The 118584-nt window shown below is 48.3% G+C and overlaps 14 protein-coding genes and 1 pseudogene across 17 annotated transcripts; 6 read left to right on the top strand and 9 right to left on the bottom strand.

Annotated features, from left to right (window-relative positions):
- The first annotated feature begins 27273 nt into the window (after positions 1–27273).
- LOC131290414 (breast cancer metastasis-suppressor 1-like protein) lies at positions 27274–28794 on the top strand. The gene is made up of 4 exons (XM_058319569.1): positions 27274–27379; positions 27439–28403; positions 28495–28588; positions 28682–28794. The coding sequence occupies exons 1-4, from the start codon at positions 27274–27276 to the stop codon at positions 28792–28794; spliced, it is 1278 nt and encodes a 425-aa protein (XP_058175552.1).
- A 262-nt stretch (positions 28795–29056) lies between these two features.
- LOC131290416 (small ribosomal subunit protein eS10B-like) lies at positions 29057–29701 on the bottom strand. Its single transcript, XM_058319571.1, has 2 exons — positions 29261–29701; positions 29057–29068 (listed from the first exon to the last, which is right to left on the bottom strand). The coding sequence occupies exons 1-2, from the start codon at positions 29699–29701 to the stop codon at positions 29057–29059; spliced, it is 453 nt and encodes a 150-aa protein (XP_058175554.1).
- A 1190-nt stretch (positions 29702–30891) lies between these two features.
- LOC131290417 (ionotropic receptor 25a-like) lies at positions 30892–31952 on the top strand (annotated as a pseudogene).
- A 6932-nt stretch (positions 31953–38884) lies between these two features.
- LOC131290420 (SET domain-containing protein SmydA-8) lies at positions 38885–43863 on the top strand. Its single transcript, XM_058319573.1, has 3 exons — positions 38885–39934; positions 43151–43618; positions 43732–43863. The coding sequence occupies exons 1-3, from the start codon at positions 38885–38887 to the stop codon at positions 43861–43863; spliced, it is 1650 nt and encodes a 549-aa protein (XP_058175556.1).
- Positions 43864–46113: 2250 nt separating this feature from the next.
- LOC131290421 (monocarboxylate transporter 12) lies at positions 46114–49835 on the bottom strand. Its single transcript, XM_058319574.1, has 5 exons — positions 49676–49835; positions 47912–48031; positions 47236–47831; positions 46349–47198; positions 46114–46277 (listed from the first exon to the last, which is right to left on the bottom strand). The coding sequence occupies exons 1-5, from the start codon at positions 49833–49835 to the stop codon at positions 46114–46116; spliced, it is 1890 nt and encodes a 629-aa protein (XP_058175557.1).
- Positions 49836–57653: 7818 nt separating this feature from the next.
- Positions 57654–59157, bottom strand: LOC131290955 (serine protease Hayan-like). The gene is made up of 3 exons (XM_058320146.1): positions 58844–59157; positions 58588–58759; positions 57654–58467 (listed from the first exon to the last, which is right to left on the bottom strand). Exons 1-3 carry the CDS (start codon positions 58959–58961, stop codon positions 57654–57656), a joined length of 1104 nt encoding a protein of 367 aa, XP_058176129.1. The 5' UTR covers positions 58962–59157.
- Positions 59158–60529: 1372 nt separating this feature from the next.
- Positions 60530–62788, bottom strand: LOC131290750 (serine protease persephone-like). Its single transcript, XM_058319921.1, has 4 exons — positions 62507–62788; positions 61578–62047; positions 61318–61501; positions 60530–61255 (listed from the first exon to the last, which is right to left on the bottom strand). The coding sequence occupies exons 1-4, from the start codon at positions 62583–62585 to the stop codon at positions 60909–60911; spliced, it is 1080 nt and encodes a 359-aa protein (XP_058175904.1). The 5' UTR covers positions 62586–62788; the 3' UTR covers positions 60530–60908.
- A 9777-nt stretch (positions 62789–72565) lies between these two features.
- On the bottom strand, positions 72566–73129 carry LOC131290422 (uncharacterized). The gene is made up of 2 exons (XM_058319576.1): positions 73033–73129; positions 72566–72957 (listed from the first exon to the last, which is right to left on the bottom strand). Exons 1-2 carry the CDS (start codon positions 73127–73129, stop codon positions 72566–72568), a joined length of 489 nt encoding a protein of 162 aa, XP_058175559.1.
- A 448-nt stretch (positions 73130–73577) lies between these two features.
- Positions 73578–74081, bottom strand: LOC131290424 (uncharacterized). Its single transcript, XM_058319578.1, has one exon. It carries the CDS (start codon positions 74079–74081, stop codon positions 73578–73580), a length of 504 nt encoding a protein of 167 aa, XP_058175561.1.
- A 1201-nt stretch (positions 74082–75282) lies between these two features.
- On the bottom strand, positions 75283–77962 carry LOC131290425 (forkhead box protein C1-like). Its single transcript, XM_058319579.1, has 7 exons — positions 77625–77962; positions 77265–77372; positions 77098–77124; positions 76930–77006; positions 76749–76850; positions 76129–76554; positions 75283–75741 (listed from the first exon to the last, which is right to left on the bottom strand). Exons 1-7 carry the CDS (start codon positions 77941–77943, stop codon positions 75283–75285), a joined length of 1518 nt encoding a protein of 505 aa, XP_058175562.1. The 5' UTR covers positions 77944–77962.
- A 5095-nt stretch (positions 77963–83057) lies between these two features.
- LOC131291472 (palmitoyltransferase ZDHHC8) lies at positions 83058–94640 on the bottom strand. Of its 3 annotated transcripts, XM_058320691.1 has the most exons (10): positions 94135–94640; positions 93579–93700; positions 93340–93497; positions 93083–93258; positions 92808–93002; positions 92386–92722; positions 91091–91120; positions 90209–90232; positions 87668–88128; positions 83058–84517 (listed from the first exon to the last, which is right to left on the bottom strand). In XM_058320691.1, the coding sequence occupies exons 1-10, from the start codon at positions 94224–94226 to the stop codon at positions 83347–83349; spliced, it is 2766 nt and encodes a 921-aa protein (XP_058176674.1). In that variant the 5' UTR covers positions 94227–94640; the 3' UTR covers positions 83058–83346. The 3 variants fall into 3 exon arrangements, with proteins under 3 accessions (XP_058176674.1, XP_058176676.1, XP_058176675.1); XM_058320693.1 differs by lacking the exons at positions 90209–90232; positions 91091–91120 and having other exon boundaries at positions 83058–84381; positions 84436–84517; positions 92407–92722; XM_058320692.1 differs by lacking the exons at positions 90209–90232; positions 91091–91120 and having other exon boundaries at positions 83058–83444; positions 83481–84517; positions 92407–92722.
- A 2957-nt stretch (positions 94641–97597) lies between these two features.
- Positions 97598–99593, top strand: LOC131290405 (B-cell CLL/lymphoma 7 protein family member A). Its single transcript, XM_058319560.1, has 2 exons — positions 97598–98991; positions 99214–99593. The coding sequence occupies exons 1-2, from the start codon at positions 98442–98444 to the stop codon at positions 99330–99332; spliced, it is 669 nt and encodes a 222-aa protein (XP_058175543.1). The 5' UTR covers positions 97598–98441; the 3' UTR covers positions 99333–99593.
- A 2497-nt stretch (positions 99594–102090) lies between these two features.
- Positions 102091–107127, bottom strand: LOC131291244 (thioredoxin reductase 1, mitochondrial-like). 2 transcript variants are annotated; one of them, XM_058320430.1, is made up of 2 exons: positions 106979–107127; positions 102091–103901 (listed from the first exon to the last, which is right to left on the bottom strand). In XM_058320430.1, exons 1-2 carry the CDS (start codon positions 106992–106994, stop codon positions 102409–102411), a joined length of 1509 nt encoding a protein of 502 aa, XP_058176413.1. In that variant the 5' UTR covers positions 106995–107127; the 3' UTR covers positions 102091–102408. The 2 variants fall into 2 exon arrangements, with proteins under 2 accessions (XP_058176413.1, XP_058176412.1); XM_058320429.1 differs by lacking the exon at positions 106979–107127 and adding an exon at positions 104411–104502.
- On the top strand, positions 106356–108169 carry LOC131291245 (C-signal). The gene is made up of 3 exons (XM_058320431.1): positions 106356–106787; positions 107470–107521; positions 107589–108169. Exons 1-3 carry the CDS (start codon positions 106659–106661, stop codon positions 108152–108154), a joined length of 747 nt encoding a protein of 248 aa, XP_058176414.1. The 5' UTR covers positions 106356–106658; the 3' UTR covers positions 108155–108169.
- Positions 108170–110021: 1852 nt separating this feature from the next.
- LOC131290426 (arf-GAP with coiled-coil, ANK repeat and PH domain-containing protein 2) lies at positions 110022–113817 on the top strand. The gene is made up of 4 exons (XM_058319580.1): positions 110022–110262; positions 110447–111508; positions 111759–112079; positions 112293–113817. Exons 1-4 carry the CDS (start codon positions 110207–110209, stop codon positions 113815–113817), a joined length of 2964 nt encoding a protein of 987 aa, XP_058175563.1. The 5' UTR covers positions 110022–110206.
- The last annotated feature ends 4767 nt before the right edge of the window (positions 113818–118584 follow it).

A 118584-nucleotide genomic window follows, 5' to 3' on the forward strand; every position in this document is an offset into this window, starting at 1 on the left:
TTGCATTTGTTCTTATACCAAAATGAACCTCCTATAATTTTCAAATCGAACCGCTCGACTCTGAACGTGCTAGACACTCCGTTCCCGGTTTTTGCTCCTACCATGAAGCCGAATCATTGCCTGAAAAGGAACGGACTATAAATGGGACCGGAGGCAACCAAGATCGTGTTTGGCTCTTCTCGCTGACCAATACTCACCCGTATGTTTGTGTGTCGTTACGTGGCGGCCCGGCGATTGGAATAGCACCCGATCGATCCGGGGACAATCGACACTGACGGTGAAGGGCTGATTGCGAGCAGCTAACGTAAACGGAACAAGGCTCTTAAGCTCGCCGTTCCGTGCTGGAGCTTCCCCGGGTCGAATTGGGTAATGTTTCGGCTGTTAGTGATGTGATGCTTCTCGCCTTCCTTCTCCAATCGTACCCAACCCCGGCAACCCACAACCGAACCGATATCTTCACTTCGATTAGCTGCTTCGACCAGCTTCTAATTTTCCTACCTTCGCCCTTCGAAAGTATTCCCTTCGCAACCCTCTAGAGGGTTGCCGCGCTAGACACTTTTTCGCTGTCGTGAACTTTCACCAAAACACAAAAAACGACACACCTACACACTCCCGGGGGTCTGCGACAGCCGAGCGGAACCGGAAAATCGGCCCATGAGCGCTGAGGCTCTGCACAGAGACCGGACCCTCCGCTGTACGACAGGACTGACTGACTATCCACTTACTTATACAGGGCACAAGTCTAGTAAGCCCTTAATGGGCCGGGAAGGCATGACTAAGACGGTTATTACGCCAAGAAGAAGACACCGACACACTTACACTTCTTATTCTTGACTCGCTCAGGCAAGTCGTGCACACACGAAGAACACGCACACAGGACGACAAATGCATGTACCATTCGCCACACCACTTCCGCACTACTAATCGCCGACGCTCGCCAGTCCTGTATCGATTACCGCAATCGGTAGTGAACTTATCATACTTTCAACAACTTTTTCCACCGCATCCTGGTATAGGGGAGATTAAACATAGGTAAATCTAACATCCGGGAACCGGGCTGGTCCAAACGAAACGAATCCCGAAGGTTGTAACCAGCGAACCATAGCCATGGTTCGGTTCAAAACCGCGGAACATTGGGCCCACAGGGAGGATACCACCTTCCCCCCGGTTTAAAGGCCACCAATTTTTCTCTGTCGCGAAAAATGCTAACCCTCTCTCTCTCTATCTTGATAGAAAGAAGCATTACAACACAGCAGCAACAACAAAAACACAAAGTAGCTTCCACTGCCGGCGGCGCGGACGGAAGGGAGGTAAGAAAACTTCCCTCTAAACATTAAAAAAAGGAATGAAAATAATATGACGGTCCGACACAACACATGTGTGTGTTTGCATGGTACGTGACTACGCCACACTGGCCTCCATCTACAACTGAATTGGATGATGGTCGATAATTTCGTACTATCATCGTCATCGTTGCTGCGCACGGTATGTTGTTGTACGCACGTCGTCAACGCACACGTGTGTGCACAAACCTCCTTCTTATCCTGTCAGCGCAATGGCGGACCCTGAGAAGTGGTGACCAAGAAATGAACAAGAAAACCTGCTGATTAGAATCCTGGTGTCAAAACATCGAAAGTGGATGTAATGAAAAAGTAGCCAGCAGATGTCTCGCGAGCAGCTCAAGACGTCATATCGGATCTTCCTGGTAAACGATGAGATGGCATGTCCTACGTATGCAGCGCGACGAGGTTGAGGAACAGGCGTTGATGGTTGCGACGCTGTACCGGGGCCGTTGGATCCGAATCGGTACCTAAAGCCAGTCGAGGTGGTTGATAGCAGAGTGTACGTTGATTTCCCTTTTGTTCTTGGCCGTTTTCGCCCAATTTTCTTCTTGATTCTTCTTCTACTCCGCCGATGCTCCTTGCTTTACCGCAAGCTCCGAGGCGCAAACTCGTGCGCACACCCAAACACACGCGCACTTACACCCGGCGGTGATAAAAACGACAACGGATGTTATTGTTCTTGTTTCTTGTTTGGCCATTTTATTGATTGAAGTGGTCCTCGCGAATGCTTCACACCGTGGCCGGTTACAACTATAAGTCTGTCCTTCCGAAACGGGACAAATTGGCCAACTCTGGCGAACCTTCGCTTTGTTTGGGGCCTCGAGCGACGGGGACGACGGATGAAATTATTTCCGTACACCCCCTCCTCTACCCGATGTCCCTTTCCTGAAGCTGACACGTGACATAGGATGGACATTTATTCACACCCGTTCTCCTTGCCACCGGAAAGTGGGGTGTGTGTTTGCGTGTATGTATGATTTTCATTTCCTTTTCCACACACCGTCTACCTGCCTGCTTACTCATCTTTCAAACATCCGATAGCAGGCGCTCTCCTTTGCCGGATGTCTTTCCGTCTTCAATTTTCCGGCTTGATGCCGCACGCACAACACACAACAGGCCCAGACACAAGCACGCACGTAGGTACCACCTCTGATAACTGTCTCCTCACGTTTCGCCACCTGAGCAACGGCGTCGATATTTTCCGTCATAAAAGAAAAACGAAAGAAAAGAAAGATGGACACACCATGTGCGGACCATTCGATTACAGGGAAGCGTTTATTCTCGTCGGCCGTCTCTCTGTATCGCTTCTTCCTTCCTTGCCTTCCCCAGGGGTTCTTACGTCCGTCTTACTCACTCAAAATGGCTAACGCGAGGGGATTCGCAAAACTTTTGCCCTGGTGTGCTGCTGCTGTCCGATGGAGGTTTTTCTACAAATAATCAAACTAAAGCGCATCATGAGACGTGTTGCTAACGGCACGTAAGCATCAGGCATTGCGGGTTTGCACACGTTGAGCGGGAAGATGCTCTAGCCTGCAAAAACAGTCAACCGGTCGCTCTATTGTCTAACCCATTCGCACTACCGAACGCACAAGAAAACGGCTTCGCCGGCACCGTATCGACTTACTTCACACGCTGGTTTCACAACGAACGCGTACAATTTTGCCAACGATCGAACACAATCTATCGATCGATAACGGAGGATAGAATGGGGAAAACGCAACTTCACGCGCTACACGCATCAAACACACGGAGAAACAAATCCGAAACGCGGTCTGCTCGCTAGCCACCCGTAAACTGACAGGAAACTGCAAACTACACGAAAGCTCCGACGCTTCTGCCGCGTGAGAAATAACGAGCCTGAGTCCGATGGCGCTGCCTGCGTTGTGGTGTCAGTGTGGCGGGAACACATGGCAAAGCTGATCTGTCACGCATAAGCTGTATAAAGTCAAGGTGGTTCGAGCAACACAGATTTTGCTCGAGCTCGACCACCTCGAAGAGGGAAGGGATTGCGCGAGGTTGTCTGTTTTTCCTACCACTCCATCCACGGCCACGAAGTTCACTGTGCCTGTATAAACCGTCCGATGCATTAAGTGTGCTGTTTTACGATGCATCGTAAAAATGCACCACCCCGCGTGGAGTGTGCGGTTTTAAGAAACACGTGCATGACAGAAGTGCGAAAATGCTATTCTATTTTCGTGCATTCCCAGCCATTCACAACTTTTTCAATGCGTTGTGCCGTTGCGTTATAAAAAGTTATGTCGCCGCGACATAATTTCACACAAACGATGATCATGCTCGCAGCCAATCGTAAAACCAACCGGAGCCGAACGGAGGGTCCAGCGGATGCGCTTGGCGTCTGTCGGGAAAAGTTTTTTGCCGGTTAGAATCTCAGGCACCCATGTTTGAGAAAGGGGACCGTGCTGGCTTAATGTAAGATTTCCTTTTCAATCGGCAAACTTAAGGAAAGACAATATGACTCTTACACTGAAATCGTACCGTGGAGCATACATTCCTGGAAAACCGGTTTGTTCTGTTCTTTCTTTTGGCCAACACTTTGCAGGGAGATTTCTATTTTCCCACTTTAAACGTAAAAACTACAATGATGATTCTTTTGCGTAACGGAGAAGTTTATGTCAAGCCAAAAATAAAAACTCTTGTCGGGATACAAATTCATAAACTCAGACGATCAGAATGGAAACGCATAATGTCCTTTGATTACTACTGAGGTATGGTGGAACCCGACATGAATCCTGGACTGTCCTCATCGAGCAGCACGTGGTTCGGGCTATCATAGGGTGGCGTGTATGAGCAAGGCGTGTGGAGGAGTAGTATGAACCTCTGTAACTCTAAAGAATGCTATGAAGAAGCCGGACTCATGCCCTACCACCAGCGGACCTGCCAGGCCCTGCACAAAATCTCGGCGAGTGAGGCATGCAGAAGCAGTCATGGAGCGAGTATCCCGCAGAAGGATTTGTGACCAAGACATGTCAGAAAAACGTGCTCAACTGTGAGTGGACTAAACAAGTTTAACATAAACTGTAGTTAAGCTTACATGATATCAGCCAGTATTTTTTATGTCATGTCTATTAAATTTTTATGTAGAGCCGTGATATTCACATTGGATTTATTTCATTACTCTAAATATTTTAAAATTTACTTCATTGGTGCATCTTGCCCCACATTACCCTATATGATGAAACCTTCACTAAAGTCTCCTTTATTTCACAAACGTACAACCAACTCTAACTAGCTGCACTCGTCTGGGAGCGGTGCCGTTTCAAATTAACTTCTTCGGCTGAAGAATTGGTTCATGCTGTCCATCTTATCTAGTTTAACCGTTTATTACAAACCGTTGCTTCTTCTATCGTCAATGCAACGGTTCAAATATAAGAACAGAATGCAAGCACAACTCTTTGTATACCTTCAGCCGCAAATGTGGAAAAATATGGCGACGATGACTAAGTGGAGGGCCTTATTTGGGATACCACCAACATTTTTGAATCGCCAAACGAACAAGGTGTTAAGGGAAAAAATCTTGTTAACCCTACAATCTATTTTACTTACAAAATCTTCTTCTTCTTTTTCTTCTTCATCTTCTTTGGACTGGTCCATACTCGATCCCATGGCTGCAGTTCTCTGTCCCGATCTCTACGTCTCGCGATGGTCCGATGGTGAGCTCCTTCTTGGCATGCAAGTATCCGGTATCCTCATGACATGCCCTACCAAAAGGATCCCGTCCCACATCAAATCATAATATCAACATGAGCGTAACAACCCTCTACCTCAAACTACAACATTGACGAAATCAGACAGATTTTATCAGTTTAATAAAATTTCGTATTTGAACTGCTGGTTTTATACCATTTGCAAATTCGAAATTCAAAATTCCAATGGTTCATGAAAGATCCGTTTTTCGTATTAAAACGAATACTTCATGCGGATCTGTACGGAATAGGTGGAATGACACAATTATATATTATTTATGCTGAACACCGATCGTTGCTCAAAATTTATAATGATTCCAGGAGAAAACAATCATTAATTGAATGTGTATGACTATCGCTGAATCAGTGTAAACAATATTTCAATCCATGGATTTGGCGAATCTCATAAATAGCTCAATTTTGTAGAGATGTTTAAAAAATTTAATAGAGAAAATTAAATGAAATTCAGCAATTAAACGTGATGATGAAATGATGTGTACGTCGAGGAGTAGATAATACATTAGTTAAACCCGGTATGCATTTCTCTAGTAAGCTGGTATAATCATTATAGGTGGCGAAGACAAAAACCCAAAGGAAAACAAACCATAAAGCCACTGTGCCATAAAATCATTCTTTTGCTTAAATTGATCGTTTAATGTAAATTTAAAACACGGGCAAGAATTGAATTACTACAAATAATCATGCATTATTTGACCCAGTTAAAGATCTAACTATAAAGTGCGGTCTGGTGTGTTAATATAATGACAAAACATATCAAACATATGCATAAAAATTATATCAATTGTCGGTTTTTCGTGAACATATTACACGATTATTTCTAAAGTAACTATAGTTGCAATTAACAGTATTGCCCCTTCAAAACCATTCATGAAAGATCTTCCCAAGGCGTTCAACAAAATTAACATCACATTTTTTTGGTTTTTACTTTCATCACCATCGCTGGGAATGATGTGTAGACCAGTATCAGTGTAATGACGCCTCATATGCATGGATGGTAGTGCTATCCCAATTCGGAACAGTGAAGAGACAGGTTATGTAGAGCTGAACTGAGTAAAATTATGCCGATAATTCCGATCGACCTAATAGTTTATACAGTTGTTAGATTTATTTTAATGTCAAGAAGTAAATCATGAGATGTTAGAACCATTCACGTAATAGAAAAACAAAAAAAGATGGTTCAACTCTGTAACAAGCGTAAAGGAGACAGACAACGCCAAGATGGCGTACAGTAGGCATGCGCTATAAGTGCAAGTGATTGTGGCAAGGGAACAACTTGCATAAAGCAAACATTATTCGGGCAAAATCAATACTGTGCAATACCGTGCAATGCAATGCGCTGCTTTTGTGATTCTTTAAAAATGAAAACCTTCATTTTTGGGAACTCTTTCGAAGAAAAAAGTGACCTTTTCTCTATCGTGCGACCCTAAGCTCGGTAGTGTAAACGCCCTTTACATATGACAGAAGTGCAAGCTTTTGACAGCTAAGGAGGAGAAGAAAGAAGTAGGGAATGTCTAACAAGTAAAGATAAATGGTTTCTGAATTCACTGATGTATACGATCGACAACAATGTGGAAACTCAGGAAAAACTACCACAGTCCTTAAAGCAGACGGGTAACAATCCCTCCAGATAATCATACCATTCAGGTAAGCGTGCGAGAAAGGCCAGTGAAACCTAGAAAAATCAGCAGAAAAAGGGAAGGGAAGGAAGGGAGTAGGAAGCGAAGGGAACTTGTTTTTGCTTCCATATTTGATTCTTGGTCGAATGTACACCTATCAGGCATAAGGCCTGCGCACACGGAGGCAACAATGAAGCCCGAAGTTCTCGCACCTAGTGAGCAGTAAAAACCGACAAAACCCGAAGATATTCCAGCGTGCAAAATCATCATGCTTTCTCGTTTCCCTGTTGTGCGTGGATAGTCAGTCCTCTCGTACAGGGGAGGGTCCGGTCTCGGTTGGGATTCGAACCCACGCCGTCCAGGTGGTGAGCCCCGGTGCTCATAGGCCGATTTTCTAACCGGCGCTACCGCTTGGCTGTCGCTGACCCCCTGTAAATTATAATATTGCGATATACGTTAACACTCGCTAGTTGCGTACTTCGCTCAAGCTGCTGTACCAGAAGGATTATAATATCAACTGCCACGATTCTGATTTCAACTGACACAGTTATAATATACATGATTGCGTTATAAAATCAACTGATGCTGTTGGAATAAATACTGCTACAGTTATTTGTGGATAGATTAGTATGTGGAAAAATTGATGCGGAATCTCTGCTTGAGTTAGTTGAGTTCGAGCACTAAAATTGTTTTACGGGCCGGATAAAATCAGTTGGCGACTTTGCTGACCCCTGTTCTACGGTGGCGTAATAATGTAACTTCCCGATTGTTTTGTTTGCTTTGCTTTTGGTTCGGGTATCCTCGGAACTGGAAGATGTTTGACACTGACGTCTTGTGCGACATCGTCCAGATATTCCTCCGTCTGCGGATACGCATGAATATGAGCGGTGAATATACTTGGGAGAGCTTGAGTGAGACAGAGAACGAGAGACAGCGCCGCCGTCGTAGCGAGGCAGCGAAACCGTCGCGGGTAGCCTATGCGCGATCGTATTCGCGTGAAATGGAAGGAAAATTGGTAAGAACGGAACGGCACCGCATCAGGCTATGGAGCAGCAGTGAGAAGCAAAGCGCTAGCGCACGGCAGTGCTTATCTTAACGCTCGGCGAGGCGTTCGGTGAAACACGGTTCGTACACGCACACGGCCACAGGCACATTCTGCTCGTCGAGAAGCATTAGAAGAACCACCTTAACAAAAAAAGAAAGTAACAAGCAAGAAAGGAAGGAAGGAATCGAAAGAATTGATCTAAAACGCACGTCCGTCTGGATCGATTCGTCCGTGCGTGCATGCTCTTGAATTTCACGCACATACACACCTTTCACCCGGATGGTGCTGCGGACAAGCACCCCTCTGGCGCACGGGAGACCATGGTCAGATGCTTCAATTTAGTGAGGCACCAAAGCAAACCAAGAAACAGCAGCAGCAGCAATAACAACGCGAAAGCCCCAGCAACGGGTGTACGGTTGGGATCGCAGTGAGAGCATTCAAGCAGCGTTTAGCAAACGGCAGCAAAAGTGATTCGCGAGTAAACCGCGAGCTAGGCGGTCTTGTGTGTGTGTTTCATGGTGCGGCGCGGGGATTGCCCCATTGTTCGCGAAAATACCTTCCAAGAGAAGTGCGACGGTAGGCCGAGTAATGCAATATTGGCACACTTCAGCGTGAATCCAGCTCGATAATCCAATATATCGTTCTCGAGGTTGACGCTAGCCTCCCATTTCGCCGCGCAGAATAAATTGTGATTGCTTTTCCTAATACACAGTGCTCTAGTGTTGCTTGGGGATTCGAAAGTCGGCACCCAACTCTCGTCGTTTGTGCCGACACCAGCGGATGGGGCCTCGCGTGCAATAATCTGTGTGCAATAATGTTTATCGAGTGTGTTATATGATCGAAGAGGTGCAGCAACCTCAGCAGTAGCAGCAGCAGTACGAGCATCAACAGCAGCAGTACGAGCAGCAGCAGCAGAATCCGGCAGCAGCAGCAGAACCAAGCATTAGCAGTATTGGGAGTAGCTTCTGCAACATCAGCCAACAACAACCAATAAATAAGTGGTACGGCAGCATCAGCAAAGCCCCTATTGAACGTCCATCAAAACAAGAACCGTCGCGTCGCGGTGTGCTGTGGAAATATCTAGGCATTATGCTGTTGAATGTAGTGCATTTTTCGGACAAACACCTCTCCTCAATGCACCTCCGTGCATGGAGTCCAGTACCGTGCCGTAAAAGTGGTGAATTTTTCTTTAATCTGGGATTGTCATAAAAGGCCTTTTCTCGATAGAGAAATCAGGGAGGAAGCAGTGGTACAAGAGAGTGGCAGAGAGCAACAGAGATGGCCGTCAGTTCAGTTACAGTCAACTGTGGATAAAATATGCTGCAATTTGCAAGAAAGTATGAAGAATTTAGAACAAAACACGACAGGTCCCAAGGAAAAGTGGTAATTGAAGCTTTCCTTCACCTTTTTAGCTTTCCCATTGCATTAGTGAGCGGTTTCGGATGGAGCTTCGTCAGGCCAAGACCGCTCAGCGTTTGTAGCGCCACACAAGTGCCATTGGAATAAGTCCAGAGAATCGGTGGCCAGTCCTTACGGACCATCCTGCACGAGTCTTAGTCCTAGGACCTTCCGGCTGGCTTCGAAAAAGCTCTACGCTACGCATCATGCTGTGCGTAGGCGTTTATCGGTGAGGAAGCAGCAGCTGTCAGTAGTGATGTGACAATTTTTGACGTTTTGCTCGGTCACTGTCAAACCGAAGGTGGTGGACGAACGTCAGCTCAACCTTATCCTTCGTACTTTTTGCCCTTTTTGCCTCCGAAGACGTAATTATACTGGCTGGCAACTGTGCAACCGATTGTTTTAGAGGGTTCTTGGTTAAAAATGCTGTTTTTATTGCATTTGTAACATCAAAACGTCTTTTGCATACAGAAGGGATGTGCAAGGGAGAGACACTCTTTTAGGTATTATAAGCAATAGTACACTGGAGGAACCCTTGAAGTTGCAGCGGAGTATGTAGAAAACAGCATTGGAAAGGAGGGTAGGCCAGTAAGAACGTAATATACCCAGCGCAGTCGTCGTCATCACGCCTCACCGGGGAGTATTCTTTCGGTATGCTCACCCGCACTCTCGTCGGGATCGCTGCGATCAAATATATAGACTTTCTGCTATGTATATGTAAAGCTATATCAGGTTCTTTATAGACGGCGTATGTAGCGGGACAAAGGGCGATTTTAAACTGTAAGGAAATATTCTTACTCTTGCTTAAACAGAGGCACATCACAGAAGCTACAGTTGGTATGTGCTAGGTTTCGTTTAGATAAAGTTTTAGTTCAATCAACCGTGTAAGCGACGGGATCCTAATCTTGGCTAGACGGTAACCCTTCGATATATGATGCTGGTTACCTCAACATTCCATTCCCGTCATTCCCGGGGACACCCGTCGTGGAACGGAACCTTGAGGTGAACGAAGGTGTGCTGTAAGTCGCGTCGAGCAGAGAAGAAGCGCTGATATGATTCCGATTTTCCCAGCAAGAAGAATCAGTCAGCATAAAGAGAAAAAAAGAAGGAAAGAGAGCAGAGAGTGAGAGGGAGTGCGAGAAAAATGATGGAAGAGCGAGTGCTAGAACGGCTGCAGCCTGCAGTGAAGCAGTGCAGGGAAAACTCTACCTTTTTGCCCCGCGTGCGTGTAAAGATACATTTCCGTCCGAGAACTGCTGTTAAGGAAGATGCTGCTAGCGTTGTCAATCAACTGATGCATGAACGTTTAACAATCAGAAAATGGAAATCAATCAACCATCAAGCGCAGCAGAGCAGCGGACGGCTTCAATAAGAGCCTTTCAACGAAATGCATAAACATACGGTCATTTTCCATCGTTCTCTCTTTCTCTCTCTTTTTCTCTCCCTTTTCTCCGTCTCTAAACACATATTTTGCCCGTGTGTTTGTGCTGGTTTCAGGAAATGAAAAACATTTAACTTTCCATTGAAAAATATCATAAAAGCAAAACCTTTTAATCCCAGTTAGTTGTTCAAGAATTCATGTCTCCTCCTCCTCCTCCTCCATTCTCTCTTCCCCCCACTGCACTCGTTAGTCAAAGTGCAGTGTTAGTGTGATGCACTTTTTGAACAACGGTTCTACTCATCAGTAGTTCATCGTGAGAAAGCTGATGCTTTTGATGCCATTGAACCAAAGGTGGAGGTGGCAGAACTCTTTCCCAACCACTAGCTTTGCCACAACATATCATACATATCGCGACACCGTCCGTGCAATACGCCTGTAGTTGCACGTCATTGCGCATGCAGCAATTTTCAACTAGAATTATTCGGAGGCGACGTCGATGAATCGCAGCAGACTACGATTTTAGGGTTTCGATTTGAATATAAGAGTCTGTGGTGCGATTTAATGAACTAGTCTGGTGTTAACCATTAAACGGCTTGCCGTGAAAAAGATTATATTACCTAATACTGCCCATTAGAAATGCGTCAAAGGGATTAAAATTGAATTTCCATGAACATTTCCTAGCTACAAGTCGAAGGTCGCTATGAATCCATTGTAAGCTGGAAGGCTTTGAGAAGGAAACCATTGAATAACTACAACCACCCGTTTTTTCGCTCTTTTTCGAGTTTACTGCAGTCCAGGCAGCCACTAGATGGACTCCGCCAAGACTTGGAGATCTCACAAGCTGTGTTGCGACCCGGTGTCAAACATGTCTTGTGCATGCTACTGGTGCATCGTTGGATCGTTTTAGGGATCTTTGCCCGCTCTAAACAAAGGGCAACACCTCGCGAAACAAGTTTGAAATGCATGATAATGCACTGGGTGCATTTCGCATATTTACACACACCGCCAACGTGCAGCCAGCGCGCTTGTGGTTGTTTCAGCCGTATGCTTTAATAGGGTAGATTCCTCTTTCTACCTCATATCCTGTCCCCTTAAATTTAAAGAACATACCATTCGCGATGGAAGTGACTAACAGGCACAGCTATGTGTACATCAGTGTGTAAATGCATCCCTTCATGTCCGCTGTGTGTGTGTGATAGGCTCACCATGTTATTTTCCCTTTTGTCATCAGCAGGTACTACAATAAGAGCGATAGAGAAAGCGAGGTATTGTCGGGGGTTGCTTTTTCACCGTCGTCGTTCGCCCGTCGCCATATTTGTTTATTCGATTGGTTCGAATGCTGTTCATTGTGGAACGATGCACTCGTATGATGCTGCGGTGCCTTGCATCTTAATTTCTTCTTCCTCTTTTGCTCCCACTGTAGAGAGTGCGCTGTTCAAAATTCCCGGATTTCCAAACCCCCTTTTCTTCCCGGAATCCGAACACGGCACGTACAGCGCACTGTATTATGAACCTTGGTCTGCTCTTTTTCCGCCTGAGTTCGGGAAATCAGATGAAAACGCGAGGAAGCCAGAGCGGATCGATGAAAGCTCACGTCTGCCTGCCGATGGTGGTGCCGAGGAACGTGACTGCGAATGGTCGGAGAGTCGGGGTTTGCTTGAATGTTGCGAAAATAGAACTTACCAAACTCCCTCCGCCTCGTGGCCGATTGCGGCAAAAGTTTCTTTCACTTTAGTTTGCTTGCTGGGATTATGTAGCATTGTACAGCGAATCGCTTCAATTACAAAAATGAGCAAAATTTATGGACCTTGTGGCGCCAATGGTCGTGATGGAAGGAATGAAATCGCAGGTAAAAAGATAGGAAAAACATTTACTGAAAAGTGCAGTTTTGGCATACAATTTCCAGTCATCAACTAGTTTTTATGCTTGACTAGCTGGCGGAATGTGTGGCGTCTAAAGCAATAAAAAAACATACATCTAACTGCGTCCTTCTGCTTGCAAATTGAATTCATACCCACAAACTTGCAGTCGATGGAATATTCGAAGAACCACGTGCACACTTGTAGCTTTTATCCTTAGGGAAGGCTATTAAATTAATGGTCACTTCCATACCTCGGATGTTTTTCCAATCATCTTTTCTATTACACTTTTGTTGCCAAGAGCTGTACCAGCACCTAGATGGCACCGATCGGTCGAGCAACCATTAAGTAATTCAAATTAATAGATAGAAGAAATGCATAGTTAGAAATGAAATGGAACAGCCCATCTTTATGCTGAGAGCAATCCGTTTTTTTGTGACATGCTTTTGGGAAGGAGTCTCATTCGGTGTTATATTTGCTTTATCGTACGACAAAATCCCTCCATGGCCGATAGCGATTAAATGTCTTTTTTTATTTGTCTACAACTCGTTACAGAACGTCGACCGGGGCTACAGCACGATTGTTATGTTCTTCGGGTTTGGCATAGCGTAGCAGGAAACGTACTTCACGGTGCTGACAGTGTGCACCATCCCGGTGGCCAGTAGAACGCGGGTCCGAAACACACCTCCCCGCGTTATCTCCACACCCCGGGACGACGGGTGCTGACGAGCGGGGCGTGGCCGGAGGTGGAGGTGGTAGCGTTCGTGGCATTGGTCGAACATCGAGACATCGAGGTGGAAACCGTCTACGAATCGTCCGGACTGTCAGGAAGGCGACGGCAGCAGCAGCTGCGAGAGGAGGAGAAGAAAGAGACAACGCAAGGAGGAGAAGGAGGTGGCGTGTAGTGGAACGTGGCAGCGGTGGCGTTGGGCAAGTGTCCGCGTCGTTGTTCGGCGACGACGGCGGCGGCGGTAGACCGCACAGTTCAGCACGGATCGGTAGGAAGGCTCGCCACGTCGGTGGTGGCTTGCCGCCGTCGACGTCGTTGGCGTCGTCGTCGTCGTCCCTCAGCCACGCCGGCGGCGAATCGGCAGCGAGCACAGCAGCTGCAGCAACGGCAGAAGTGGAAGGCATCGGTGGCAGGATGGTGGTAGCGTCGTCTGGGCATTCATCGGGCACGGGGGGAGGGAGCCAGCAGCAATCGAAGGGTAGCGGACAGCCGCCCAAGCTGGCTCAGGTTGCCAGCCCGGGCACCGGCATGACACCGAAGGAGCTGTCTGACAACGACGATCTCGCCACCGGGTTGGTGCTCGATCCGATTCTTGGCTTCCAGACGCACAAAATGAGTCTCAAGTACCGACCGCTGAAGGCGAACAATGACGAAATCAAAGAAATCATCGAGGAGTTCATTCGGACGCAGAACTACAGCAAATGCTACCAGCGACTAATCAGCGGCCACTGGATGCCCCGGTCGCTGCTGAACAAGAATAAGCTGGCCCTGAAGCGGCTGGAGGCACACGTAAGTAGTCTTTTTCGATTCACAGGTTGTCTCCCGTTCCCCTCCTTCCATTCTGTTTCAACGTGCTTAACTAATGGCAATTGCCTTCTATGCTTGCTGATTGCTCCGCAGATTTATCGCTACCTGCGCGTGTTCGATCAGCACTCCGGGTTTGTGATCGAGGCATGCTACCGCTACTCGCTCGAGGGCCAGAAGGGGGCGAAAATCTGCTCGACGCGCCGCTGGGCGAAGAACGAGAAGATCGAGTGCCTGGTCGGGTGCATCGCCGAGCTGAGCGAGCGTGAGGAGGAGATGCTGTTGCACCCGGGCAGGAACGACTTCAGCGTGATGTACAGCTGCCGGAAGAACTGCGCTCAGCTATGGCTTGGCCCGGCCGCCTACATCAACCACGATTGCCGCGCGAACTGCAAGTTCGTGGCGACCGGGCGCGACACGGCCTGCGTGAAGGTGCTGCGCGATATCGAGGTTGGTGAGGAGATCACCTGCTTCTACGGCGAGGACTTCTTCGGCGACAACAACTGCTACTGCGAGTGCGAAACGTGCGAGCGGCGGGGAACGGGCGCATTCGAGGCCCGGGCCCGGTTGCTGTTCAACGCGGCGGCTGCAGCGGCCATCGATGGGGCTGGGAAAGGAACGGTGGAAGGGCTCGGTGGCGTGAACGGTACCATCGGTGCCGGTGGCTGTGCGGGAGTCGAGTTGAGTGCAGGGTCGGACAGTGCCGGCTACGATGCGCGGCTTAGCGGTGTGGTGAACGGTGGTGTGGCGAACGGTGGCGTGTCGGTGATGGGCAGTGTCGTTGGGGTGAACGGTGGCGTGCGGTATCGGCTGCGTGAAACCGACAATCGGTTGAATCGAATGAAAAGCAAGGGTCAGAGTGGGCTTGTTGGTGCGGTAGATGGCGGAACGGGCATGATCGTGGGCGCACTAGGTCAGGCCAAGACTGCGGTCGGCAAGGAGCCACCGTCCGCGCTTCGCCTACTGACGATGAAGGAGCTGCGCGAGAAGGGTATGACCAAGTACGACGCGGAAATGCTGCTCGCCCAGCAGCCGAAGGCCTCCTACTGCTCGGTAACGACCCCGGCGGTTGGCGGCAGCGAGCAGGCGGCGGAGCTGCCGTCCACGGCTAGCCAGAACCAGCACGGGAGCAACAGCGTCCCGAAGGGTGATGCACACACGAAACGGGCAACGCGTAACTCCAAGGGAGTTCCGGCCGCATGTGATAAAAGTGGAACCAGCAGCAGCAGCAGCAGCAGTAGTAGCGGGAGCAGCAAAGCGAAGCATCCAAATAGCAAGGTAGACGAAGGAGCCAAACCGCCGGCAACAGCGCGTCCACTCCGGCGCAATGTGCTCCGGCGGCACAGCTGTTACGATGCGCGCGCTATGCCGGTCGGCAACGTGCCTCGAGGGAAGGCGAGGAAATCGCGCGAGAAGCAGGACGAGCCGGACCAGAGCCGGCTTGGTGTGGCTGGGCGGACGCGAAGCCGCTCGAAGGACCCGAGCGACGCGTTCTCCGTGTACGACGAGTGCAGCAACCAGTCGTCGTGCGCCTCGAAGAGCAGCTACGATGCGCCCGGTGGCGCTCGGAAGCTACAGCTACGACGGGCCAGTATGCACAGCAGCGTTAGCTACGCCAGCGGCCGACGCAGTGTGTTCCGGTTTAACGACGAACCGTTCGACGGTGGGCAGATGGACGATGAGGTGGTCGTGGTGCCGGATGAGCCGGAGGACGTGCTCCGGAATGACGATTCAACACTCAACAAATCATCCCGATCAACATCGGCGTCGTCGCACCGTAAGCAACAATCAACGACGGCCACGGAGGGGAAGCGCAAGCGTGTCGCGGAAGCGCCACAGCCAGAAGAGAAACGCCCAGCAGGCACCCAGCGGGGCAAAGCTAGCTACGCTATCGTCACCCGCCGTACGTCACAACGCTACACCACCGCAGCGAGCTCACCGTTGACCGGAACACATTCGTCGCCGGCGCGGACGGAACCCGAATGGGCCGAGGACGAAATTTGTCCACGCGTTACACGCCGCATGCTGCGCCAGATGGAGGACACGAGCAGCAACGGTGGCCACGACCATTCACTGGTAGATAGCGCCGCTGACGATGGTGTGCCGTCGCGAAGGACGACGACAAAAACACCCCCACCGGAAGGGTTTTCCGTACCCTCTAACCGCGGCAGCCGGCGGAAGCAGAAGCTACAAACGCGCACCCTCGAGGACGACGATGATGACATCATCCAGCTGCTCGATATCGACTCACCAACCACAACTACCAACACCACCACCACCAACACCACCACTACCACCACCATCATCTCCAACAAAAAGGATCCAAGCGAAGAAGTGGCTGCCGGCAAGCGAGCCCCTCTTCTTCAACAAGCCAGCAGTAGTATTAGCATCAGCAGTAGTAGTAGCAGCAGCACTAGCAGTAACAACAGTGATCCCAACGGTAGGAGAAGTAGACTACGAAAGCAATCGCAGCCCGTGCCGACGAAACGGTTGCGTGGTGAGGTGAAGCGGACCGATGGTAGCGAAGCGAAGGGAAAGAATCAAGTGGACGGACTTAGTAGAGAGAGGACGACCACGGCAGCCACGACGACCACGACGACGGTGGGTGACGAAGACGACGCGATCGTCATTCCCGACGACGGTGATGATGACGACGAGGATGATGTAATACTAGCCAAGATGATTGGTTGTAGAAAAGGTACAAGCCAGCGGTTAGCTGACAGCACGGCACAGGACACGAGCGGCAGCAGTTGCAGGATGCCGACCCGATCTGTCCAGGCCGGCCAGGAACCGTCCGGGATTGGCAGCTCGCCGGTGGTAATATCGTCGGCCAGCTCCACTTCCTCCACGAGCCCGGCCATCGAATCCCGAACATCCGGTCGTGCGCAACGAAAAGCTCAAGGTTCCGAGCGAACGAAAACACCACCACCACCACCACCACCCACTGCTACTACCTCTGCCAGTAGTTCCGCCCTTGCCGAGCCCACAACGTCGACGTCGATGCTGCGCACGCCGGAGCGTCGCCTCAAGCTGACGCTGCGCATGAAGCGCAGCCCGGTGATCGACGAGATCATCGAATCGGGCAACAGTCTGAGCGACGGTGGGGCCGAGAATGGGTCCAGCCCAGGCACCACCTTCCGGCGTGAGTACGAAATTCTCCGGGTGGAGGGCGTCGAAAGCCTGCACGAGCCGGAAGATGACCTCAACGAGGCCACGTCGTCCGCGGCACGCCACCGCCATCGAAAGCATCTGCTGACGTGTGACAGCATCAGCAGTAGCGATAGTGCGCTCGGGCGGGCGAAAACGAAGCTTCTGCTCGACTCGATCCCCAACGCTGCCCGTGTCGAACACCAGCGGAACGGTGACTCCCAACACCCAAACGGCGACGACGACGACGGCGAAGATGAGGAGGAAGAGGACGAGGAGGATACCGACTTGACGTCGTACAGCAGCAGCTGCAGCAGCCGGATCTCGCAGAAGCGCAAAAAGCGACACAAATCGTCGAGCAAAGAGGCACGTCGGTTGCGCAAGCAGGCCAAACGGGAGCATCGTCGTCTGCAGCAGCTTCAGCAGCTTCAGCAACAGCAGCAGCAGGAGCAGGAGTCACATGGAAATCGCTGCCCTCCCACGGACACTGCTTCGTCGTCTCCGTCTACCACCATGATCGTACCGCCGGCCGTCGACAAGCAACAACAACAACACCTGTTGCTGGCGGGAGATCATCTGCCCACGGAAGTGCCGTCGCACTCGGCGGTTCCCGATGTGTTCGGCTTTCCACGGAACCAACCCGCAACTGGCGCTGCCGCTCATCATCGTCATCATCACCACCACCATCATCATAATCATCATCATAATCATCATCATCAAAAGACTGTGATACTGCAACCGTCGGCCCTGACCAGCAAGCCGCCGGAGGGTACGGATACCAGCGGGGGAGGAAGTGCCGCAACCGGCAGCACCACGCGCTGCGGCGAGATTTATCCGCTCGCCCGGACCGCCTCCTCGTCTTCGTCCTGCTCCTCCACCACCTGCAGTGTTCCGGCCTCGCCAGGATCGACGTCGTCGTCGGCGTCCGACAAAGGTCCACCGATGAAGCGCCTACGGTTGATCTTCGGCAACGAAACGCACACGCGCGACATTCCACCGATGTTTGCCATCTACCAGACGGACGCGTGCACCGTGCCTCCACCGGTGGGGGGTCAAGGAGCCGACAAGGGCCAACAGCAGCGGGCCAGCGTGGTTGCGATCAACAATACGCCGGGTGTGATTGTCAGCCCGGCACGCTCGCAATCGGGGTCCCAAACGATGGGACTCGTTGGGCTGGGTACGCAACCGCCCTCGCTACACCATCAGGCACCCGGCGACCCGCGTTCCCTGTGCCCGCAATCCAGCCGAGGTGTTATCGCCCGAAGTGACGCGCAAGCGACGGCGTTTGATTCGAACGATGTCGCCGACACTGCCTCGACATCCGTTGTCGGTGCGTCGCAGCCACAGACAAACATTCTGCCACATTCCCGCACCATGCCACTCTACCTCAATGGCTTTTCGCAACAGCAGCAACAGCAGCAACCCGTGCCCACTACCACCACCAACACCACCACCACTTTCCCACCGGAGCAGCCACCCCAACGGTACGGTTCCGGTCAGCAGTTTGTCATTCAGCACACGGGTCAGCAGTCGGCGAGACGCGCGCTCGGTTCGCACATCTACGCCGTCATGTCGGCGATCCGCCGTATCACCCAGCTGCTGCCAGCGCACTTCCGGCCAACGGTGGCCTGCGAAGGGGAGGACTCGTCGGACGCTGGCAGCGACGAGCTGCTGGTCGGCGACACCTGGACCGACTGCCTGCCCGCGCTGTGCACCGAAGCGATCGCGTTCAACCGGGCCACGCTGCACTGGTTCCGAACGGCGGTGCCGAAAGACGAGGGCGCGTTGGCGGCACGACTCGACAACTGCGTGACCGAGCCATACGTGAAGGCGCTCGCTGGTTTGCTGGCGCGGCTGGTCACCGAGCAGGAGGTGTTCGGCGAGCGGCTCGCCTGGCTGCTGCAGCACCTGCAGGACGGGCCAGTGTCGCGCGAACGGCTGACCGAAGTGTCCACGACGCTGCAGCACCTCGCTCAGGGTATCGGCAAGTTGCGAAGCGAGTTCAAGCAGTCGGTGGAGGCGGGTGGCATTTGGGGACGCCGGAGGCACCTGCGCCGAGAAACAAGCGGTGGTGGCGATGGGGAAGGTCGCGTAGATGAAGACAATGCGGCCAACGTTTCGCTTTCGGTGATCGACAGTTTCGAGGACTTGGAGGCGCACGAAGCTACGACGAATCCGGAGTTGGCCCCGCTGCTCCGGGCGATGCCACGCCAGGTCGGACTACGCCTGATGTTGCACATCTACGAGGTGCGTCGCTGGACGATGAGCATTATTAAGATGCTGCCGATGCACTTCCGACCGGATATCGTGACGGAGATTTGCGGCGGCAGCAGCGGGTGCGACGAGGAGGAAGCGGCCAACATCGCTAACCTGATGCCGCTGTGCGCGGCCACCCGCGTGATGAACTGGTCGACGGTGAGCTGGATCCGGGACACGACACCACTGACGCCGGGCCGCGAACACGAGCGCGCCGTCGACATCCTGGGGAGGCGGGCCGGCAAGTGCAGCCGGGCGTACGGTCGGGCACTCGTCAGCCTCCTGTGGCGGCTGCGCACGGCGCTGGATACGTTCGACGAGAAGCTCGCCTGGCTGCAGTGGAGCTTTGACACGCTGCAGGAGCTGGTCGGTAATGATCGGCACGACGTCACGATGCGGACCGGCTGGGTCGAGGCATGCAGCACGCTGGACGGCATCGCTCAGAGCATCGACGGGTTGCGGCGGGACTTCGAGCAAATGGAGGAAGGCAACTGGTGGCGCTGGTGGCGATGGGTGAACCAACTGCTGCCGCTCGATGGCGAACAGGAGCGCCGCAGCACGGAACCACCCATGTTGGCGGCGGCTTCGGGAACTTCAACGGTACTCGTATAATCCTTTGTATCATTGGGCATAGCAATTGTTGTGTGTAGTTTGATTATCAACATTGATGTCCTTTCATTCATATGCAATCATTTTAACACGTTCCGTTGCCGATAATTCTCTCAACTTTTCAACTACATTGCAGGAGGCGTATACTCAGCCCTTGGAGCAGTTACCACAACAGCCAGTACAGCAAAAACCGCAGCCACCCTTGACGTTGGAGCAGCAGCGGGAGCTATTGAATCAGTTTCTACTGCACTCGATGTCAACTTCGGGAACTTCAACGGTATCGGTATAATCCTTTGTATACTTGGACGTAGCAATTGTTGTCTGTAGCATTGATGTCCTTATTTCTATGCAATCACTTTAATACGTTCCGTTGCCGATAATTCTCTCAACTTTTCAACTCCATTGCAGGAGGCGTATACGCAGCCCTTGGAACAGCCTTTCATGCCGTTGGAGCACCAGCGGGAGCTATTGGATCAGTTTCTACTGCATTCGCAGCAGAAGCAACGCCGGCAAGCGAAGAAACCCCAATGGCAGATGAAGGCGCCCAGATACGAGTTGCTACTGAACCCGATGCCGGACGGTCGAACGCAAATCGTGGTCAATCCTCCGGATGTGCTGAACCTGACGTACTATCAGGATGCCAACCATCACGATCACAACTATCTACATCAGAACCAGCATCTCCAGTTGCAGCAGCAGCAGCAGCAGCAACTTCAGCAACAGCCGCAACAACAGCAGCAGCAACAACAACAGCATCAACTTCAGCCCCAGCAGCTGCATGAACCGGAGGTAGCACCACAGCATCATTCGCAGCAGGCTCAGCAGCCGCAGCAGCACCATCAGCTGACCATGACGGCGAGCACCGCGACAACACCGCCGACCAAATGCAGCCCGTTCCAGATGGCCACCCTGAACGCGCAGCCGGGCGTTGCGACATACAACTGATGCGATGAACATGGCCGGTAGTAGCGTGCTGCTGGCTTGCAGACGTTCCTGCAACCTAGACCGTGTGACTTCTTCGAAGGTTGACGGACACCCCGCCCAACCTGCTTCCATAATGAAGTTGTCTGTTGGATTCGACTAATCAGCAGCAACACTGGCTGCGATCAGTGCAAACCCTACATCCCTCATCCTTCGCCTTCATTCTATGTCTGTTTTTGGCGGATCGTCTTTGCTGAGCTTTATTACTTACAGCTACGGAGCGCGCTCCGAAGGGAGAACCGAAACGTTAACGCAAGGAGGGCACAACCTCCTATTGCTACCCTTTGTGCTGGCTTAGACTCTATTCGTTTTTAACGTTTAAAACTATTTGTAACTTAACATGATTATTGGAGATTCATACTGTACAGTCTAGATATTAGGGTATACATAACCACATAGGGATAGAAGTTAATAGCTATAGGTTTTTCTATATAGCCGGTGTGAAACCAACAATGCCGCGATTGTAGTGGTGTTGCGATTATTAGTTTATATTGATATATTTGTTTTAATCCAGTCATGCCGTATACATTGTAGGCTGATTCGCCGGTCGACGAGTCGCAAGTTGCAGCGTACCTACTCCGTGCGAATCCGGACCCAGCAAATGGTAGTACTTGCTACTAACTACAATGTAGCTACTTGCCATTTGTATAGAACCGAATCTACTTTTACAGGAAAGTAGGTGGATGTTATTGGTTGACAACTCGTGTAATTTCAAGTTGTCAAACAAAAACTTTTCGACCTTTGTTACAGAAATATTAGGTTGTAGTATCAGTGATCGATCTTTTTATTTATTGACGATCAAATGATAGTAAATTAAAATTCATACCTTCCTGCTTACTTGTGTGAGTGATTTAGTTACCGGCACGTACTTGCTACAGTGCGGACGGCTTCTTGCCACTTGCCTGCTTACTCACCACTTGCCGACGTGCGAATTAGCCTTATCTATATGGATGTATATGAAGCATGGATACATCAGGCAAACGTGCGACGTAAACAATAGAATCGCTGAAATACACACACATAAACACACACATACACACAATCCTGCATCAGGGAGCAGTCGAGAAGATAGCGAAACATTTGGAACACCAGTACACCAACCATATTAAAAGTGAAATAATACACGAGAAAGGAATTCCGGATTCATGGCACCCACGCATGCGAATGCAAACGACTAACGCAACAAAAAAAGAAAGTGTACGGTAGGAAAACAATTATAGCTAAAACATAGCACGGTAGCCGATACGTCGACGCGTCGGAAAGGACGAGTTCGTAAAAGAAGAAGAAAAACACAAAAAGGTCTCATCACTAACTGCCATTTTCGTACAGTTTACTCGTGTACTCTCTCGCGGCCCACTGTCCTCCGAAAGGAAGGGGAAGATTTAGGTTTAAACTTTTGCGTGTAGGTATCGACAAGGCTTTGTGTTTCCTCGTTTGCCTCCGTTGGTTAGTTTTCTATCGTTTCCCTGCTCGGGTGTGAAAACATCAACTCCAGTCCAGTATTCGCTTACCTCGAAACCGGTTGCGGAAATGATATTTTAAAAAGGACGCATTAGGGATTTTTGCGGAAGTCAACAACGAAGCGTTGAGTCAAAAAGAGGAAATCTTTGTGGGTTTTGCATGTGACACGTTACTATTTCGTCATGTTAGTATCGAAGATGCGTTAGGCAGATGCAAATGCGTATATGTTTTAGAAAGTCAGTTCATTTTCTTGCAGTGAAGTTTTTGTATGTTTTTTTTCATTATTTACCGTGTTCGTACAGATTCGTGTTATGATAGTTGCCAACCTTTTACATAATACGCTAAGCGCTATGCGCAAACCAACGGGACCGACGTAGCGCTTAACGTGATAATGTATTTTTCCATATTCTTGTTTTTCGCAATATCATAATACTTTCATTCTTGACACATAATTTTCCAATTCGTTAAGCAACCTGACTAGTTCTTAATATTGCATTTGGTTGGTACGTCCGCTCACTAATGGAAAAGTCTTATGAGCCATAGGTAAATACGTAAGATGCCCTTTACCATACCATTTCGTATTAATTAAGTTCAAAAGCATTGCTCGCATATGCTGCATTCTTTCCCATACATCCTTCCGCTACTCACTCTTCGAGCTAACCAAAACGGAAGGAGAACAAGTGTGGTTGTATACCACCGGCTGGACAGTCTTCGGGACGATGGACACGATGATGTAGTGTAGGGACAGAAAGCAAAATCGAATGAAATCCAAGAGGATATGAGATATATGAGGAGGAAATTGTGGGGAAAAGGCTGGCTGTAGTGGTACAACAAGAGAAGTATGGGCAGCCGAATGATTTTCAGGTCCAGTTCTGATTGAAGGTCATGGCTCAGAGCGCACTTAAATGAACGGTGAAGGATTTGTGATAACGAAAACAAAAAATATAGAAGAGAGTGAAAAACAGAGTCCTCCGAGCGGAAAGGAGGTGCGTGTCCGGCGTGATCTGTCTGCGGGCGGAATCGGATCGGAAGTTGTGTAAATTATGATAGATTTTGCGGTAAAATAATAAGTTTACATTAGTTTGTTTTAGTTCACTACATTAACGACTTATGGCATACAGGCAGAGAGCTAGTGCTAAGTTAGGCAACGGATGATCGGATTAGTGTTTAGCAGAGTGGAGAAAGGCGTTCGCACGAGAGAATATAGGTGGTAGCGTTTAGTGTACGATTTTACTTGAGCCAAGTAATGAACTATGCAAACAAAAACCAGAAAAAATAATTCAAATAATGCAACAGCAGCAGTAGTGGTCCGATTAAGTCGGTTGGAAATCGTTTCGTCATCCTTTCCAGCGTAGGGAAAAGTACATGTGGATAGGGACAAACGCTGAACAGCAGCAACCGGATGGAGTAGGTCTGAAACCCACTCAACAATCAAAGTTCGAGTCCAAAGTGTAAGATGTTTGGTAACAAGGTATGATACGTGAACTTATTTCGCTTAGGATTAAGAGCGTGTGTGTAATTGAAGGAGGAAAGAATTAGAGAAATAGCGATAGTCGAATGGGGGAGACGTTGCGGGAGATGCTATGTGTACTGATGCGCAACGGTCGAATTGTCTCGCAAGGACATGGATTGTTTTTCAAGCCGGCTTTCGTCGGATCGTGATTCGTATAGGTATGATGATAGTGTTGCGTAGATACTCTCTCACTCTCTCTCTCTTAAGTAGCCGCTCGAGAAAAAAGGAGCAAATGGAACAAAAACGAAACAAAAAATATGAAGTGGAAGTATAACTAACGAATGAAGCGTGGATAGATTTAAAGAAAATGTATGAGCAAACTTATGTAATGCGAAGAAAAAAAAACAAACAAAACAAAAACGAAACTACCAAAAAACATGATATAAATACTGCCATTGTGCATCATCTTTTCGGCAGTGTCCCACTGGAAGGCGTATTCTTTGCAAATTCAAAACTATAATAGCATTTTTCCAAACCCGGTCAGCAGGAAACACCTCACCGTTCTGTAGCGGGAGGGGAGTCAAGGGATAAGGGGAGTGTGGGTTGCATAGGACAGTTACTTTCGAAATAACATAAACACATACAAATACACATAAACACAAACCTACTCTCGCCGAGAATAAAGTTAATAAAGATATAAACAGAAAAAAAATAAATTACAGTACATATTGGCGAGAATAAACAATGAAAAGGAAAATCATAACAAAATCGAAAAAAAATCTACACTACACACATAAAATAATTCTTACGCATCAGAACAAAGACAGGCCGAAATGAAAGGGAAAAGGAGGAAAAACTGCATCCAAGGCTAGCAAAGTTGAGTATAAATGCATTATAGAGAACCAGAACGAATCAAGTTAATAATAAAAGTCTAAAAAAAGTAAAAGTTGGAATCGTGTATTTTAATAAAGCCCCGTAAAAACCGAATATATATGGGACGTAGTAAGTAAAGCAGCTTTAAGTTATTCAAAAACAGTTGTTTCGGTAAGTAAAACAACTTTTAGTAATCCGAAAATATAGCATTTTATGCAAAAAGTTTTATTTAGGTAAGTAAGCCAACATTAAATTATCCGAAAAGAGTTATTTAGGCATTTGAAGCAGCTTTAAATTATCCGAAAATATTGCATTTTTTCCGAAAAGAGAAAAGAAAAAGAAGTCAATTCATTTTCCTATATAACTTAAACTTTTCCTATGGAAATTTTCATCCCCAAAAATCATCCCAAAGTTACCATTTTAGGTCGAAAAATCGATAAAAATTTTGCTCCTGCTACCTCCTGAAAATCCTGCGCTCCTGTTACAAAAGTTGAAATTTTCAACGCAGTCTCGGGCCCAAAAACCGACAAAATCGGCCGAAAAGTAACAGGAGCGCAGGATTCGCAGTTTCGTAGGAGGTAGCGCAGCTGGTAGAACCGGTTCGGCCGAATCGGTTGACCGGGCACCCGAACCGGTTTATCGACCGGTTCGAGCAGTTGTTCAATTTCGAATTCAATTTTGAATCTAATTTTTTCCGGATTTTTTCAAAATAAAATACTGTAAGTTGTGGTAGTATTTTTGTTTAACTAAAAGCTGTTTAATTTTCTTAAATAACTCTTCTTGAATAATTCAAAGCTTACTTACGTCATTTCCATATATTTTCGGATAATACGCAAAATTGTGTAACTACTGTAACTACTGCATATTGCCTCTACAGTCTTCTTATGGCCTGTATAATCGTTTTTGATAATATTTGTTTATAAAACAACTAATAAGACTTTATGTTTTTATCCACACGTACAAAAGGCATTTCTTAACCCCTGGTCACAGCTTTGCGCAACCGCATGCGGTTGCGTTTTTTCCCATGGGAGAGATAGGAGCTGTCAACCCCTGGTCACAGCTTTGCGCAACCGCATGCGGTTGCGTTTTTTCCCATAGATAGGAGCTGTCATGGGCTGTCACCGCAGACGCAAGACCTTGCGGTTTCTGTACTAAAAAATCAAACGAGTTTGATTCTTGCCGCAGACTCTTGCGTTTTTATATGTCAACAGTAAATATTGTTCCTAGTAGACTTTGACATTGAAGAGATTGTATCCTCATATAAGTGGTTTATTCAAACATTAAAGTATTATTTTTGGCAAAAAGCTGTGCTCGTTTGACAGATCAAAAAGGCAACCGCATGCGGTTGCGCAAAGCGTTGACCACAGGTTTACCGGGCCACGCAAACGGGTCCTGTTAACAGGCCGTGTCCCCGGGCCATGTAAATGGGTCATGTAAACGGGCAATGTAACCGGGCCCTGTAAATTAACCGTGTTACCGGGCCCTGTAAACGGGTCCTGCAACCGGGCCCTGTAAACGGGCGGCGTTACCGGGCCATGTTAACGGGTCTTGTAAACAGGCAATGTAACCAGGTCCTAAAACTGGGCTCTGTAACAGGGACCTGTCAACGGACCGTGTAACCGGGCCATGTAAACGGGCACTGTAGCCGAGTCCTGTAACTGGGTCCTGTAACTGGGCCGTGTAACCGGGCCGTTTTACCTAGTTATGATAAATAGCTTTTCCCGCAGAATAACAGACTACTGTTAATGCTGTACATACATCAGAAAACTCGGTGAACGTTTTTTTGCCCACCGGTTTTTTGCCCGACCTGTTGCCCGACAAATTCTGATACAATCGCTACCAAACTTGGTTTAAACGCCAGAAAAAGCTAGAAATATTTTTATTTTGTATCAACCACGCCATGGGCGCATACAGCCTTCTCAAAGTTATACGAAATAAGGGCAGATTGTTTGATCGATTGTCTTGAGGAATGTCTATGATAAATTGATAACACCATTCGATCTAATTTAAGTCTGAGCTAAAATATCGTAACTGTCGGGTGAAAAACAAAAAAAGCCGTTTCATGTATTATTATTACTTTTCGAACATTAACGTTTGCAATCAAAATTTTTTATGGTAATTTTTAGTACAGTACAGAGAACGCAAGGTCTGCTGTCATTGGTGACAGCTCCTATGATGAACGCATATTACAAACGCAACCGGTAGCCATAAAACCAGAGGATATCCGTTTAGTTTCTGGGAATCTCTCCGATTGGTGCTTAAGTTTCGAAGAACTTTCATCATTTTTCGCCGTACTTCGACTGTGCTGAAGGTTTAGCTTCGTTTAGTTACGTCTTAGTCTTCTACGAATTAGTTAGTCCTATACGAATTTCAGTTGGCATACATCATAGGGTTTTGAAAGGTTTAAAACGCTGCATAGAATTATCCTTTTACGCATTATAGTTTAGCCAATCACGTACTAGGCTGAACAGCAGATTGACGCGCGATAGTTTATCCAACGCAGGCATATCGCAACAGCGTGCCGTTTGACGAAGAAGTATCCTTTTTCCTGATATACTGTAAAAGATCAAGCGTTGTAATCGCAGCTAAAATATGTCTTCCAATCAGCGATCGACGCTGGAAGAAAGTCCAGAAGAAAAAACCAAGCACGAATATGAGTCGCGTCGGTCTGAGGACAATGAATACGACAGTGATGAAGGTACGTTTTAAAGCGGTTGCTTCATACTTTAGACTGATCATGGATTTTACATTCTTTAGATACGGACGAGGCTAGCGAGACGGAGTCAGGATCGTCGACGAACCAGCGCACGATAGACGAACAAAGGGAGTTAAAGGAGCAGATATACCGGGAAAAACTAGCTGACCTCATGCATGAGATGGAGCTGTTGAAGATGAGAAAGCACCCCGATTACCTGCGCCGCGTCGAGACACTAACGGTGGAACTAGAAGACCGTTTGATGCTCAACGAATTGCACCGAGACCACCAGCTCCAGTGGGCCCAACGAGAATACGAGAAAGATATTGTGGAGGCCGAAAAGGAGTTTCAGGAAGAAGAAGCGAAGCTCAAAGAAAGGTTGATTGCCAAGTGTGAGAATGACAAGAAGCTGTTTTTGCGAGAGTTTGCCGCGATGAAATTGCGGTCGAAGCGCCTCGATGGCGACTCGATCGATGTTGAGCCCGTTACGCGAAAATTGCGTTCTGATTGGAAGGAGCCGCTTCCGGTGCCAGAGAAGCGGCGCAAACTGGCCCCCAGAAAGCTCGTTTTTCTGCTCGACAAAAAGGAGATCGAACATGACCTGGAGCTCGTATTTGGTGGCAAACCGCCCCATTCCGGGAGTTCGCAGCAGTATGATATAAACGAAGGTGCTTCGACCAGTAGCGGTGGTCTAAGTGGAGTTGAGCCGGTCACGCGAAAATTGCGTTCTCATTCAAAGAAGCCGCTTCCGGACCTGAAGCAATATGATATAAACGAAGGTGCTTCGACCAGTAGCGGTGGTCCAAGTGGAGTTAATCCTTCTACACCGCCCCGTTCCGGGAGATCGCGGCAAAATGGTATAAACGAAGGTGCTTCGACTAGTACCGGTGCAGGTGCAAGTGGAAATAATCCTTCCACGTCGGCGCACAGCTCGGGTTTAAACTCTGGCGGTTTGGGTTATGCCACTGGTCAATCGTATTCCAATCTGAATGGAGCTTTAACATCAGGTGCACGCAGATCTCGAACAGTAAGCAATATTGCGCTGCACTGAAATGCGTCTTATGTGTTACGTTACATTGGTCATGTAATTGAATGGCTTTTCTTTCCTTATCTTCCAGAACCAAAGCTACAATAGACAGCCATCCAGCTCTCGAAAACCGTCGCATTCACTCTTGCGGCAGCAACGTTTGAGTGTGGCACGCATCGAGGATGGTAGGCTGTGGTATGCTCGCCGTTGGTTTTTCCGTGGCCAACCAGTGTATGTGGAAGGGATAGGTAGATCTCCACTCTCGGGTATTATAACAGCGATTGGCGCCGATGACATTTGGGTGAAGAAACCATCAGACGGCAAAAAGGTGTGCATCTTCCTTTCGCACCTGCGCCAAGGAAAAGTTTCGATTAAGCGACGTGGCAACTAATTGCTACTACTAACTATCTAAATAAGCTCTTGTCAGCATATGTTGCTAAACTCTATCGAGCTCTATTAGTTAATGAATTTTCTTATTTCGAATTCTTCCATTAAACGTTACTATATTGAATTTTAGCAAATGGACATATCATTACATTTAAATCATCATTAAACACAAGACAATGAATTAAAATCTTGTTTATACAAAAACTTATTGACTTAATCAATTGATAAAGGGCACAGTCCGAAAATATATACATCGACAAAATATTTTACTGGTTTCTCTACAAATGTACCACATCGTTTTTGGCAATAAGGCTCAGTTCAAGATCTTTGTTTTTTTGCATGTACCAAACTATTCGTATAGTTAGTTACCGTTAGCTTGAAAATTCAACTTTTATCCTTAGCTGAGGGGTGTAGTAAAATACTACAAATAGATTACTCAAACAGATCAAACTGTGGAACTGATCACTTACGAATTCAAGATCGCCTGCTCCAGCGCCGATATCTCCCTTCTTGTCGCCTAGACCAGCCTGCTGCATACAACGGTAAGCCTGTCGGTCCTCTCCGCTCTTGGATCCATCCGGACGCGGTCCAGCCTGTGTGCGGGCACGCTTTGGTTCCGAGCGGGCAGCGCGCTTCAAGGTGGAGGGCACAATCTCCGAAGGAAGGTGCAGGTACGCACGAAGATATTCAATACCCTCGTTGGTAAGGTACCAATAGCAGTGGCGCCAGGCGAACTGCTCCTTCACGAAGTTCTTGGACTTCAGCGATTGCATCGTCTTGATGACATGGAGGTTGGGAATGGTCTCCAGTTCGGGATGCTTTGGGGCATAGACATCCTTCTGTGCTACCAGCACTCCTTCCTTGAAGAGGTGCTCGTAGAAGGCGACTCGGTGTGCTTTGGGCATGAACATCTTTCTTGATGTAGGTTGTATCCTTAGACTACATAGACTACATTTTCTATCGGGTTTATCAACAGATTCACTCGTCACAGGCGTTAAAATCACCGCTCATTCACGAATCACTGTTACTAGGAAGCCATTGGTATGAACAGTGGACGTTTTGTCGCCTTTTCCCGTACATTTTAATCAATTTTCTATGACCTTGGCAAGAGAATCGGTCACCCGAACCGACTCGGCCGAATCGGTTCGACCAGCTGTGCTACCTCCTACGAAACCGCGAATTATTCGCTCCTGTTACTTTGGCAAATTTTGGCCAATTTTTGGAGCCGATTTTTTAAGCTGAAAAATTTAATTTTTTCAGCATTTACTCAAATAACTCTTTTTGGGTGATTGAAAGATGTGTAAAACAAATAAATCTTTTCAGATAATTTAATGCTTACTTACCTCCTTACCTAAAGGGATTAAAATTATTTAGAATGACCTTATATGAGAACCTGTGAACGTACAAAATTGTGTAACAACTACTGCATTTAGCCTCTACAGTCTTGCGATTCGTCTTCTTATGGCCTATATAAACGTTTTTTATAACATTTGTTTATAAAACAACTAATGAGACTTCATGTTTTCACGTACAAAAGGCATTTCTTACAGTGCTAAAATCCGCATTAGAACATGTCTAAATACAATTGGAAACTGTTAATTTATTTGTAACATACTTAAACTACAGTTTACTCACAGGTAACGACAAGCAAGAGAAGCTGATAGCTGTTTTCTTTTCTTCCGCGAAGAGTAAAGTTAGGACAAGTAAATCTATTATTCTAAAACAATTGGTTTTACCGCGCGCGGTAATAATCGTACGTAAAACGTTTGCGCACGATTTTCGACGTCTTATACTTCGCCGACGTCACACTCGCAAGTCAATTTGGCTGATTGGAGGACGACGGGGATCGAAAGGACATAGGAATCCCTTCCCGACATCATCTTACGTCGCCGCGCACGCGTAGCACCAAAAACTAATCCGGAAGTTTGTTGGCCTACATTTCCAAAGCAAAATTGTTTTCTTAGGAATCTTTGGCCTCCTGAAGACCGAGAAGAGGCACGGTATCAACGGTGCTCGGTTCCATGATGCCTCGAACTACACACACACTGGAAATCGAAGATTGGAGAGGTCACAGAAGGGACAGAAACTCCGGTCTGTCATCATGGAAATGAAGGTTGATCGGGAGGCGAGGACGATTGAAGTAACCATTTAGGTCCAGCAAATTTTGTCACACGGACGACGTCAAGAGCCTGGCGGTTTCGCTTTCCACGCAGCGGAGCGTTTGTGACGGGCACCAAGGACGTGTTGCTGCCGCTGTATCTCATTGACGACGCTCTCCGCTTGAAGGTGGTCCAGATCCGGGCGGTCAAATTTGTAGCCCATCGCAAAGGATCCCAGCTGTTGATCTGCATCGACTTTCCGGCTAGCCTTGAGCCGATCGGTATCGGCCAGATTGATATCCTGTGGTCACCGGCAACGGATCAGCAAGTGCATCTATTTAGTGACCTCAGCACGGACTGTAGTCGTGGGGCTCGCTTTCGCATCGGTTGCTGGACAAGTTCTCACCCTAAAATGTAAGAAACAACAAGGCCGCCTATCCGTACGAGTGTCGGTAAGAAATCAGGTTCCTTAAGATATTGTAACTCCTCCACTGTGTTCATTTCCGTTTACTCCACTGACTTTCCCACACGCAGGAACTTTACGATGAAGGAAAGCTTCTGGTTCGCGTTGACCTCGTTCACCTCACAAGGTGGTAGTGAAGCTCCGAAGGCAGCAATCGGGTTCTCGGGGCGAACTCTGGTCGCTGCCTACTGGCTGTTCGTGATGCTCATGCTCACGACGTTTACCGTAAACCTTGCCGCGACCCTCACGGTGGAGCGCATGCAAACACCGGTCCAGTCGCTTGAGTAATTGTCGCGCCAGAACCGCATCAAGTACACGGTCGTGCAGAACACGGACACACATGACTACTTCTGCAACATGAAAAACGCCGATGACGTGCTGTACCAGATATGGCGCAATCTGACGTTCTCGAGCGGCAACGATCAGGCGCAGTTCTGATCATTCTCGCCGCCATCGAGTGCGGCGGACGGCTTCCGGTGAGTAAACGAGCGTCTCAATGCGGACTTCGCCTTCATACACGATTCGGCCGAGATCAAGTACGAGATTCTGCGCAACTGCAACTTCACCGAGGTGGGCGAGGTGTTTGCCGAGCAACCGTAGACGTGTTGCTGCCATTGTTTCTCATTGACGACGCTCTCCGCTTGAAGGTGGTCCAGATCCGGGCGGTCAAATTTGTAGCCCATCGCAAAGGATCCCAGCTGTTGATCTGCATCGACTTTCCGGCTAGCCATAAACCGATCGGTATCGGCCAGATTGATATCCTGTGATCACCGGCAACGCATCAGCAAGTACGTCTATTTGTATGAACCACTGGCTGTGGTTGTGGGGCTCTCTTTCGCATCGGTTGCTGGACAAGTTCTCGCCCTATAGTGCAAGAAACAACGAGGCCGCCTATCCGTACGAGTGTCGGTAAGAGATCAGGTTCCCTAAGATATTGTTATTCCTCCACTGTGTTCGTTTCCGATTACTCCACTGACTTTCCCACACGCAGGAACTTTACGATGAAGGAAAGCTGCTGGTTCGCGTTGACCTCGTCCAGTCCCTTGACATGATTACTTCCGGAACATAAAGAACGACGAGGACGTGCTGTACCAGATGTGGCGCAATCTGACGCTCTCGAGCGGCAACGATCCGGCGCAGTTCTGGGACTATCTGATCAAGGAACAGTACGCGGCGGACGGCTTCCGGCGAGTAAACGAGCGTCTCGATGCGGACTTTGCCTTCATCCACGATTCGGCTGAGATCAAGTACGAGATTCTGCGTGGTGATGAAGCTCCGAAGGCACTCTCCGGGCGAACTCTGGTCGCTGCCTACTGGCTGTTCGTGGTGCTCATGCTCGCGACGTTTACCGTAAACCTGGCCGCGTTCCTCACGGTGGAGCGCATGCAAACACCGATCCAGTCCCTTGAGCAACTGTCGCGCCAGAACCGCATCAAGTACACGGTCGTGCAGAACTCGTGCACACATGAATACTTACGCAACATGAAGAACGTCGAGGACGTGCTGTACCAGATGTGGCGCAATCTGATGCTCTCGAGCGGCAACGATCAGGCGCAGTACCGCGTCTGGGACTATCCGATCAAGGAGCAGTACATCAACATTCTCACCGTCATCGAGTCGGCCGAGCCGGTGGCAAGTGCGGCGGACGGCTTCCGGCGGGTAAACGAGCGGCTCGATGCGGAGAGCCTCGGTGGGGCGTTCATCGCGACGCTGGTCGGGCTGGCGCTGGCCATGATCACGCTGTTCGGCGAGGTGCAAAGGTGCCATCGGCGCAAAGAGCGGGCCAGAACCATCTTCGAACGCCTAAAAAGGAAGATCGAGCGAGGATTAGGGTTAGAAGATTAGGTGTACACAATCATGTAGGTTTTTTGGGGTATTTTTGTAACGTACCTTAATATTTGATGAACAGGACACGGTAGGGGGCAATAACGTCCTTCCGGCAAGTAAAAATGCCTTGATAGACATAAAAAGAACGTAAAACTTACGTGAGGATAGTAAATACACATGGTTTTACGCGAATCAAAACAAGTCACTTTGACAGAGTGGCGGTGACAGGTGAGAGGGCTTAGTGACAGATGTAATTGTGATTAAGCTGCGTTTCCACAATAAAAGTATTAATGCTCCTGATTGACGTTCAAATCACACTAGGATGAACAATTGAGGTTATTATGATTGGAAGGACCGAAAAGACGCTGACTGTTTGTTTTTTCGTCGCTGTGCCATACAAAAGGTAAAAACAAGACTTTGGAAAAAAGGAAAAAAACTGGCTGGCCGTCTCGACGATCCATTTCGACTGGGCGCCTCCATCGACTATTCAAATTTATCCGTTTTAAACTTGTTTCTGCGCTATCTTTACGTATCTTGCACGAAGTCAATTTTACGGAATCTGAAAAAGCTAAAACAGTTTTAATGGTATTCGAACATGGTTATGATTGCTGTGTTTGGATAATGACCAGATTCAATGGAAGGAAAATCGATGCTCGACAAACAACCGACTCCTGTCAAGTCTCTCGGAGTTCCGCAAAACCGAAACGAAAAGCAATAAATGAGTATGCCGGGCCCTTTTCTTCCGGAACACCGCAATCTCGCTAGCTAGAAAGCATGCAATCCATTGCCCAAAAGGGTTCGGGCTGTCATCGTCGGCAGCAGGTTTATTGCCCGTGCCATAAGTGTCTATCTAATTGAACAATTTTTGATTGACTACCAAAACTTGGACGCGCTGTTGCTGTTGGAGGGATTGAGTTCGCGTGCGGAGTACCCCATTTCGGGGCGTGCGTGCACGCCTAAGGTTCGGTTGGGTTTTGGTTCCGATTTCGTTTCAAGGACTCGCTCTGGCCGCCTTCGATTTTGGGCTACAGGTTGAAGCGACAGATACGAACGATGTTGACGTGGAAGTATCGTAAAAAATGGATATTGCCAAAGCTATAAATTTCAATCATACCGACCGACGACGGTTGCGGGGTTGTTCGCGATATGGTGGTGTGGGGGGAAAGGAAAATTGTTGGAAGGTTTCCCGGTACACCATTTCAGCTTAGCATTTCGATCCGACCGCGGGCAAATGCATAAATTAGTAAATGAGACCAGATACCCGCACGACCAGCCTATGTTTGCTGCTGGTATTTGCCGTCCGTCGGTTGGCCGTTTTGATTTAGCTGCTTTCGCAAACTATCCATCGTTGTTCGAGTTCTCGGTGTCGCCTTACTTTAGTCGGTGTCCCATTACGCAGACTGGTTGACGGGTTTGACTTTTCCGGCCGCAACGTTTGCCAAGAAAATCGGCCGCATAAATCCCGTGCGGGGCCAGGAGCAGGATTACACGTCGGGCAGTTGATATTTTAAACTGCCCGTTCGATTAGGGTTGCTTGCCAGATATTCGTATGCTCCGATTATATTTTTAAACTACGTAGTCATCGTAGACATGCAGGCGAAACAGTAATTCGTGTTTTCCCTAATCTCAAACAAGCATATCTATAAACTGAATGTTAGCTCTAGCTCTCATTCATTTGCGTTAAATTCGATATCAGCTTTTTACTTTAACTTTACGCTCCATACGATGAATAAAAGCCTCAATCATAACAGCAAGCCGCGGAAATGTTTCTTCAGCTGTTTGTCCAACACAGTTTCCCAACATCACCTTTCATCCTCCAGATGAAGCTGTTTCTCTGGTAACTCTTTGACAAACTAACTCATCGAACACCAGGTTGAAAAAGGTAAAAACATGAACTACATGAAACATATGCTGCGGATATGCAGTGCAGGAGCTATTAATAGTGTACCCGCAAGGGATACAGTGTGGCGCATGCTTGTAAGGGAAGTTGGAAAATTGAATAATAAAGGAAATGAAATTGGAAGATTAAATTAAATAACTAATCCGAACAAAGCAACTGGCTTTGCTATGGTTTCATTTGATTGACTTGGTATTTGTTTCTTAGTTTCATTGTTCGATTTCGTTTGCTCCAAAGTGAAGTCTGTACGAATGGAACGCACTGTGAATTCCAAGTCCAAGTCTCTTCGCCTTGCACTCGCCGCACATATGTGCAAACAACCAGATGCACCTGCGTTATGCCAGAACGATTAATGCAAACGTCTTGCGTCCGACATGGGCTGCTTGTTTTTCCACCGCACGGCCCTTTTTCACGTGTAACGTGTTGGCCGGAGCGCGTGGAAGAGTTGAACAACCGTTCAGTTGAAAGGCGAATGTTTGTGGCATGTGGTCTTAACACAACTTTGCTTGCTTGGCTGGTTCATTTTCTTTTCTTGAAAACTTTTAACCTAAGTTGATGGAAAACATCAAAGGGTGTCCAGGGTTTTCGAACCTGTAGCGGAGAACTCTTTCAACGTGTCGGACCGTAACGAACGTCGTAATACGCTTCGGCAGCGAAAGGAGATGGGAAAACTTGTTGCTGGAGTTTTCCCATTGTCGTCGGTCAGCCCGAACGCTTTCCCTTCGCTCTCGTGGTCTCGTGTCGTGCGAGCCCCTCGTTGGATACGATGTTTTCACACCAACCCGCTGCGGGCTCGGGAACCTTCTCGTGCGCGCATTCGCACTGAATTATGTGTGTGTGTGTATGTGTTTGTGTGTATGAGAGAGAGAGAGAAAGGCAAACCGCGGCCATGGAGTGTGCCGAAAGGACACCAACGTGCTGGGACCGACGTCACGCGATTGAAAGAAAGGACATACTGCGGAAAAACCCGGTCGTACCGCGTGCAAACCCGAATCCGAGAAGTTTGTGACTTTTCCCTGTGGCTTCGGTTGTGCTTTTTCCCTTCGTAATTATTTTCCTCTCTCGCGCCTTCTCCGTTTCTCCCGCGGGTTCCGAGAAACTATGGCCTTCTGCGCACATTTTCTCTTGAATTTCCCGGAACCTTTCCCGTTCGCGACACCGGTCCGGTGGGAAGTGAAGAGAAGAGGTGGGCCGGGCAAAGTGGTGGCTTACGGCTGGAGTCGCACGTCCTCGAGGCATTCCACGGGGAGTCAGGAAAAACTGAAAGAGCAAAACAAAGGGAGAAAAATGGAAACTCTGTGGAAAATCTTGAACTTCGCACGCAGCAGCAGTTCGGGTGGCTCCGGCAGAGAAGTAAGGGGAGGGGGCAGGGGGGGGGGGGGCGACAAAGGGGTGGGGAAGGAAGGAAAAACTTTGTTTTGTTTTGTATTCGCTCTCGGTGCTTTCGTGTTTTTCCACGCAGCGTCCCATCTCTTGCCATCGCGTCGTAGTACAACCTCATCTACTTTCCCGTTCTTGTGCGTTGTGCACCTTTCTCTTTCTCTCATTGCCTTGCTGTCTCGGCCCATCCTTTTTCCTCTGTTTCTTCCTACATCTTTTGTATTTTGGAACTTTCCAATCGTGCGTACGCATACGGAGGGAAACATTTTCCGGACTACAACGAGTTTCCTCGAGTGCGTCGCCCTCCCTAGGACTCACATATGTACACACACAGACACACACACACACACACGCACACGGGACACTTGAACGTTCCAGTGCATCCCAGGCATCGTACCATTCCAATTTCGCACGTAGCCACGGGCGGACGGATGTTCCGGACTTTGTTTTGGTTTCCGTTTGGACACGAGATCCACCCCAAAACCCAGCATCGTGTTCATTCCACGACCCTCCAGTGCTGGCCCCGACATGTGTGTGCGTGAATCCTTCGCCAAAATCTCCATCCTGGCCCTTCGCAAACCCTAAAACACCCCGCTGGTGCTGGGCAGAAGTTTCTATTGTTTTTCTTCGGGTGGCATTTTTCCGACGCTACGACGAACGTCGCAACTGTGCAACCACCTGTTCAGTGCAACCACTCCAGAGTGCCGGAAAGTGTGCGTGTTTTCCCTTCCGCTCCAGCCCCCCTCCCCGGGGAGGGTGAGACATCTCCTCGGACGGCAGGTGTTCCCATAGCGACTGTTCAAGGCCTAGGCGCGCCATTCAGGTGCAGGACACCAAGCGTCCAAGCGAGTGCGACCGTGTGTGTGTGTGTTTCCCAGCTGCTTCGTTACCAGGACTCTGGATAGAGAGAGATTGTGTGTGTGAGAGAGAGAGGGAGAGCGTCTAGCTGGGGCCCTTATCCGCTTCGACGGTCGCCTTTTTGGCAAGGTGCGAAATCGAGTGAAAGGTAGGGCAGGGAGGTAGGTAGGAGTAAGGGGAAGGGGCAAGGACGAGAATCTAGGGCGGGCTCCACTGCAGTGGAGCCGTAGGTCCGGTTGCGCGACGATGCGACGCGTTGTTTTGGTCAAGGCTACCGAACATTCCACCGGGCAACGACGCAGAGCCCGCGACTCCTCGGACGCGGTTTCGTATGGGGAGGAGCTATGTCCCTAAGGCGCCCCGGTGTGCTCAGCACCACACTGTGCTTACACTGTGTGCAAGAAGTAGCAAACGCGGCGAAAGTGTCAACCTGCCAACGCCACGCTGACGGCGTCGTAAAGAACGGTCTCTAGAGCGTTCGGTGAAAGCGGCAGCGAAGTGAGAGATTTATATCTATATATACGCGCACACACACACACACACGAGTGAGAAGTCGACGGTTACAGCTGATTTGGCTGACGTTGGCGATCGTCTGGTGGACCTGGACCACAAGCCACCGGGTGTCATATGTATGGTTGTGATAAAGGTGTTCGACGGCTGCTTTAAAGTTCCTGCATCCCGAAACGTTCCCGACAAGGCGTAGGATAATCGGGCGTCCTGGTGTCCCCTACCTCGTGGTCCACGGTTGAGCCATTGCCAAAAAAAAGAGCGCGACGCCCGGAATATGCGCTCATATGCGGTGCAGGGCCGACAACAACTACTACACCACGTGCGCGGCTAGGCTGCGTCCAACAAACATGGCGACGGCAGGGAGCGATGGCTGCCGGCGGGCGCAGGACGCGACGAAACGTGCCGGCGGGCGGCAACCGTTCTCCCCCGGGGGGTCACTGTTTCCTAGGGATCGGCTCGGTAGCGCCTAGAGAGGAGCGGAGATCTCACCCTGGTTGTACGGAGGGGAGCGCGATCAAGACAACCAAGACGACGACGACGACGACGGTAACGGTGACGGTGACGGTGACGGTGACGACGGTGACAAGAACCGACGGATCCGGGGCAGACGCAGTGGCGTTTGCGGTGAGCGCTAGCCGAAACCCGGGAGACCGCGACCGGACAGGTTGGCAGTTTGCAGCCGCAGTTCACGCCGAACGGTCGAGTCGACCGGACCGCGCGTCAGGCCATCGCGCGGCCATCAGCGACTACACCTGCGCCAACGTCCAGCCCAACGCGTTCGACCACGTCGATGGGGTGCTAGTGGGGTAGCAGTGTTTGTAGAGCGTTCCGTCTGGTTGTGCACTGGTAGTTTTCCTACGGTAGGCTAGAATCGAAAGAGAAGAAGCAAAGGCGTATCCAAATTTCGCGATAAACACAAGAGTAGTCAAGAGAGCTCGACGCCGACGGAGGGTTTGAGCGGCTAGGTTAGCGTTATACGCAAGAGGTGTAGGTAGGGCAGCGAACGACTTCGCTTTGGAAATACTTCGTGGGGGGGAGAGAGGAAAGGCAGGGAAAAACCATGGCGAGTGTGGGCAGCGAGAATGGTAATGGACATACCTCGAGTGAGGCTGTGAAGCTTGCGGGGGACGGCCCCGAGCGCTCCGATGATGTGGGCGCTAGTGCGACACCCACCGGCAGTGAACCTCCCAAGGAGGCTGTGCAGGTTCCGGTGCCTGCAGCGGTCCAGTACCCCCCGGAGCGGGTGGCAAAGTTCAAGGGCGAGCTGCTGGAGTTCCTCGGGGATCTGGTGCCGCCGGAGCGGGCCCCCTGGGACATTGCGGTGTTCGAGGGCCTGGGGCGTGGGCTGGTGGCGACACGCGACATCGCCGTCAACGAGCTGATCTTCCTGGACCGGCCGATCCTGGTCGGGCCGCGCGTCAACAACTACGACGTGATCTTCTGCGCCAGCTGCTGCCGTATCCTGCGCAAGCTGCACCTGTGCAGCGGTGGCTGCCGGCTGCCGATGTGCGCCCAGTGTGACTTCAGTGTCGGCGAGGCGTCGCCGCACGCCGCCGAGTGCCGGCTGATCCAGAGCTGGCAGCCGAAGGACGCCGGGCGCTACTCGAAGAACATCCTGTACGCGCTCACCTCGATCCGGGGCTTCCTGCTGTCCGAGCGCGACCGCTCGCTGGTGCTGCAGATGGAGGGCCATCCGCCGCGCAAGGAGATGACGACGGAGATCGAGCGGCTGCTGAAGGACGGCTACTTCCAGAACCTGGACGGCGAGGGCGCGGACGTCCGCTACCTGCGCCAGCTGGTCAACGTGCTCAACACCAACGCGTTCGAGACGAGCCGGATCGTGGCGGACGAGGAGAACAACGACCACGAGATCATCCTGCGCGGGCTGTACATCCTCGGGGCGCTCATGAACCACTGCTGCCGCCCGAACGTGCGCTACGTGTTCGACAGCGAGCTGCGGATGCGCGTGTACGCCTCGCGGCCGATCCGCGCCGGCCAGCAGCTGCTCAACAACTACTCCAAGATCCTGTGGGGCACGCAGCATCGCATCATACATCTGTGCTTCTCGAAGTGCTTCCTGTGCTCCTGCGAACGCTGCAAGGATCCGACGGTGAGTTCCGAGCACATCAACCGGAAGACCTCGATCAAACGAAACCAATCAAGCGCAATCATCAACATCCTCTCGCATCGGGAGTGTGGGGCTAAATAGGCTTGCAGCAATCGAGCTTGATTGATGAACAATTATCCAATGCTTGACGGTACTCGGGTCTGGCAACCGCAAGAACACCGACACATAAAAGACTCTGCTGAGATTACTAAGGACCGAAGCCTAATGAGAATTCTGGCACACCTCTGCCACCTCGTGGTCCAGCCTCTATACAGAAACCTCTTCAAGTTGACTTTATGGAACCTCGCGATCTTGGCCAAACATCTCCTGTCTTTCGCCGCTGCATCACGTCTATTCTCAGACGAGGCAGCTGTCAATAGTCTTCGCGAGGTATCGCTTTCTGACGTCGGTCGGGTTTTTGTTTGTTTTGGAAACCAGGTGACTGCAACTGTCGGGGCTAATGTTTGATAGGTACCTGCCCCACCCACGTCACCAAGTCGACCGACCCGAGGTACAATGTACGTGTCTATCTCGACGTCTCGCTCGACAGTAATACTTGAGAGGGTTTTTCGTGGAATCTAACATTCCTTGCGTAGGTAGTTTGTTTCGCAACTTTCGAGATATCGCATTCAGAACTTGAGACACCCGGCTTTAGCGAAAAGGGCAGTGTTCGATGAAACTGTAGCTCCATGCAGGATGCATCGTACCCCGCGCTCCCTTTCGTTCCGGGCCGGGTATTTGTATGTATTTCCCTGGCGAGATGCTGTTCAGCCCAGTTACTGAAGACTACCTGTGCTCAAACCCAAACCCTACGGTTTTCCCCCATTCCAGTTGGATGCGGAAGAGTCCGTGTTGCATGCTGAAGGAAAGATAACTCTTCGTATCCACCCGCTCCGCTCCGCTCCGGGACTCAACCAGTCCACACCTCCTGTGGGGTTGTGTTTTACTAGCTTCAACTTTCAACAACCCCGACGCTGCTGCTGACGATCTGATAACGGACGGAACGAAAAATAAAACTAAGACCCCGTGAGCTGAGCGGGGCACGGGCAGGCGATGGGGTAGGTTATTTTGAGAAGTTTTTATGAGACCGGGATCGATATTTTTGGACGCCCGTGTACCGACGTCGGTGTATTTCTTTTCCGTGTGTTTTCGGGCAGTTTTGCCGCGTTCCGCCCGACGGTGGGGAAGGGAGGGACGATGGGGTTTTGCGTCCTCCACATGTGCATATGTTTACGTTGAGCACCGGTCGGTTAGGAAGTTGTACCCCTGTACCCCGGCGGGGCGAGGAGGTTTTCTTTAATTTTAATCTCCTCCTCACCAGATGGGAAGGAAGAAGTTTTTCCCCGGGGAAACGCGAGGATAACCTGCGCGCGCGCTCGGAAGCGTCCAAGGGGAGGGGGTGTGGGCCGAGGGTTAACCCCGACCTGGTCTCCCCCGTTTGCGTGAAAGATTACATTTTCGATTTTCATGCTTCGAGCTGGGCGCTCGCATAGGAGATATATGTTTTGCCCCCCTTTTTTTCAAATACCGGCCAAAATAAACTACCACTTTGACACCGTTTGACAGCTGGCGTGAGGGGGGAGGGGTGGGGGGGGAGGAGGGTGTGGCGTTGCGGTAGAGTTGTGGACGTGGACGTTACTAACGGCGACAAATGGTGGTTTTAATTACCGTCACCTTTCACGTCGCGGAAAAACGTTGGGGAAAAATGGCGTAGGCGACGCATTCGGCATTCGGAAAAATCCGATCGGGGGATTAGGAGTATGTCTACACCGACCGCCTGCTACCACACGGATGCATCTCACAAGGCCCAAGGGGGGACATGCAGGTGTTGTGTCCTCGTCTGCAATCGCTGTTATTTTCCCGCACGAATATAAATGTGACGAGCGAATTTTCCCCCTTGCTAGACGAAAACAGGGACGAACGCACGCACTCTCGCATTTCCATTTCCTGTTTGGCCCTCCCCCCCACCCTACACCATCCCACCGCATTTCAGACGTCAAGTTTCCGGTGTATTCAAATGCTATCCGTCAGCCATTGCGCTTGCCCTGTTCGAGGGATGGCTGTCTTCCAAATCGTGCAACATTTCAAAAACCCGAATTCAAAACACTTCACAAGCTACGAATCAATCACCTTTCAAACCGTCCGGTCGGTTCAGGTTAAAGCTATTTATGGCCATAGCTTTTGGCAACCTCCGGTGACCGATCCTCCGGCGTGTGTTTGTGTGTATGTGTGTGTGTGTGTGTGTGTGTACGCTTCTGAATGATGGGTTAGGCGTGTCTTTTTAATTGCTTTAAAACTAGAAGGTGTCTTTTGCAACGGTTTTCCTGATAAACCCTCGACGTCCGTTTGCTGAGGAACATTCAAGCCCTCCCTATCGAACACTTGCGGCTCGAATGGAGTTAGTTTGAAGTTTCTAAAGCTAGGCTCTATGGTGTTTAACACTAGGTAGACCAAGCAACTCACTTTTCAAACACAATTATATTTCGTGTTATTTGCTTCTACGTGCAGTGAATGAAAGAGCTGAAGTAAGGAATGACTAGTGAAGTTAGCCGAACAAAACCAAACGGCTGAGTTGACAGACTGGTTTTCTACTATTTGTTTTAAAAGAACTCCTTCTACTGTTATTGTCTCTTAAAAGTTGAGGCTTATTAATTCTAGCATGCTTCGAGTAGTTTGACTATGTTTTGTAGTTGTGATTTGCAAACCCTGGCAGGACATATTGTTCTTTAATCCTTTTGAATGGAGCTCGTTGACTGTAGATCTCCTTGTTTCAGGTATAAGTTACGAGCTTTCCAAAGGGTACGGTGTAGAAGCCCACTTTGCGTTGGGGCCTAGGCGAGGTTATAAATATTCCAGGCAAAGTTATTTTATAAAAAATAAGGCCACGAAACGGCGTTTGCAGGCTGAACGAAGCTGAACGACGGAGAGCTGTTGGCTTCGGTCACGGCATCGAGGACCTGTTTCAGTAAAAATGCTTATCATAGCACGAAACTAGCGCTCGGCACGAAACGTCCCCGAAGCACGGCATGCGAGGCACTTAAAATTGCCATTTAAAATCATTAGAGACCGACTTGGGTGAAGGAAGGGTTGGGTGTGTGTGTGTGTGTGTGTGTTTGGCAGGCGGGAATGGAGGTTGTTTATGGTTTCGTAGGTTTCGTAAAACGGAAGGCCAGAAACACGCTCACGCAACCGCTGGGGGTTTGCTCTTTTCACCGGCAGGAGTTCGGCACGTACCTCGGGGCGCTGAAGTGCGTACGGGAGAGCTGCCCGGAGGGGCGCCTGCTACCGATCAACCCGCTGAAAATCTCGTCCCTGTGGCGCTGCGACCGGTGCGACCTGAAGATGGACAACATTAAGGCAACGAAAATCCAGGAGATCGCCGGCCGGATGATACTGAACAACGCGATCAAGCGCGAGTCCAGCTACATCATCGACTACCTGAACGACCACCTGGTGCGGTTTCTGCTGCCGACGAACCAGTTCACGGTCGAGCTGAAGCTGCAGGCGATCAAGAAGATCCAGGCCGACCGGCCGGTGGCGGAGCTGCGCGAGAAGGAGCGCTACTGCGTCGAGATCCTGGACATCCTGGAGCGCCTGCAGTACGGCGAGTGCTTCGTCAAGGGTGTGCTCTGCTACGAGCTGTTCGTCACCCGCGTCACGCTGGGTCAGGTGCCGAGCGAGAGTGGTGTAAGTAGTTGCCTCTACGGATATTCTGCGGCTTCAGCTCCTGGCTCCCGGAGTTCCTACAACTGGCAGCTCTTCTCGATCTAACACGTTGCCTTCCTATTTCCCCTATACAGAACACCACGGAGGAGTTAAATCTGGAGCATCTGCGGACCGCCTGGCAAATCCTTGGCCCCAGCGGAAACCGGCCCAAGGACCTGCAGCAAATGGTTGTGAAGTACGGCGTCGGCTGTGAACCGCTCGATTGAATCCCCCCCCCCCCCCCCCCACCCCTCCCTCACGCCCGAGGGAGACTTTACCGGTTTTTTCGGCGACGACCATCTCCCGTTTGGTCAGCACAGAAAACGAGCGCTCACAGTTTCCTGCCGTTCCTCAACGTATTCTTGTAAAAAAAAACGAACAAAAACACACATATCGCAACACCTCGCAGAAGAAGACACGTCTGTTGGTTTTCACCTGTTTTTCACTCGGCACTTAAGCAAACTGGAGGCGATGCGGAAGGACCTGTGTTTTTCCCGAGATTAGGAACGCTCAAATGAAAAGACTCAGGCTGCAGGTGCAAGAACAGAGGGAGAGTTCAACGCTGCTCCACGGACCAGAGAGGAGGAGGTTAGGCTAGACAGAGAGAGAGAGAGAGAGAGAGGGGCGACGCTGCATAAAGGGTATTTTAATTTTTACAAATTCCGATGGCTATGAAATGCGCAAACAAATGCGATCGTGTGGGTTTCAACAAAATATACACCGAAGGGCACAGGAGCTATAATAGGAGTAAACATTATGCAAAACATTAGTCTAGGCAAATCAATATTTAAAATAGGAGCTGAGAAGGCGATGGGGGAGTTAGGACAGGAAGGAGATGTCGGTTGTGCAATAATTGGAATGATTGCAAAACAGCTAGTTGGCAGCATATACGACGCAAACCTGCGGGTGCCAAGTTCGAACGTTGTCCTTTCGTTTCCAGTGTTTGAACGGTGAAAAGTGTACACCTCCTACACACGCACACCCATACACACGCAACAAACGCGCACAAGCGAAATGTGTGGAAAGCCGGTAGACTTCCGAGGTTTGGTTTGAAGAGCACGTTTGATACTTCAACCACTTTTGGCACCGCGTGGTTTGGTGGCGCATCGACATTTCCCCAATATCTGGGGCGTGAGTATTTACTTGTGTATGTGTGGGTGTGTGTGTGTGCTAGAGGAAAACTCTGTTGTTTCCGATCAGGATGCTCGAAGAAATCGACTTCTTGTGCTGGAATGGCGAGAGCCTGAATACTAAAAAAGACGGTGTGGTAAAAGGCTACTCTCCCTTATCCTACAGCTGACCCGTTCGATGCTGCAGCCAGTGCTGGGATCGGAGAGGGCTGGACAAATTTACTCCTTTTCCCTTTCACCACGGCTCCCCTTTTTACGGAGACAATATTTCAAAATTAATCAAGTAATAACAATTAACCGTTCCCGTTCCTGGCATGGCGTAACGCTCCACGAAGCGCGTCCATGGCCAACTTTCGAGAATTGATAATCACCCCTAAACACCTACACACACACACACACACACACACTTACAACACAACAGTTTTTTACAAATCTCTTGTCGTTTTTTATCCACAAATTCGGATTCCTCCCTTTTTCAAATCGTAAGCTTCGGCGGCCAGCATTCGCGGCGCGTAACGCGGTTTTTAACGTCAACCTTTTCTCACATTACTTCCCTAGTGATTTTTCACATCATCACAGTGGACAAAACACACAAAAACAGACACAATTACACACGTTTGATATCGTGCGCCGAGATTCGTCGGTCGAAGCGCAATGCAATCGTTTGGGTTTTCCGACCAGCATTCAATAAAGTGAAATCAAATTCAAATCAAACCGAACTATTTTGATACGCAGCTCGAAAGAAAATCACGAAGTTTTTCCGCAAGAGCGTACGTATTGGCGAATGCGAATCAACGATTTTTAAAACGGAAAAAATAACGATCTCCCTTCGACCCTTTAAACGTTAGCTTACATTAAAATTCCGCTAGATGGCGTTGATGACAGTGAGTAGGAACCGTAATTTAAAAATTTCAATTAAAGGACACACAATGGGAACGGAAGGATACTTACGGATGGTAAGAAACTGCCATCGAATAATTAGAATCAGCCTCATGTACAGTATATTTTGAAAAAAGTTATAAAAAAAAATTCAACAAAATTCTTATCGACCGTGTCGCGCATCTTAGTGGATATGTAATTAGAAAACGTGTCCTAGCTAACGGTGCTCCTATCCTTAATCGTTGCTTACCGCTAATGGTGTTACTGCTTTAAAAGATGAGGTAAATATAATTGGTGTAACCCTACAGCTGGGCCGGGACGAAACGAATGGCCGCCCAGAGATGGCAACGATGGCACGGAAATCGTGGAAAACTTAACGTAGGAAAAACCAAAACAAAAGAAGCCAAAACCCCGGGATGGAAGCACACACACACACACACACACGAACGCGCGCGCGCGGGTTGGTCGCTACTCCATGGGAATACCGCCGGGCAGGGCGACGGGGGAGCGCTTTCGGTCAAGGTATCGCTGGATCGAGGGGATGGCGAATAGCATCGCGCCGCTGATGGCGATCGTTGTGCCGGCCATGATGAAACCTGGCCCGTAGGAGAGCGTGTAGTCGTACAGCCAGCCTGTGCAAGGGGGAAAGAGTAAGTGAAACGGGCAAGTAGGGCGGACTGAGTGGGGGGGGTAACCGTCTCACCTGCGATCGGAGGTCCTACGAAGGAGGCGATGCCCTGGAAGAGCAGCAGCAGGCCAAACGCGTTCGTCAGCTTCTCCAGACCGAGCAGGTCGACCAGGATGACGGAGGTGAGGCCGACGTAGGCACCGATGGTGAAGCCGAACACGGCCGAGTAGACCGCGAGCCAGTAGAAGTCGCGACAGAAGACGGACAGGCCGGTCGCGATGCCGCAGATCGCGAGCGACCAGTTGTACACCCACAGCCGGTTGACCCACGTCTTGTCGGACACATAGCCGAGCACGATGCGGCCGACGGTGTTGGCGATGCCGATGATGCCGAGCAGGTAGGACGCGTTCTTGGTGTCGATGCCGAGGACCTGCGCCTGCGCCGCCAGATACACGTACGGCACGTTGAAGCCGACGCTCGTCAGGAAGTTCGACACGGTGAAGACGATGAAGATCGGGTCCTTCAGGATGGAGAAGTTCATCATCTCGCGGAACGTGTCGCACGTCTCCTTCGAGCAGGGGATGCACCCGAGGCACTGCTCGGTCGCGTCCTGGCCGCCCAGCTGAGTTCCCGTGCCGTTGCCCTGCACCGACCCGTAGCTGCCCTTTTCGTACACCGACAGGTTCGCCTGCGACGTGTGACGCGATGCGATGTTGTGGACGGAACCGGTGTACAGGGCGTCCTTGCGGTACATGGTGCCACTTTCGGCTCGCTTCATCGCGCCCTGCATCGTAGTCGCCTGGAGCTGCTGATCGGTGAGCGGAGCTGTCAGCAGGGGCTGGCTGAGTCCCAGCCGCTTCGTTTCATCCACCGGCAGAAGCTTGCGATCCGCGTCCAGGTTGTGGCCACTGATAGAGTGACCATTCTGTGGAGATAAAGAGAGAGTTACAGCGCATTCTTACAGATTTCGTTGGCAGACCTACCGCATTAAGGTCGATCTTCGGAATGTCCATGTCGCCGTGGCTGTTGGATCGCTTCAGGGCACCCTCGCCGCTCTGGTGTGTGGTTTGCTTTGCTGGCGATGCCGGTCTGCCAGTGCTGGAATGTTGCAATGCTGGCACCGTTGCCTCATCCTGTTTGCCAGCAACGGCTACCGCAGCAGCAGCGGCTGACTCGTGCGTCAACGGGCGGAACATCAACCCGAACAGCACGCAGATCAGCACGATGGCACCGATCGCCTGCAGTGCCCCCTGCCACTCGAGCCGCTTGATTAGCGCCTCGGTTAGCGGGGCGAAGATGGACGTACCGAGCCCGGAGCCGCACACGGCGATGCCGGTTGCCAGCGATCTCAGTCTTTCGAAGTACATCGTCACGCTGACGATGGCGGGCAGGTAGATGAGCCCCAGGCCCATCCCGGTGCCAAAGCCGATCGTAATGAACAGCATGAAGACGCTGGTGGCGTAGCTGCTGACAGCCAGCGAGGCAGCGGCCAGCAACGCACCCGCTATCGTCACCGCCCGGCAGCCGTACCGGTTCACCAGCGACGATGAGATGGGTCCTACATGGGGAGTGAGTCAGAACATGTGTGCAAAGGTGAGGAGTTGCGCAGCAGACCCACCCATACGGTGCTGGACTTACCCGAGCATAGTGTCACTCCTACCAGGATCGACGCGATCCAGGCCGTGTAGCCTTTCCCTTCGTTGAAGTACGTTAAAAACTCCGTGTAGAATATACCGAACGAGTACGTAAGGCCATCAGCTGTAAAAGAGGAAACATCCACACCCTGCTTTGAGTACATTCACGGATGTTGTTGCCAGTCTAGGCGTCAATCAATGTTACACATCGTACAATTCGTAGACCCTCCTCCTCGCGATTGCTCTGTACAGCTCCCTTTTCCAAGTTCTTGTGGTCGATTTTGATAACGCACATCTCGTGTTTACCAACCGTTGTACCACCCGTGCTTAGCCAGCCATATGAACTTCAAAGCTGGCTGCTAATAAAAATAAACTAGTTAGGTTCATCTTCAAAACATATCGTAGGAACCGATCGACCCGCCAAGTGCGTCCGTGTTTTACAATGTCTGCACTCGGTGGTCCGACCAGAGGTGGCTTATCAGCAGTGTTTACCAAACTCTTATCCGTTGTTTTTGTCGTGTTCTAGTGCAACGTTGCTATATCTCATCCCGTGCCCTTTGCTAGGTGCCAAGTACGGGTAAACACCACAAATTGATTTGTCGACGCCCTCGAAGTCATAAATACGCTCGTCAGCACTTCTTGCCAGCACTGGGTGGGCAAGAGCTCGAACGCAGTTCGGCCGCTTGGAAGCGTAACAGCGGCTAACCTTCCTGCATAACCTCGTGCGCGGTGTGTGAACCTGATCGATAGATCCAGCGATTGCATATCATGCGCCCATTAACAACTTGTCGCCGGTCGCGGTCGGACCGTGTAATCAAAATCAGCCGACTAATCAAATTCACTGTATCTCACCAGCCTATACAGGCCTGCGGGAACATCGCGAGGGTTGGCGTCCTTGGTACGGTACAAAGTACGCTGCTTACTCACCAACCGGGGACAAAGCCTCGGATCAAGAAGCGAACAAAGATCGGCTATTAATATGCGTTCCTACAAGCGACAAAGCAATCCAAGGAATGGTGACATGAGAGTGAGTCAATGTGCATTGCAGTGTCAGAGACATATCGCACTTATTAAGACTCATGTTACTGTTTGTTGTTGATGCATGCGAAATGTGTGGGCGAGCCGTGATAAAAAAAATGTGTCGACAAGTAAACAACGTGCGATATTCCATTTACTTTGCTGTCGAGCAAAACCGGAGTAGATGTTCACGAGTTCAGCTGTTTTTCTCCTTGTGTCCTAGCTCATCTGGCCTGTCTGCAATATGCAGAAAGAAAGTTACCTCTATTAACCACTGATGTGTGATGTATTCACAGGATCTCCGAACAGGCCGATTGCGTCAGTTATGTCATACATTCCGAAAATGAGTGTAATCGATCTTATCATCGCCTAGCTGGTTGGTTATATAGGCACATGTCCCTCGGATAATGGCTATCAAAAGGCACAATAAGTCTACGATGAGGGGAGCGGGGTAATTGGAGTGCCATGGCATAGCTTACGCTAATCGATCACCATCTATTTGACGCCTACCAAATGGAGCTGAGGTTCAGTTGGAGCTGAGGGCTTTATCTAGCTAATAAGTGACCCGTTTCTGTACGCCGATGAGGAGCGCAGTTTGATTGATCTGTTATTGACAGTGCATTGTTTACCACGTGGGTTTCGAGGCAGCACCAATAGCCGATGATTAGCGCCAAGGGTGCCGCACGCTGTCGCTATGGACGAGGGTCTACTACGTATGCCTAAGTGGCCCGGAGGCCCCGGGTGTACTTACTGATGATATGAATACTGAAGGAAGCCAACACCACCATCCAACCCCATCCCCCATCCGGGGGCGTCGGAAGTCCGCTTTCCGCCTCTACGACGCTCTGCTCGATGTCGGTGTTGATCTGCTGCTGTTGCCGCTTGCGGCTCGCCGGTGGTCCGTGTGTCATATTTGGCAGATCGACAAGCTGCGGTCCTGCGTGTGCTCAGTCTCTGTTTCCTCTCCTACTTTCTCTCTTTCTCTCCCTTTCTCTCGCTTTGTCGTTATAGTTGAATCTCTATCTAAAGTATAATAACCACGGAAGTACTCTACCACATTAACTGAATGAACCTATTAGGTTACTGTATAGACGGTTTCGCCGATGGCACACATCTGTATGAAGATAGAGAACGAAATTAAACCTATTTGAGTGAAGATTAGAAGGTGCTCATGCTAGTAGACCACAGAAGTCATGGCATTGAACCGCTAAAGATTGACCGACACTTTCAACCCAATTTTATGGACGAGGTTCGATGGATGTTCAAAACACTTTAAAGCATCGAAGTACCAAACAACAGCAAATTACAGCCGACAGATGTCTGCTACTGCTCTCCACATAATCGTATACCACTCAAAACGATTGTTGACCACATACGCCAAGAATGTCTTCAGTAATCAAAATCTTCAAACACTATCGGGCAACGGCGGCCTTGCGAAAGATTAATCGGCCCTTATTTCAATTTCATCACATGCGGACGGGGCTTCTGAACACGCCTGGAAGTGCGTCGCTTATCTGTCGCTGTAAATCGTGCTGGAGAGCTGAGGCTGACAGTAGTCACCTGTATTCCTCACTCACCCACGTGGTATTGAAATCACCCAGATGCGCTCGGCAACACTTCTTATTCTACTCTGCAGTTTATCCGTCCAGTATGCTGAAAGAAGGCAGGATATTTACTGGCAAGCAATATCCAGAGCACAGGCGGAGAGTTTTACTCTTTCTTCCTGGTTTGTAATGCAATCAAACTGTTATTTCTGTCTCTTTGAATAAAGACATCCCGTGAGTATAATAAAGAAACACTGCCACAAATCGAATAACATGGATGCGCCAGTCACTTTCGTTGTCTATAATGGACAATGATGGAAGGCGCACATCGAACCATGACTCACGGCCATGTGTCGACAAGGTTTGGTGAATTGAGGGTTGCTTGGATATGTTGCCAAGGAAAAATGCACCACGAGTTGATTGTACCACGCGTAGATTTAAGGGTTGATCGGAAGAGAAATAGAAAGCGAGACAAAGTGCAGCATCCACTCTATCTTCTGATTCCAGTTATAGAAACGAAGCAGGAAACTCGTGGAAACTAAGAACTATACGGTCGCGGACGATCTGGCCATAGGATTCGCAGCCTGGAGACACAAACCGACAGCCCAGTCAGCGCCACTATCGCACACTTGCCTGATCGACGAGAGTTTCGGCGAACAACCGAACGGGTGCAGAACCGAGCAGCGACTACGCGATGATTACCACCCCAACAGCCTATTTCGTTCCTTATCACTACGTACAGCGTACAGCGAGCGTGCGAGTGCGGCGGCTTGCAACACGATCCAAGCGTGAGGGCCGAGGAGGTGGACGGAATGGTGCGGTACGTGCTCAACCGATCACTACCACTATCGATCGATCACTAAGATATATTAGCCGGCGCACAGTTGAACCACTTTCTCTTTCAGCTTGACGTAGGATAGTAGATTTCCTACTTGTTCGTATATACGACGCTACTTGTTCCAAAAAGGTACACGCTTCGGGAGCGAGTTTGGTCGACAATTAGAGATGAGGAACCGTGGTAGTACACTATCTGCGAAATGTTGGATTGGATAGCTACATATAGCCACCGACGTTCAACGCAACGTATGATGTGTTCAAACGAGATGTCCCGAACAACATGTTTTTGATGATCGACGCTTTAGGAAAACAATTGATTGCTTGTCGATGTTTTTGAATACTTTAAACTCAGCACTCAATCTACTTTATCTAGCAACTCAGTTCTGAAGCGTCGGTTAGTTTTTGCTTGGTTAGAGAGCTGATTAGGACCATGCTCTGGTAGTCTTCACCCCAGTTCCCGGGCACAGATTGTCACAGTTCAGCAGCTAGAGTGCAAGGCAACACGGAAGAGCCTTCACAGTGCCTCGTGCTGGCCAAAGATCGAGCGGAGATGTAGAAAAAAAAAAAAAAAAAACTAGACGCGACGGGAGGGAGGCTAAGGAGGACTTCAGCCTTGCACTATACGGACGGGGTGAGTCAAGAAGCGCACATTGCGTACTGCTCGTGGATGTTGGCCTGTGCGCTTGGGCCCTAGAAAACGAAACTACCGAGCGTGGTTGGCCTGGTTTGTTTTGCAGGCGGCCACCCTCTGGACGTCGCCGACGGAAGGTGCAGCAACAAGGTGGTATCGGCTGTGTATATCGTTAAAGGGACGGGGTAAAAATAGCGCACCGTCTTGAAGCGCAGTAGAAACCCGCCACCAAACAGTAGGCTGTAAACTGTAACGTACGTATCTTTGTGCCGGCGATGCTGAAAATAAACGCTGCAACGTAGAATGCGTTCCGCGAGCTTTGTCGCCGATTTTGTCGTTCCGGCGGCCTTTTTTTTATACTCTACTTTGCTAGATTCCCTTGTCGCCTTGTCCTTTGCTGCAACACGCACTAGAAATATAAGATCAACGAATGATAGAAACGGAAAAGGGATGGGAGGGGAGGAGTAATTTGTGGGAAAAGAGGTTTATAGTTTGCTTTTCACTTTCACCCTGTCCACCCCAAGCTCGATCGAGGCGATGCAGCTATACTTCAATTCAACAAGGCAATCTTTGCAACTCAGCTTTGCTTACAAATTAAAAAGTAATCAAAGTAAAAAAGTAATTTGGAGATTAAATAGCCAACAACGAGGCAATGGAAACTACAAATCGGAGGACTCAAATCCCACAGGACTCTCGGGTCTCTTTCGTTCCGAGCTACAACGGTAAGCCTCCTGCTTTCAACCATCGGACGCAGTTTTATAGGACGTCGAAAATTGTTCTAAGCAACAACAGACATGGCCCGCGGGTAGCGTCTGGCACCATTGCAAACAAATGCAAAGCTGACAGACGGTTTATGATGATAGTGCCGACGGGCGACAACCCCTGTTTGCGTTTTGCCTTCCTCTTGGGAGAACGTGTTCCGTCTGTAGATTGCGGCCGGAAATCTCTAACATAAACCAACAACACTAAGTCAGCTGATGATCAGCAGCAAACACGGTTAGGAAGATAGGCGAAAGCAACGTGGTTCAAGAAGGGAGCCTAGCCACCCGCTTATCTAAACGACGGGAATGTTCCTCATCTGCTCGTGAAGATAAATGCGCGAGATCCAACCATTGAGATGATATAGATTTTATCACGTGAATCCGTGAATGTACCATGCCGTCGTCTTGACAACTGTCTGGGCTTAGATGTGGCTTGAGGCATTTGGAAGCCGTCTAGAGGTCTGTTGACACGTTCAACCCTGAGAATGGCTTTCAACACTCTCACTCACATCTGACACCTTATGTTTCCTGATTAACAGAATTCCATATAGAAAGAGGTTGCCTGTAGCTCGGTACTTATGCCGCAGGGTGTGTAGCGTAAGACCACTTATGTCGGCTAACGATCAGCCTTCGATGAATGAAGTACCGAAGCGGCCAGTAACGCTCGCTTGTTATCTTATTGATAAAACGAATGCCTATACTGTACACACCACCACACGAAAGCGCACGTAATCGGTGCTTATCACTTATCACCAAGCGCTATCCCAGTTAGGTCAATAGGCGCCGTGCGAGTTTGTACCCGACTTGTTCAACGTTGATCGCAGGCTGCGGTTCGGTTGAGCATCGTTCTGCCGAATTCTGAACCGGTCCAGTCAGAGATCCGACCGATGTCTCACGCTTGCAGGGGTTGATGAGGCTGCGGCCAGTTGCTAGATGACATTGCCAGATGACAGTCCACTGCGAGGAGTGGGCGTTCGAGTCGGTAAGGCACGCGCGCCGCCGTCCGCGTGATGCGACATACTGAAACATCGGCCAGCGTATGCTTAATTTAGCTTTCCTGGCCACGTGGTGCGCAAGCGTCTGCGCATTTTCTTCCCCCATCCGCTTGTTTTCACAACATTTTTCCCGATTCCCGACACGCGTGGCAACCATTTGCCATGCCGGCCATACAAGTGACATGTTGTTTTGATTATTCTGCACAGAAAACGGACACACACGCGCACGCACACAGAGCGTAGCGTACGGAACCACGTGGCGCCTCCGACTTCCTTGGACTGACTGCCGGCCGATGTGAGCGAGACTCAGCCAGCGCGTGCTGGGCTACGAAATGCGCTATCTCAACATCGGCAACATCACTCGAATCGGCCAGTACCCCAAAAAACCCAACCAACACACACACACACATTCACCCAACGAAATCATCACTCAATCCCAACTCCCCGTGTCCCCGAGGTTTACTCTGTCAATACCTTTTTTATTTTGGGTTTTGGGAGGGTGCGATAATTTGTCATAAGGGAACAACACAGTGTTCCCATCAAAACCCAGAGCAAATACCGCGTGTCGTGCCGTACACCGAAACCCAAACCAAGCCACATCGTTTGGAGGCGGCCCGGCGGAGTGTTTTGCAATTCGTGATTTCCACCAACACAGTTTGATTTGTTGAGAAACACGCTATTTCGAAATCTGCCGCACGTTGCGGCCGGAGGTTGGTTTATTACTATCGAGGAGAGGGAAGTTGGCAATGTTGCCATCATAAACAAAACCGAAACCCCAGTATCTTGAAACCGTCACGAGCCAAGCGAAGCCGTTGTAAGCAAGGGCATTCGAAAATCAATCTAGCAATCGATGAGCAAATGCTTTAGCACAGATCCAGCGGGTCTGTTTTGGAGTCGCAGTAGTATTGGGAGTCCTATAGAAGCTCTCTCTTTCACGAACGGTTCGCGAAATACAGGCAATGATTCGTTTCCGGTCACATGACAGAACAAAATGAATTTAGCAATATAATAAAGTCACGAACAAACGCCATTCGATAAAGAAAATAGAGAATAATCACACACATTGTACATCGTGTCCAATATATTCTCAAACACTTAAGTGTTTTCCTCGAGTCGTACTGGAAACTTTCTGGTCAAATTTCTGGCTGGAGACCACTCTCTAAGAAGAGGTCGAAGGCTTTCGACAGCACACTATATGTGTAAATTAGCTTCTGAACTTAATGTCTTCGAAAAGACCATCCGAAATTCGACTGATAAACCAAGAATGATGTTGACAATTAAATAGGGTGCTTTGAAATTGTATCCCTTACCAGGCGCCTCCATTATGCTGTGGGCATTCGAGTCGAGCGTCGAAAAAATGAGCGTAATAAAACTATTTCCCGGTTGATTGATTGATGGAAATTATTTTAAAACAAAAGAGAAATCAATGTACCAATGTACCGATGTATCCCATAAGTTTAGTTAAACGCCGCATCATCTCCATCACCACCAGGCGCCTCCATCGCCTAACGTTTTTTTTACGAATTACACACTAACATGCTTTGGTACAGCAAAATTGTGACTCAATATTATACACCGAGGGAGAATACATCCAAAAGAGGATGGTTTTTAAGAACAGCACTGGTGAGGCAAATGTTATTGCAACTTGGCGAGAATACAAACATATCTTTACCACTGAATTGTTATATGACATTGGTTTCACCCAAAATCATTTAAACTTTCAAAGCATGTCAATCAAACTGCTTTGTTTACTATTTAGGTTGCATGCCCTGCTGTTCATCCCTGGTTTTCAAAGGCACACAACAAAACTCAACGGTTTGATTATTTATTTAACCAACCACCACCCACTCACCGCTTCGTCGTTCCCCAAGCTCGGGCTTCACTGGAGTACGCGAGGGGCCAGCACGGCCGCACGTTGCCGACTGAGCGCGCCCGCTCCGGGGAACAAACTTTACTACCCGAGAATCGGAGTCAAGGTTGCAATCGATTGCGAAAAACGCTGTTGCGGTAAAACCGGCACACATCGGCATCGGCCAGCTGATTTTCTCGTTTTATGTTTGGTTTCGCTTCGGCTGGCAGCCGAACGTTGGCCACCGTTTACTTACTTTCTACGTCAAAGGGGGACGCATTGAGATCGTTCCGAGGCTCGGTTCACCTAGCACATGGTGGACACTGGTGCCAAAGGGGTTTTTAACTAGCGCACTGCTGAGGTTTTCGGAACCCCCCCCCCCTCTCCACGCCGCGAGTAACGTTTTTTACCGGCAGTGTTTCCACTTCATCTGCCGCATTAACACGTGCTGGCCGCAACCGGAATGCGCTGCGACTGGCGCACAGCGCTCCCGGAAACCGACGAGATCTGGCGACGGTACCCGGCATGCGCCCTGTTCTGCCCCCTCGTGCTCGTGCTCCAACGCGGGACGCGTGGGCTACGCCGGAGGGCTTCTAAAAGGGGGGTTCAAGGGTTCCTCCTTTGCACCTGTTTTCCCATCCGGCACGAGCCGCTCGACGAACGTGTGCGACACGCGTACCTTCGCGGGCAAATACCAACCGCGTCGCAGTCGAGATCAGAACAATCGGAAACTTTCACAAAGGAAAAGTAGAAAGAGATGCCAACGAAAGTGCAGCTGGAAAAACTGGCGGGGACGGGAAAGCGACACGCAACGTGTTTCGCTTGCCCAGAACCAGTAGCAGTTTTTGTGTCGTTTGCGGGCGAGGAAAAGGCGAAGAAAACGTTGCAAAATGGCGACCGCTGGCAACAACTTGTTGCTCTGCTCCGTGGTTCAATACACTGTGCGGCAAGGGGGACCGGATCGGGTGGCGCGGCTTAGCGTAGTGCGGATGGTGTCAATAAGAATGGCTATTTCTGTTAGGCGCAACCGCTTTCAATCGCCGGCTTCTTAAATCTCCAACCTCAGCTCGGGACGCGCGAGAGGAACTTTTGTGCACATTGGAAGGAAGGGCAAAACACACCGCGGGTTGTCAAAAATAGAACCGGGAGCGCATGTTTTGATATTTACCTCCCGATGGAACATTGATGTTGCTACATTGAATTTGTAGTCATCATCGGATTAATAATAAGTTGAAGGCCTTTAACATCATACACGTCGTGACTAATTGAACTTATTCTTCCAAATATAAACCAGTGTGGTTTTTTTGAATGATAAAAAATATATGAAGCTTTTACAAATGTGTAATGATCTGCCCGGGACTGGTTGCGAGTAGAGTATCGAAAAGTACAAGGCAACTGCTTAGTTTGCTCTATGCCACCCTCTACGTGTAGTTAAGATTGTCATCAAATGGATCTCGTGTCTTGTTTTTGTTTATTTTTTACCGACTTTTGCTGGAAGCCATAATTATATGTCACGTTTACCACTAGGTATTTTAGGTTTATTTTTTGAAAACATCTTAGACTATTTAGCGTTATAACACATTCGTTTAAATGCCGAGACAGCATCGGCAGAGGAGTGGGTTGAAACTTTCCAAACCTTTCATGAGGAGTTAAGAATTTTAAAATACCAGCAGGGTTTACCCATATGAGCGATCCATATCGGAAATGTACTGTATATATGATCAGCGGGGTGGGAAAGGGTCGTGGTACATGTGTCAATCTATGTACCACTTTTGAGTTGCAAACGATCGGGTTTGGTTATTAGAAAATATGCATGCTACACAATTACAGCAATGCTCGGAGTGGCTTTGAGGAGCTCATCCATCCAGAAGATTTCAATCAAAAAGGTTTTGCAACAGGTTTGGGCGTCTTTAGTTGAGTGAGCCTATCACAGAAGATCAATAATGTAACACAAACGTGCTACCAGGCGATGCTCAAAGCGATGCTTCTGTGATCACCTCCGAGGGCAGAAAAAGGTAAAAAGGGTAACTCCGCTTCTAAGCGACTGTGCCGATGGTTAGTACACAGTGCTGCGTCGTATTTCACAGCACGGCACAGCATAGCGCGGAGGGGTTACTGCTGCGGCCACACGATGGACTCGATCCAGTCTATGTAAGGCGCGATATCGGTGTAGATGCCGGGTATGGTTGTACCGCACGCGTAACCGGCGGAAATGATCCCAACGAGGTAGTGGCGCCCGTCGACTATCAGCTCGAGCGGACCACCGGAATCCCCGACGCAGGTGTCGGCGATGGTATCGTTGGTGTCACGCCCGAGCGCACAGATTTGCGTCGGATGCAGCCCGTCCCTGTTGCGGCGGTTTGGCACCTGCTTGCGCTGACAGGCCTCCCTGTCGACAAGGTTCACCGTTGCTTTCTGCAGCCGCGGTTGATTGGTGTCGCCCACCTGTACGGAACCCCAGCCCTGCACGGACAGTGGCACGTCCGGACCGAGCAGCTCACCCGTGGTGTTCATGAACAAGCAGGCCGGGTGGGCGTACGGTAGATTGGCGGGCACTTCCTCCTCCAGCTCGAGGAGTGCGATATCGTTGCTGACCGTCACGGGGTTGTAGCCCGGGTGGCGGGTGGTATTCCGGATCGCAATGTCGATCGGTGTGTCGACGATAACCTTCGGCTGCAGCTCGAGGACGCCGAGCCGGGCGAAGAGGACCCCGGTCACGCAATGGGCCGCGGTCAGCAAGAAGCGAGGCGCGATGAGCGACGAGCCGCAGCTGAAGGTGATCGCGTTCGACACGTTGTACGCAAGTGCGGCCATGTGCGGAAACTCGCCGAACTGCGCATCGGCACCGTGGATGATGTGGTCCGCCAGGTTGCTGCTCTTGGGAAACTGGTCACACTGTGCCTCACTGATGCGCTTCGCCGGGGTGCTGCGGAAACCGTGGAAGCAGGAGATGATTCCCAGAAAAAAGGCGAACATTGAGTTACAATCACTGCCTCTCTACAAGCACAAACACCCACACACACACACACTCACACACACGACTTACATGGTCCGGGTGTTGTCGAACTCGTGCATACAGCATATGATCGGAAGCGACATGTTGAACGAGCAAGTGATCAGATCTTCGGGCGTTTTACTTTTCGCCATCAGCCAGGAGCACTGGTTTGCTGGACGGCAAACGCCGAGCGAGCCATCGTGCAGTTTGCACGGGTCGCCTTCTGCCGTGTGTCATGGGGGAAGGGGAACGAGAGGAGCACCGTTAGGGGGCCGCAAGTGAATGGGGCAGGAATCGTGCTACTTACCGAATCCGGAATCTGGCGGCTCGTGCACGATTGTGTCGGCGGTCGCCAGCGGCACCAGCATCCAGTGGCTGGCGAACGCGAGCAACAGCAGCCAGGGCGTGCGGTCGAAAACGTACATTGCGTTGCTGGCTCTTCTCGTTTGCAACAGCAGTGCACAGCTGTCACACGGTGCGGGCTTCGGCAACGTCAAAACAAATCGGCAGCTTCCCAGCCGAGGATCGGTGGATCAGTTGACAGTTCGTTGCCCCAAAGTCGCGGTAACACTGCGACTCGCGACGCGGCTGAAGGCCAAATTTGGTCGAGCCGATGCCCGACGTGTATGCTGTAAACAAATAAACTCGCTGGCTACATCTAGTCAGCAAGAGAGCTCACTACGCCAAGAGAGTGAGGGAGAGAGAGGCGTCGCTCTTTGAAAATAGGTTTAGAAGGGACAGCGTGAAGGGAGGTTTCACATTTTGCAAGGGCATTCTGGACACAAATACTTCCACACGATCGCCGAAGTGCGTCGCAGGCGTGGCTGGCCAATCGAAGGTTGATCGCGAAGAAACGTTGAATGATGCAACCTGCTAAAAGATGCTATGTTTACGGAGAAGAGAACAGCAGCGCACTGGATGCGCTTCCTCCTTCCCGGCCTCACAGAGGACCTAATCGTGCGGATCTTGCTGTGCACGTTCCGTTTGCTTGTAGCCGTGTACCATTCCATTTCCGCAAGCACAGTGGGCTGAAAGCCATCGAAACGAGCGACAATTCAAAGAGTCCATACCGTTCTGTAAAGAGGTGCTTTTGAATTATTAACGCGTGTTTTAAATGAATGTCCGTTTGATATGTCATTGGTTATACCCACAATTTCCTCGATCCTCGCAACGAAAACGGAAGCAAAACAAAGGTAACATATTAAACCAGTTATAATAAAGGTCAAACATAAAATTGTAAAGTAAAATTTTGCATATTAAAGTTTACTGAAAGGTTTAAATGCCAGATTCACCTGTTTACATGCTTCAAGCGCACCATGCTTTCCGAACATCGGATGCACATACATTAAGCCAGCGCTTGTGGGCGTGTGTGTCTGTGTACGTGTGTGTTGCAGGTAGCATAGCAGAGACAGTATAATGGGGCACGGAAAGTCCAGCGATGCGCATTAATGAAGATTGCAGAAAAGGGCAGCAAGTCGGAGCCGGAAATTTGGACCGGAATGTGTGACTCACGCCCGGACAGACGCGGAGAAACCCTGGGACTGGGCCGGTGGCACCGAGCAGTCGCGCCACCGTTAATTCCCGACCTGTCTCCGGCAGGACTGGTTTTTGGGCGATCGACTGGCGATATACGACAGCAAACTTACATTGCGAGAGAGGACGGGTTTCCCCGAGCACCCGATTCGGATTCAATGTCACGCACGCAGGGTAGGGTCCTTCTTCACTACTTAACGCCTGTTAAATGCGAGTTTCAAAACTCACACGTACACACACGTGCGCGTAGAAATATGTATACATACAGGAAACTAGAAATAACCTACCTTTACGATCAGATTCCGATCCGATGCTATGTTGAGAATACTCACATTATAGCGGAATTGACGATACATGGGTGACCTTAACAGTGAGCGGCCGCAACGATCAGCAACATACCTATCCTGGAATGCTGTGGAAGAAATGTGCATTCGCGAAGCATTTCTCTTTAGTTGCATTATCTCTACTTTTTTTTATTATAGATTTTTGCATCAACGAAGCTCCGATGAATGTATGACTCACGCGCCGACGGGGTAACAAAACACCGATTGTCCTTGACCCTTCCGGGTGGCATTTTAAAATTGGCTAGATTTGTTTGTTGTTGATTTTCCTTCTCAGAGATGCAATGTGGCGAGAGACCTCACTGTTCTTGCATTGCACACCTTTTGCCACCTTTGAGTGCTTGTATTAATTGAGTATTGGTATGCTCTTGCTGCAAATGCTGGATGCTCTTAAGTGCAGGAATTGAGATTTCTAACATTTCTTCGCAGCAAGTGCCGTAAGTTTTGTTCGAGCGAAAATAGAAAAAAAAACATGCTACAACACATCCACGCATCCGCTCATGCCCACACGACACTCTCGATCCAGTCGATGTAGGCCGCGACGCGCGTCGAAACGCTGGGCGTGTTGCTGCCGCACCCGTTGCCGAACGAGGTGACGCCGATCAGCTTGTACTTGCCGTTGTCCAGAATCTGCAGTGGCCCGCCGGAATCGCCCTGGCACGTGTCGCCCACCACCTTCGTCACGTCGTTCTCACGCCCCGTGGCACAGTACTGCGTCTGCACGATGCCCTGCGCCAGCTTGCGATTGTTCTTCAGCAGGTTGGCGTCGGCGAAGCTTTGGTTGCACTTTGGCCAAGCCACCGTCGTCAGATTGACCTTCATCAGATGGTTCGACCGGAGGTTACCTGCGGAAGAAGCGAGCGATTTGCGTCCGTTGATCCGTTGGGGAAGGCTTTCCAAGACTTACGATCGAGGTCGATTATGCCGAAACCTTCGGCCGTTAGGACAGTCGACTCGGGCAGATCGTCCAGGTCGTCGTTCAGGCAGATCGGATTCACGTCCGGTTCGTTCTCGATGTGCCGCTCGAGCTGTACCAGCGCGATGTCGTGGTAGTTTCGGCTCGATCGGTACTCCGGATGCGGAAAGAAGGCCTGCAACCGGTAAGAAACGTGTTTGCGTGAGAGTTTGTAAGGGTGCCTGCCACCGCAAGCCAACGGCGCAGCTCACCTTCAACGGAACCACGACGCCGTTGTTTTCCGGAGCCAGATTGTTGGTACCGAGGATGGCCACCGTCGGCCGGTCGTTCGAGGGGATGCAGTGGGCGGCGGTCAGCAGGAAGTCGCTCGAGATTAGACTGGCCCCGCACCGGTAGCTCACGTTGCCGTCGTCCGTCGGGTAGCCGAGGGCGGCCATGAACGGGAACTCGCCCTCGCTCGCCTCCTCACCCTCGATGATGTGAAAGGTGATGCGCTCGTTGTACTTCGGCACCTTCTCGCAGGCAAGCCGCGACTGCACACCGGGCGGTTGGACGGTCTTGTTCGTCTTGCAGCAAATTATCTCATCCGCGCCCTCGAAACCGCATGAAACGCGATCGGCGAAGCGTCGATTCTTGACGATGTGCTCCAGAAACCAGGGACAATCGGTCACGACCGTGCAGATGCCGGGCTTTCCGTCACGCAGCTCACACGCATCGTCCTCTAGGGAAACAAAAAAAAAAAAAAACAAAGAACAACAATGAACCATCAGTCGATGCAAAGCTGTACCATTTTCTTCTAACATTTCCCCCGCAGTAGAACACAACAGCAATAAGAGAACGTATCGGCGAGCTTCGTTTTCCCCGTTTTGCTATCGGCTTCCAGATTCGCTCGCTGAAAGTTCGCCAAATCGAATCGCTGGGTCAGTTTTTGTTGTTTTGGTTAACTTAAGGTCATGCTGCAGGTTATCTTCGACACAAGCTTCATTTGGCTTCCATTGGGATTGGCTGGCCGAGGGAGCAGGAATTTGCGCGAATTTACGATCCACGGTTCATGTGGGTTTTTCCATCACAACCGGAACGTTGGCCAACGACCTGAATTTGTCAACTCGGAGCGGGACGGACGGGGTACAAAAATTGAAAGCTAAATGTCAGTGAACTTCTTTGGATGGTGTCTACTTACTGTAAAGTGTCTGCCCGGAGGAACCCTGGAGCGCTAGGGCAGACGTAACGAACAAGAGCGCCAGCTTGACGTGGTCCATTCTTCCGTCCGATTGGATTCGTTCCGGAACCGGTTGGTTGATGGTCGCTTGGGTTTGGTTGATCGTTTGTTTTGAATTCGACGAACGATTGTAGGAAACGTTGAGGATGCGCCGATGGAAGTGACTGCTTGACCGCTCGATCAGGTGCGAGCGAAGCGGTACGGGATTCAAGAGCAGATGCTGGATGCTGCGGACGATGGTTCGTAGAGTGTCTCACTCTCTCTCTCTCTCTTTCAGGTTGCCTTCTCTTTTTGTTTTAGTACTCTAAACCCCTGGTCGGGTTCGACCGTTCGCCGTATGGTTGCGTGATGCAAGCGATAACACCTCGAGCTGTCAGAGGATCCGCTGTAGCATCGCCGTTGACTCGACGGCCGTACCGTGCACAGCTACAGACTCCGCGGACTCAGCGGACACGCGTACGCACAACACCGCACGGCACGCGTGTCTTCGTAACGGCCTTTTTGAAGCGGTCCACCGCTTCCTTGCTATGGGATCGCGTGCGACACTTGTACCACTGTAAGCGCGGCCCTGTGTCGTGTGCTGCGTTCAGGTATTTCGCGGATTCGACGAAACGATTACACTCTCATCCGTCCAGAACTACGTGATGTCCTCGACGGCCTGCGCGCTGGACGAGCCGTGTGGACTTAGCTCACAAATGCGACTAACGGATTCTTAACGGGCTGACCCTGCTCCGGCAAAACACGCAGCGCTGCAGCAATCAACTCTGCCTTTCGCTGTCCCTCTCTTTGTCTCTCTCTGTCTCACTCACTCACTCACACACACACACACAAACAGTCCCCCCCCCCTTTCTCCCACCCACATTCCCTACCCGTCCCAACCGCTCCAGTGGTAAACACACACACAAATGCATACACCCTGCGTGAGGATCTCTACCGGTTTTTGGCTCGAAATTTATTGGCCCCGGATCCAAAAGCTCGTTTGATAACTATACCCAGCTTCCTCATGGCAATGAAAGATCGATTGGAATCTCCGAGAGGAACCCTTCGCTGCGCAGCGTCAAAAGTCTCAAACGATTTCACCTCAAATCGCTACATTCGATGATGGCGTAAAAATGTTCAGAGGAAAATTGTCTGGATTTAGGAGCTAGCGTCACGAAGGACAAACATCATGATTCGGGGCTTACTTTGCGCCACAAAAAATATGCTGACATAGTTCTTTATGTTTGACGCGGTATAATTTAATGCACAAGCTGTGGTGTGTGCATAAAAATACCCATAAGAAATTTTAAAATCTCACTATGTGATTATTGTCATGACAATTGTTTTTAAAAGGGAACGGCGAAATACCATTTACCATTTAGAAACCATTTACACTAAATTCTGGTTCACCGAATGCTCTAAAATTCGACATAATGTTGGAATCTTTGCATTGCGGTTGAGCCTCCAATCCATCCAAGGGATAAAAGAAGCTCGCTCTCAGAATTATGTGGAGCCCAAACATACGCGGATCGCGCTTATCTCTCATGCTCTTCAGTTCGATTTGTAAGTTTCGCGCATCCAAGGGCATTCCCCGCGACTTCCCACACGGAGGGCAATACCTCCCCCTCCCCCCCCCCCCCCCACCCAACCGCTCCCTCCCTCTTCCTTCTTTATCGCCCATTCGACAGCGGATCACATGAGAAAGAGAATAGTCGCGACAGGGGAAGAGATGGATAGAACTCACAATGTGCGCCCGTGGGGATTCCATCCCAACTACCCATTTGAATGCTATAAACTCGAGTTGAGCGGGTTATAGCCGGCTATCTGCAAATAATAGCCGACAGCGACAACTCCCCGCGATAGCAGCGTCTTCGCGGGCTATTTCAGTGGTGAGCGCGCGAGCACCCCAGGGCCTTGAGTTACTTTTCCCCGCGGTGTATTTGTTTCTTTCACTCCGACGCTTGGCTGTGACGTCACAGCCCGTGCGCCGAATAAATACGTTGAACGAAAATAATTTCAGTTTATTTTTCTTTTTATTTACCATTTTCTTCGCTGGTAGTTCTCAATGTTTACAACGTGGGATGAAATAATAAATCTGAAATGAAATATAAGAAAAAAAACATAAATAAATAACTATTCCCGTGAAAAGCATTAACGAGTTAATATTTTTGGTTGATGATATCAACATAGCAGATTTGATACTAAATGTTTGGGATATTAACTAAACACGGTTATTAAATTACATTTTTTTTAGCAACATACATTGTTATTCATACCCAAATTTAATGTAATGATGTAAATCTTTTGATTCTAAATGTTTACGATATCAACTAAAGACGATTGATTCTAATTAATTATGATATTAACTAAACACGGTTATTAAATTACATATTGCTTAGCAATATACATTGTAAATGATATCAATTTTTTACAAAATGATAATAAATCTTTGAGATATGATAGGTATGCATTAAACAACATGCAGATTAAAACAAATGAATGAATACCAATAGCACATATTTGGCCACGAAACTAAAGAAGACTGTTCTTTTTAATGGTATGCTATGGAATACCATATCTCGCCAAATATTCCGTTCCGTGTTATGAAGATTTTAAGTCCTAACATAATAAAATATGAGCTTACTAATTAATTGCTTGTCGTACCTTCTATGATGATGATCCGAATCACTAGAAATTTAGTTGAGGAAGCTAAGATCTTCTTCTTCCTTGTCGAAACACGCATCTAAGAGGTGCTGGTCTTATGTACGGCAAATGATCTACAACGTATCAAAAATATTATTAATTACAACCCAAAAAATGCTATGAACTACTTCACGGCATGTGTGTAGCTGCTGTTTAATTTATCTTTAAATAGATAGCTTACCTGTATAGTTTACAACGGTAATCCGTTGCTTGTAATTTCTTCTAATTATCTCGAATACAAAAAAGCTGCTTTTTTTGCTGCTGAAAGCGAAGAAAAAATATAATATCTATAAATATATGTTCATTACCAATTATTTTCATCCGATATTCACCTTCATCAACACAGAAGCATATTCTTTTCACATTAGCGCAATATCCGATACCTAGATGCAAATTATCGTGGATACTACCCTGGTGGCTTTTTCCGTGATGTGCTTGACGTGCGTGTATTGCTCAAAATCGTGCTACGGAGAATCTGGAGGCACGGGCGGATTTACTTCTACCTAAAGCAGGTATCTACAGGCCACGGATTCTTCCGCGGATATCTCTCTGCAATTGCCGATGAGGTTTCGATGAGGTACACAGCCGATTGCTGTTCGGGCACATGCTGATTTTCGCCTAGGTGAATACTGCGGAAATGCACATGCTCCATAGCAGCGACTTTTTGAATCTATGACCTATAGATAATTCGACACATCGCTCGGCTCTGATCCCCTGATTGCACGCGTCGGCGCCTACTGCAAGGACAGCCTGAAACCGAACCTATCCAAACACACTTGTTTGTACCTTTTCTAAAGGATTTAGACTGTCTTCTATGTCATTCGCCTTTGATTTTGGGGCTCTGAACACGCAACGCCTGATTTTTAGCACATTCTGAAACTGAAGTGTGGTCGGAAAGCACCACTGAAAGAAGCAAGTGTAGATGAAAGAACAGAAAACATTGAATTAGTCACACGATGTTAACTGGCTATTTCGAGACAATCATTTTTCCTGCAAATCTCAGCTGATTGCACAGCAAATCCTACCGCGCAAGCAAAACATTCACGCTTTACTATCCGCTACCCGTGCTGCTGAAATGACGTAATTCAGTTATGTGAACACATCGGGAACTATTTCATGACAAACACTTCATACTTTACCTGATATGAACTGATGATTCCATAAATAGTTTCGAAAACGTGTAGAACTATCTGGACGAATCAATTGTTTACGCCCTTGATGTCGTTAATATTCTGTCAAGAAACAGGGCACTGCTTTTGGTGCTGTAAAAACAGAACATTGATTAAACGTTAATTAACATTCTTGAAAACAACACACTTGCATGATCGGTTTGATTGCTTCGGCATTACTTCACCTTATTTTCAATGCCGGTCCTACAGCAATGCATTCGATAATCGAAAAATACAAGCCCTTTCTCTTTTCAACCAGTTTAATCCTAAAGCATATCCGTGAACACTTGATGTAACCACCAATTCGACAAAAGTTTGCTCTGATGATGGTGAATAGTAATGTTAGAAATGTTATGATTATAGACTATTTCTAATGCCGAAACACTTTCACTTCACTGCTTACCTGATTGTTTACGTTTTCACTGTACAGGATCCATCGCCCTCCGGTGGTTAAAATAAGACGCGAACTGGTCAGAATCGTATGTTAAATGGTTGAATGTTGATTGATGAACCGAAATATTAACCTATAACAGCTGAAATGTAGAAATAATATGTAATTATCAGCGAAAAACTTTAGCGAACTTACCGTGCTGCTTTGTTTACTTCGATGTGTCAAAATCACTCTGCGTGTGAGATGCGCCGTACGAACGGGAAAAAACATCCGCACGCACATCGTCGCGCTCGTTCGATCGCACAAAAAGGACGCTCCTTTGCTATCGCGGCATCTGCGGCGGGCTATGTTCGAGAGCGGGATCGAAAAATTTGGCTAAGTCCGCGAGCGACGGGTCTCCGCCACTATCGCGGCATCTGCGGACGGCAATCATCGAGTGTGGCATCGTAAAAATCGGCTAAGTCCGAGAGAGCTGTTTTTTTTTGTATGGAGTTTTCTCTGCGATGCTCAATTTTCAAATGGAACCCATTAAAGGCTGGTTGGGATGGACCAGAAATTGTCACCCGCGATGCTGCCCGGTCATCCGTCGCTGCGGATCGTGAACGGCGATGCTCGCGAGGCTGTACGATATTTCGTTTTAGTTTAACCTTGCTCGTGATGCCTCTTCAAACGCTTGATCGATCGGATTTGGACCAGGTTCATTGGACCGTCTCGGATGTGCAACAACCGAGCAGAATCATGATTTTTTAACACGATGTCACTATAGTAGAAGTACGTACAGCTAATTTGTTGCATTCACTACATTTGATGAAAGTTTCACAGTAACCGTTAACATTTCATTTTGTTTGCTTCGTCTTTATTTCGTCAATTTGCCAGTATAGGCTCTAGTTCATGGTCTTACGAACACTGTGAGCCTAGGACAACTCTGTTGTTGTAAATTTCCATCCTATGTCCAACCCACTTATTCTGTATTCTGGCAGATAGTTTTACTTTATCGAATGACTAAGAGAATACCAGCTGACAACGATGATGCTACTAGACCGCCTTGCAACCTATCGTTTACTGACGACTCCCTCTGGCCAAACGTGAGTCGCTATCCAGTCCAGATAGAACGCAACCCGAGTGTACACGGATGGCAGACTCGAGCCACAGTTCAGACCGAAAGAGATGACTCCAAGTAGGAAGTATTTCTGCTCGCCGTCGCTGTTCTCGATGTAATAAAGTGGCCCGCCTGAGTCACCCTCGCAGGTGTCGGAGCGGTCGATTTCACTGGTGGATACACCGACGGCGCAGTATTGCGAGAAGCGAATGCCGTTCGGCAGTGCCCGACGTTTGACTTGCTTCAAAGCGTCGTACTGTTCCCGACACTTACCAACCGACACCGTCGTCAGATTCGTCACAAGCAGTGCTTCTGGTGATTGCGCGCGTAACTCAGTCATACCCCAACCAGCTGCTCGCAGGTGCTCGTTTACGTCCCTGTCTGCAAGGCTAGTGGTGAGGCACACCGGCTTCACTGTCGACTCGAATTGGAAGCTACTCTCCACCTCTATCAGAGCGATGTCGTTGTACCTTTTGGGCCGATCGTAGCTAGGGTGCGGGATGATGTGCTGCCAGAGAGCGAAAACGAGAATGATAAGCGAGCCTTTAACCTTATGCCAATGCCTGTGACCTGTTGCTCTTGCTAACTTTCACACTGCGATCCTGTATGGCGTCCGTTCGTTCCGAAGCAAGCAAGTTGAGCGTTCCCATCCTTGCCACCTTTGGCGGCTCGTGCTGGACACAGTGTGCTGCCGTAAGCAGAAAGCTGGGAGTAATCAGACTGCTCCCGCAACGCCATACGTAAGGACTTTCGTTCGGTCCCGCGTTGTCCCGTGGAAAGCCGAGCGCCGCAATGAATGGTATTTCACCATCTTTCGCCTCTATACCGCCCAGAATGTGATAGGCTAGCGATGAATAGACGCCTTCGATGTTCTTGCATGCTTTTATGGCCAGCTCTGAAGGGCCTCTAAGGAGAACGGAATGGGAATAGTGTAGAGTTGAGTTGACGGGGCTAGCAACGCTTCAGACGGTGAGCGACTTACGTAGAGCCTATCTTTGCACAACACACGATCGGTACTTCCCGATCGAACCCACAGTGGACAATCGTCTGATGTTTGCGGACTGCCTGTCCCAACCAGCTGCACGACTCTGCCCTCTGACATACACCCTCCGCACCAGACTCAAGCGTGCACGGGTCACCTTCTGAATAGTGATCGTGAGGACGAAATCAACCAGGTACTACAGGTCAGCAGAACATGGGATAAGACGATGGTGGAGAATGTTTCTTTGCACTATACCCACCAAACTTTTCCTCTATGAATCCTTGCACTACGCAGAAGGTGAGGGCGAGTGTGAGTACGATCTGCACCCTCTTGCAGCTTCCAGCAATCGCAGCACAGCCGGTTGGAAACATGACCACCACTGACTATCGCCGGATTCTTATTCCTTGATTAGTAGCCGTTCTTGAAGCCCTAGAGTACACACATAAAGACACGCACACTGACATCCGGTTTCACTACCAACAAGATACTGAGCACTTCCTTGCGAACTCCCAGTAAGGAAAGGATGAAGAACTGAAACATACACAACTTGACGACAATCCGTCCCTCCAACAACTGGTCGAACGAAGTGTTCAGTGCGTCGGCAGATTCTTAGAACCAACAAAATTCGCTCCTCCTAGTTCCTTCAGCTTTGTTTTGCTGTGGTCTGCGCGGTTTCGAAGACCTCGTTTACATGCTCGTTCTTCCACGCTTTTCCTATCAGTCCCACTCTCTTGGTATCGTTTACTCTCCATCACAGAGGTCGGCAAAGTTTGGCTCGCCAGCATCATTTTAACAACTGCAAATAACACTCATAATCCATTCCACTCGCTTTATGCTAATTTCATGTTGCACTCCACATGATTGCTTGGTTGTAAAACACATAATAAATTGATACCAGTATGCATTCTTCGTTTTTTAAAGATTGCCAATTTCGTCAAGACAATTCTAAAGCAAAGTAAAATTCGAAAAAAAATATGCAAATGCACATGACTGTGGGTTTTCTTCTAGTTGCAATTTTATTCGGCTAAATGGCGCAACGAAAAAAAAAGTTTGCCAACCTCTGCTCTATCTGCTGCTTCTTTCCTATCACACAGACACATAAAGCTGCATTAAGAAGAAGTTTGAGACGAAAAACCGGCTCCAGCAGACACATAACGTCATTGTTCTTCGAAAACAGCGTCTGGCTATGCTGCACGCATTAATTAATTCACTGATTGCAAACGAAATTCCAGCATTCTGTGTCATTGTTTCAAGAAACTGTCAGATTCCAGTACAAAAATCCAATTCGACAAAGCTCGGTGGAACCTAAAAACGTTAATTGTTAAATATTAATTTAAGTCTGCGAAGAAAGCAAAGTCCACCTTCACACGGTCGCACAACAATCAGTCCAGTATCTTTCTAAATACAGTAAAAATGATATTATACTATGTTTGTTCGTTTGTAAATTTCCAACAAACTGGCCAATAGCAAAGCTGCCCTTGCCGATTTTCTAACCGACCATTTTATAATGGTCTTTAAGGGTAAACTTTGGCACTGATTGTATTTATGTTTTAACATTTCTTATACTTTATTGGTAACAAGCAAAAGCTGCCAGAAAGTTTGCGTTTTTGTTGCTTGCTTTGCTTTATTTTAATGAGTAAATGTGTTCCATTTAAAGTGAACTCTAGGTTATAGTAGCATCCGCGCATTAAAGAGGTTGTTGAAGTTGTATGCTTTGGGACCGGGATGTAAAATTAGTTACATTGGGTCCTACGCTGACAGTCTTCGCACAGGTAAGCCGCAATCCTCTGCTACTTTGAGAGCTGCTACTTCAGTATACCGGTGATGTTGACGCTGGTGAGCAGTTCTAGAGTTGTGTTTGGGAATCGTTCCTTTCATACAATCGATGTATCTTTTTGATTGACCTTTTAGGCACTGTTTGCGTTATGCATTGGTGCAAGAATGTAAAATTAGGTGTGGATTATGTTGGCAGAACTAATTAAATGCTTGTACTTTAAGTCAACCAGTGGTTGTTAAAAGTTCCAGTTGAAATTGCGACGCTATCCAGTCCAAGTAGGACGCAACTCGAACGTACACTGCAGGGGTTGGCGATCCACAGTTTATGCCACGCGAAATGATACCGATCAGCTGGTATTTCAGTGTACCGGATATGTTGGCGATGGTGAACAGTGGCCCACCTGAGTCACCCAAACAGGCGTCGCTGATGTGTGTCCCGTTGTTTCCGATAGCACAGTAGTGCTGGTCTGGAATTACTTTGGTTCTTCCTGGAGGCAATCGACCGTACGCTTCTTTGCATTTGCCTATCGGTACAGTGGTAACATTTGCCCACAAGAGCTTTACTGAGTTTTTCCTATTCTCCGTGGACCCCCAGCCTGCTATATGCAGCTCCAGTATGTTGTCTTTGTCCTCTAGGCTGGTGGGAAGGCAAACCAGGTTTACCTTTTGCTCAAGTACGAAAGGTTTATTCACCTTTGCCAATGCGATGTCGTTTTGCCTCAAAAAGGAACGGTATTCGGGATGCTTGATTATGTACTGCAGAAAAGCAAAATTGAATACGATAAGCGAACGTTTGCCTCAGTTCCAAATCCTACACCTTCATTGCCAATTTCTCACCTTTATCTGGCGATACTGACGGGAGAGTACGTCAGAGTGTCCCATTCTTGCGATATATTTTGTATTATTTTGTAATACACAATGTGCTGCCGTCAGCAGAAAACTTGGAGTGATCAGATTGCTACCGCAATGCCATTTATATGAAGTTTCATTTGATCCTTGGTTTTTCAGTTTATTCCCAAGTGCCGCGATGAATGGTAAATCAACCGGCTGGCCGTTTATGATGTGTTCCGTTAGTTTATGCACGCTTGGGACGCTCTTGGACAGTTTAGTTGCAAGCTCTATCCCTGTTAAATTCTTAGGACAGCACACGAACGACTCATGTCCGATAAACTCGCAGAGGGTAATGTTATAATATTTGCGGACTGACGGATGCATCAACCTACATGACTCTGCGCTCTGGCACACACCCTCCCAGCCTGGCTGGAACGTGCACGGGTCACCTTCTGAGCCGTGGTCGGGAGGAAACACGAAGCCTTCTGCGGAGGAGTATATCAAGAAAACGAACAAGATGCTCAGAGAGTGTTTCTTTACACTATACGCACCATTATTTTCACCTATCGATTCTTTCCCTCCGATAATGGCTAACGTGAGTAGAAGAACGACCTTCACCGTCCATCTACTAGCAACATTCCTGGCGCATCCGATCAGACACATCATTATCTCACCGAGTCCAAATTCCTTCTGGTTTCCATTTGAAAATCGGATGACACAAGGTAACACTAAGCCGGAACCATGAAGAACTTGAACTTACACAGCTTTGCGAGCGTGCAGAATAGTACATATTCACTTTCACTCGTGATGGTTGCATACAGTGGTTATTTTTTGGCCAGTCTATTTCTTGTCTCGTTCTGGCGAAACAATAATTCTAATGATCACCAAAAATGTTCAAGGACTCGTCATTCGCCGATTGTGGCTTCTACGATCCGGAACGTACCGTCAGCTGATAACTTCGGAATACCATTTGACGCTGAAGGCGCATTGATGTTGTTGCGAACGTTTCGGATGAATTTGGTTGTGTGAAGTTTCTCTTGTGTTCGCACGGCTGCGAATCGTTTTAATTCCTTATCTCGAAACCACCACCTCAGAGTACAAGTGTTACGTGCAGCATGTTCACAACATCATCGTAGCTGTCTTCTTGCGTTCGCACGCACACGTCCACCCGTCGAAAGCCACCACCGGTGAGATCCTCGTGCGTGTCACGCACCTGCAACCGAATAGCGCGCCGGAAGTGCCGATTCAGCTCAGGAATGCAGGCTTCCTTGCCGTACGGAAGGTGAAGTGTTGGGTCCATTCCAACTGTCACATACGGTGCGCGGTTATCTAGGTACTCTTGCAGCGTGTACAGCTTCCGGTTGCTGGCGTCCAGATAGTCGCGTTTTCTATCCGAGTCAAACATCGGATGGTAGGCTGTCAGCGTTACCGCCCGGTAGGTTACGTTGCCGGGACATTCGAGTTCAGATGGATCGGGTATGTCTGCAGGTGTACAATGAAACATCGTGCGTCCGCACACATCAGTGAACTGCAAAATTTGTGCCGTACCTTACTTACAATTGTACTCGCTTGCGTAGCTAGTTGCTAAAAGTACGCCTAGCAGTGTAGTGTACGCTATCAAAAATACACAACAATCCCGTAGGCCATGCAACATCTTCTTCGGAGATTTACGACACAGAACACCACGAAAATGGAAAAAGACTAGGCTTCAAACAGATGTTTAATGGTGAACAGATAGCCACTCGACTCGTTACAGCAGTGGGAGAAGATAAGTTCAAACTGATGTGAACGTAGGAAGCAATGGTAGATCACTACATACGCCTGGTTCAGTTACGATTCAAACCGTGCTCGAAAATGCAAAACACACGAAACAATAACGCCCTTCTTCTGTGTCCTATTTGTTATTGCTATAAAAACAAACCGGAACATAGAATCGAAAATTGCGCAATCAGCAAAAACACTTTTAAACCTGCAAACGTTAAAGCAAAACATTGCAGCAAATCAAAACGAAAACACTTGCAAGTAAACAATCAAACATTCAGGTGTACTCGATTGGTTCTATTTTCATTTGCGTTCGTACTTCGTATCGCGGTTAGAAGCGGCTAGTACCCATAGATGGCGGCATTGTAGTTGAAGTAGGTTGTGCCGTATGCCTCTATCACCAGGCGAACGTGGCGTTGACCGACACCTCCAGACACGAGGTAGCCAACGCCGTTGGGCGTGCTCTGATTAACCACCACCTCGACGTAAGATACAACGTTCCCGCTGCCCACCGTCGGATACTCCAGATCAAGCTTCACGTTCTGCGGTGTAGACCAGGACTTGTTGTCCGAAGACAGTCCAATGAGCCGCTCGTTCGCAATATGATACCCTAGCGTATAGACGATCTGCTGGCGGCCTTCGGCTACCTCTGCTTTCGTCGATGGCAGCTTGGCGACAGTGAGCTCCGGGTTGGCCCTGCGGAACGCATCGATATCCGATACTGTTTCGATCGTGACAACGCTCCTGAGAACCTGCGCCTCTTCTGACGACGGCACACAGCTAGCACTGCCGAGCAGTTGCACCAATGCGATGCCCAAACAAATTGCTACCGAAAGCGAGCGCATTGTGATTCTGTACGATATCGAACCCGTGGCTATACCGGAAGAAACAGTTTACTAGAATAGCGTTGGCGGAAGACTGCAGCTGATGATTGATGGAGGAGCATCTATAAGGTTTTATAGGAACCAGCGTCGCGAAAAGTAGGTTACAAGACGATCTTGACCGCATGAGAACGGATGTGCCACTCAAGAGATAGTAACCCCACCCGCAACCTCCTACCACAACTTTGCGCCCTTTATCGAAGGAAACGACCACTCGACCGAGTCGCATATCGGTCGTAGATCGCCAATATCCAACAGCCAGCGGTCAAACACTTCGCGCTGGAAGCAAACGAAGTAATCCATTCACTTGACAAAACGAGATGTTTGTCAACTGACACACGTTGATTACCGTCAACAAACGGCGGGGATTTTGTTTCGTCGGTCCGATTGCGTTACACTTCCTCCGAAACAGCTGGTGCTTCTTATCGCTATGGATAGTAAGAGATATCTCGTTGTCTTAAAAGAACTGCAACATCGCTGCTGACCTTGTGTGATGGAATGACACATTGTGATAGAGTGAATAAATTTTGACCCATTATCACACTCTCTTACTCTGGTTAGTTAGTAAATAGTTTTTTTTATTGGTCGGCACCGTTCATAGCTTGAGGCTGATGGTACGCTGTCGACAGGAATGTACGATCGATGGCTGATACGTACGGTTGATCTGCTGCCACAATCCGCTCTGGTACCCGGGCCAGATAGAAGACTGCAGAAAACTATCTGAAAATGGAGGGACACAAATTCTGCTTTCGGGAGAAAAACAAATTGGAAAATTGTTCAAATTAGTTTTAATGGAATATGTACAACACGCTAGATATCGAAGTTGAGTGTCGAAGTAGATTGTGTACACCTGTGGACAACGATGTCTAACCATTGAGCGTGTGCCATTCCGGAAGTGCATCTCCGTGAACCGACCTAGCTAAAGAAAGGTGAAACTGAACGAAGATAAATGCTTGGCATGTGAAAAACAATAGCCTTGTCTGCGCATGGGCTACGAAAATGTAACTTTAAAAGAAAAACTTTCCCACCCATGGATAAGTTACATGCAAGGCGTTACAAGACGAAGAGAAAAATGGAAAGAATCGGTAGGGGAGCGAAGAGGAGCAGGGGAAATGTTTGCAAATTGCAGGCCAGAGAAGCTGTCCAGCGACGAGAATGTGAATCGTTACCGTCTGCTAAAGTCGGACTTTTTAGTCATCGAGCGCCGCCCGGTGCTGGCGAGTTGTCCTTCCTTATCTGGTTTGCCGGCTGTGCTTGTGGGTTCGCCGTACTCGTCCGCACAGTAGCGAAAACTGCCAGAACCAAGCGACTGCGACGATGGTTCGATGCAGTCCGCCCCGCCCCCATCACCATGTGGACCGTGCTCCATCGATCGTCCATCGCCGGCAGCTCCTGGATGGTGTCCGGTGCGTTCGACACTGGCGGATTGCCGGCCCGGTGTCGGACCAGAACCGGGACCACCGTCGCTAAGCGGGGGCATCGAAATGTCATACTTCCTTGGTCGTCCGCGCGACAGGTGGCGGCGCTTGAGGAACTCGTGGTCGTCCACCATCCAGAACGAACCAAAGTCATCCTCGTAGCGCACGAAGCATTTGTGCAGCGAAAGGTTGGTGCGTATCGCGTTCTGTGGGGGGGGGAACGGAACACCGCAGTTGGTCGGAACCGAAACGCAAGCGTTAGCACCGAACTTGGCGCAGGCAGACAAAACGAGTCTTTACCTCACAATCGTCGTTCTACTCGAGTGCAGCAACTCGTGGCAGCGGTGTTATGTCTCCTTGAATATGCTACTGAGTGCAATCCGTTGGGATAATGCTAGTCAAAGCATGCCAAAGCCGGCTCCTGGAGGCACGAACCGCAATGACGCAGGTAGTAAACAAGTGTGCGATGGCGGTTAGTAAGCCTCACGGCCGGTGGCTGTACCTTCATTACATGTCATTGTGCCCTCGAACGGCAAACAAATGGCGGAAAATGATCGGAAGTAATGTGAGAGGAGCGGTACGGGTTTGGCTACATGCACAAAATGGGCTTTGCGAACGAACCGTTTGTAGAAGAATGGCGGCGGTGGTGGTTTGAGCGTGCTGGCAACACTGGCCACAATAGCCGCCCCGACCGAAGAGGCGATGGAACCGGCTGGCGAGCCGGACACCGACCGCTGACCCGGCTGGTGCTGAGGAGACGATTGCTGGGCAGACTGGGCCGCCGTTGCGGTCGCCTGCGAGGACGGTTGCTTCTTCTTGCTGCCCTGGTGCCCGGACACGGTACCCTGCGACGGATGTGGGTGCTGCTGATGCTGCTGCTGGAACTTGAACTGCATGATACCGAGCTTCTGCGGGCGGCGCTTGCAGAACTCGGCCTCGTTCACCGTCCACACGGCACCCTTTATGTTCTCCACCCGCATGAAACACTTGTGGAGCGACAGGTTGTGACGAACAGCGTTCTGCCCACCGGGAGTCCCCACGAAAGAAAAGGGATGTGTTTACGAACAGCTGTTGCCAGTTATACTAACCACTTCGGCTACGTTGCATTAGCCGTAGACTGTAAATAATATTGTCGCTTTCCCCAAGATAGAATATCCCCATAATCCACATCTCGGCTATGAGCAAGCAAGACTGTAATCGCACCAGAACTTACCTTCCAGGTGGCCGCATTGCGCCTGAAGTAGCAGAAGGTGTTCTGGAACCAGTTGTAGATTTCATTCAGCGTCAGCTGCTTCTCGGGTGACTCTATGATAGACTGTTGAAGACACATGTCGTCAAACGGGAAATGGTTAAGATAGAGAATGAAATATCTGCTGGCTCACAGGGACACCTACCTGACGGATCAGCGACGCGTAGGTAAACGGTGGGCGCACGTCGTGACTACGGTAGAACTCGCGGTTCTTATGCACATCTAGTGCGAAGAATACAAAAAGAGTTTTACGAAAATTTCGATAAGTAGGTAACATTCTACGATGTTTGTACCTAGTACTGGATCTACTTACCGTCTTGAACATCCGGATAGTTGAGTTCTATACGTGTTAGCGTCCAGAAAAGGTGCATGCAAACGAAGAAGAACATATGGATTAGGAACTAATGAAAGTACGCCATGTTGATGGCCATGTGCAACATTTGTATCGTCGGAACGCACCTAATGAATATGGAATCTTACCTTCGCTGTCCTGCGCAGAGAAGTATTTGGGGCGAACGTTACCGGTACCCTTGGAGGACTTGGAGCTCGCACCAGGACCAGGGGCGTTCCCCAGTGGCGGTGCCGAGCCTGCCGACGTTGTTGGCGAATGCGTACCATGCTGTTGGTGATGCAAATGATGCTGAGATGATGCCGACGAAGCCGAGGGTGACTGCTGATGGTTTTGCTGCTGCTGCTGCTGTTGCTGCTGCTGTTGCTGCTGTTGCTGTTGCTGCTGCTGTTGTTGTTGTTGATGGTGCTGCTGCTGCTGATGATGTTGCTGCTGGTGTTGATGATGCTGGTGAAGCCGGCTGCCGAAGGATCCGGCCACCAGTGACGCACTGGCCGCCATGTCGGCGACCAGATCTGCGGGAAAGCGCAGTCCGGCTATGAGATCGAACGGCCCCGGAAGTGTGCCGTGTTGGGTCGGGTCTAGCCGGGCGGTTGAAGCCGTGCCGGGTGGGATCGTAGACTGCGCGACTGACGGTGCCGGTGGCAGGGAAGGAAGCGCGGGTAGCTGCGACAGGAAGCCGGCGGGCCCCGCGAACAAGGCCGACGGAGCACGCATCATCTCGTTCTTCTTGTTCAGGTGCAGAATCATCGCCTGCAGCCGGTCGCGTTCCTTCTGCAGTTGCAGGTGCAACTGGCACACCACCTCCATCTGGATGCGGGCCTGCGCCGCCGAGTAGTCCCCGTTGATGTGATCCGAGTGCAGGTGGCTGTAGAAGTCGTCGAACTCGTCGAACACCCTCTCACATCCTGGCCAGCGGCAGGCGCCTCCACCGAACAGCGGGTGGATCGCGGTCGATGCGGCCCTCGACGACGACGAACCATTACCGAGCTCATCTGCCAGTGTATGTGCGTGTGTGTGTATGTAGGAAATAAAAGCATAAAAAACAAACCGCAAATGTTAAGACTAATTCATTTACAGCGTGTTATCCCAGTTACAGCGCATAGCTGTCAGTTACACAATACATTGCACCCACTGACCACAAACTAAGGAGAGAAACTATTTTAAAAGAAACTAAAGTAATGAGACTCCAAATTGCAGACCACCATAGAGATGGAGGCAGGGTATTTTTCCAGCAATCGTAACGGCAGCCATGGCAGGACATCCCCACACACTGCTAGCATGTCCGTCCGTCAGCTTTACGAAGTTTGATTGCAAGTCATTTTGTGCAAGTCCAGGTGGCCGACACACCGAGCGTTCTCCTGCAGACAGGTCCTTTGCTGGTACGCTGGGGAAAAACCAAAAGATACTGAATTGAGTATTGTTATATTACACTATCGGGTAAGATGGTGCTTCTAGTCAACTCCCACGGCGTGTACTTCACCCGTGCACGATTGAGTATTTAGCAAACCTTCCTTGCTTGGTGAGAAAATATCGGAGTCACGGCCGAACATCCCAACTTGATCTAATCCATTTGAAACCAAGCAATTGCATCATGTTGCTCAACTTAAGAGGTGCAATGCCAGGGTAAGAAATTGTTAGGGCAAAAGCGTTTGTAGACACAAACGCGAACATACACACCCAGTGTAAGGATGGGTGCATCAAGTGCACACGTCTGCGCCCTGAACCACGGTCCAGTGAATGGTCGTCTGGCAATGGCTGGCCAGAGGGTCCAGACAAAACACGCTCCATCGTTTTTAACGAGTTGGGAACTCAAGCTACGGCTGTAGTTTTGAGAAAAAACTAAACTACCACAACATTATGCACTGTTGCGATCGACAAGATATGACCGAACAGTCCGAGATGCAGCTGGGAAAAAAACAGGAGAAACTGAGCGTAAGGGGTAGGGGTGGTAGCGACCTTCGGTGAGGTAGGATTTGTGGAGGATTAACATTGCCCAAGATGCACTAAATTGTAGCAATATGTAACCAAACGGTGGAATCAAGCAATTTTGGGGCAACTCCAAACCGTCTGCAGATGAAAAAGGGCCGATTGATCCCGAAACAGATGAATTCCAGACGATTTACCAACAAAGGGCTTGGCATCACACACCCACAGACACTCCTCTCCTGCTGGACAGTTCTGTCTAGCCACGACTCACGGTGTGCACCTAGGTTCTAGCTGGCCACCAATCCTAACGAACCGAGCAACCACAACCGCAGTAACACCTTCTATGGACCGATTTTCGTATCCTCCATTCGGCGAATCCCTGGCACACTCTATCTCATGACCTCCCTTCCTCCCTCCCTCACTCTCTCTCTCTGTTTGTCACTGTTCAGGCACCGGTTGAATGCACGCCGTGGAGTATGCAATCCGGCTGGCAGACGGAGCGCATCTGCGGCCCGTGTGCATCGAAAAGTGCAACCAAGCGCCACCGATGCTGGCCTGGCCGGATCCGTGTGCTACGCGTCCTGTTCTCACACTCTCCTCGGTGACTCTGTCTCTCTCTCTGTCGACAAGCCATGCCATCGCGCACACTCCATGCAGGTTGTGTTGTTCGAGTGTTTGGTCATTTCACCCCGACCCGGTGCCGAAATGTTTCACCATAAAGGACACCGACTGAAACCTTTCCGGTTCGGCACGGATAAGATTTGCGGGAGCAATTCCACCATCGTCCATCGTCGCTAGTGCGCAGGCGTTCCCATGTTTCTGTACCACGTTCCCATGCAATCAGCTTCAATTCGTTTTGCATCGCGCTCTGTTACAAGAAAAGAATAAAATTACTTAAATACTCTACTCTATGTACATCTAACTGGCGTATATAATACATTAACTTAGAATAAAAGCTCACAACCAGCTTCAATACAATTTTATATAATTTTATTCCATTTTTTTCTCATTCGATTTCTTTTCTTTATTTGACACAAATAATAACTCAGTTCGAGTAAAACATTCTCGGCTGCGTTCTAACCCAGTCCCGCCCGCTCAAACCCCCGGGACACCTGGACCGGTCTGCTACAATCCAAACAGTTTTTGCACACCTTCTCCTACTCCCCCCCCCCCCCCTCCCCCCCTTAGTTCCAGCACACACAACCCCATACCCCACCCCCACTGGTATGCACACTGAAAAACTTACACACGTCTGGCCAATGCCGAGATCGTAATGTTGTCTCCAAACTTGGCCAACGTGGCCACACGGAGCAGCGCACTTATTCTATCTTCTTTACTATCTGCTTGTAGTGAAAAAATGTGGGTGTTTGTATGTATCTGTGTGTGTGTATGTGTGTGTATGTGTATGTGTATTTGTAAGTATGTTTAACTTTCGCTAGGGTGACATTGATTTGATACCGTACTCCTTCTTTTCTTTTATACATTACAAAAGGAAACCCCACATAGAACTGATCGCCTTTTACATCATCAGCTGGTTAGTAAATTTGTTGTAAGATTGGTTTTGGTTTTTTTTTTCTTTTTTTTTCATCATTTTTTTAGCGTCCTAACCCTTCCCCCATCCCACCTAACAGTGAGATGGGGCTTCAACACACAAGCCCTCTAAATTCTATCTCGCCGTGCTAGCAAAAACCACCTCTACCCACATTCCGGAACTGACAACGAACAACGCAGTGGCGGTCGGCGGTGGCGATGGCGGTAGTGTTGGTAATGATAGATAGTAGATGTCCCTGAGCCACGCTTTCCGTCTTTTGCCGGCAGCATGCGGCCGTTTAATATCGTCCTACTCTGAGAGCCTCTTCCATTCGGCCATCAAGTGGTCGAATTAAAACGCGAAAACTAATTGATCCATTCATTACTCTGCTTTCCGCCATAATACGTGTTTCCGTATGTTTGGTTTGTGTGTATGTTTTATCTTTGTTTTTTTGTTGGTTTTTTGTTTTGTTAATTTAATCTTTTACACCTCTATATGTTTCATCAGTCCTGGAGTAAAAGCAAACACTATACACGAGCCGTACAGAGGCAACCGACAGAAGAAACTCAAGAAAATGCAGATAACAGTTTACAGGTATCCCACACCCTTGCGGGGTGGACGGTGCAGTTTCTTGTCTTGATGGGGAGAATAGGAAACTAATAGCAGTGCCACAAAAAATGCCTATAGGGTTTTCGTACCAAAAAGGAGTTCAGTTTTTCTGCTCCATAACCGCTTCTTATACATTGACACGAAGCTCCCAGATCGTGTGTGTGTGTGTATCAATGTTCGAGGGTCTGTTTTTGTGGGTTTTGTATTACTTTCTTCATCTATGTACATTAACAAATCATCATTATCAATATTTATGTTTCTTTTTCATACACTTTCATACACCTCCCCTAATTCGATGTCGCCTTGCTAACGATTGTTTCCTATACACAACAGGCAGCTAGTAGCGTCCTGTCGTTCATGTGGTTGCCAGTGCGCCAGAAATCTCCGAATCTTTGCCTTCATTAATTGCGCGCACCAACAAATAATTACAAAATACATTTTCGAACGTATTCATACTTATGTGGGCGTTTGTGTATGAGTGTGTTTGGTGTAGCTTGGCTACGCACGCGAGAACATCCACGAATGAGCATGAGAAAAGGTTGTGCAGGGTTAGGAAGCGAGCTGATGCGGATTACTGCTGTCCTCGACTCATGCTTTGGATACAGTCTAATTGTTCCCATTTTCTTTTCTGCCTGACCGCTACTGGGCATTACAATGAAGAACGAAGGATCCTGGCTTCTAGCTTTCTAAAGCTAATCCCTTATCAGTATGTTTATCCGCGTACAACATATGATTATATTCGAACAACATATGATTCTATTCGAACAGCAGGTTACTTTGATTAGTAAACGTTATGTTTTATCTTTCTTTAAACCATGGAAAGGATGCAAGAGGCCTTGTCAAAAACCCCGAGAAAAATAGATTCCTCCTAGCCCAGGCGAACCCCGGAAGAACCGCTTGCACAGTGGGCTCTGTTGGACGGCGGGTTAAGAGACGAGTGGGTGTTGAAAGGCATTCAGGATATCGGGCTAACCGAAAAGAGCTAGGAGAAAAATGCCATCGAACTTAAACCTTAGTTGATAAAAAAATGTTAAAAAGGGAATAAGGGGACGTGAATACTTCGTGCGAAGAACCGAACAAATGTGTGTCCTGTGTTTGCCTTCGCCAGATATATGCCTAACCACTAGATAACAACGATTATCTACGGCCCGTAAATATAGATGCACGGATACGTGCAGCCGTGACGGAAGTAATGCATTCGTGTATAAATATAAATAATTGCTAAAGACTGGTTCCTGGCCTGCTCGCATTCATTGTTTCTGCGTGTGATGTGTGCAAAGCACCCCGCTTACTTTCCTATCTATCATTAGCAAACAAAAAATAGGAAGACCATAAATAAAGGTCGGTACACAATCGAATCACAACAAACCGCGAAAAAGCAAAAGCTATAGATATACTTTTTTCCCAAAGTAGACCTAGAAAAATGTAAAGCTGACGAAGATTTTGCATGCCTGCTATATAGAAGTGACAAAAGAAAAATACTATTAATCTGTACACTATGCCAGACACGCATTCGAGCTTTGAGAGATCGGATTCGAGAGCGCAACTCGTAACGCAACAGCCAGTTGATCGTGGGAAAGGACTATACCGTATTCGCAGCAGCAAATGTGGATGGATGTATATGTGTGTGGCTGTGGGTGTGGGGGTTGGTGTTGTACGAATCGTTCCCATGTTTGTACTGACGATCCGGCGAAGATTAGGGATTGAATCGATGCTTGGAAGTTGCTTCATATTACTCTACTCCTGTAGCGTACGGTAAAGTACACACACACACACTCACTCATACACGCGCGCACGCACACAAACACACACATCCACCCAGATGCACAAGCACGAGGCGCATAGCATAAGCACACGTTTTACCCATCCGAGATGGGAAAAGGATGTGGGATCTAGTAGTGCGACACATCGAACCTAACCCTATACCCTAGTGGTTGGCTTTTCTCCGCTCGAGGAGAGGTTGCAGGGTATGGTCGTGTCCTAAACCGTCCCAGCAACCTTCTTCCCGGTCCGTTAAACATAGAGCACTCCTCAAGCAGCCCGGCGGTTTTTGCTGGGTAGGGTTTTGTCAGGAAGGGTGCGTTGCGTTACAATTAGTTTCTAGTGTTACTACCGCATATCGCCATTGCGCTCGCGTAGTGCTTCTACACTGAAATCTCGTAGTTCATATCGTACACACTGGCGCGCTGGTCCGGCGGGCTGGTAGTGTTGCCTCCTCGCAAGCCACCGCCACCGCCGGGCCCTGCGGCTTGCCCCGGAACGCCACCGACAGACACACCACTAGCGTTCTGGCCTACATTATTCTCGCCGGCTGTCGCTGCCGACATCTCCATCGAGTCGGTCATTTCGAGAGCACGAACAAAGGACATGGGCCTGGTCGGGGTTGCTTTGCGTTTAATCGAGGGTGATGGTGCCTGCGGTCCGGTGGTAGACTGTTGTTGTTGCTGCTGCTGTTGTAGTGCCGATTGGGGAGGTGGTTGGGGTGGAAAGACGGGCACTCCTCCACGCAGGGCCGGATGGTATCCCCCGATGCCACCAGCAGTGCCACCAGAGAGACTGTTCTGTTGCTGCTGCTGCTGCAGCTGGTAGCGGGCGGCACTGACCGTTCCAAACGGAGCCATAGATTGGGCCATTTGTTGTGGCTGCTGTTGCTGCTGTTGTTGGTGATGAAGTTGTTGCTGCTGCTGCTGCTGCTGGGGGGCAGTGGGACTGGGAGTGTTCTGATAAACCGAAACGCCGGGGGGTGGCGGTGGCGGCTGGCCGACACCACCGTTCGGCTGACTGCTGAACCCGGGTGACGTGTCCTTCCAGTGGTACACGCCGCGCTGAGGGCTTCCTGCCAACTCCCGGATGTTATCCGACGTTTGATTGTTTCGGGCGTACGACAACTCCGCTCCCTGCCGTACAAGCTCTCCTTCAGAGAGGTAACGCCGCTGCGGGCTACCATGATGGTAAACGACCGACGGCCCGTTGTTGCCACCACGGAGTTGTTGCTGCTGCTGCTGCTGCTGTTGGGACTGCGGAGCAACCGGTCCGACCAGTCCTCCGTTATGGTGCACCATCGGATATTGCTGCTGCTGTTGTTGCTGCTGTTGCTGATGGTATGGATGTTGCGGGGGAAGACCCGTTGTCTGATGGAGTGCCATTGTTTGTGGGGCAAGCTGATGTTGCTGTTGTTGCTGTGGTTGCAGTGGGAAATCATAGTAGTTGCCCGAGATACCACCACTTCCTACGAGCTGCTGCTGCTGCTGCTGCTGCTGCCCAACACTGATAAAATCGGGCCTCCTCGGTTGGGTCGGTGTGCCGGGGTTGGATCTAGAATGCAGCAGTGAAGTTTCGTTTAGTACAAACTCGACAACGAAACGGGTAGGAACGGACAGCAACAGGTCGCTGTCACTGTGCAAAGTCTAAAGAAACTAAGTTCTCCAGGGACCTACCGAATCCTCGCCCCTGGAGATAAGCTTAAACCTAATGGCCAACAAGTTTTCGAGCGTACTACAGTCGAAGAACACACAGTAACGCCCAGCGAATAGGGGAACAGTTGCTAAAACGGACTGCATCAATACGCGCTACGATGGAATGCGAATGAGGGCATCGCTCGTGCCCAGAAGTATTCACTTTTGCCGCAAACAACACTTGGCAGTACCGAGAATAAAGCATGACCACAAATACACTAATGCACCTGCCTTGCCGCAATACAATTGGTGTGAGGAGAAACAACAGGGTTGAGTGAGGCCGCAACTTATCCATGTAGTTTTGAAAGCAAGTTTCAGTTGTGAAATGTAATATCACATAAAATAACAATGTTATTTAATATTTCACCCTATTTGTACACATTTGTCTATCCAAAGCAATATTACAATTCAAAACCATTCCTTTTTCAACAACACTTTAATAAGTCTTGGCCTGATAGAAACAGAAAAAAACTGAAACGAACGAAACATTAATGATTAAATAATGGCATTACTAAACCATACAATAATAACCTGCAACTCACACTAGGCGTATCAATAGGTAATTGGCCAACTTGCCTGCGAAGGCGAAGGTTCTGCCGCAGTGAACAAGTACGCATGAACTCTTTGCTACTTGTGTACTAGAAAACAACATTGAATGCATATGGCAGAAAGTGGAACGCTTAGGCGTAACTCTTGTCGTGCCCAGCCTGACCCATCAGAAAGCACATGTAGTGAAAATAACCAACTTATACAGAACCAAAATCAACTGGATGGGTAGATGGATGAGGACAGCTACAATTTTCTCTAGCTCTCGGTACACTGCAGCCAAAGGGACAAACGATGCTTATTAAAAATATCACTAATGATTTTTGTGGTGAAGATTAACAGAGCAAAGCGAAATATTCATACCAAAAGAACAAAACATACTAAACAAACATCTAGTTAATGTAATAAGAAAAGGGAAACCAAAATGGAAAATTGACGATAACAAATGGAAGAACAGGAATAATAATGCAATTAAATGTAACATTCAAACCGGTAGACAAAACTCGTCAAAACGAATATGGATGCTGCCGAGCAATCGTATATCTCTGATATTCCGAACCAACTAGCAATCTAATACAATGGAGAACGCAGCTAAAAGCGTTTCCAAAAAGCTAGCCGAAACGTAACACCACTTAAATGGAGCGAACAAATGATTGTACAATTTATAATAGAAAAAAATAACTCAAGTGAACGAACTAAACACTGACGCAAAAACGAGCCAACGACAGAGCGACCCTTCGAGCACGGGTGAAGTGTAACGCAAGGTAACGTGAAATTCAACGGAACGGCTAAAGAGTTGGTACCCACGTGCTGCTCTGGATGGGGATGTCCGGGCTCGCGAAGGCGGGTTCGTGCAAACGTCGAAGGTATAGGTCTAACCATGTGTTTCCTTTCCCCCGCCCTCCAGTTTTTTATTTCCGCATCGTCAACTTTGGAAAGCACCGAAGATACATTGGTGGATCGGTGGTCTTAGCGAGGAGCTACTTCAACTGTACAGTTGCTGTCTCTGCATGTCATACAATTTCGGAGCCAATAGTAGCACGGGCCGCACAGGTGCAGGGTGGTCTCAACGCCGATCGCATTACCATTTTGCAATTGATCTTTTCACAAAACTTCATATATGAGCTTCGCTGTGCACAAACACGTGAGTGAAATAAAAAATTTCGTCCATTCCTGAGCGATATTACGCATTTGGCCAATATTCTTCGAACACGACAATGGTCCGAGCCGAGGATAAATCTAGGTGCGATGGGGTACAGTATACTTCATCGACATAATATAACACCGCATCGTGCTGGTTGTATTTATAGCAACTCCTCGTATGTGTGTTTTTTTGTGTATGGAATGAGGAAGGAAATGATGCAGATAACCGATGGGAGATCGCACGACAATTCTGTACAGTGATAATGTGTGATCCAGACCAGAGATCGAGCTCGAATGTTGCCCATCCCTTACGTCCACCTATAACGTTGTCCGTTAGCATGATGGAAACACCCCCACCAAAAGTAAAAGCAGCCCAACCATTAACAGTGAATGCCACACAGTGGCCGGTGAAGTATATTACGAAGGAAGAGAGAAACAAAACGAAGATTCAGAATATTAAAGATGAGTTGGGTGGGCAAACGCGGAGAAAACACAATTGAACTACCAATTTTTCTTGAGCACCACAAAGATGAGCATGGACAGAGCGTTACCTATCGGGCATTTGGTATTTTGTATAAGCGCGAGTACCAGCAATCCGTACCAACATGCTTTGTAGACGCGTTTGTATGTTGAACTGGTGCGTTCGGTTAAATAGAAATATTTGTCTGCGATTACCACATAGCGTAACGCTTTACCAAGTCCATCGGGAATGCACAGATACGAGTGGTGTACTCCAAACAGTCAAACTCTTTGACACCGAAGGGCGAATGACTTAATTAGCTCTCTGGAGATACTTTGATTTAAAGCATAATATAGCTGTTGTCCCAATTCTTAAACAATTCAAATTCAAATGTTCACGTTATGCCATAAGGAAACTAAATTGGCCTGATCAAACCGCCTTACCCCCATATAATGTTCGTTGCCAGCTATTAGGTTTAGAATCTTTAGAAGTACAATACGCTGCAAATGCCCCGATGAACGCGATGATCCGAATATTCAATACTTTAGCAAGTCATTTTGACTTTTCAATAACTATTAGCACATTTAAGAATAGGATTCGACGCTAAAGTTAAGTTATAACGTTTTGTATGTACAATGTGTTTGAACATGAAGCTCTCGTTAAGCCTTCGCGGCGGACGGGGAATATTTTATAATAAACAATAATAAACAATAATAAACAATTCAGATTCCTCGTTATACCGAACTCGACGACTGATGACCAAGGAGTCAGACTGTCTAGGGCGCCTGGGTAGCATTCAGTGGTATGAGGATGGCTGAAATGAAAACGTGGCCGAATAAGTCAGATGAAACACGAACTTACCTTCGCACTGGACTGGACATGGCGAGCGGCGTTGCCACCCCAAGCGCCTTGATTCGCTGCTGCATAGTCGGTGTAGCGGACGATGGCGGTACCGGTCCTCGCTGCTGCTGCTGCTGCTGTTGCTGCTGCTGCTGCTGGGACTGTATCGTGATCATGGGCGGAGGGCCAACAGGAGGTTGATCGGGCGATAAGCCCTCCGGGGTGAAGCTGCGCGACGGATCGAGCCCACGCTGGCGCGGATGTGGACTGTGCCGTGGATGGTACATGCGAATGTGCTGCTGCTGCTGCTGACGGGGTGAATCCCCACCGCTGCCACCCTGCCCGCCTCCGCCATCTAGCGGCGGTAGAAAGAAGTTGCTCTTTGAACCGTGGCGCTGCAGCGGTGGCGTTGGCTCGCAGTCGCGACTCTGCGAGGCCTGCGGTTCCATGTCGATATCGGAACACTCACGGCCCGGTGAGAGCTAGATACCAGGGGGCACCAAGATGGAGACGGGTCGGGGGGAGGAGGATATTTTGGGGAGGGCGATATTTGGTTTTGATTTTTTTTAAATTTTTGTTTAATTATTTTTTGTAGTTATGTATCGACATCAAAGATTTAAGTGAAAGGGAAAAGAGGGAAGCGAAGGAGGGAATGAGAGAGAAAGAGATAGAGAGAGAGAAAGAGAAAGAAAAACGCGAAAATACGCGCAATCATCATTTGAACCGTTCCACAGCATATTTATCTCGACATCCTTTCTTTCTGACGAAGCCTTGTCATTTCGGTTCGGTGTGTGTGTATACTGTTTTTTTTTAAATCTAATTAACGCTAGGTGGAATCGTATACGGATAGCGTTAATTTTTGGTGAATTGGAAGCATTTGTCAATCGTTTTCGTCGAAATAAATGGTGGTTATAATCAGTACAAACGATCGTTACTCACCGAGCTTAATTTTCAGCTCCCAGGTCTTTGAAAATGAGCGATCGTTTATTTTTAACCATAGTAAAATCAAACAAATCCGTATGCGATTCCACCTCATGTTGCATGTTAACTATCACTACCGAAATACATCTCACTTAAGGGCATGACTAACACGCATACACACACACACGCACGCACATAAAGGACCGGAGTAGAGTTATGGGAATAGAGAACAGAATAGAAAAACAAAGCAGGAAAGCGTCACATACAGGCAAGTCAACGTTTGCTAAGCCAGTTACAAGCCAATCAAAGAGCCATCACGACAGGAAAGTAGTAAGGTTTATCGGTTTGGAATATATGGGGTGGGGCATTAGCACACCGTGAGGGGGGAAGCCTTAGGCCGACGGGCTACGAGTTGCATTTCCATTCACGACAGGACACACAGAGAGCTCCATTTCATTGCATTCGGTTTGTAAACAATTATTTTGGCCCTTCACACGTAGGAAACAACACACCACAGCTACTTGCTAGTGCAAAGTTTTAATGAGCCCACCGACATTCCGTAACTTTCCAAGAGATACAAATAGTGGAAACGTGTTGCTTCTATCGAATTGCGAAATGTCCGCAATCGTCGGTAAATGCTCGTGCTCACACTAGAGCGGTGCTCAAGCAGCCAACTCCACGGGTTGCTTGAAAAGATAGTGCCTGGGAATCTTAAAAACATTGCACGCCATCTTCAAAGACAATCCATGGTGGTACTTGCTAACCTCGCATGCACATTCGTGTACCTCCATTGCATTACGACATACATAACTGGTAGTAGCATACGCTTGGATGGGTAGGAAGGAATCGGAGCACCCACACAGAACTGACATACACTTACGGGTCACTTACCTTCCGCATTTGGTGGATCCTGTGTGCAGAATACATTTTCCCACAAAATACTAAAGTACGGTATGGACCATGTTTTGGTAGGATTAACAAAGATAATTCTCATTCTCAAAGTTGAACCTCCAAGCAAATGTTGCATCCGCCAAAGGGAGTGATAATAAAAAAGCCATCCTTCAGACATATGTTTTTTGTTTTGTATCTCGTTTGCCTTTTTGCGCGGAACGTGTTCCCATGGTTGGCGCAATGTTCAAATTGACTTGCGAAATATTTTGTGGCCATACGAACAGTCATAATAGTTGATAAGAAGAATTACTATGGCAAGGGACAAAACATCCGATTCCTACCGTTCGATAAGATAAGTTTACATCGGCTCGAGATTAACTGATTGTCCCGGATGGGGAAGGGTGGACCGATATCTTTGACATCTATGCCGATTTTAGGCCCAGAAAGCAACTAAACATCTTCAATGCAATACGCAAATGCGTGAGCTTACAGTAAATCAAGAAATAAACTGCGTAGCCATTTGTAAGAATGTAATGAGCAAGAAGCTAATATATAAGCCCATGATTAAAGATGTTGAGATAAAGAAACTACTCGTTAGAGGCAAGAAAATAAATTATATGTCTCCTACAACCGCATAATGCCAAACTAAATTTAACTGCAAGCTGGAACAAAGCAGAACAACAGAATTGAGCTCGCAGAATAAAGGACACAAAACCGAGGGAAAGGCGAATGAAGTGAACCTTGTTTTACCTCATCGGTGATGCCCTGCAGTGCCTTTAAAGGGTGAAGTGGATGATAGTAGGGCGCAATCCGAGAGGTGAGGATTGTGTGCCGCAGGCGTGCGTCGCAGGGCAGGAATGGGAATTATCGGAGCGATAGAAAGAGAGATAGGTGGAAAGGAATCAAAAGTGCAAGACAACAACATATTTGTTATTGGGGAGCAGAAGAGTTTCAAGTTGGATCGCTTCCAAATGGTATCGGTGTTATATGTACTGTCAACCGAAGTCGGCCGAGAACCTACTGAATTAGTGCATTCGAGAATCCTGTTATGATCAATTCAAAAAAAAAAAATTAAAAACCAACGCCACAGAACATAACAAAATACCACAAAAAATTAAAGTAGAATCTAATCAGAGAAAAGAATAAAGCTATAAAACTAATCACCAACAACATAAATCGATTACATCAATAAACTTATTTAGAACTTTAGATGAGCCCACCACCCTTCACGTAATGCGCGCCCTTCCAAATGCGTACAAGTGGAATGAGGAGGATATTAGTAGAAGCAGCGGAAGGATGTTTGAAGATAGAATTCACGCATGATAAAGTAAGAAAGAGAAAAGAACGGGGTATGGGAATTGGAAAGAAACTAGTACTTTGCGAGGAGTGTGTCTCAGGAAAACAGAAAAATCATAGCTTCAGTGGTAAAGCGTGATCCACTTGCGGAAGGCTTGTCCATGATCAAAGGAAGAATGTATATTTAGAACATTATTTTGTTTTTGTAGGGCGAACAGCATTAAAAAAATAACATTTTAACACTAAATGGAATGTAACGAAGTATGGTACAACTGTTTCAAAACCATTCCGGATCTCTCTTAACTGTCGGGGTTCCTTTCCTATAGCATATTCTACTTTGCTAAATCCACTATGCTTCGACAATAACTGCCACTAGTTTTGATCAATGAATCGTGTCAACTACGCGCTTGTATAATTGAAATTTTACCTATAATAACCTTATTCTACATACGACAGCGCATTTTAGTACTCTAACTATCTACCCGTGTTAAAGAACGCCAAATATCAATCTACCGCATTCGTGGAACGTTTGATTGTATCGTCACAAGTCGGATAAAGAGATACGGACGATCATGATCCTGTGTGGATTTCTATGGTTAATGAGAATGATTGACTTGCTAGTGTGCTTCCGTCCAACGAATCGCAACGCGGAAAAAGATAATCAACGAATTTTAACAATCCCAACTGCTTCGATCTATAAATCTATCAGGCAGCCCAAGATCTTCAGAGAACACGGTCTCAATGTTCGTTATTTTCAAAACCAATCAATATTTTCTATATAAAACCGCAAAGCGCAAAGTTATCTGATTTTTAAGATAAACACTGTACACTGACGTTATCTTTTCTTGCTGAAACGGCAAAGAAAATAAGCTTAAAAACACTCGCACAGACGTAACTTCGAATAAGGAGTCCTAGCACCTTTCGCATTGCTTTTCATTCACAAACTAACGTTCTGTCATCTGCATTTGACGCGTTTGCAGAGAAATATGTTTGTGGATGTGATGTTGGGAGGTGGTGGTTGTGGTAAGGAATGGAAGCCGGGGTAGTAGTGATCGGGGTTTGGTGGGCAAAAAGAAAAAAATAATACATGATTTAAGAAACGAATCACAATCAAACAAAACAATAACGCTAAGTAATAAAAAAGGAATACAATTTAAACTAAAAACGGGAAACTAAACTGCAAACCATGTACACAGTGGGAAATATTGAACAAAGGAATCGTTGGAAAGGTTTTTATTAGAATAATAAAGAAAAACTGGGTCGCGAGGTGTAGAAAAAATTCACAGCCAATGATTTATAGGACCGCTTGTCGCTTTTGTGCTTGTGAGGTGCAATTTGTTTATGCTTTAAGGTAGATTCAAGGTCAGGCTTTTTAGCGAAAAAAGTGATGTCAACGATCGAAGCAATTTTCATTAATTTGTACAGAATATGGACAATGTATCCCTTCGGTATGCCGGCAAAGGGGTGTGATCAAAATAGTAAGAGAGAAAACAGTCGAGTCCGAGTGTAGAATAAAAGATAAAGAACATAGACAACAGGATAGTGAAGGAAGAGAATAACATGGTTTCGTCTAACGGAAAACAAAGGCATCAAATAAAAATAGGACATATACATAGAGGATAAAGATAAACAGAACCAAACATTCTACGCACCTTACTGTAATGACTGGATCCAACTGTACGTATACCGTGACCATTGCCATGATCCATATAGGTTTTTACCTGCGTGTGTCGGTTATTATCGTAGATGCCACCACCCTGACTGAGTGCCTGTTGCTGCTGCTGCTGGAGCTGCTGCTGTGGGTGCTGCTGCTGCTGTTGCGAGCCCCCCGGGGGCAAATGGCGCCTGCCCGAACCACTAGCGTCACCACCACTGCCGCCACCGGGACCACCGTCGTTGGTGATGGTGCTAATCGGTTGGTTGTCCTTGTTCGAGCGGCGAGCCACATACTTTTGCGGTTTGAGGAGGCTAAAAAGGAAGTAAGCGGGTAAATTGAGAAGGCGAGTCAAGTAAGCTACTGATACTGTCACTGATATCACGAATCTTCACTCACCTCGGAAACTGTGGTCCGCATTGCGTGTAGCAGCAGTTGCTCCAGCAGCGGCGCGAGAACGGATTATAACCTCCCTTGAACTTGCCGGTCACCTGTTCGTTGGTGGTGCGCCCGCGGGACACTAAAACCATGTGAAATCCGGTCAGACCGAAGATGGGTATGGCGAGTAGCGTCACAATGGCCATCAAGATCATGCTGGAATGGGAAACAAGACAAGATAGGCAACCGTCAAAACTAGCTATCCCCACCTCAGAAAGTAATTAAACGATACCTACGCCACGATCGGTTCCACCTCGGTCAGCTTATCCTTCTCCTTCTGCAGCACGTAGACGAGCGACAGGGAGAAAATGCTCAGCATGTGCACCGACAGCGAGATGAGGAAGAAGAAGAAAAATCGATAGTTCCGCCGCCCGATGCAGTTGTTCACCCAGGGACAGTGATGGTCGAACGTCTTTGGTTTGGGATATTCCAAAAGAGAGCATGTTTAGATCAGAGCCGAAACCCGTGTCTTCGCCTTACTAGACGTCCTTACCTCGATGCAGTGATTGCAGACGGAACAGTGCGAACAGCGCGGCGGCCGGTAGAACTTACACGTGACACACCATTTCATGCGCACCGTGATGCCGTTGATCTCGGCATTCTTGTACAGTGGTGCACGAAACTCATCCTCCCGATCCTCGTCTGGTGGAGCTGCAAACAAAAAGAGGAAAACGCGATAGCTATAGACGCTGATCTCTGATTTACTTTCTCTCGGTGGAAACATCTCCTTACCCTTTGGTATCACGCCCGGATCCATGAACGTCGCCAGCGTAAAGTTGGCGATGACGAAGAATGTGATAACGGCCTGACACACTGGCACCCATGGATGGCGATGAATGTAGAACTGGCGACATCTGTAAGTGGTACATAAAAAGCAATTAATACAAGTCTGGGTTGATGAATCGCTTGGAACAAAGGCTTTGTTGCCTCACACGAATTCTTAGTGAAGTGCAATCAAATAAATTTTTTTCTCATTCTCTCTATTATGCACTTTATGTCCTTATTCACAAGGGGAAAACATTGATTGCAAAACTATGTGAATTTAATCGAAAAAGTAAGCTCCAAATTAAAACCTGTCATTTATAGTTAGTCAGTAACGTATAGTGCGAAGATCAAAGCGTTTTAAGATTTTGCCAGTTTTTTGTTTTTTTTTCGAAAAATTTGTTGCGCTAAAACTGAAACCTATAATCTACCTATAACAGTTCTGGGAAACATGAAAAAAGATATATTGGAAGAATCACTTCCAGCAGAATAGAAAAGAATCCTCCAGCGAAGGGGAGCTACTCACGGGTACCAAAAGAACAGGAATGTGGTGCTGAGCAGCAGCGTCCAGGCGAAAGTGGCTGGGATGTATCGAGTTTTAACGTCACATTTCGGCATTTTCACACCCTGGCTCGGCTAGAAATGACCGTCCGGCGACGATCGGTGTGTCACTAGCGATGACTTGGCAATGGCGCGCCGTGTTGTTGACTCGTCGTTGCAGGTTGGTTGTGACAGGTTTTCTTTTCGTTCGTTCCGTTCGCCCTTCGCTGCATGAAATTCCTAAACCGGCCACCCGCTCGATGTGCTTGTCTCTGTTTTTGATTGATGAGAAGTTGTCGATTGATTGTTTGTGCAGCAGCTGGCCGGGGAATTTTCTTTCGATGCAGAACGAATTTCGTACAAGGATCCGGCGTTAACGCTTCTGGTCGCAGATCGCCACTAGCGTTAACACGGCTCGATTTTTAAGCAGTTCGTGACTCCGTGTCCCTTGCCGTTGGAAGCAAGACTGCATCTACATTTAATGGTCGGCAGAGTAGATTGCGCACCACGGAAGAAGTAAATCTGTAGTAAAGAGAGAAAGGAAAGTAAGGAGATGGCTTGGCGGCAGTAGGCAAAGTAGCTGATAGTGACGGTCGCGTAACGGATATACTTCTATAGCTGGTAGTAGGCAAGTGTACGCGACATGAAGACTTAACACCGTTTTTGCAGGCTGCCCTTTTTCCGAACATGCAATGTTCGATAAGTAGCTGGTCCTGTCCACATATGGAGTCTCAAACAATCTACATTACGAGTATTTATTGATGCTCTGTTTGCCACATGAAAGCCGGTAATTTCCACGAACAGACGACCGCACGCACCCTTTTTTCGCGGAACATGCGTTTAACTTTTAGAGAGGGGGGAGGTTTTTAAAGTACATTAAAAAATCCAGCTTTCCCAATGCCGTAACGGGTTTGCTGACAGCACCATACATGACATCCACTGCTGCGCTGCTACGCTCTTTCCTTTTAAAGGGCGAATTTTTAATTCAATTCCGATAAAGAAACCCAGTGATTGTGGAGGGTATCTGAATGCGTGTGGGGATGGGGATGGAGGCCTACGAGGTAGAGATCAAGAAAAACACCCTTCTAACGCGGTCATCAGCTAACGGACACGCACACTAGTACATGAGGGACCAAGGGAAAAACAGGCGCAAGCTCACACGCCCGAGTGCCTACATCTTTTCCCACGGCGGACAGCGGCAATATGGCACACGGTTCGTTTCCTTGGCACTGGTGAGCATCTTCTGCCTGGCGTATGACCTCCGCCCTCGTCCCTACCAATGAGTCCTACAGGTCGCCAAACCGAACCGGATCCTTCCACCCCCACACGGCCCACAGGTGTATGGCCCTTTGTCGAGGAAAATTCAAGCGACGAAAAGCAGGGCAGGGATTGTTTAGACGAGGTTTTGCAATCGGTCGATAGAAATACGGCTCGGAGAGATAAAGAGCGATGAAGTAAAAAGGGCCAGAAGAGAGTAAGAAAAGCAGCGGTGCGCTTTCCGCGGTCGAATCATGTGTGTGTGTGCGCGCATATATTTTCCTTTTTTTGACTCGTCCGTCTTTTTTACGTCCATTTCATATTTCTTTTCGGTACACACCCATCGGGCGGTTGCGAAGAGGTATCATTGACGGTGCTGCCTCTTATTTTCTCAAGGGGCGAAGGAAGACTTTTGGTTGATTAGATGGACAGCCGTGCCGTCGTCGGGCCGTGACGTTCTCTTTCGCTCCGCTACTCTCTCTCCCGTTTTTTTCGCCCTGTTTTTCCGACCGACTGACTCAAGAGTCGAAGCCTTTTCAGGAAAATTGCTATGCCTACTGGGGCACAGTGGTTGTTGCACGGGGCATTATTTTTTATTCTTTTCCTTTTCCTTCTGCTTTCCCGCAAAACAGCACACACCACAGAGTCCTTCTCGACTTTTACGAGCCACTTTGCCCAGTTTCGTTTCCAGGGCCTGTGCATGTAGCACGCGTATGTGTGTGCGTGTGTGGGTAAACTATCTTGGAATGTACTTTTTCCAGACTTATCGCTCTGGGACGACTTCCTGTTCCGTTTTTCCAACCGCAACCAACACCCTCTTTCATCCGAAATCCGACAACCCTACCTCAACGCGGTAGTTACGGATAAGACACATATGCAAACACTCGGTCCCTTTATCGGTCTGCCGTTTCGTCACGCGGTGATTATCTGGGGTTTTTGCACGGCAACCAGGGTCAATGTAACACAAGCCGTTTATTTATTTTCCTTCTATCGCCATTATAATCAAATCTCACCGTAAACTGGAGCTAGCTGCGACTATTTCACTTTGTTTTACTCGTGCGTGCGAAGAACGTGTGCGAATGGTCCATCGTTGACCTCGGACGGGGCCCCGCGGATTACTATACTGTTGTGATGTGGACGGCAACTAAGCTGGAGGAAGTCCCAGTATCTGCAGCAGGAGGGCCCCGCTTTTACCAATCACGTCACGGTGGTTCGCGGAGGAAGGAAAATAAACTACACGCGCACTCGCGATTCCTAACTTGTCCACAGTTTCTAACTAGCTTAACTATTCGCCAGTTTTCTTGCCAGCCCACACCGTCGCCGAAAATGACGTTCGAAACACACGGGCCACGGGATTTTTTCTGCGAACAACCACTACACCAGTGAAGAATATTTCAAATGGCTGACTGACGGATTGGACGGCGGATCGACCAATTTCTCAGTGCTCGAGGTCAGCGAAAAAGATGTGCGGATAAGTCGTGCGTTTATACTCGACATCGAGTGGTGTCGAGTGGTCATAAATGACAGTTACTTCGAATCTGCAGGGCTGACAATTTCAAGAGTATAATAAAGAAATCCAACTTCACAATGCATAATGCAAAAATTCGAAAATTTAAAAACAAAAACCTTACTTGAAACACATGTTCCGATACCTTTTTCATAAGCAATCTCGATAAGTTACAATTTCACCACACCGACGTTCTGCAGTTACTATGTTCACCACTAATTGAAAATATGTAAATTCTATTAAAAAAAAACGCTCTTAATCCTTAGCTGGTATTTTACTTATATGAATGAATAATAATGCAGTAAATTCCGCTATTTACTAAGTTTACTTATGCTTTTAATCAACTATGCTTGACGTCCCGCGACTGTCGCGGATTGGCTGTTGTGGATTGGCTAGGTAAAGACATACCGCTCGCTAGTGGTAACGGTACTGTTTTGGTTAAATTCGAAGTATGCATGATCCACCTCCATGCACACGCGCAGGGCTGCTTCTACGTTCTGCGTGAAGCGTGCGTACGAGCAGCCCTACTGCATGGCAAGCAGATGGTGCCACGGGCAGTGCATTGCGCTTGAAAACACACAGGAGTAAGCGAAATGTGAAGAACGTGCAGGTCATGGAGTGAGCGAGAGACCGGCGTCCTGTGGACCGCAGCGAACCATCATCATAGTCGTCGTTGTCGTCGTCGTGCGGACCATTTCGGAGCGATTCGGTGAGCGTTAGCACTGTAACGCTGCGATGTTGATTATCCCGTTGCAAAAACTCCATCTTTGACTTTCTCGGTGTAGCGGCCGCGCACGCACGCACAGGACACACAATTACCGAATATTTTTGTGGTGCATTGTATTTTAATGAGTGTTGTCGAGCGGAGAAAAAGGTTGCATTTTAAAATTAGAGCAAATAGCAATTAAAACGACGAGAAAAACGGGTAACGTCAATATAAAGGCAAAGTTGAAACGTGTTTTAGGGCCACAGACGGCCGCCATAAGTCCGCGCAGTAAAAAATTGAACATCTGGGTCGCAGGCAGGATTCAACTATCACGAACCTTCGTTGGCGTTTCCCGTGTAAACGACCACCAGTGAAATCCCTCGGGCTGTCATCGAGCACAAGTTGTTTTAAGAAATGAAGATCGCCTCTTTTACCAGCAGTTAATGAATGGTAAAACGCAAAGCTCTGCTGCGTCCGATCACGATCACCCATGGCAATGATTTAGTGGGCTGCAGCAAAAACAAAACTCGTCCAGTTTCCATCTTTCAATCTGCATCCAACTCATCTATCTGCAATCTACCAACTCAGAAGAACAGCTAATAAAATCGTATTGGACCTATTGCGAGGAACAAGTGTTTGAGAACGGGTGAAGCTCCGACCACCATTGTTCTGCTTAGGACGGAACAGGTGACTTCCAATCCGGTACTCGTTGTACCCGAATCGGCGAAGGCGTCTTTGCGTGTCAGTGGACGAGGGGATTCTAGTGACCACGACGACAGCAACGGCAGCAACGACGGCGTCGACGGCGGGTGCAGCGAGGCGAATGGTGGGCGTGGTGGTAAAGGAGAAGGGCAGCAGTGGCAGCAGCACCGGCTCGACAATGTCGCGAAGCGTACGCGCGGAAACGCGCGCCAGCAAGAAGGACGACGTGAAGAAGCTGATGCTGTCGATGGACCGCGTCCGGCACTGGGAGAAGAAGTGGGTCACCATCGGCGAGACGTCGATGAAGATCTACAAATGGGTACCGATCTCGACCAACGACAAGAAGCCGAAGACGACGACCGGCACTGCCAACGGGACGCCGGGGACGACGAATTCTTCCGGTGGTGCTGTCGGTGGTGGTAAAGCGGATGGCAGTGGTGCCGCCTTACCGGGCGGCGGCACGAACGGAGCCACTAATAGCAACAACAACGGCAACACGAACGCCACCAACTCCTCCTCCTCCGTCACCGCTAACGGCAACAGTAGCAATAGTAACAGCAACAGTAGTGAAAATAAGGAAAACAACAGCAGCCGAAAGCAACCACTACCGAATGTCGGCACGGACTCGAACTCCAACTCCAACTTCGGCCTCGCCGAGGACTCCAATACCTGTAAGGAACACTGCTTGGAACTTACAATATGCTCAACGAGAAACGGAATCAAAAAGAAACTGTTTCCTTGCTTAGCTGTAATCTTTATAGTTCACTCTTTTCTTATTTAACTCATTTTCTAAGCTGCTCGTTCTCGTTGCACAAATTGTATCGCATTGAAACCAAAGTCTAGCATTAACCGCTTGTTTGTTCTATGCTTTTCCTTTTCCACGGTCGGTTTAGGTTTCTCCATCGTGAGCGACTCGCAGGGCGCCACCGACTTTGTGTCCAACATGTTCTCGGAGGACTCGAACTCGCAGGGTAGCGACAGCGCGCAGCCAAAACGGATGAAAACAGAGTAGAACAAGCGACTGCTGTTCTCAAATCGCCACCGTGCTGCGTACTTCATCGTCGTCATCGTCGGCATCCTGCTTTAGTTTGCTTACTGCAAAACAACACACAACGCTCTCGACGGATCAACCAATTCCCATCATGCCACCGCAATCAACCATGCTCGCCAAAGTGTGTTACATTTCCGGTTCCAGTCTCGCAGTGCCCTGTAGCGAGGATAAAATGGATACTCTCATTAACAGCGTCAAGATCGCGCAATGAACGACGCCAACCCAAACTTTGATGTACCAAGACTATACGGGAAGGGGAAGCAGGTTGCGAAAAGAGCTGTATAGGAACTCTATTGCAAGTCACAGCACGAGGCACAAAACAAAAACCATTCTTGCGAGGAAATTATATGTACAAAACAGGATGCATTAGAAAGCGAATTAATTCCACTACTTTGCAGAGGTACCACGACACGACGGTGAAGCGATAGACACATAGAACTTAGAGTGTAAGAGTAAGCTTTTCCTTAGTTTTCTTTTACCTTGATTAACGTAGGTTACATTATGTATGATTTTTTTTTATAGATCCAGATATTATTTGTTTGGCTTAAAACGTAGGTTGTAATGTGTAAAGTTATTTTTCGTATCAGGTTTTTTTTTATGTTTCGCGTACCAGCTCGAGATAATAGTGATCGACTACGCCATAGTGGACGGTCGAAGTTTGGCATAAACCGGCAGCACATCCGAACGGAAGGAACGCCGGTGATGAGGCGCCCGGGAGGAAGAAGGAGATTTGCATTTTCAATTGTAAAAAACAATACGGCAGTAACGGATATCGTGAAAGAGCCCGAAAGGGGCGAGGAGAATAGTGTGCACGATGAGTTTTTATAGTAAGATGTTGAATTATGAGCAACCTGAAATTAGGTAGGCTGGCATAAAATCCCCTCCAACCTCTCCAATCTTCCCCGAGTCCCAGCGAAAGCGAAAAGAGTTGGAGTGTTAACCAAATGAACGAATCATGGGAACCGGAAAATATGGAAAACAGAAGGAATTGAATGAAATCGACAAAAACCATGGAAACGGTTAGGGGGATGCAACTTTCCCCTACTGCAAACTGCATGATTACCGTTTAAATAGAGAATACTTGTACTCCAATCAGTTAATACTCAACCGCATAAATGTGAACGACTTGCAATATTTCTATGCGTATTTCACTGCAACATTGCACTGATCCAATAAGAGTGATTAGGGATCGAAATATTGCAGTGAAATTCAGCATTCGTCTTCTATCAGCTTTAGCTAAAGGAAAAAAACATCATAATGAAACAACGGCACAAACCAACTCCCGGTATTCCTTGCCACGACCACGCTCTGCAAAATACTCGAAAAGATTTTCCTCAAAACAATCTTGCATCTTCTTAGACAGGTTGGTTCATCTTAAACTTTTGAAATGTATCATCCAGGTTCAATGAAACCGAAGCGTTCGCTTTTATCGTTTGTAGTGGGTAGTCAGAATGTGCTCGTGATTGCATCGCAACGGATGAGACTATGGGAAAAAAACATAAAACGAACCATTTAACCGAACGAAAATGAAGAAGCAAAATACCTATCTCTTCTGTTTTCTGAGCCAACAATCAGTCTGTCAGTCATATCTACCTTCGAACCCAAAAGTCCACAATAACACTTCTCGACTGGATAGTAACCTAGGAGCTCCGAGAAGAAATTGAACCGATGGGTCATAAAATATAAAATATTGATCCAGCATTAAATAGATAAACGGAACTATACCTTTTCCTTAAAGATGCCAGTTTCTGGAAATAAGACAGTTAAGCATTGTGGTACACTTTAAAACCTTAAAAAACCTATAGAACTTTTCCAATCCCTTTGTTAAGCTGGATAAGATATTTGAAGTTGAGAAGTACAATGAATTGTATAAGAAAGCAGATTCTTAACCATTGGTTAGTTCACGAGGCAGTCTTTTCGATAGCAAAATTGATTTCATTTCATTCGGTCGCGTTATTAGTCAATGAAATAGACGCTAGTTTAGTTTCTATGACTTACACAACTTCCCTTGCGGCACTAGTTAGCCTTCTTTATTGGTGGAGTGACTCGCCCACACTCGTTAACCCCTTTTTGTAAAAGCGGTAACCATCTCTTTCCGCTGTTTTCGATTCGATCCAAACTTTTGCGACAAACTAGGCCGAGTGGATTACGATACAGTTCCACTTTTACGCGAATGTGACTTTCCGCGAAGTATTATTGAGGTGAGCAAATGGAAAGAATAAAATAATAAAATCCCTCACTATTAGGGACACACAACTAAACATCAACAATCATTGCATTATTGGGAAATTGCTTTTATTACCATGACCCAGTTTTGGATGCCGAGGGAATGCAGCAATTGTGAGATATATTGTGATTATTTTATTAAAGATTTCATTTCATTCGTGAAACAGAGGATATGCTGGAAATTATACTGATTATGAAATACGAAACGAAATTTAACTGGACACAGGTCATAACGATTACGTGGGTGTGTCCTTTTCTGCCATGCTTTTCTGCCTGTTTTTCTTCTAGCGCTGCTCAGGACCCCTACCTGAATGAGTGTTTTTTGTTGGTGTGTTGTTTGAGAAAAGCTAGTTAAAATATCGGCGAATGGGCGGATAGTGTGTTTTGCTTGCTACATTCTCGTCTTCTTGTTTCTTTGTAGATCACATATGCTCAATTTGATTGAGCCTTGGTAATGATGCCAATTAGGACGAAGAAACAAAAACCAGCAGGAAACCAAACCTAATTGTATCCGCTTTTCGTACACTCCGGGCCACACACACTACACCTGTCTGTCCTGTAAACGTTGATTTGATTTCCTGTGCAGCTGTCCCTGTCTGTGTTCGGTGCTATCTTATAGCAATCTTTTATTATAAATTTAAGTTTCGTCTATCCATGCTTCGTTTTGCCTTTCCCTGTGTTGTATCTAAACTCATGTGATTGATTTCGTGTTTTGCGAGTTTTTTCCTTCCTTATTGTTAACATGCCCTTACTATTCTGAACGGACGATGGTCTTCCGAGGAAAGGCGATACAAGGTGAAGGAGAAACAGTTTAGCTGCAGCAGGTGGCCGGAGTCGGATCTAGCCCGGAGCTCTTGGTGATCGCGAGCCGCGTGAACTCCTCCGCGACCGTCGGATGGATGCCGACCGTGTTGCGGAGCACCTTCATCGTGAGCCCACATTTGAGGGCGGCCGCGAAGCCCTGGATGACCTCGCCGGCGACCGGGCCGAGGAAGTGCAAACCGAGTACGCGCTGGTCGCCTTCGCGCAGCGCCACCGCCTTCAGATAGCAGTAGCGTACGGAGCGCTGCGGCACGAAGAACTCGGTCGGCTTGTAGTAGGCGTGGTACACTTCGATGTTATCCTTGCCGTGGGCCGCTTCGGCGTCCTCCTCGCTCGAACCGACGCAGCCGTACTCGAGCGGCGTGAAGACGGTGGTGGCGACGTCGCGGTAGTCCATCGTTTCGTCCGATCCGCCGAAAAGCCGGCGTGCAATGATGCGGCCCGCGTGGATAGCGACTGGCGTCAGTTCCGGCTTGCGATACAGAACGTCACCGACGGCGTGCACGTGTGGGACGTTGGTCTGATGGTCCGGCATGGCCACGTCCAGCTTATCCGACTTGCCGCCTTCGGCCGTGGCAACCCCAGCGTTCTCTAGGTGCAGCGTACCTGTCTCCGCTTGACGCCCGATGGCGAACAGCACCGTATCGAAGACTTCCTCGCCCGTCTGTGTCTGCCCGTCCTCGGTTGCTGTCTCGTAACGCACCAACAGGCGCCCATCCGCCTGCTTTTCAACGGCTAGCGGGCGTGTGCGGTGATGGAAGCGGATGCCGCGTTCCACCATCGAGTCGCCAATCATCGTAGCCATCTGCTGGTCGAAGCCACGCAGCAGAATCGATCGCACCATCACGCTCACATCGTAGCCCAGTCCCTTCAGGAAACCGGCACACTCCAAACCGATGTAACCGGCACCAACGCACAGCGTCTTGCCGGGGGCGTGCGGCAGGCTGAAGATATCATCGCTCGTTATGCCGTACTCGAGGGCACCGGGAATGTCCGGATAGCGGGGTCGGCCACCGACCGCAATGACCACGTGTTTTGCGCGCAATTCGCGTTCCGTCTTGTTCTTCAATACCGCCACCACCGTGTGCGCATCCTTAAAGTGACCGAGCCCGTTCACGTACTCCACCTTCTGGTCGCGCAGGTCCACACGCGTCACCCAGTTGACCGACTTGACGTGATTCTGTACCGACTCGGTCAGTTTCTCCCAGTCGTGGCGCACCGAGGCCGGGTCGGTAAACTGCCATCCGTACGGCTGTGAATCATGGATCGCCTCACCCAGCAGCGACGCCTGGTGCATTAGCTTTTTCGGAATGCAGCCCACGTTCACACAGGTTCCACCGAGGCCCCACTTGGTTCCGCGTGGCGACGGCTGCACGTAGTCTAGCACCGCCACCTTAGCTCCCAGCTGAACGGCCTGTTTAGCGCAGGCAAGCCCACCGGAACCGCCTCCAATCACCACCAGATCATAATCGAAGTTTTCCTCTGCGAAAGAATGAACCAATAGTTAGTTTTGGTGTTGTTGATGTTGTTTTAGCAATTGTTGAAATAATATACTAAATGGTTAAAGACAAATGTTTATCCGCATTTATACTCGGACGTTCCCAAAAGATTGCTACTAACCAACGCGTATTGGGCATTTCGATGATGACGGTGCCAAAGAATGCAGCAATTGTAGCAAAAGTAAACGCCGTGACACGACCAAGCAAAAGGATGCCGATTCGATTACTGACATTTTAAATCGATTTGCTACGCGTTGCTGAGTTTAATTACATTTTAACAGTTTTACAAAGATGTATCCGGGTATAACGTCCAGCAGATGAAATGTGGTGCCAAGGAAATGAAGCGTCAGCTGATAGTGTGCGGGAATGAGAGGCGATAACACAAGCACACACTCTATTCGGGTACAAATGAAGAAGATGATAGTGCACTTTATCTTCAAGATTCGTTCGACTAAGGAAAGAGGAAACACCTTAGAAACATGTTGAACTCACTCGAAAACATCGCTGTAGACTGTGTACGGAAATATCGAACCTGCCGTACAGTCATAAAGCCCAGCACACGTCTGGTCAGGATGGCCACCGTCATGTTTGGCGTCTTGCTGGTGTTCGTGCTTTCTTATGCTCTCCTTGCGGTTCTTTTAGCTTTCGCTGGTTGTTATGAAATGAAAACGCAGGGTACTCCAGCTGTCAATCGCCCTGAAGTAACTGTCGTAACTTGCAACCGCACAAAATGTCGTAACGAATGCCAAAAATGTGACGGCACTGTACACAGTTTCGATTTCACAAAAAGTGTCCAACTTTTTCGCTTTTTCTTCGGATCGCTCACGAACTTCAACCAATCGTGCCGGCTGTCTCAGCACGAATAACTAAGCCTAGCAATGGCGGTGTTGCATCAGGTCTTTCGCGTACAGGAAACGATTTTCTCCTTTTACCATCACATCACTGGGAACAAGAGACACTTATAAGAAGAGACATAGCCGGCCGGCCCTAAAATCACTTCTTTTAGCTACAAAGCGCGAAACTTTGAAAATAAAAACAACAATATTGGCACACCGCCGAAGGGCTCTAAATGTCGGACAAAATGACAGTCGTTCCTTGAAGCGGTTCACCGGTTGTACAACTACACACTAAAGTATGCTGACCGATCAGCACGTACACAAGCATGGTAGCATACGTCTTGGTAGCATACGCCTTGAATAAAAACAGCATAAATTTCAAAAATTAATAACTAAAAGCGCAGACAGATGCTTAATAGGTTGGTTTGATACATTAGACCTTAAAGCCTTCGATACATTGTATTGCTGAGTAAGTTAAACAAGGCTTACTTTGTTTGGTAACGCGATTGTTGAGGCTATGTAGCTGTACCGTGTAATTTCATAGGACTCTATTTCATCATGGCAGAAAGATGAACAGCATGAGACTGATAATCCTGCCTTCAGATGAAATATTTTTCGTTATGTACGAGTGAATCATTTCGTCAGTGTTTCCCTCCGGAAATCACACGATGTGCATGATGATGTCTCCGCCATTTAGCAGCCGTCGATCCATTCGAGAAGCTTCTCGCGTGGAAAAGACATACTGGGAAAACGTGCCGGCTAGGATGACTTGCAAAAACACCACCCTATCGTCGGATGTGTGATTTGAAAGCCATTAGCGTGGGTTCTAACACTCTAAAAAGCCTTCGAACTGGAGTAGGACTCTGTAAGCCTCGAGCGCATTGGAATGTGTGTTGCTGCATGACGTTGCCGCTGGTTGCTTAGTAACCGAGGGTATTCCACCAACAGATGGAGGGAACAAACGAATAGCATGCTTGGAATTGTGAATCATATGGCGATCAATACAAATCTATCGACGGACGAGAAGCGTCACACTTCAACCCTTTGCTTCCCTTCACAATGATTCAATCAGTTCCTCAATCTGATAGACCACTTTGATCGTATTTATGAAACTCCCGTACCATAATTGTAATTCTCGATACTGGCATCCATTCAACAGGCGGACGAATGTTGCTAGGTTTATTGTGCAGTTTAGTTGCCGCAACCCGAGTACGCAAACGATATTGATATCATTTATCAGCTTTCGTGATTACCAAGGAAGCCCATCAAGTGGGCCCATTTGAATCATTATTGTTTAATCATGCACGATGAGGAAAGATAAGTGCAATGTCACAAGATAGTGTAGTAGGTGGGATGATTTCATATGATTCCATTTTACACAAGAAAAACCTTAATTAGGAACTTTTAGCGGATGGCATTTTCATAATTATGAAAAAAAAAACATTAATGCTTTGGACCGCTAGCATGGACTTGTCGTGAGTGTTGGTGAATTTCGATGATGGACCATTCGAGACATAAAAGAGTAGCCAAGCATGATTGAAGCGAGAGCGAAACGTCTTATGAGATGGCCAGGCTGCGTTTGCTTGTCACTTTACGGGACCAGTCGTCGCTGCTCTGACCGTTTCTTGTAGCCTTCCACCACACTTCGTCCAAACAATCGGAAAGATATTGTAATGGCTGATAGTTTTCTATTCTGTGGCTAATTTCAAACTGCGTGGAACGGAACTAAAAGTTTACTTGAGTTGTAGAGACATTGCACAACGTTACGTCACTCCCAGCAATTAGTGAAGGCTGGTGTTTGGAAGCGAGGAAAACAGCGGAAGATAAGCCAGCAGTACCGGATCGTCTTCTCTACCAGAGGCAATATTTCCCGGCGTTCCATAACCGGACATCTTTATCACAACATGAAGAGCATTCTCATTACCGGCTGCAACCGTGGCCTCGGATTGGGACTTGTTAAGGCTCTCGTTGGGTTGCCGACCTCGCGTCCCACACACATCATTGCAACATATCGTGATCCGGGGACATCGGGGGTAAGTAGGTTGTAATTGTACCCCTTTTCTCACCCTTTCCCTTCTTCGAATCGCTATTTTGCTCATTAGAACTCGACCATCTTGCTACCTTGTGCAAGTGATCCTATTGAAAGCACTATTGCACAAACATGCAAAGTCATGCATAACCTAGAACACAACTAGTAAATAATCACAGTGTACGAAAAACTTACGATTCAAAGGCGCCATATCTTCGCTTTTTAGAGACTGCTTTCACTGTTTAGCGACGGTTTTACCAATTATCACTGCACACTCTGCCGCACTAGGGTTAGGTTATGAACACCAATATGGAATGTGATGTTGAAGTTGACGGATGATTGTTGCCGGGACTGTTGGTGCTGTTTCCGCACTGTACGTCTTCTATCGAACTCACTCGACTCGCGTTTGATGGAGCTATATCGTAGTTGTATTTATTATACGCGCCGGCTCCTGTGAAGCACCATTAAAAATGTTGGGGTCACAGCGTACGTAGAGTCGCAATGGCGCTCGTGAAAACTAACCTGTACGCTTCGTAACCGGTTATGACTTTTGTAGAGTTTTGCCTGTTGTAGAGTTCTTCTTTAAGTAACGCTTCGGTTTCGAACCGGTTATGGTTATTATATGTTAACTGTTGTAGAGTTCTATCTTGTCAAAGAATTAATTTAAATCTTTTTTTAAAATTTAGGAGCTGTTAGAGCTGGCCAAACAGCATTCCAGCATCATCCCTTTGCAATTTGGTAAGGCACAGACGGCGTGAGACGATTTTAAACATTATTAATTTTGTATTACTTTGTTTACCTACAGATGTGAAAAATTTCGACCGCTATGAGGAGTTTGCCAAATCCGTTGAATCGGCCCTGCAGGGAGACGGTTTGAACGTGCTATTCAACAACGCCGGTATTTCTCCCAAGTCGACTCGGTTGAATTTCACGAAAAGCGACGACCTGGTGGACACGTTCGTCACCAATACGGTGGCGCCGATAATGATGACTAAGGCGTTTGTGCCGTTGCTGCGGAAAGCATCGGAAGGCAACAAAGATGCATCGGTCGGGTCGCATCGCGCCTGCATCGTCAACATGAGCTCGATTCTCGGCTCCATTGAGGCAAACGTAGACGGCGGTCTGTACGGATACCGAACTTCGAAGGCAGCACTGAACGCAGCTACTAAGTCCATGAGCATTGATCTGAAGGCGAACAAAATTATGGCCGTTGCGATGCACCCCGGTTGGGTCCAAACTGATATGGGTGGCACAAAGGCTCCATTGACGGTGGAGCAGAGCTGCACTGGCATGGTAAACACATTACTTTCCCTCAATGAGTCACACAATGCCGGATTTCTGCAGTACGATGGCAAAAAGTTGCCATGGTAGGATGCGTTCGAACGAAACGAGCAACAGGTAGCGTTCGGATCGAGTATTGCATTTCCTATGATGGTTGTAAGATCTCTGATGGTGCATGAATGCAGTTCTAATAAATGTTTAACTTTGCTAACTTTTGATGTCGAATAGCACTGATGATAAAACACAAATACTGTACCCCGGCGAAACTTGAAACTATACGAAACTATGAGCACAAACAATTAATTTTTAGTAGATTTGCACAAGTGCGTGTTAAAACATCAACAAATCGTTTTTGACAATGTAGTGTTACATACGTTACTGAAACGATACAAGCAGTTGTCAATCAGTTTCGCGTATGTTACTAAATAAGAATGAATGAACATTTGAATAATTTAATTGTAAATTAATCTTAATTAATCATGTAAAGTTTTGTATAAGAATCCTTGATTATTATTGAATTGCATTAAAACATAAAAAACTTTTGACAGCTGAGTGTAACCGTGTTACACACGTTATATCAATCGATAAAAACTTGTTTCATATTTCCTGGCTACAATATTTCTCTCAAACACAATTTGTCACTATCTCCCAAACTAGAAAAAAAAGAAAAAACCATTGTCTAATAGCGGCATCATTTTAAGATTCTTAAAAATAATTTTAAAATCCTGTTTTGCTGTGCGCCTGGTACCCGTTACAAGAGTTACAAATAATAATGACATATGTCAATGCGTAGCACTTCGATCAGTCAGTAACATTTTGTTCATCGCACAGTTCGGACGTGGATTTACGTGCGCCATCGTGTTGTGTTTATACTTTGTTTTAATACCTCTGTGCCTTTGAAGTAATGTTTGCAAAAGAATAGCAAAAGGCGCCCATTCGTTCGTGTGATATAATTGTGTCCAACGTCCGGTCCGTCCGGTCCGTCCGGTGATCTACATTTTGGTAAGCACATCTTCCTGTGAATGACGTAGAAACCATTCCTTCGCAAATTTGCCAACAATCAAAGTGTGTTGTAAGGTGGGAGGTGCGGCCGTCTGGTAAGTAAGTACCGGGAAGTTGCAATAGATTGCGCCAAGGCAGATGTGGCATCTTTCCGAATGTACGACTTTGCCAAGCATACCGGAACGGAAGTGTTGTGACAGAAGCGATGGGGACAACTCGTACCTGCACAACGTACCCAGGGAACCGAAGTCAGCTCAAGGAACGTGTAAAAACGTAATTGTATCGTACGATCTGTGTTGGCTCGTTTGATAATAGTTTGCACAGTCGGTCTAACCAATCATGAAAACAGATCGTGGCCCTTGCCATTGACACGATCATAAAACATATTGTTACCTTTGCAGCTTATTTACATATTGAAACAGATCTATGATATGCGTTGTTTTGCTATGCGAAAAAACGACTGTTTGCTTTGATGTTCATAGCTGTACCCTATCGTACATGTTATAACTTCTGTTTTTAGTTGATCGAAACGGAATTGTACCGTAGTAAGGGAATTCAAGTGTGCGTGTGCCCCATCAGGGCAGCGCAATGACAAACAATGTGTGTGCAGCCGGAAGAAGTAGGCTCGTGAGTGGAAAAAAGGGAAAAAATGGAAAATCGAAGGAGGTGAAGGGGTGTATTCCTCTGTAACACCCGATCGCCAATGAATAAGGTTTCGATGGAGACGAAATAGTATCCTATGGATTCAGTTCATCAATCGTTGCTACATCTTGTAGATATCAGACTACGTATCGTATCGACAGCTGCAACCGGCAAAGATCGCACTTCCGTTTCGCAGCAAAAAGTGGCTTTCATTTCAATGTGCACGTTATCTTTTACGCTTTTCTCCCTTCCCCAGCCGTTTGCCCTTTTGAGCGAGGCCCTTCGGGATGGTCTTAATCATGCATTACACTGCGAACAGCTCCATCAACTTTCTGTAACCCGAACACCGTACGGACAAGTACGATCAGCGACAAGTCAATCCCCATACCGCCGAGGCTCGCCGTGCGCTGATGACCCCAACAATCAACGGTTTTGTCTATCAATCGTAAATATCGTCGTAGCTGTTGCTGCCAAATAGAAAAGAAGTGGTCCGGAACGATGGCACAGTGCAAGATCGATTTCGGGGAGTGTCTTAAAGACTCGCCCAAGTTCAGGTGAGAGCGAAAGTGGCAGGAAGAGGGTGAGGGGAATGGATGTAATGTAGAGCATAATAAACGTGGCGAGAAAGACGCACGCTGCACGATGATGGGGTGACGCACGGTTTAGAGAAAGCAAATGCAACGCGCAACGATGACTCATGCTTCTTGCGCGTTTGCTACATGCTTTGGTTCCTTTCAGGTTGCGACTTGAGCAGGAGGAGAGCGAGATCGAGCACCTGGAGGTGCGGCTGGAGAAGATCATCAAAGCTTGCAGTGCGGCGGTGGACAGCGGCAAGGAGTACATCCGCCATCAGAGCACGTTCGCCACCTCGCTGTGGGAGCTGCAGCGGCACTTCCAGGACAGCAAGAACTCGACGAACGCGCTGGCCCAGCTCATCCAGCTGCTGCAGGAGATGAACAAGTTTCATACGACGCTGCTCGATCAGGCCAACCGGACTGTGCTGAAGGACCTCACCGGCTTCCTGAAGCGCGACATCCGTGAGGTGAAAGAGTACCGGCAGATCTTTGCCAAGGTGTCCGAGAACCTGGACGCGGCCGTGTACAAGAACTCGCAGGTCAGCCGCGGCCGCCCGGCGGACATCGTCGAGGCGGAGAACCTGCTATCGGCGACGAAGAGCTGCTTCAATCACACGGCGCTCGACTACGTCAACTACATCACGCTGTTGCAGAACCGCAAGCGCCACGAGATACTGGCGACGCTTCTGAGCTACCTGCAGGCGTGCAGCACCTACTTCCACCAGGGCTCGGACCTGTGTGAGGACTATGGCTCGTTCTTCAAGACGCTCGTCGACGAGATCGGTCTCATGCGCAGCGAGTACGGTGTGCTCGACAAGCACATGCAAAACCGGCACATGTGCGTCAACGACGCGGCCCGGACAGGCGACGGTGGTGACAATCATCCTTCCGACGGTGACCCCACGCTGGCCGGGAGTAGTTATTCAGAGTCGGAAGGTGGCGTTGACGGTGGTGGTGGTGGTGGCAACCGGGGAAGTGGTAGCGCCAGTGGAAGCGATCACCGCCATCCGGGCTACATGGAGGGCTACCTGTTCAAGCGCACCTCGAACGCGTTCAAAACCTGGAACAGGCGGTGGTTTTGCATGCGCGATAATCAGCTGTTCTACCGGAAGCGCACCGGCGAGGAGCAGCCGACCGTGATGGAGGAGGATCTACGGCTCTGCACCGTGCGCCCGTTGGCCGACTCCGATCGACGCTTCTGCTTTGAGGTGATTTCACCGACCAAGTAAGTCCCATTCGTGTCCTCTCTATCTTTACTTGCCCGTTATTATGTTCTGTAAACATTGTGTATCCGATTTGTTAAGTTGTAATGCGAGCTAATACATGTTTTGAAAGCATCGAATAGGACATATAAGGCATATAATAATGCGCAATTGAGACGAATAGTAGTTTGTATTATATTGCAAATTTTGATAAGCTAGCTCGGTGCACACCTTCATCGTTGTTTTGTGACTGGTACCCTGTTCACTTTGCAGATCGCACATCCTGCAAGCCGACTCGGAGGCGATGATGAGCGCGTGGATCAGGGCACTGCAGAAGGGCATCGATTCCGCCATCCAGCACAACAGCCCGTACAGTAACGATATGCGAGGCCGGGCCGGCGTTAGTGGCGGTGGTGGCGGAGGGGCCGGCAGTGGCGGCGGAGCTGTCGGTGGAGGTGCGGGAGGAGCGGGCGGGGGTGCCCGAGGAGGAGGAGAGTACTCGCGCGGTTCGGCGGATGGGGGCGGAGGAGATGCGGGCGGACGCGACCGGGCAAGCCGTGGTTCCGATGGCACCCGGAAAGGCTACAAGAAAATGTAAGTGTGCAGTTGCAGTTTTGTATGGTTATAGGGTTGTTCATGCATTGGTTGAGAACTTCCAAATGGTTTATTCATGTTCAGATAGATTTTGACAGATTTAACGGTTTTATGGATCACTAATCATAATTCCAAGACAAATGGCTGGCGTCAAGTTGTGTGTTGACCCCTGTTTTTGGAGTCTCAATCGATGATTTGCTTTGTGTTTTACAGCAACTGGACCCAGATGCTGAAGATCCCGGGCAACTCGCGGTGCGCGGACTGCGGCAACGCGGATCCGCGCTGGGCCTCGATCAATCTCGGTATCACGCTGTGCATCGCGTGCTCAGGCGTGCATCGGAGCCTGGGCGTGCACTACAGCAAGGTGCGCTCGCTGACGCTGGACGTGTGGGAGCCGGAGATACTGCGCGTGATGATCGAGCTCGGCAACGACGTGATCAACCGGGTGTACGAGGGGAATACGGCGCGGCTGGCGCGGTTCGACCGCGCGACGGACAACTGCGAGATCGCGGTGCGCGAGGCGTGGATCCGGGCGAAGTACATCGAGCGGCGGTTCGTGGTGCCGCTGGAGGGGCTCGGCGGGCTGCCAGTGGGCCTGCCGGACGACAGTAGCACCTCGTCGTCGACGCTGTCGTTCAAGAGCATCGGCGCGGACAGCTCAAAGTTCCCGGAGAAGTGGAGCATCAAGAAGCTGCGCCGTCGCAGCTACCGTCAGCTGCTTAGACGCCCGCACCGGGGCGTAGGTGTGGCCCCCAGCGGCACGACCGTTCCAGTCACCAACCTGGATGACGATGACGACGACGACGGCGACGATGAGCGGGAGAAAGAAGCCGACAGCTGCGAGCGGCTGGAAGATGAGGATGATGGAGAGCCGGGTGGGTCACGGGCCGTGCCGGACGCGGACGAGAAGGACGTGCGGGGCGAGCTGGTGCCGAAACAGTTCGCCGACATCCTGCTGATCGGTGACAGCATCCTCACCAACGACCACCACCTGCCGGACGAGGACCTGTTGCTGCTGAACTCGGACCAAGAGTCGACCAGCGGCGAGGAGGACAACGCAATCATGGCGTGCGAGGAGCTCGAGCGTCTGTCGCCCAACTATCTACTGTACAAGGCGGCCAGCGGCCACAACCTGCCGGTGATGAGCCAGGCGCTCGCGCTCGGCGCCGACAAGAGCTGGGTGAACGCGGACGACGCCGACCGAACGCCGCTGCACGCCGCCGTCCTGTCCGGCTCGGTCATGTCGTGCGAGTTCCTGCTGCTGAACGGCGCCTCCATCAACGCGACCGACCGGCACGGCCGCACCGCGCTCCATCTCGCCGCCGAGCAGGGTTCTGCCGCCCAGGCCTACCTGCTGCTCAAGCACAAGGCGCAGTACGACATCGCCGACGTCGACGGGCGCCGGCCGATCGACATCGCGGTCGAGAAGGAGGACGCCGACATCGTCACGCTGCTGCGGCTCACCCTGCTGAACGACGAGATCGGCTCGGGCGAGGACGGTGACTCCTACACCGGCGGTGACTCCACCTACGTCGCCGTCATGAACGAGTTTTCCCATCTCGCCAGCAACCAACCGCAGCGCCTCCAACGCAATCGTCATCAGCAACAGCAGCAACAGCAGCAACAGCAACAGCAGCAACTGCGCCAGCAGCACGTCAACGCCGACATCTCCTCCACCGTCACCGTTGCCGTCACCGATCTCGATGCACCGCTGACCGAACCAAACGAAAAAGCATAGGTCACACACTCACACACAGCTACAGCCAACGGTGCCCTTGTTCGAGATGTGCTTCCAGATGTCCATTTCCCATCTCACCACCGAGCTGGTTTGCTTTCCAAAACCCTGTGCCCTAGGGGCGATTCTCAATCGCAACGCCCAATGCTGAATCTCTATTGTGCAAAACGGGCTTTTTTCTTCATCACTTTATTCGGCTGTAGTTGTAATTTTATTACCGTTACTAAACTTCATGCGCTATTTTTCCGGCCCTCATTTCCATAAACAATCTGAGTTCGTTGTTGAATAGCATTCAAATGTTTCATGTTTGTTTTCGCTTAATATGTTCTGCAATGCAAACGCAGCAAAACAAACAAGAACAAGTATGCGAATCTCTCTACTACGATCTTGTTCAACAACTGGCGCACGATTCCTTTTTTTCTAGTTCCAAAAACGGTGGCTCCAAGAGCATCGGCTTACAAAAATACTAGGATTATTCCATTCCTTTGGAGGAGTAGATAGAGTATCGAAATTGCTGAAAAACAAAAGCTGAAATATTTTATGATTCTTACCATTTGCTAATCGATTCTTCCATCATTTGTTTTACCTTTGCAGTTATTTATTCGGAGCATTCCTCCAATACTTTAGCTTGCCTTTTTTTGGTGAAATAGTTTCACTGCATAGTTTCTTCACACATGTGGTTTTGTTTTAGAAAACAAAACAATGAAATCATTCGAAAACACGTTTCTTACTGATAGCTATAGTTTCTTACGCTCACCATTCGATCCGCCACCGTTTCGCGACGCAAACAACAGCAGCCCTCCACCCCCCCCCCCCTCAAGCTCCGCCCAACCAAAGCCAACATTGGGGACACGGAACGTTAAGCTGCTTGTTCCCGTCACGCAAAACAGAGGGTTCAACATTCCGCATTGCAAGCAAAGGAACAGTATTGCCCGATGTTTGCTGCCTTCGATAAGCACAAGGCAGGACGCAAGTATTCTCCAGAAGTTCTCGAAATCTCCGCTTGCGCTTGGCCTTGCGGTTAGTTAGTTAGTGCCTCTTGTTCTTGATCCTCCAAGATGGCACCGTTCCATCCCGTTTTCCTTGCTGACGGCTTCTATCGGTTTATTAAGATATATTATCGTATAGCGTTTCGATTTATAGCTACCGCATCACCAGCAACGCCTCGAGCAAAGGGAGTTGTAATATGATAATAATAATAATATTATTGCACCTAAACCACTACCAACCTTACGAGCCAAATAGGGAAAACACTTATTGTTTAAGTTAAGCATATTATTTGAAGGAAAACAAAACAAAACGAAACAGAAAAAAAACACATACACACACACACATGGATAATGTATTTACTTGAAAGGAAGTTGATGAGGGAGCGTTGAAGCAACATATATTACGAATAAAGATGTTATTTAACTGAAGCGTACGGGTTGGATTGAAATGGAAGGAATTCGGCTGAAAAATCGAAAATCATCTCAGTGGTACGCAGCTAAGTTTAATTTTATTTATTTCTTTCTGTTTACTGTCTATCGCTTAAACGGATTATCACCATCACCCGGTCGGAACGGACGATATATCTCGGCCGCCCTCGACATTCGTTGCTCGGGATTGAATTGATTTGAGTTGCTTTGAACAAACCGTACCAATCGCTATGCTCTATTTCCGGTTACTTCTACCATCAGCAGTTTATCAAAAAATATACTTTGTTCGGTTCGCCTAATCGGTTCGTTCTGCTAATCTTCAATCACCAGAGCTTGTCTTAAACCGCGCTTTTAAAGCCAGCGCGCGAAGGGCAGGCCGACGGAAAAGTATCGTACAAAAACATACCCTGCCATGTTTCATCCGATCATAAGCATACGGTGTTACAAACTGGTACTCGTTTTCTTCTCATTTGAATTTCCTCGCGTCCTGACAAGCCAGTGAGAGGTTCACCAAAAAGCTAATCCTATCCTTGATTTGAGAGCTAGTACAAAAAACGTTGCTTTTAGAATAAGTCAGCTCGGCTCTGCTAACTTTCCCCTCTCACTAGAAGCGGCGACCGCTTAGGCAAAGAATTAGTCTTGTCTGGTTTGTGGCTTTCAGCTTGTTCTTGTATCTCTTTGCACATCAAATGCACATTTCTTTATACGGATATTTTTGACGCATCGCGCTTGTCTTTTCTTTTCATTAGATCAAATCATGCTCGTATGTTTCTGATACCTACCAAATGCCAATAACGAAGAAGAATAATTAACGCAATCAACAAACCCAATGTGCAAACGGGACAAACGAAGCGAATGTATAAATTCAAACGAAAACAGAATAAACCAGACCTCAACCGTGAAACGAACAAACCAAAAACGAAAGGTGGAGGAAGCACGTCGACGAACATTAGAACTTTTTAAACCAAACGAATAATTACTTCATAATTAGGCATCGTTATTATCACCTTCGGAAGTTTTTGCTTAAACCTTTGCGAGCAGCTTTGTATTCCTTCGTATCCTCGACTCGACTTTTCCTTTTTTCCGATCTCTCAGCCTTTTTATATGCACGGAAATTAATATATGTAGGGGGTATGTGTTTCGTTTTGTTTTTAATATAGGTAAATATATTGAAGAATAATATAAAGATGGGCTCGCAACGGGCGTGTGTTGGGTTCCTGTGTGCATCAGTGTCAGTTGTCTCGTGTCATGCAAATTAAAGTGTGTGCTTATCTTTTCGTTCTAAAATAATCATTAAACCAACTCAAAATGGCAGATTATAATTACGCTGTTGTATGTTGTTCGCTGATAGTTTAAAGTTATCCTCCTATCTACCACTTCCACATTTCTGCACTTTCTCGATCTTACTTTCTTAGATAGTTCTTCGCTCATCCAATTAACATCTCCAAACCTGCTTTTGATTTTAAGTTTTTACCAAGAGTTTCATTTATACTTTATTGAAATTACGTCGATTGCGTTTAGTTTTGATTCTTCCCACACAGAAGGCAGACGCGTTCTCCAGTCTATTTACGCTTTGTTCGTTCACTTTCATGCTTTGGCGGGTTCGCCTATAGCTCGGCAAGGGATTGATTTATTTTGTGGGGTTTTCACTGCAGCAAAAGAAGGACCATTTGTTCTTCACATTCCTTTTTCCTTTTTTTTATTTCGAGGCTAGTTGCGACCGATTTCAATTTGATTACTTGATTACCCTTAGTCCCTATACGCGCGTCGAGTTATTTTAATGGATGGTAGGTAATGTGTTTGTGTGTTTTTCTATCTGCTTGTAATTTATTCTCCTTTTCCGGTACCCATCTCTCTATCAAACTAAGGAATACAGAGGTGTTTATCCTCGTTCTCTAACGATATATTTTGAACAAGCACGTTTTTGTTTCTATTTTATTTTTCTGCGGCTCCCGCACGGTGCACTCACAATCTCGCGACTTGGTTAAGGTATAAAGGTGCTTCTTATATCTTATACAAAAAATAAACGGAATTTCTTGCAGCCAAATTGAAAGATTCTAGTTTAAAAATGTACGGCATAATAATACAGATAAAATAAAATCAACCTGGGAAAAAGTCGAACAAGGAAACAAGGATGCAAACCTTCAAAGCCACGAACGTTTGCAATTTAAAGAGGGTTTGGGTTTTGCGCAACGCAAATTTCGAAAACCATTCTCGTAAACAACACTCTCTCACCCTTAGTTAACATGTTTTGCTCGTTGCTTGCTCTTCTTTTAATATGTTATCTATTGCTTTTTTTTCTCTATGCGCCAGCGTTTCCTCGTTCCTGCGCAACCTCTTGCTTACTTTTCTTACTTTAATTAACGGTTAACTCTAGATGCAAACACGCTCCATTCGGAAACCACATGTTTTTTTCTTTTGATTGTTTTAAGAATATATTTATGTGTCTGGGGCCAACAACGGTCCCTCTTCTACAGATGTTGGCATCACTTACAACTATCCACCCCCTCTTGCAGCAGTATGCTGCTGCAAAAGTGCACCATCTTACAAAGTACAATCAAATATAGCTCTACCTCCAGGTATATATAGTAACAAAGCCAATAGTGTATTTTCCTGGACCATTTTACGCTCATCTGATTTTCTGATATTTGTTTCTATAGTAACTCTGCGTCTATCTCGTACCAAACGTCGAACGAAAGGGGTCGAATATGCGCTCGGGCATATACTTTCGCCGAAGTTGGGTTAAGAAAAGCCCCGCCTGCTACTTATTATTGCTGCTCGTTGTGTTATCAATATGTTTAAATGTTATTTCATCCCATTCTGGACGGGGTTTTCCTCCGGAATTCTCTGTATTCAGCCGTGTGTGGTACGTATAAAGTGTAAAGAGCGTTCATTTTAATCGGGTGTATTTTCGTCGATTGAATTCGATTGAATTTGCTGACAATGGCAAAGAGCGCGTTGACAAAACAGAAAAAAAGTGCCGTTCAAGATGCAAGCAAAGGAAAGCAAATACAGGACATGAAGCCATCGGCATTTTGTGCTTCTATGACCCAAGGATGTTCGGGCAACGAAAACGCAACGGGGTCGCAAGGATTGATTTTACTAGGGAAAAAAACAAAAAGAAAGAAGGAAAAAAACACCAAGCTTCGTAAAACGACAGTTCCATTTACATCCATGATAATTCATTCGTCTACGTAAAACGGGGCAATTATTATGTTTTATCATTGTCAAAAATACATGTGTGTATATATGTATATATATATATATAGTATAGATAAGAAAACTAACATTTGTGGTCATCATGATTGCTGAGACGAAAACGACGGTATCTGTCAGTTTTCTCGACGTTGTC

This window comes from Anopheles ziemanni, chromosome X (genome assembly GCF_943734765.1).
Source record: "Anopheles ziemanni chromosome X, idAnoZiCoDA_A2_x.2, whole genome shotgun sequence".
Taxonomy (NCBI): Eukaryota; Metazoa; Arthropoda; class Insecta; order Diptera; family Culicidae; genus Anopheles; species Anopheles ziemanni.

Coding starts and splice junctions, on each gene's coding strand:
- LOC131290414 (XM_058319569.1), top strand. CDS start 27,274: ATGTCTTCCAATCAGCGATCGACGCTGGAAGAAAGTCCAGAAGAAAAA. Junction 28,404..28,494: donor GTGCACGCAGATCTCGAACA/GTAAGCAATATT, acceptor CTTATCTTCCAG/AACCAAAGCTACAATAGACA. Junction 28,589..28,681: donor TGTGGCACGCATCGAGGATG/GTAGGCTGTGGT, acceptor GTATTATAACAG/CGATTGGCGCCGATGACATT.
- LOC131290416 (XM_058319571.1), bottom strand. CDS start 29,701: ATGTTCATGCCCAAAGCACACCGAGTCGCCTTCTACGAGCACCTCTTC.
- LOC131290420 (XM_058319573.1), top strand. CDS start 38,885: ATGGCGAGTGTGGGCAGCGAGAATGGTAATGGACATACCTCGAGTGAG. Junction 39,935..43,150: donor AACGCTGCAAGGATCCGACG/GTGAGTTCCGAG, acceptor TTTCACCGGCAG/GAGTTCGGCACGTACCTCGG. Junction 43,619..43,731: donor AGGTGCCGAGCGAGAGTGGT/GTAAGTAGTTGC, acceptor TCCCCTATACAG/AACACCACGGAGGAGTTAAA.
- LOC131290421 (XM_058319574.1), bottom strand. CDS start 49,835: ATGACACACGGACCACCGGCGAGCCGCAAGCGGCAACAGCAGCAGATC. Junction 48,032..49,675: donor CTTCAGTATTCATATCATCA/GTAAGTACACCC, acceptor CCTCTTTTACAG/CTGATGGCCTTACGTACTCG. Junction 47,199..47,235: donor TAGGTCTGCCAACGAAATCT/GTAAGAATGCGC, acceptor TTATCTCCACAG/AATGGTCACTCTATCAGTGG.
- LOC131290955 (XM_058320146.1), bottom strand. CDS start 58,961: ATGTACGTTTTCGACCGCACGCCCTGGCTGCTGTTGCTCGCGTTCGCC. Junction 58,760..58,843: donor GCCGCCAGATTCCGGATTCG/GTAAGTAGCACG, acceptor GACACACGGCAG/AAGGCGACCCGTGCAAACTG. Junction 58,468..58,587: donor TTCGACAACACCCGGACCAT/GTAAGTCGTGTG, acceptor CGGTTTCCGCAG/CACCCCGGCGAAGCGCATCA.
- LOC131290750 (XM_058319921.1), bottom strand. CDS start 62,585: ATGGACCACGTCAAGCTGGCGCTCTTGTTCGTTACGTCTGCCCTAGCG. Junction 62,048..62,506: donor CTCCGGGCAGACACTTTACA/GTAAGTAGACAC, acceptor TTGTTTCCCTAG/AGGACGATGCGTGTGAGCTG. Junction 61,256..61,317: donor CGGCATAATCGACCTCGATC/GTAAGTCTTGGA, acceptor CTTCTTCCGCAG/GTAACCTCCGGTCGAACCAT.
- LOC131290422 (XM_058319576.1), bottom strand. CDS start 73,129: ATGTTGCATGGCCTACGGGATTGTTGTGTATTTTTGATAGCGTACACT. Junction 72,958..73,032: donor CTACGCAAGCGAGTACAATT/GTAAGTAAGGTA, acceptor GTACACCTGCAG/ACATACCCGATCCATCTGAA.
- LOC131290424 (XM_058319578.1), bottom strand. CDS start 74,081: ATGCGCTCGCTTTCGGTAGCAATTTGTTTGGGCATCGCATTGGTGCAA.
- LOC131290425 (XM_058319579.1), bottom strand. CDS start 77,943: ATGGAGGTGGTGTGCCAGTTGCACCTGCAACTGCAGAAGGAACGCGAC. Junction 77,373..77,624: donor GGTCGCCGACATGGCGGCCA/GTGCGTCACTGG, acceptor CAACGTCGGCAG/GCTCGGCACCGCCACTGGGG. Junction 77,007..77,097: donor CTATCCGGATGTTCAAGACG/GTAAGTAGATCC, acceptor TCTTCGCACTAG/ATGTGCATAAGAACCGCGAG.
- LOC131291472 (XM_058320691.1), bottom strand. CDS start 94,226: ATGCCGAAATGTGACGTTAAAACTCGATACATCCCAGCCACTTTCGCC. Junction 93,259..93,339: donor TCTGCAATCACTGCATCGAG/GTAAGGACGTCT, acceptor CCCAAACCAAAG/ACGTTCGACCATCACTGTCC. Junction 93,003..93,082: donor GAGGTGGAACCGATCGTGGC/GTAGGTATCGTT, acceptor TTCCCATTCCAG/CATGATCTTGATGGCCATTG.
- LOC131290405 (XM_058319560.1), top strand. CDS start 98,442: ATGGTGGGCGTGGTGGTAAAGGAGAAGGGCAGCAGTGGCAGCAGCACC. Junction 98,992..99,213: donor CGCCGAGGACTCCAATACCT/GTAAGGAACACT, acceptor CGGTCGGTTTAG/GTTTCTCCATCGTGAGCGAC.
- LOC131291244 (XM_058320429.1), bottom strand. CDS start 104,465: ATGACTGTACGGCAGGTTCGATATTTCCGTACACAGTCTACAGCGATG. Junction 103,902..104,410: donor GTCTACAGCGATGTTTTCGA/GTGAGTTCAACA, acceptor ATTCTTTCGCAG/AGGAAAACTTCGATTATGAT.
- LOC131291245 (XM_058320431.1), top strand. CDS start 106,659: ATGAAGAGCATTCTCATTACCGGCTGCAACCGTGGCCTCGGATTGGGA. Junction 106,788..107,469: donor GTGATCCGGGGACATCGGGG/GTAAGTAGGTTG, acceptor TTTAAAATTTAG/GAGCTGTTAGAGCTGGCCAA. Junction 107,522..107,588: donor CATCATCCCTTTGCAATTTG/GTAAGGCACAGA, acceptor GTTTACCTACAG/ATGTGAAAAATTTCGACCGC.
- LOC131290426 (XM_058319580.1), top strand. CDS start 110,207: ATGGCACAGTGCAAGATCGATTTCGGGGAGTGTCTTAAAGACTCGCCC. Junction 110,263..110,446: donor AAAGACTCGCCCAAGTTCAG/GTGAGAGCGAAA, acceptor GGTTCCTTTCAG/GTTGCGACTTGAGCAGGAGG. Junction 112,080..112,292: donor CGGAAAGGCTACAAGAAAAT/GTAAGTGTGCAG, acceptor TGTGTTTTACAG/CAACTGGACCCAGATGCTGA.